The 144,179-nt window shown below is 37.7% G+C and overlaps 2 protein-coding genes and 1 long non-coding RNA gene across 3 annotated transcripts; 2 read left to right on the top strand and 1 right to left on the bottom strand.

The window, feature by feature from the left end:
* Positions 1–15,341: 15,341 nt before the first annotated feature.
* On the bottom strand, positions 15,342–18,114 carry LOC109729238 (uncharacterized). The gene is made up of 2 exons (XR_002221230.2): positions 17,584–18,114; positions 15,342–15,666 (listed from the first exon to the last, which is right to left on the bottom strand). It is a non-coding gene; the product is annotated as an uncharacterized LOC109729238 (long non-coding RNA).
* Positions 18,115–19,717: 1,603 nt separating this feature from the next.
* Positions 19,718–28,503, top strand: LRAT (lecithin retinol acyltransferase). Its single transcript, XM_012783638.3, has 2 exons — positions 19,718–20,551; positions 24,646–28,503. The coding sequence occupies exons 1-2, from the start codon at positions 20,012–20,014 to the stop codon at positions 24,796–24,798; spliced, it is 693 nt and encodes a 230-aa protein (XP_012639092.2). The 5' UTR covers positions 19,718–20,011; the 3' UTR covers positions 24,799–28,503.
* Positions 28,504–42,878: 14,375 nt separating this feature from the next.
* Positions 42,879–90,950, top strand: RBM46 (RNA binding motif protein 46). The gene is made up of 5 exons (XM_012783631.3): positions 42,879–43,070; positions 58,863–59,024; positions 60,115–60,582; positions 61,088–61,870; positions 90,022–90,950. The coding sequence occupies exons 2-5, from the start codon at positions 58,874–58,876 to the stop codon at positions 90,219–90,221; spliced, it is 1,602 nt and encodes a 533-aa protein (XP_012639085.1). The 5' UTR covers positions 42,879–43,070; positions 58,863–58,873; the 3' UTR covers positions 90,222–90,950.
* The last annotated feature ends 53,229 nt before the right edge of the window (positions 90,951–144,179 follow it).

Here is a 144,179-nt window from a genome sequence, read left to right as displayed (position 1 = left end):
TCCCTGCATCCAGGAGACAGTCTCCCTTACATCACTTCTTTTTGTAAAGTTGGACATTGATGTTTCCAAGGTATAAATGGGGAGTGTGGCACATGCAGGTTTGGGGCTTTGCTGTGACCTAGCACGAAGTTTAAAGTGATTCAAGTTTTTTTTGTTTTTTTTTTGAGACAGAGTCTCACTTTTTTGCCCAGGCTAGAATGAATGCCTTGGCGTCAGCCTAGCTCACAGCAACCTCAAACTCCTGGGCTCAAGCGATCCTCCTGCCTCAGTCTCTCGAGTAGGACTACAGGCATGCACCACCATGCCCAGCTAATTTTTTTGTTTATGTATTTTTAGTTGGCCAATTAATTTCTTTCTATTTATAGTAGAGACGGGGTCTAGTTCTTGCTCAGGCTGGTTACGAACTCCTGACCTTGAGCAATCTGCCCGCCTTGGCCTCCCAGAGTGCTAGGATTACAGGCGTGAGCCACCGCGCCTGGTTGTGATTCAAACTTTAATAGTGTGGATACAATGAGCTTAGTTTGAACAGACTACTGGGAACTTAGACATTCAAGTCTCTATTAAAACATTTTTATAGTTTTTAAACATTAAGATTAAACATTAAGATTTCAATTCTTCGTTATCTGAAATTTGATCATCTGTTTTTGTAAATAGATTGTTGACTCTACTCACTGTATCCCTCTCTGTAGCTAGATGGCTGTCTCTTGCTTTCTTTCTTTTTGCAGAGTTGGACACTGATGCTTCCAAGGTACAAATGGGATGTGTGGTACATATACGTTTGGAGCCTTGCCCTGATCTGGCACTGATGTGCTTAACGCAATTCAACTTTAAATAATATGTATTAATCTTCACAAGCATCGTGTCCTTCTTCGAGCTCAGCAAGGACTTTATATAATTCCTGTCACACACTGATCTGGATTGTGATGGGAGCTGGAACACATCCAGCGCAGCAGGATAGAAATGCTTGTCCGGTTAATGAAGGAATGAATGAAAAATTCTGGGAGAACTCTGTATCACCCGAAATTCATAAGCAGACTTTTCTTGTTAAATACAATTGTAGTAATTATAATAGTATGACTAATCACAGTTTTCATACAATTTTCAGTCTCCTCATTAAGCCCACACTCCACTTGGTTACACGTGTAAGGGAAAAAATGGGTCAAATTTATATTAACAGCCATCAACTTACAAAGGAAATAGTTAACAGAGGGTCGGTTCTCTTATTTAAAATTAATCATGGCTTTAAATAATGTATTTACAAATTGCTCTTAAACATGAGTTTTATTCATTTGAATAATAATGAATGCATTTAGTACTATGTAGAATTGGTAATAGAAATTTCACAGTAAAAAAAAAATAGAGTCTAGTTCTCTCAGTTCCTTGAAGATGAAAAGTTTGAGAGGAAAAAAGTCCTTCTTGATACCAATCTTATGACACAATATATGCTATGTGTAGACATGAAAACAAAATGAAAAAATTGTTTTAAAGACACAGATGATGTTGTCTTCTGCCAATCTTTTGTTAATGCTATAATCAATATTGAATGTGTAAATTCTCATGTTGGTGCAACTAATCGGGATATGTATTTTACATCCATAATAATTATTTGTTTTTATACAACTTTGCATATTTTAGTTATACTCATTTTTCCCATATTATTATATAAGAAATTAACAAAAACAATGTTTAAAATACCATGCGTAAAGGAAAATATATTGTTGCTAGACAATACATCTACACTACATCCCGGCATTTCAGCCACCTTTCCCTTTTCATTTAATTTTCCCATTTCTGCCTCTTCTCCTTTCACAGATCCACATCTTGATCACAGTACTCTGTTTCAAGCTGCCTTATTCAGAACTGATATTTTCTGAACTATTTTTCATTCATAAGCACATACAAGCATACTCACGTATATAAAATGATCCACTTGGATATACTGTTATATGTGTGCATATGTGCATGTATTTTTTTCCCATGCTCTAAGTGCAGTGAGCACTGAACAGAAGGCACACTATAGCTTTGTCTATGGTCATTAGTACATCTTCCTGTGGCTACTTTTATGAGCCCTCTACTGAGATATTCTGACTTCAGTATATACTTTGTGGTATCCAGTGTAGTCTATGAGCAAAGGATAATACTTTTTGAAGCAAAAAGTTTTAGAGGAAAAAAATTCATCCTGATACGACTCTCATGTAGACTTCTTATTTTCTATGATCAATTTTATGTCCTGGCAAACAATTTTGAATTCTAAGGCTGACAGAATTCTAAGACTAGTGACGGTGCTACAACCATAGCAAAGAAAAAGGAAAGATGTTTCTGTATGCCAAAATCCAAGTTTTACCATGGCTTAATACTTCTTCAAACCAATTGTCAGTGAAACCGTGGATAAAAATCAATTTAGGCGTGGTGGAATCCCATTGCTAATATGAGGGCATTGTTAGCATTACTGCCATTTGGAAGGACTGACCAGTATCTGTGAGGAAGGTGTCTGGAAGAAACTATGGCTAGATGCTAATCAGGACTTTATTAAGAGGGATTGCCAATAGACAGCCCTGGACACACATGTCCATAAGGCCCACACTATACCTGTCCTGTCAAATGCTCTTCAGTAAAGCTGCCATTGTTGGGGACATGCTTTTTGCTTCCTATCCATGATATATATCTACTTAAAATGCCTTCCAACTCTTGAAGGACCCCTGTGGTGTTAGACTGGAGGCATTAGAATCAACTCATGGTTTTTAATAAATAGAGATAGACACGGAAATAGACATAAATGAACATGTGTATGTGTGCATGTATGTGTGTGTTCATATATACACGTATATATCATAAAGCTATTTCCTACTTCTGTCTGCTGAGAAGGCCTAGAAGCAATGATATTCCAACAGTAATTAATTAACAAACCATTGTACCCCAGTAGCAGTAAACACATCATGACACCCCAACAGCAATGAACACACCAAGTGCCCAGGTTTTTATTTCTAAATACCATTCTACAATAAGAAAAACAAGGGCTACATGGGGAAATGGCTGACTATAGGATTGGGGTTGTGAAAGAAGAAGATGAGCCTGGAACATTTTGTGGTGGCAACAAATAAAGAACAGCTGAAAGAACAGCAGGGACAAATCAAAAGAATGCATAGGTCAGCCTGAAAGAACTCCCCACAGGACAAATTTGGAACAATTTGGTCATCAAAATAAATAAAATATGAATGGATTATAATCCATTGAATAAAATAATACATTGAAATCCACAACAATAATAATAAGCAGGTGAGAATGTAAAGCCTTTCCTTATGATGGAAATCGAATTCATTACTGTGGAAAGAATGCATAAAATAAAATAATTGCCATTTGGCAATCATCATAATGATAACTGATTCAGACAAGAATCATTAGTGAATGCTAAAACCAATGGTAGAAAATTGGAGGGGTATCAGGATATTTACATAGTCTAAGAATTGCCCCTAAGAAATGTATTTAATTACAAAAGGAAAATAGTAACTTTACAATGGGTAAACCTGGCAAGCATACTTTAACCAACAGATGAACATCATGATCACTATTGTCACTTGCACCTATGATCACTTGTACCCTAAAACCACCAGGAACATACTTGCAGTTGAACAAGCTGAGTTTGCTAATTGTCACAGTGAAGGAGAAAACAGATCATTGAAAACCAAGGGGCATTTCACCCAGAAGGTGCTAGACTGGACTTGTGATGGGATTTGGGCTTATGTTAAGTAATTGGGGGAGGGTGGCGAGTGTTTAAGGAAGTGATTCTGGATTGGATGCTGTCAGGAAGCCAGGGTAATTCTATGGTTGGGTATCTTATTAAAATCTTATGTAAAAGGAAGGACGACCAGACTGAAGCTAGAGCTATAATTGGTGAAGAAGCCACTGGCATACATATTAGCCAGGATAGAGGGAGGTTTAGCTGTTGGTATGATGATGACAATGTTCATGGTTTTGTCTATGTTCAGACATGATAATGAATGGTCTTGTCACAAGGTCACAGAGTGGCCTTGACTGATTGCTCTGGTCAAACAAAACAGACCTTGACTGGTGTTCTGGTAAATAGTTTATGTTCAACAGAAGAGCTCCAAGGCCCAGCTGTGAGTGCCAGCATATCTCCTAGCAGCACCAAGGCCTCACTGGTGGTGTCCTCAGATCCCAGATGTCAGAGACAAATCAACATCGCTTGCCTACTGATAAGGCATGTTAAAAGGAAACACCACCACTCCTGTGGCATTCCTGCCAAAAATTCATAACCTGAATCTAATCAGGAGGAAACATCAGACAAACAAATTGATGGGTATTCTATAAAATAGCATGCCTGTATTCCTCCAAATGTCAATGTCATGGAAGAAAGACAGACTGAGGAATTGTTCTAAATTAAAGGAGATTAGCAAGATACAATAACTGACTGCAATGCATGATTTAGAATTTTCTTTTGCTATAAAGGACATTACTGGGATAATAGACACCTTCTGAATAAGCCTGTAGATTAGATCATTGTATACATGTTAATTTTCTGATTTTCATAATTATACTGTGATATGTAAGAGAATGCTTTTACTTTTAGGAAACACATATTGAAGAATTTAGGGGCGAAAGGGCATCATATCTGTAACTTACTATCAAACAGTTCAGAAAAAATGTATATATGTGTGTACACACACAGGAAGAATAAAGCAAGATTTGGAAAATCTGGGTGAAGAATGTATAGGAATTTTTCATACAATTTTTGTAAATGTTCTGGAAGTCTGTAATTATGTCAAAATTTAAAGTGAAAAATAATGTCCTCCTCTTCCCATTTGCCAGGTGCTTTTCTTTTTTGGGTAACGATTTACTGGGTGCATTCAACCTTGCTCTTTGATTCATTGCATTCCTGAGTAAAATATCTATTTATATTCATACTTATATCTAAATATCATATCTTGATTTTATGGTCATGATAAGGCTGACTTGTGGGGTTTCCTTGGAGGTGGATATGTCCTTTAGCAGTTCCTGCATTTGGTAAACATTTGTTATAATTCATCTTTTCTTTTCTGGCCTCTGTAGGTATGAATTTCCAGGAACATGTACATTAAACTTTATTTTGAAAAATCCCCTTGGTGGTAGGGGCACTGCATCACTGAGAAGTGAGTCCCAGGTAAGCATCTAAGCATTGAACATTTTCTATTCTGTGTCTTTTTCCATATGTTGTTTATTCAGTCTGCTATCAGCACAGTCTATAAAACATGACCTTAAGGATATGCAGTATACCATAGAGTTCTTGGCTCATAATGAGAAAGAAAATAGGAGTGATATCTTTTTGGATAACTTCTTAGTGAAACATTGTTTTCATTTTAATGAGTGTTGTTTTAGAGGATTTGAAGATCACAGAGCAAGAGAGAAAACTTAGCACCTTCACATTTAAGTTCACACATTTACATTTTTTATTTAAATATAAATTCATATATGACTTAAGTTTAAAGCTAAAGAGTATTTGGTATTCCGTAGATTAAGGGGAGCCATTATTTGAGACAAAGAAAGTTATTATCTTATTGTATGGTCTAGAACCATCTGAAGCCAGATACTATGGAATTGGGTTTAAATATACCTGGGTAATCCTAAGAAAGAAGTAAAAAAAGTCATTTGAGCTCAGTCCATTGTATGACTTAGCCTCAAAGTTTGCCTTTTTCAAAAAAAAAAACAAAAAACCTGTGCTATATTTAGACATTTGTAATGATAATTGACTATGTAATTTTTAATAAATGCATAGTTTACAGTATCTTATTTAGTGGGAATATCTCTCAGGTGCTCATGTATGTGTGTGGAGTCTTACCATCCGAACTCCACCATCAACCTCACTGCACCCATTACCTTGGGGCAATGACCAGAGGTTTGACAAAATTGTAAAAACCAACCCCCGTAACAGAATCAAGGGGTGCTTATTAGAATGAAGATTCTGGCTGCACTCCAGACCTTCTCGACTGGAAGCTTTGGATGTGCAGCCCAGGAATCTGCTTTTTAAATAAACTCCCTAAAGTGATTCCTATACATCCAATGTATGAAAAACATTCTCAGTAGAACTTATCTGAAACAAAATTTTTAAAAATGAATGTACTTTATACTCCTCCATATCTATCATATTTTTCCACATCATATACTTAATCATTACCTCAAATTAAACACATAAGAAACTGTTGAAATAATTTTATTCAATCAAGAGCTTCCTTAGAGGACAGAACTACATAAATTATCCTCATTTCAGCTCCTTTGCAGTTCTGATCTCAATTCAATATTTGAGTCATCTAAAGATCATGAAGTCATTAGTCTTTTGGAGAAGAAGAGAGGTGTAAGGTTGATGAAAACAGCTCACATTCTGCAGCCATGCTTCTTGTCTAAGCTACAGGCATCATTGATGAAATTAAAATTAGGGTGAATCATAAGCAGAAAATGACATCATCTCAGTTCTTTTATATGTTCAATTTACTTAGATGTTTAACTGTTTATTTTACCCTATTTGTCATCCTTAGTTTCCTCATTTTCTTACAACTGGTACATTCCTGTACACACAGCATTTCTAATTCAGGTACCACCTCTTTTTGGCATACATTAAAATTTTTTTTCAGTTTTTTTCCTTCTAGAATTTACCTACCAAATACTTTATTTTACTTGTAACTCTGTTCCCTTAGTATGTTTTTGAAATTTACTTATTGTCACCATATCAAATAAAATCTCATTTATCCACGTTGTTTTAATGGGAGTCACTTTTTAAAAATGTGTGGCCTGAAAAGTAATAACTCTAATAGAATACTGTAAGCACTCTGTAATGTTCTGTTTATTTTGTGCATCGGGGCAAAGCACTGAGACAAATGGCACTGGACTTCCAGATAAAAGATGTTCCTGATTCAAAGTCATTAGTAGATGAATAGAAGAACTTCAGCTTTAGGAAACTTATTGTTTCTTAAGACAACTGCAAAACTGAATTGCTGGTAAAAGGATACAGAAAATATGCAGTCTAAGTAGATAGCAGCTTGGTAGACCAAATACCAGCATTAACAATGTGATCATTGGGGAGTGGAAGGGAATAGGCAATTTTTAACAAATATAGACCTATAAACACCAAATAAATAACATATGAGACAAGAAGATTGGTATGTACATCCTGTAGACATTTGATGAAGATGTTCTTTTTTCTGTAAAGCATATATTTTAAAAGTTTGATAAACTGTGATTTGTTTAATATATTCACTTTTTAAGTATCTCTGATACTCATATCCAAGCTGGGTTATTATTACCCTCATTTGTTTAAGAGTATGTTACTCTTCCTTTTAAATGTGTAGACATCATATTACCTACTATAAGCAATTTGCACACATAAGCTTATATATTAAGTTCAGGGTTAAAGAAGCAATCTAACAATTACTTATGCAATTTTAACACATTCATAGTATTCTCATACTGACTGAATTTGGAAAAATAGAAAACCCTGAATATTTCAGTTTTCTCAGTAGCAAAGAGGTTAAAAAAATGAATGGTACAGTGACCTAATACTTTGAGCTCAAATTAAGTTCAAAGTTTGCTATAAAATTATTTTTGCATGTTAGTCCATGGGACAACATTTAACCACTTTTAATTAACTACAAATATTTTCTGTTCTACAGAAAGTACTATGGTAATGATATCACTGTAATTTTATGGAATAAAAATGTGATTAAGAATTTTAATGAATGACTCTGATGGGCCTGATTTTACCTTGTGTCTACCATTAATATGATTCTTTCACCAGCTCCCCACTATACCTCTAATTTAATACTAAAGATTGATATCAGTAAAGGAGGGCCTGTGGTTACTTAACAAATGAAAAAAAAAAAAAAAAAGATCAAGCTCCTGGGAACATATATTATGTAAAATTTACTACAAATAAATGCTCTGAATAGGAATAGAACCCAAAATTCCTTTTGCATTGGGATTTGTAACATAAGCAGATGAACTACTATTGCTGCTCTGTCGGTTTATTAGACACTAATAACTTCCATGAATTCCCTGGTCACATCCAACCTTGGGGCATCTGTGTAGATTGGTAGATGATGTTACCAACTGGTTAGGGGTTTGGGACTTATTTCTTCAGAATCTACAAGTACAAACTAAAGTGGGTGGGAACAAACTCTTTTAGACTCTCACTTCTAAACATTTCTAGAGCTACACTTCTTGTCTCCGGACTCTGTTCCTGTCTCAAAGGAACAAGTCCTTTCTCTTCCCCAGCTCTGACTCTCTCATATGTAGTTTGATCCCATGGCTTCCCATGGGATGGGAAGTCCCCTCCTCTGGGACTGACTTCCATCAGTTATGCAATTTTTTTTTTTTTTTGCTATCTATTTTTCTTCACCTCTGATTTTTCTTTCATGTATAAATATCCTCATGTTTTTCCCCATTTAAAACAAACAAACAAAAAGCAAATAAACAAACAAACAAAAAAAACCTCTTCCATTTGATCCTCTCTCATTTTTTTTTTTACTGCAAAACTTTGAAATGATTGAATATTTTTTGCCCAGCTCTTCCCTTTGCCTAACTCTACCCTTGGCAGTTAGACATGCATGGGAATACTTCAACATTGGTACTTCCCTTATTGCCTAATCAGTCTCTTGACCCTCTTGCTAACTCCACTACTTTTGACACAACTGAGCATGCCTCTCCTACTAAGATTTTGTTCAGCCCAGCCGTCTCCTACCTCTCGTTCCTTCTCAAACACCTTGATTGGCTCCCGGTGCGGCCTTCCGTGTATGCAGATCTCTATCCGGTGCCTTCTCATGCCATTCTGTGTGTTGTCCCTGGGTAGGTTTGTTTATTTCAAAGTATTATAGTACAACCCAGACACTCTGACTCTCAAATCTTGATCTCGTGGCTGGACTTCTCTCCAGAGATCTATTTCATCTATTTATCCGTCTACTTAACTTCCCTACTTGAAAAACCATAGACTCTTGAAACTCCACATGTCCAAGATTGAACTAATTTGTTTGTCCCTCCCATAAACCTGTCCCTTCTCTCCTACCTCCCTCATCTGGGGGAAAGGTTTCACTGTTTGTCCAGTTTCTCTGATAAGGAACTTCACAAGTCATCCCTGGTCTCACTTCATTCCTCTTATTGCTCCTGCCACCACCACTATACCCACTTGGTCACCAGATCATGTCAGTTTGCCTCCAAATAAATATCTTTAACTTTTTTATATGCCCCTACATCTCATTTTCCACCACCTTAGTTTTATCCCTTCTTGTCTCTTCCTCGGACTACTATCCATCTCTGCTCCAGAGTTGTCTTGGATCATACCATTCCATTCTTGAATGCCGGTCACATCTGTCTACTGCCTACAGAACAAAGCCTAAGCTGCCATCATGGCATGGGAGGCCCTTGACAACCTGAACCCACGCACTTCCCAGTGGGGCTCTGACCTCTGCTCTTAGAGAAGTATGTACCTTATATTCTGGTTGAGCTGGGCTATTTCAATCTTGTCTTTGTTCATGCTGTCTCCTTGGCCTGGCCTCTTGGTACCCACCTTCCTCCACCTGTGTACCTAGCAAACTCCGACCCCTCAGGGTACTGCCTAGGTACTGATCCTTCTCTCACTTTCCCTGCGAATTCCTTGTGAATTAATTGTTCACCTTGAGCACATGCTGCTTTTTGAGCACATGACACTGAATTGTGAAAGTTTATTTAGGTCTGTTTCTTCCCTACCAGGCTGTATATTCCATTAGGGAGGGGACTGCATCTCATTCATTGTTGTATTTCTGAATGCCTACACGGAATTTGAGACTAAAAGTTCAATAAATACTTGGGAAGTGGATTCGAGATTAGAATTCTCCTATCCCCATTGACAGAATTTCCTACCACCCTGTAAGTCTTTGTCACCTTTTGCAAATTTTCATGAGAGTTTCAGGACAGTGATTAGATTGCTGTCTGTGTTCCAGAAGAAAAATACCATATAGGCATCATTTCTTGAGTTCTTACTAGGTATTGCTCTTAAGTAATAGATGAATATTAATTCATTTAATCCTTTCAACAACCTTATGAGGTAGGCATCACCTTTATCAACATCCTCATTTTAAGGAGAAAATAACAGACTAGAGGAGGTTAAGTAACTTGCCCAAGGTTACAAAGCTAGGAAGCAGGAGAGCCAGGATTTAAATGCAGGCATTTTGGCTACAGAGTAAACATTCTTAACAATCACCCCATCCTGTTTCCATTTGTACTGTGCTCTTGCAGCCTACCCCTTTGTCTTAATTATTTGGAAGCAACAAACATAAACCTTCAGGAATATTATAATATAGAATATTTTAATCTACTTGGCTATATAAGTATGGGGATGTTTTATTGATATAATTTTTGATGTATAATTTGTAATTTTAAAGTAATTAAATAAAATATAAATTATAATATGACTTGTTTTAAAATTGTATAAGTTCAACATTTGGCTAAGGGGAAAGACTAAAATGTATTGCTTTGGTCTTTCTCAAAGAAGTGTAGACTTTTAGAGTCAAAAGGGACTTTGAACATCACTCAGAAAATTGACTCTTTACTCAAGGTAATACAGCCTAAAATTTTAAAAAGAAATAATTTTGGAATGTTAGCCAACAGATTTAAGATTTTTAACTAATCCGGCCGGGCGCTGTGGCTCACGCCTGTAATCCTAGCTCTTGGGAGGCCGAGGCGGGCGGATTGCTCAAGGTCAGGAGTTCAAAACCAGCCTGAGCAAGAGCGAGACCCCGTCTCTACTATAAATAGAAAGAAATTAATTGGCCAACTGATATATATATAAAAAATTAGCTGGGCATGGTGGCGCATGCCTGTAGTCCCAGCTACTCGGGAGGCTGAGGCAGGAGGATCACTCGAGCCCAGGAGTTTGAGGTTGCTGTGAGCTAGGCTGACGCCACGGCACTCACTCTAGCCTGGACAACAAAGTGAGACTCTGTCTCAAAAAAAAAAAAAAAAAAAAAAAAAAAGATTTTTAACTAATCTAAATAAGTGTAACTTATAAATATAATTGTTAAATGAAATTGTAAGTAGGAGTTTTATTGAATGTCCACTGAACTCAGAACACTTATGAATATGTTGTTTTACTCGAGGAAGATGCATTTCTAAACAATATTGCTGATAAGTTCACATTTTTGGTCAAGCACATTATTAAAATAGCTTCTTGGCAATAAATCTTCTTTTATAATATCAATAATTACTTTTTCTTTAGTTACTTATTCTTCCTAAATTTGGTTTTCTGAAAAAAGTAAATCTCTGCTAGACATTCTACATTGGAGGATTCATCAACAAGTAGAGAGAAATCTTCAAGATTTCTATCATTTAATCTATGAAGCAAATATTAAAGCAAAAATATAAAACAGTGAAATCTGTTTTATATTTTCTGTATATATATTTTCTATGTAATCTGTGAAGCAAATATTAAAGCAAAAAAAATATAAAACTGTGAAATCACTGTTTTAATCACAATTATGCCTCACTTTATTTTATTTTTTGACACAGAGTCTCACTCTGTTGCCCAGGCTAGAGTGAGTGCCATGGCGTCAGCCTAGCTCACAGCAACCTCAAACTCCTGGGCTCAAGCAATCCTCCTGCCTCAGCCTCCCGAGTAGCTGGGACTACAGGCATGCGCTACCATGCCCGGCTAATTTTTTCTATATATATTAGTTGGCCAATTAATTTCTTTCTATTTATAGTAGAGATGGGGTCTTGCTCTTGCTCAGGCTGGTTTTAAACTCCTGACCTCGAGCAATCCACCTGCCTCGGCCTCCCAGAGTGCTAGAATTATAGGTGTGAGCCTCCGCGCCCGGCCAAGCCTCACTTTATTTTTAAAGATGAAAAATAGAAATTGTTATTGGAAAACCAAGTGGTGCAGCCCTAAGAGACATATAAGAAAATCCAGTCCCTTTCTAAAGAAGTAGAAACAAAAACAGGAGAAACCATAATTTAAGGAAACAGGGAGTTTGGACTTTGTCATCTTATATTTGGCTTTGCAGTGAGGTGTGCAGAATGGCCATCTATAGCTATCACTAGATTGAATTCTAGAAAGTTCGGTGGAGAGACTAAGAGAGCCACGATCAGGGAAGGAATGGATACTGTCACCTTTGCTGTAGATGAGTGATCCAGGGCATGAAGAATTTAACCAGTTTACTTAGAATCACGATGTAGGTTGTGACAATATTCTGGGTATTATAGGACTGAAAGTAGGAAATCTAATAACAATGTTGAGGATGTCTAAGTCTAGCTAATCCTGTGGGCCTAGTTCTAGGACCACCTCCCTATTGGTAAGCACCTGCTAAGTCTGGCCCGGCACTGTGTGGTTCCTAGCACCGGTTTGGTTACTAATGGATGAGCCTAGTGATCTAAGAGACCTCAGGCCACCCTCATGCTGACCAGGAGCCCCAGTCCCCAGGTTCTAGTTTATTTAGGACTGATTTTCTGGATGCCATAAGGCTCCCAAGGATTACAGCCAGTGGGAATAATATACTTAGAGGTTATCATCAAAAAAATAAGAGTCCTCCCTTCTAGACTCCTATCCCCTGGAATTAAATAATAGAGACAAAAGAATGACAGATGGAAAAAGAAAAAGTATAATATAGGTTACAACATGAAATAATTATGACCAAAGGGCAAATATTCCTTTTATTCCTTTTGAAAGTCAAACTATTTGAACATTAACATTACTGTGATTTCTGATTTAAACTCCTATGTAAATGAAAACAATTGTACATATTTTTAATTTATCTTTAAATAAAAGACTTACTGAATTTATTTTCTTTTTTAATCCTGTGTGATCCAGTTTCAGTTCCATTCACATTCTTTACACATAAAGTCTAGGTGTTAATATAATGAAAATAACCTTATGTAATCTGACTTAGAAGGCAAGCCACTGTAGAGGGAAACCAGAATAAAAATATGTGTATTTAATTCAAGCATGCAGTTTTTGCCTACAGAGGCGAACACAGGCAGCTTGGTTCTTAAGTAGAGCGCTACCCGCTTGGAGGTCTCCCAATTATGAAGTCTGAGACAAAAATCCAATTTTCCGTTTTTATAGATGCTTGAGGTATTTGAGTATGAATTAGCTATAGTTGAACTACTTTGAATTTTGTTTTAGCATGGAGTAAGATAAGAGTAAATATAACTACAAAATACCAGAATAATACACTGACCTCCCTTCAAATTAACTTTAGAAATTAAAAAGACACACTATTTTTTTCAAAACATGTCAATAATATATATTACTATAAGTCACTGATGAGACAGTATGATCATTTCAAATTTCTGTGTGATTGAAGATATTATCAAAAGAGCCATTGATTTTCAACACCAACTGCTGCCAAACGCCTGCTCAGTTTTTTTTCTCTTTTTTATGTAATTACTGCATTACTGGACTATAAGTGACTTCTATCTTACTCTGAAAACAGTTATTGTGGATCCTATTTAGGTTTTCCGAGTACTGGACAGTGATTTATCTTCTATTTTTTTTTTTTCTGAGACAGAGTCTCGCTTTGTTGCCCAGGCTAGAATGAATGCCATGGCGTCAGCCTAGCTCACAGCAAACTCAAACTCTTGGGCTCAAGCGATCCTCCTGCCTCAGCCTCCCAAGTAGCTGGGACTACAGGCATGCGCCACCATGCCTGGCTAATTTTTTCTATATATATATATTAGTTGGCCAATTAATTTCTATTTATAGTAGAGATGGGGTGTCGCTCTTGTTCAGGCTGGTTTCGAACTCCTGACCTCGAGTGATCCACCCGCCTTGGCCTCCCAGAGTGCTAGGATTACAGGCGTGAGCCACCGCGCCCAGCCGATTTATCTTCTTTTTCTTGTAATTACTCCCTGGAAAATTCACCAACAGTTAAGACTCTCCAAAGGGCTCTAGTAGTTTGATTTTCATAGATTTGTTCACCACGAACACTTGGAGGAGTTAAGATACCATCTCATTCTAGCCTAGCACACGGCACAGCAGGACAATGGACAGACGAGGACTGTCAGGCCTCAAGGGTGTCAGCGACCTCACACATTATCAGATATGAGTATCTAAAGTGAAGCCTGATATTAAGAGAGAAAGTGCTGCATTCAGTTACCTGTCATTATATCTTTAGAATGTCTACCCATTTAAAAAGGATTTTGAAATATAATTAATAGCATGGCATTTATCACTGTTCCTATTACTTATTATTACTGGTGTTTGCCACTGCTGCTCTATTTAGGGATAGTGATGCCCAATTTCTCTGTACATTTCCTTTCTGAATGCAGTGGCACTGGAGTTGTCTTTTGAATATGTAGCCAAAGGCTATGGTCACATTTGCCTTTGTTAACAATCCCACATTATCCAATATCTATATTTACTGTTGCCTCCATAATGATAAATTAGAATCAAAAGGAAACAAGATGAATTTATAAAGTAGTTGCTATATCTATTCCAACTTACTACTAAGTAACATGGCTTGCCATTTATTATTTATATTTTAAAGCGAAATGTGCTTTATGTTTTGTGAGTGTCACAAAACCTTTAGTCATTCCTAGGTATTTTATCATTCTAAAATGAACGTTTGGGGTGTTTTGTATCTTGTGGAAGGCTTTTTTTTTTTCAAAAAAAAAAAAAACAATGACAGGTTTTAATCTGTTTTTATGAATTATTAAATATAAACCACTTCATTGCTGGCGAGCAGGCAGAGCAGCAGGGCTCTGGGAGAGCTCCCAGTCCCCTGAGTGTGACCCCTGTGTGCCTGCTGCCTACTGATTGTGTCCTCAGGTCTCCACGTTTCCTTCAACTCCAAAGCCCCGACTTGCCTACTTTCTACTCACCCCTGTGCCTCTGTGCCAGTCTTCAGAAAGGGTCTGTGAGCTAAAGTATGCCCTCTGTCTACACTGCATTCTTGAATGACTGCGCCGTCAAAGCAGAAATGGAAAAGCTCCCCTGCCTTACTTTGTTCCTCTGAAGGATAATACAAATATTATAGAGGCTTCATTGCATGGGGCATTTCCGTACACTGCTGCAATATATTAGATCTGTTTAATCCTCGAAATAGCCATCTGAACTATTATTCCCATTATATTATAAAAAGACAGAATTGAGGCTCAGAGGTGACAAGTGACTCCTCTGAATTTATTTAGCCATAAATTGCACCTCCAGGCCTTCAACCCTGGGTTTCTGTCTTTCCGTCTCCTTTCTCATCGTCACAGCTGCCTCAACCTGTTGTTAATTTTAGATTGAGCTGTATTCCTTTGGGTCATGTTTCTTCATAATCTAAATGTAAATTCTTTGTTTTGTTCAGTGTTCTTATTTTATGGTTAACAAACAACAACAACATGACTAACTGAAGCTGCAGGCTTTAATCTTTCTAAAACAATAGGAGAGAGAGAGGTCCTCACTAATAAGGTGCCAGCCACCAGGAAGGAAGCCGGGAAAGTCTCCTCCCAGGGGGTAACTGATTCCTATTGGCATAACACTCCATGTGGCACTGAGTTAGGAGGCTCCACAAAAAAAGTGTCTGCTCTTTTTCCTCTGCTGCCAGAAGAAAGTTCACAAAAGCCTTTGTTCTTCCCACACCCTTGGAGTGAGCTTGTTCCTGTCCCTGTTTTTGTCCAGGGGAATCAGTGCCGAGCATCTGTAAACGAACTGAAGGTAGATGGATAGCTCTGAAAAAAATTAAACAAATTTTAACATTATCATTATTTATAAGCCCAGTGATTTAGTAGTCTAAAAAAAATCCACAAACAACAAGAATTTTAGAATATGCAATTTACAAAACCAAATTTAGCAGGCTTAGAACTCAGGGAAAAGAAGATCTCAGAGATAAGAAAGCTGGGACGCTGGTTCTGCTCCTGACTCTGTGCCTGGGGTAAGACATTGAAGTTCCCCACCCCAGATTCATGTGTCCAAGGAGGGTGCAGGACTCTGTGGCCACTCCAGTGCAGGAGGCTTCCTGGTGAGGGACACTGTTAACCAGAACCTTAACCAGCCCTTTCTCACTATCCCAGTAAAATTGCTCATGTTAGAAATTGGACCTTATGGCACAAGGGAAGTGGGGAAATTACATCCAAACTACAAAGAAACGGTGTGGGATCTAAGCTTAGGGTTAGGTATTTTGCCAAACCTCCAGGGCTGGGCATAGCACCTGCCATGTAGCAGGTTTTCAATAAATAATGATGGGTACTTAGTCTGATGGAAGGTCAGGCCTTCCCCAGTGATGGTTAAGGACCTGGGGGGTGGGGACAAAAGACACCTGTGATTGAGACCAGATCCACACATTAGCACAGTGACCAAACAAAGTTATAAGCCTCAGTTACTTCTTGTGTAAAATGGAGATACTACTTCATGAGGTTATGAAGATTAAATGAGAAAATGCTTAGTTCATTGAGCACATAGAAAGCATCCAATAAACATTAGCTATTATTATTACTAATGTTATTTATGATCATATCTTCCACTCCAGAGGCTTCTCTGAGAAGCAGGAAGACTCCAGAGTCAAGAAGCCCGTGGGTGGGAAGTCTGTTTGCTTTCTAGGGCCTCAGGCTTCTGCTGGCTCTGCACTGATCCTGTACTAGTTCTTGCGGGCAGAAACTCCCCTGGAACCTGCCATGCGGTTGAAGTAGAGGGTCTGCAGAAGAGGCCTGGAAGTTAGGTGGGCTCATAGAGTCCCAATCTCAGCCTTTTCTGTGCTGAGACCCAGAGGGGTCTTGGCTTGTGCTACTGGGAGAAATGGGCTCCAGCCCCAGTCCAGCAGTTGGGAGGGCGCTGCTGGGGCAGATCCACAGGTGGGGCACTAGCTGTCATTCGTTCTTCTGCAGGCAATTAGGGAGAGGGTGGCCAAGGTGAGGGTTGACTGCTCAGCGCAGTCTATATATGTGGACCAGGAAAATCTAGGCTCTTTGTAAATCTCCCTGCCAGACCTGGCAACCCATTCCCATGTATATATTTAAGGCACGTTTGCACATGGAACCTTATCATTGCAGCCGCCTTTCTTACTATCTAGGGAGGGAGAGGTCTTTCTAGCAACTGTCTCCTTATGACAGTTTCTAGTTTCGGAGAACTTTCCAATGTTGCATTTCTCTGGGGCCTTTCCACCTATCAGTGATAATCTTCCCTTTGTTTAACTAAAATTGATGCAGGCAGGAAAGTATGAGTGGCCTATGAGGGTGTGAACATATTTTTTTATGAAATGTGTCTCTAGGGAGCCATCAAAAACTGACCACTCAGCCACAGAAATATAAGCTATTTTGAGAACGTCAAGAAGTTGCCTTTTGCAAGATAAGTTTGCGATGATCCTTGACCAGGGCAAGCAGTCCAGCAACAAGAGGTCATTCCACAAGACATTTTCTCAGCTGAAAAGCTGCCTCCTTGTCGCTAACCTCTCCTGACGAGGTTTGGGAGACTAGAAATCAGAAAAATTAAGACGTCCCACTGCCTCCTTCTGGGAGCCAGAAGCCGAATTCCCAGTGGGCCGAGCAGGGGACAGGGCTGCTTTCGGGCAGTTCCTCTGAGAAAAATAAAAGTGACTGAATGGCATAACATTCGGGCTTGCAAATAGGGATTTATCAGAGGCAAATAATAACCTTCAAGAAACCGGGGACGCTCCCCATCCGCATTCATTTCCAAGGCGGCCGGACATCTGCATCTCGAGCAACACACGCAGATTCAGGTCTCGTGTCGCCCTCGCTTTCTTTTTGAAGTGACTCCTTTTCTGAAGAAGGCGGCCAGAAAACTGACCTCCCCCCCACCCCAGAGAGAGAGAAAGTAAAAAAAAAAAAATCAAATACAAATCAGCTCGGCGCTGCCCGTTCTCTTCCAAAAACGCGGTGCGTGTGGATGCAGCTGTTGAGTGATTCCGCCTTGATATTTTTGGCTCTAAAAGAGTTCTCCGTGGAGCCGTGCAGCTATTCTCCTCGCTTTTGTCTTCCGCAAGCTCCCCAGGTGGAGACAGTCCCAGGTACAAGCCGCCTTGGCGACACCAGGGGTGGACGGAATCGCTCACCGGCCCGTCCCCTCTGATCCCCCGCCGTTGGGCCAGCGAGGGGCCAGAGGCTCGGAGCGGCGCTCCCCGCGGCACCGGAGCGGTCCGCGCGCGGGTTCGCCCTCGGGGCCGCGGCGCCGCGCACCGGTCTGCATCCGACTCGGAATCATTTCCGCAGACTCCCCGGCTCCAAAGAAGCGCGCTGAGCTGGCGTGCTGCTAGGCGCTAACAAGCACCCTTGTGCGGAGGAGTTTGGTTACTTTCAGCAAGTCGCTTGCTGCCTTGCCGCTTTTCTGTAAATTTCGGGGGTAAGACCGGGAAAACAAAATGCGAAAAAAAAAAAAAATCTCCACGTCCACTACCGTCTCTCCTCTTCCCCACCTTCCTCTTTCCATCCGTTCGTGGGAGCTTGTCCTCTCCGCTGGGACTACCGTGTGATGCGCGGTCGCTTGTGAAATGAACAAAAGTCGTCGCCCAGCGGGACGACGGGGACAGGTCGGGGACTGCAGCCTGGGCGGGGGTGGGCGCGGAGCCCCCTCCCGCCTCGCCTGCTCTCCGCGGCCCCCTCCGTTTCCCAGGTAAGATGAATGTGCCTTCATCCATCGCCCGCAGAGAATGCGCTCTCCCAGGCGAGCAGGGAGTCTGCTCCCGGATGGAGCCTCCTAGCCCCGAGCTGGGCGGCTTTGTGGAGCCGTCCGAGACCCCCCACTCCGGCTTTGTCCGCGGCCTGTAATCATTTGCATAAGGATGGACAAGCGCGGGACTCGGCGCGGCCGCTGGCCTCGAGCGGGGCCCGGAGCGGGGGCGCAGCTGCAGCTCCCCGGCCGCCCTCGGGGATGCAGGGGGCGTGTGTGGGGGCCGCAGGCTCAGGGGCAGGGAACCCAGTGCCCCATCCAAGTGTTCTGCCTCCTTTGGTCATCTCCGGGCTGTTGCGCTTAAAAAAAAAAAAAGAAAAAGAAAAAGAGAAAAGAAAAGAAAAAAAGAAAAGAAGCGGCAATGTTTTGGTGGGTTAGGCGAAGCTGGATGCCTGTGATCCTGCAGCCGGGGAAATAGACTCGACACAAATCCCGCTTTCCCGGGGGACGTTGGAGCCGCGCCGTTTTTGTCATGCTGACCGTTGGGACGCGCAACCGCCACAGGTGCCTCGGCGCGCGGAGGGACCTCGGGCTCGATCGCCCGCACGCGGCCCCGCACGACCCCGCCCGGGCGCCCGCGGGAAGCCTGGGGGAGAAAAGGGACATCCGCAGAGAAAAGAATCCGCAGGCTTACGAGGCGCGCACACTTCGCAGAGTCAATGCAGTCTCTTCAGTAAGCCGAGGTCTCGGGATAGTCGTCCCTTCAGAGGGAGGTCGCCCTACTCAGACATCTCGCGGGCGCGGACATTCCAACAAAAATGACCCCAAAGTGCCAGGAACGCGCCCCAGTCCCAACAGGTGCAGGACGTTTCGCGCGGGCACGCCTTGGGCCTCTACCCTCCCGAATCGGCCGCTTCCAGGCCGGAAGTGCTTAGGTTTCCCGTGCGAGAGGGAGCCGGCCGCGGGAAGGGACCCCGGCGCGGAACCGGAGCCTGGCGTCGGCCCGCCCCTTCCAAGGAGAGCGCGGTCCCGGCCCTCCCCGCTGCGAACCCGGCTCGCCGCCGGCGCCCAATCAGTGCGCTCGCCGGGTCTGTGACGGCGTTCGGCCCCGCCCCCTCGACGGCCATAAAAGGCCGCGGCGAAGGTGGCACTTCTGAGCACCGCGCTCGGCCCCAGGTGTGCTCCTTCGTCTGCTCCCTGCGGCACCGCTCGCGGTGTTGTTCCCGCGGCCAGCCACCGGTTCCTTGTCCTCCTCACTCCCCATTGCGGGTTGGCTGAGCCAGTCTCCAGGCTTCTCCTTCTTTTCCTTCCTCTTTCCTCGGCGGCCGCAGTACCTCGCGCTGTAGCCCACCTGGCCTGCAGGTGAGCAGCGGCACAGCGCCCCTGTCTGGCGAGCTCACCCTGCTCGTGCCAGAGCGGCGGGGGCTCCCCTCCAAGGCTCCCCCTTCCCACAGGATGAAGAACCCGATGCTGGAGGTGGTGTCCCTACTCCTGGAGAAGCTGCTCCTCATCGCCAGCTTCAAGCTCTTCAGTTTGGGCTCTCCCAGCGAAGACAAAGGGAGGAACAGATTCTATGAGATCAGCTCTTTCCTCCGAGGCGACGTGCTGGAGGTGCCCCGGACCCATCTGACCCACTATGGCATCTACCTGGGCGATAACCGTGTCGCCCACCTGATGCCCGACATCCTGTTGGCCCTGACGGACGACAAGGGGCGCACGCAGAAGGTGGTCTCCAACAAGCGCCTCATCCTGGGCGTCCTTGTCAAAGTGGCCAGCATCCGCGTGGACACAGTGGAGGACTTCGCCTACGGAGCCAACATCCTGGTCAATCACCTGGACGAGTCCCTCAAGAAGAAGGCGCTGCTCAACGAGGAGGTGGCGCGTAGGGCTGAGAAGCGGATAGGCTTAACTTCCTACAGCCTACTGTGGGACAACTGCGAGCACTTCGTGACCTACTGCAGATACGGCACTCCGGTCAGCCCCCAGGCCGACAAGGTATGACGCGTGACTCGCAGGGAGGTGGGATGCCCCCTCCCATCCCTGAGCTTTTCTCTTCCCTGGAAGCCGGGATCTTCCTGGATACCTCCCCCACCCTTCCACACCATTCCTAGAGTTCTAGATTAAGTACGGAAAGCTCCGGTGTTCCTAAGGGACGCTAAATAAATAAATAAATGACTATGTGCCTTGCAGAATATCTCGAAATGAGCAGTAAAAGGGTGTGGCAGTACAGGACCGCTTACGGAGATTCCAGAGAGCTGCCCAGTTATTGCTGCAGAAGTCATCAGGGTGTCCACCCACAATAGTTCAAATGACAAAGGGCAAGTGACTGGGGGGCCCAGAGTCATAGGAAATCCGTTGTCCTATATTTGCAACTTTTCCCAAGAATTTCAATTGGAAGGAAGGTGTCTAGAGTTCAAATTTTTTTTTTTTTTTTTTTTTTTTTTTTGAGACAGAGTCTCACTCTGTTGCCCAGGCTAGAGTGAGTGCCATGGCATCAGCCTAGCTCACAGCAACCTCAAACTCCTGGGCTCAAGCAATCCTCCTGCCTCAGCCTCCCAAGTAGCTGGGACTACAGGCATGCGCCACCATGCCCGGCTAATTTTTTCTATATATATTAGTTGGCCAATTAATTTTTCTATTTATAGTAGAGACGGGGTCTCGCTCTTGCTCAGGTTGGTTTCGAACTCCTGAACTCAAAGGATCCGCCCGGCTCGGCCTCCCAGAGAGCTAGGATTACAGGCGTGAGCCACCGCGCCCGGCTAGAGTTCAAAATTTAATCCACAACAATAAAGAAGTATGCAGTTTTCTCCCTTTGTATGCTGCACAGTGAATTTCCTTTGCTTAAATATAAATTATCAAAATTACCAGTAAGAGGGACTCCCTGGTAAATCCCTATTCCTGTGCCTGCACTTCAGAGACGTCTTTTGCTTGGTATTCTGAATTCTTTCTGGGTTTGGGTTTAATCTGCATCTAGACTTCCTTATTGCTAAGTATTCTTTTACACATTAGCCCTAAAGTTAGATTAGATTGTTTATGGGTTGCCCAGAGATCAAAACAATTGATTTTTCAAGAAGAGCTATTAAATGTTGGAGGGTAATTTTTATGAGTACTTTGAAAAAACAGCATTAGAATTTAAGATTAATAAAATAGCCACAAATCCAGAGGGGACAAATGGATTTTTATTTCCTTTTAAAACCTCTTAGCTTTTAAAGACAGTTAACATTTTAAGCCTGCAACTTCATTTGCAATTGGAAGCTTTCTCAGCCTTCACTGCACTTGTTAAAGACAGTAATTGTTAATGTTTACTTTTCCTAATGGAAACCTGGGTAATCACATAGTGAGCTTTTAGTGTTACTAGTCATGTTTAGATATTTTTTGGACCAAGAGAATTTGAGTCCATGTAACCAATTTTTAATTGCTCCATATCTTGACTAGTTTTTTGACCAATTTGGGAAAATCTTTTTCTCTCCTCTGTGGCAGAGCATGGCAGTATTTTGCTTTTATACTTTGGTATATGAAACTCCTGGTAGATTTTATAGAGCCACAACAGACTCAATCTAGGAATTCTTTTCCAAGTAAAATAAAAATACAGTTAGAGCACTGTGCAATGATTCAAGAATCAGAACTCCAGTCCAGGCCTGTTTAGAAATGAACTTCACCACATTTACAAACACTGGCTCCAAAAGTGTACAAAAGGAAACACGTCAGATTTACTTAGGAACCAAGCAAATCATTTCTCTAAGGAAAAACAGTATTTCTATCTGGTAATTAGGAGTAACTGTTTCATGGAACACATATAGCACTGTATTATACATTTCTACAGAAAAACAGTCAAAGCATTTTTTTAAGGTAGTAAAATATTTAATCTGCATAAATAACTAGTTGGAGTAGTTTTTCATCTTTGGAAACTTTGTCGGGTTTTACAGAAGTAGAGGAGTTTTAATTGCTGTTGCTGCATAGCACCTCTTGTGAAACTGAGTTTTTGTCTTCACTTTGAATGGTTTAACAAACAATTTGGCCACAGAGTAGATTTCCCGGGAAAAAAATCCTTATCCCAAATTTTCTAATTCTAAGGACTGTTTTTTGAACATGCCTTGAGAGAAGTAGGTCATTAATAGTGAAGGAGGACTGGTTTCTACTTTTTAGAAACATAAGGAATTATTTGACTCTGGGTCTGATTGTTGAGTTCTCCATATATACAACTATTATCAACTTAACATGAGAGTTGCAAAGTTGTCTCTTGAATTCAAGTTTATAAAAACTCTCAAGAATGCTTTCCCTCAAAAACACTGTAATTAGTTTGAAAATGAACTGGAAAAGAACATTTACTTCTTTGTGGTAATACTCTGCAAGTTTGGAAATCATAAAATTATGGGATTTTTATATTGCTATGGACAATCAGTATTTTATAAACTAAAAATCCCTTTAGCTAGCCATTATTATTCCTCATGCTTTTTTCTATTATAATTTTTTTTTTTTTTTTACTTTACTAATACTGCTTTTTCATGGCCCCAAATAATTGCAAATACTCCTTTATTTTCTGGGGAATTAGTGCTCAGGGGAAAGTGTCCCTACATACTTCTCCATACCTTCTAGAAATTTCCTACCTTTAAACACCACTAAAGATGCCTTCTGGGCTGACAGCAATGGGAACAGGAACAGGACATTATTAACTATAAATTATTGGGGAAAAGGTGAAACAAGTATAACTGTATCTACAACTCACTTACCTTAATATCATATCTTCCATTATTTGCCAAGCTCCTCTTTTTCACTGTCCTGAAAACTTTGTTGGGTTTGATCCTCACCACTTTCAGATAGAGTAATTCTTACTCAATGCCTTGTTAGTTTAGTAAAAAGAGAAAATCATATGTTTGACCTATAAGCACGCCAACATCTGTATAACAGGATGTTTCAAAGCTGTTTAGATATTGTGTGACTGGACAGAGACAATCATACTCTCAAGGTGGTATATTAAAATATATTGAACTTGTTCATTCTACCTATTAAGAATTTGGAAACCCAGCTGTCTGGTACTATGTAAGTCACTATAGAAAACCCTAAAAGCACATACAATGCCATGTCTAGACAAAGAGCCTAAAATAAGTACAAATAGCAAAACTCATATAAAAATGGCAGTTAATTGCTAAATTCTGGCACAGACAGTGCTATGACAGAGATAATTGTTGACAGATGTAGTATTAATAATAATCATTGTAATACCTCACATTTATACAGTGCATAGAAGAATACAGAGTAGTTTAGCATAAAACATCTCATTTGTTCTCCATAACAACCTCGGTATTCCCAAGGAAGAGGAGAAGAGGGTAGTCTGGAAGGTTAAAGTGACTTACCCGACATCACACAGCCAATAAGAGGTGGAGCCAGAATTCAAACATAAGCCATTACTTCTAAATAAAATTATTTTTCTAAGGAAAAAAATTTATGCATATTAGAAGAATGTATTCCTCAGGTATAAAGACCATATTTAATTTATCTGTATTTCTAGCAGCTAATTATATGCCACATAATTAATGATGAATTTAATTTATTTAGGCAAGGAATGGGAGATGACAACAAAATTAGATTTCCTATGCCTTTAAATTTTGAGACTTATACGAAATTTATCATTGGTATCACCAAATTTTAGAATGGTGAATTGGAAGAATTAAATCTCCCTCTGAATAGGCCATATGCCATTCTTTTTACTCAAGATTAAAGACATCCTTGCTCATATAATTTTAGAATATGTTATTGTTATTGATAGGCAGTGTAATGTTGTTTTTAACCTTTAATCCTGAATGATTTTATGTGGTTATATTTTCTATGGTTTTCTATAAAATGCTATATTTACAAATGGCAACTGCCATTATTTACTCAATTGTCTAATAGATCATTTCAGCCACTGTAGGATGTGGGATCAAGAAACTAGACTGTTAGCATCATAAATATTTTCAGAGGTCATAAGGGAATTTCTAATTCTTCTGGTAGACAAAAAATAGCTGGGGATCCTGTTTTGTTATTTGGTTATATGTGGTTCTTCTTGGGTTTAGCTACCTTTCCTAATATTCTTAAATTTTATTTTCCAGTTTTGTGAGAATGTGAAGATCATTATTCGTGATCAGAGAAGTGTTCTTGCTTCAGCAGTCTTGGGATTGGCATCTATAGTCTGTATGGGCCTGGCATCATATACTACTCTTCCTGCAATTTTTATTCCATTCTGCTTATGGATGGCTGGCTAACTTCATATCCCCACATCAGTGTGTATCCTGTTTATAAATATGTTTATATTTATAGAGCACCAATCAGTATAAAAGCATTGTTGAGAAAAATGTGACCTACAACACTGTGTTCTGGATAAAAATGTGATAAGAATCACACTAAGTGCTTACTGTGTAAGCCCAAGAACAAAGGCTTTCTGAATCTTCTCAGGCAGTTCTGTTTTAAAGTACTGTCCAAACCTTGGAAACAGGATAGCTTGTGATAGAATTCAGCAATACAAGAAAACCAGCCCCTAAGATGGTGGCCACAGGAGATTATGTTTTGTCTTGTTTTTTTCCCTCCTGTAGTCACTGATATTCTGTTAGGCTGAACTTGAAGATTGGAAGACTTATTGAATGAGATCACTAACTTTATTGTAAATTTATTCTGTTTCATTGAAAAACATATTAAACTGAAAGTATTTCCTTCCCTCATTCAGATGAGAACATGTTTTATGATTGCTCAAAAAAAAAGCTCACAATCTGTTTTTTTTATGTATTATATGTAATCCTAAGTCAAGAATGTTTTATTTTCATTACTTGAAACCAATATTAGCAAAGTTCAATTTTAATTACGTAGTAACTGACCAGAAAGTGTAGAAATCTGTGTTTTCCTGTAAAAAATAGCTACTATAGCATCATTTGAACAATATGGTTTGGCTTTACTTACTATGAAGCCTGGAATTCATTATGTTTTCTCCTTTTATGTGCCACTGTGGTTACTTCAGATCACTCTGAGAGTTAAATGTACATAGGATTAAAGTAATTGGTGTATTTGGGGTGTGTATGTGTGTCAAAGAAGTATACAGATATCCATATACACAAAGCCTGAGACAAATTGTTGATTGCTTCATTATCATACTAGTGTGGTTATTATAGAGCATCAGTAGAGGTATGAATATAAAAGTAAGTCCACTCTATTTTCTTATGTCTTTGAATTTGTAGTATTAATTTGCATAGATGTCATCAGATGGATTATCTTTAAAAGCATTTACTATTATACTGTGAAGTTTTTAAAAGCTCTCAGATTTGTTTTCTAGTCACTTTTCTCCGTGTCATTTCTAATTAAAGCTTATGTCCTTAAAAGAATGTCACAGCAGTATATAAAACCCAAAAAAGTAGGACCAAAGGAAATTAGTGTTTGAAATAATTTTTAAGTGTCTTAGTACTGCCAGTCATGTAAGTTTATTTCAGTGAGACAGTTACAATATCAGAGTTGAGATGAAGCAGTGTTAAAACAAGCATTCAAGCACTTTTGCAAAATTACCATATTCTAAAAATGAAGCCACAGGCTAGACTTGCATTTCAGGTATTAAAATTGCTTTCTTAACTCTCAAGAATCACAAAATAATGAATCATATTATGAGTGGTAGGGGTAGGGTGGGGTTAACCTGTCAGTGATCCAATGAGAATAAATTTCAAAAGCACATTTTAGGTTAAATGATATGCCCACAACATATTCAGCTGGAATTTAATAATTAAACTTTAGATAATTTTAATGTTAAATACTTAAAACATTAAATGCAACACCACAGAATATTTGTGTTGTATGGGCCTATTCCAACCACTTAAAATTATCTTAAGTATTTATACATAAAAAACAATCACTATGAGAACCATTGTTAGTGGTTTTTTCACTTACTGTTTAAGTAACCCTTATAGCAATAGTTTAAATAAATTCATTTCTTAAAAATATAGTGTCCTCATAAATAATTAACACCCTTTTTGCAAACTTTAATATTGCAGGCAGCAAAATCTACTGTCTGAAATTAAATCTATGTTCAAAGATAATGATCCCTCATTAAATGCCAAGGAAGTTCTTAAGGTTAGAATTAACGTGATTAGCCTTGACTCACTTCATTAAAGCAAGATTCACTTCCTCATTCATTTGAGTGCTCATTATATGCCAGGCACTGATCTGTTGCAATTTCATGGTCTAGAATTAATATTATTATTTTTTAACTAGCTATAATAGGGTGTATATAGTGTTATGGGACATATAGGGGAAGGAGCAATTAAATCTGCAGGAAGAGTGAGAGAAATCTATATTCAGGACATGATGCCAGCATTAAGCTCAGAAATAGTGTGAGCTGAACACTGATGTGTTCAACTGCTTATGGGGAGAGGGAACTGGAAGAAAGGTTTTATTTATTAAATGTTCCACAATACTAGAATTGTTGAACTTCTTAGGAGACAAGGAGTGTTTCCATTTGTTTTGTTGTGCTCTGTTTGGTTAGTTGCTTAACAAGGTAGCATAAGAAGCACATCTTCCCGATTGTGGCTATGGAAGAAACCCTGAGCCATTAATGTGTTTCCTAACTTGAGGCAGTTCATAAATTTCTCTAGGCTTCATCCATTAAGGTTCATCTTTATGATCCTTATATTTCTATTGTAACATGTAAAATAATAAGCAAGTAGTGTCTGATGAAGCTGTTTCTGGCTCATTTTGCTCTTTGCCACAGATGAAGGCCAAATAGAACTAGTAGGGGCTAAGACGAATCAATGCAAGTGTAAAGTACCAGGCAGGTGTGAGGGATGAAACGATGAATGAGGCATGGACCTTGTCCTCAAAGTTTATGGCCTACTAGACATACTGTATGAAGACTTCAGGTGACTGAAATCCAGATAGAGCCGACTGAAGGCACAGAAAGAGGTTAGTTTTAACTGATGAGGCCAAAATTATAGGGACCATGTACCAAGACCTGTCAAAGGTATGTGGATATTTTCCAGGAGACAGATTTGGGGCAGGACATTCCATGCATTGGGAACAGCATGAGCAAGTGTGTGCCAACAGCCTGCAACATGCCCAGCATGTGGCTGTGATGACTGGAAGCATGAAACCGCACAGGGCATTCAGGCAAGTGCAAGTGATTCAGGGGCTAGAGCACAGCAAGAGTGCTGGGAAAAAATGTCAGAAAAGGAAAACAGTGGTCTTGTGTAGATTAAGATTTCTGGGCTTCATGAACAGGCAGTGGAAATTTGGAGTTCAGAAGGGTAACTTCCAAAAGTATGGAAGAAGGATGGGGGCATGGGGCAAGACTGGACAAAGGGACCTATTAAGATACTAGCTAAGGGCCTCAATCTCTCAAATCCCTGTAATTGTGAGGGTGGAGAGCAAACATGTCAAGGAAGAGTCAGCAGACTTTAGCAAAATCCTTTTATTTGACTCATGAATAACTCTTGGTTAGGGAAGAGTCATGCACCTTTCTTGCCTGCCAGAAAGTTGGTTCCTGCAACATAAATTTAACTTGATGACTATGTGTATATTGTATACTCCTGATTTTGCTCAGATAGATGTGTTTCCTTCTAAGGACAAGCATGTAAGCATTGATTTGTTGTTTAAAATTTTTTAATTTTCAGAATATAGATATATTTCTTATTTTTTCCACTTTATTTCATACTATTAATGGCAAATATCAAAAAGATTTTCCAGTAACATCAAGTTATAGCAATGGCAAAAGTCTTGTTGTAGCTGAGAAACATAAGAAATGGTTGCTAATCTTTGTTTTATATGATATAGTTAGAGAGTTTTACCCAACCTAGATCTATCAGCTAAACTAATTTTATATTTGGTACACATGCATGTCAAATAAAATCTGTTTTACATACTGTTCTCTCTTGTCTTTGAATTTTAAATACATAAATGTAGATCACAAATATTTTTGGGGCATAGTAGCCTAAGGAATTTTGCCTCTTCAAGCTTCCTTTACTGAACATAGTTTTATATATTTGAAATTAAAATTTTATGTGGATCTGCCTCCAGACTGATATGATCTATGTTATCTACCTCTTGAAGCCTACCCTGATTATGTAGGAATGGGTTCTGTGTCATATTAAACAACAAATTTCTTGTCTACGCTACAAAATTAAGCAACAACAACAACAAATAATTAGAGCCATGGCATGAACTCTAAACAGTTGACCCTTCAACAATATGGATTTGAAATGCATGAGTACACTTATACACAGATTCACTGACTGAAAATAAGGTATTACTGGGATGTGAAACCCTAGTATACAAAGGGCCAACTCTTCCTATATACATGGTTCTGCAGTGCATACTGCAGGGCTTAAGTATGTGCAGATTTGAGTGTACTCAGGGTCCTAGAACTGATCCCCCATGGACACTAAGGGACAACTGTAACCAAGGTTGTAATGTCACCAAGGCAGCCTGCAGCTTTACTTTGGCCGCAGTGGAGTGGGGATGGGTTGTGAGTGGGAGCAAGCTCCAGAGCCAGTCTTGAAATGCATTCACAGCAGAGCCAAGGACCATAGAGGTCACTGGATGGAACCCTTAAACACCCAACCACATTTAAAGATGTGGAAAATCAGACATAGGGGTTAAGATGCTTCAGAACCAGATTCAGAACTTGGCTCTAATTTCTTTCCACCATATGGCTTCCAGAGGTCTCCCAGCAATTGCACTAGCTTTCCTCCAATAAGTGTATTGATTTCTTGCACACATTCTATGTACCCTAAGCAGGATCACACAAGAATGAGCTAGTTAGTCCTGCAGTTGTTCAGTCTAATGAGAAAGAATGGCAGGATTTAAAAACAATAGCAGGCTTGTGCATGCATCAGAAGAGCAGAGAGACAAGTTGTACCTGTCTGCTGGGGACCAATGAAGGAGAGGGATGTCATGTCAAAGAAGTCTTCACTGACACCATAATTTAGTTGTAAAGAATATAAATATTTCAGGTGAAAAAGACCTCCCTTTTCAAGGCTTTTCAGGCACATGGAGCAGTGCACACATAGGCATAGAGTAGGGAACCCACATCACAATCTGGTTACTACAGGTCATTAAGAGCAATCACCTGTGTTCCCATTGTTACTTTGAGAGAAGGGTGCCAGTCCTGTTACAAAGAACTCCCCATTCTTTTGGGGAAGAACAAATCTGACTCATATGAAGCTGGAGACAAGAGGCAAGATCATGGAGGAATTTTGCACTGTAAAAGTCTGAAATGGAAAAAAAGCACTTCCTGGCCAGGCATGGTGGCTCACGCCGGTAATCCTAGCACTCTGGGAGGCTGAGGCAGGAGGATTGCTCAAGGTCAGGAGTTCAAAACCAGCCTGAGCAAGAGCGAGACCCCCATCTCTACTATAAATAGAAAGAAATTAATTGGCCAACTAAAAATACATAGAAAAAACGAGCAGGGCATGGTGGTGTGTGCCTGTAGTCCCAGCTACTTGGGAGGCTGAGGATTGCTTGAGCCCAGGAGTTTGAGGTTGCTGTGAGCTAGGCTGACGCCACGGCACTGCAGCCCAGGCAACAGAGTGAGACCCTGTCTCAAAAAAAAAAGCACTTCCCAAACTTTCCAAGTGCTTTGGTGAGTATTATGAATGTGCAATTTTGTGAAACACATGAGGAAGTGGGGTGGAATTAGGCCGTGAGAAAAAACATAAGTTTTATGGATGGGGGTTCATTTAAGGATACATGGAGAAGTGGGAAGTATAGGAATCACCCCGACAGGTGAATGGTCACTGCGCTCTGTTCAGCTCACAGCTGCTCTTATGTCCCAAGCACAACTCTAATAGTATCTTCTCTTGTTTCTAGACCAGGGGTGGGAAACCTGCGGACTTAAGGCCACATGTGGCCTTCTAGGTCCTTAAGTATGGTGTTTTGACTGAATCCAAATTTTACAGAATAAATCCTCTCGTTTTTATTAATATATTTTTGTTCATCCTTTATATTTTTTATTTTTAAAATGAGTGTATTTAAAATACCAAAGATTAAAATAAGTTTCAACAAAATAGTCTTCCCTGATTGACCACCACAATTGGAATATTAGTGAGCTATAAAGGCTAAATTGATAGCTGCTATGCTCATGATTTAGATCTAACTTCCTTTGTCTGACTGCTGCCAGTACCCCACAAGGCTGGTTGGCAAGCGTTTATAGGGGGCGAGTACGCCAGTCTGTTATCACCTTTTGACAACAGTGCACTGTGTTTCTGTTTGAAGTGGAATTTGTGAATAGTTGCATAGCTTGACAGTATTTTTCAATTCTGTCTGCTTAACAGCCCATTATGTCAAAGAAGACCAAGAGAATGCTGAAAGAAAAAAACACTTTTTAATGAGGACTAGGAATTGCAATATTAAGATGAAAAACAAAAGTAAAGACAATTCTTTTAAGCAGCAATAAGACCTGGAAATAATGCCACTGAAGCAATTTATAAAGTAACTGAAGCAACTTATATACTTGGGGGGGAAAGGGAAGCCATTTGGTGAGGCAGAAATTGTGAAGGAATGCATTGTCAACATTGTAGGATGCGTAGACCCGGATAACGTTTCAAAGCACAAACGTTGAAAGAACTGCTTCTTTCAAGAAGAGCTGTAACTGGGTGTGGGGTGTTAGTGAGGCTGGGGGGAGAAGGCAGAATGTAGGTCGAGCTGTAAATGACAAATGACTATGGGCTTCTCTTTCTAGTAGTTTGATTGGAGAAGGAAGCAAACAGATGAAGTCCAAAGACTCAGAAAACATAGTGGAATTTCTGACATTTCTTTTTACTTCAGTATGCTTTGGAACAAAATGCACTGTCACCTGCTTTATTACTCATTTAAAAAGCATAAATCACAAGTTAATTTTCATAATTCTTTTCTGAGAGACAAATACTCTTTTTTGTGATATTATCAGAATTGCACTTTTCTTTCAGAACTGATTACTATCAGAGGTTCGGTCAAGTCAATGAACATTCCCGTTTCTACTAGCTTTGAAAAGAACATATACTCAGATTCAAATTGTAATAGGGTCAGAGGAATTAGGAAGGGGTAGAAATCAAAACCATGCTACACGGGACTCCTGACTCTTAGGCTCTCATTCAAATAGCCTGTTGAGGGAAATTCATTACCATTTCTTCCCTTTCACAGAATGGTGGAGCACAGAGATCAAGACAATGCAGGACTCAGAGTCAAACTCTTGGAAACTTTTTGAGCAGCATGATCCTATAAATACTTCAGATTCATTACAATTAAAATATTCATCGAAAAACATAACAAGATTAAACCAATCCAAGTGGCTAACGTGTCCAATGAAAACTGGACAAAATAATGGTTTCTTATCCCTTTGTCATATCCTGACCCAAAATATGTAGCATATGAGACCACTGATCTGGGCCTTAACTGAATCACCTATCCTTTGAAGAAGAATGCATTAGTATTCCTGGGAAAATCTTACTGTTGAGCCAAACAATGAGCCCAAATTCTGAAATTTATCAGATAAGCAACTCCTCTGCTAAGCCTGGCTCAGCCAGCAGCTTTCCCCAAGGATTTGCTCAGGCAGAAGAGTCAGAGCATGTTAAACTCTATGTTAGTCCAGACACCTGATCTGACCAGGTGTCTCACTGATGGGTGGAAATCAAAAAGGTAACAATTGTTACATGGTTGAAGAACATCAAGATTTACCTCCTCTTTGAGCCTCTCCTAACCCCCTTCTCCGTACAGCCTCTCCCTACTGAATTCTTTTTTTTTTTTTTTTTGAGACAGAGTCTCGCTTTGTTGCCCAGGCTAGTGTGAGTGCCGTGGCGTCAGCCTAGCTCACAGCAACCTCAGACTCCTGGGCTCAAGCGATCCTTCTGCCTCAGCCTCCCGGGTAGCTGGGACTACAGGCATGTGCCACCATGCCCGGCTAATTTTTTATATATATATCAGTTGGCCAATTAATTTCTTTCTATTTATAGTAGAGACGGGGTCTCGCTCTTGCTCAGGCTGGTTTCGAACTCCTGACCTTGAGCAATCCGCCCGCCTCGGCCTCCCAAGAGCTAGGATTACAGGCGTGAGCCACAGCGCCCCGCCTCCCTACTGAATTCTTTCTCCACTTTGCCTATGGCAAGTCACAGACACTGCCTACTAGGGAATTTAACAATGGTGAATTCATTTCATTTCACACTATGCACAACTTTTCTGGATGGGGACTTAAGGTGACAATAAACTTTGTGACAATTATGTTTAAAAATGTAAAGGAATTTAAGGCAGAAAGATGGGAGGAAATCTGAAAATGAGATTTAAGGACGTGGATTTGCAGCACCTCAGTATTTAGCTCCTCTGTTAAATAAACTACCAGGCAACCAGCAGGGCTCCAGTCATGGCTGTAGTTGCTGCTGCTGATGTGTCTCCTTCTATAGCTCAGTCGGATTTCTCCACTTTGCTAGTTCCCGTTCTCCTGACCACTCTGGAACCAAGTGCTATGGGGATCTTTTCTCAAAAGAGATTTTTGAGAAAATGCTCATTTTCCATGTATTCACTACACACCAGAGCTGCAGAATTTCCGGGCTTCTGAGGTAGAGAAACAAAGACTTTCTTTTAGAGCAGTGATTCTTAAACTATGATTCTTTACTTGGTTTTGAAACTCAGACTTACCCTCCAAAAGTAAGTTCATTCTTTGGTTTGTACCAGAAAGTGGGAATGGGTGGGATAGATTAGTTGCAGAGCCTTTTTGTTCCTTCTAACGGGGCAGAAATAAAAGTTTACATCATGATGTTAGAGGACTACGTGGTCTGAACAGGCATGACTGAAAGAACTGGCTTTGCAAGAGAGTGTGGAGGTTTACTCTCTTACGGCGTAGTTAATTAAATATAATTTATAACTAGCTGGTTTCCTCTTTGGGTTTTATTACTCAATGTTTTTTTTTTTTGTTATTATTTTCTTACTGAGGTAAGATTAAGCAATTTTAATTCTCAGAACTTGATCTTTATTTTTTCTGATGTAAAACTTTATGTGTTCATCTTCCCATCGTGTCTAGCCTCAGGTGCCTCAGCATTAAGGGCTTCTGCTTTTGCTTACCTTTTCCATGCAAGGTGAACATGTGCGACACAAAGAGTGAACACTCTGCAAGAGATCAGAACATGAGAGTGTTAAATTTTATTTAATGAATATACTGAAACTATGAAATGTTACCACATCCTTGCTGAGTTGATTTATACTCAAACTGCAGTGAAATGGCAATGCTGTCTTGTAGTTACAGTTACTAAGACTGAACATCATACCAGCAGAGGATGAGATCTCAAGTTTCTTTGGGAGCCCAAGGGTAGGAGAGAATCTTCAGGTCATGAATACCTTAATTTTACCCCAGTAAAGTATCCTCAGTCAGAAGTGGGTATTCATGGCAATTTTTGGTATGGTGGTCTACTGAATCAGAGATGCCGATTTGTTGAGAGCTTGCAGGTAACAGGGCTAAAGAAGCTTAAACCAAGGCCCATCCAAGTTAGATGCCAAGAATAACATAGACTCCAAGGAAATGCTGTAATGGAACCAGAGTGAAGATCTGATTCTCCTGGCACTTATTCTCAGCTCTGCTCTGGGGTTTCTACATCAATGAATTGTTCGCAAGCTCACCAGCTGGTAAGAATATTCTTCCACATTGCCACTGCTGGTAGCTCATTTGGAGGAAACATCTTTGATCCCAAATTTATTTTAACATCTAGGTACTAGGGCAGTTGCTTCAAAAAGTAGAAAAGGTCAACTTTTATCCCTTTGCCCCCTTTTAAAATTGCTTGTTTCCTTCTCTACCCAGGCTCAAAGAACTTTTACTGACAGATATGCTCCTAAGCACAAATTTTGCCTGGTAGAAACGAGACCTGGTGGAGTCAAGGGAGGTCTCCTAAGAACTCAGAAGCTGTGGGGCTCGCTTACCAACCATTCCATATTTGTAGTCAAAGTATTCGGATACTTTTTCCTGGCAGGGCAAGCCAGCCAGCTTATTCCCATGGCAGAGTCTTCAGATTCTGCTTCAGTCTTTTCACTCAACTCACATGTATTGAGTGTCCATAATTTGCTAGGCGTTGAACTTGGCGGTTGGGTTACAGAGCCGAAAGACAAAAATTTTACTATCATGGAAAAGGTATGTCGTGACCATAGTGTTATAACTACCTGAGTTGAAAGTGGCCCTAGAAAATATCTAACATTTCAGAATTTATTATTTTATAAAGTGCTTTCACATAAATTTGCTCATTTAACAGCTATAACTCCATAAAGCAAAGAAGAAACTGAGCCTATAAATATTAAGTGACTTGGTTTTTTTCATATAGCCATTTTAACCAATAAGGTAAGTGCTATTCTTGTTTTACAGTCAAGAAAACAGGCTAAATGTCTTATTCAAGACCTTATTCAAGATCTCAGCAATGTAACATGAGGACTCATACCTCAGTATTTTTACTCCAAATTCTGTATTATATCACACCACCCTATTGGTAGGGCAACCAAATAAATAAAGTTACTACTTTCTTTCCAAGATCATACTGCTACATTTAGCCAGTGGTTACTTGGCATGAGAAGGCAACACATTTATTTCTATAGTCTTTACCTGTGCTTTTTGGCTATGGACTTTAAAGTTCAATATGCTATAACAGTTCTTAAGATCTTATATCCTTATCTAGGGAAGTAATATGGAGAGACAAGGCAGTCCCTGTCCCTGGAACCTAAAAGTTAAGCTGACAGAATTGATATCTGGTTTTAGTTTTGTTAAGGCATTTGTTACAGACTATTTGTGTCCCCACCAATACATGTGCCCCTAGTCTGATGGTATTTGGAGGTAGGGCCTTTGGGATGTAATTAGTTTTAAATAATATCAGGAGGGTGGGGTCTCCATAAGGGGATTAATGTCCTTATAAGAAGAGGAAGAAAGAGCAGAGTTCCCTCTCTCTCTTTCCCTGCCATGTGAAGACATAGTGAGAAGGTGGTGGGCTGTGAGCAAGCCAGGAAGAGGGCCCCCACCAGAAATGGCATCTGCCCACGTCTTGGAGTTCCCAGTCTCCAAAACGGTGAAAAATAAATGTCTATTGTTTAAGTCATCCAGTCTACAGCATTTTTTTTTATAGCAGCCTGAGCTAAGACAGTGCCCATCCAAGTTGCACCCAGTTACACAGGTACTACTGTTCATGTTTGGTGGTCCCCTGATGAGGGCAATATGAAGTTTATGAGCTGACACCATTGTGAACATTCTGTATTCCATAGCTGACTATTTGCAAAGCAACTTCCTTTCGTGAAGCTATGCCAAAACAGATATTAAGATAAAACAAAAGCCTGCACCAAGAATAATAGGTGTGTCCTTCTAACATCTGTTCTTTAGTAGACACACAGATGCACACACAGTTTCCTAAACTGGGCATCTCAGTAATTGAGATTTATCCTCTCCATACATGAGGAGGAGTTATTTCTGGGCAGTGAAACCCACATTCCAAATTACAGTGCTGGAACTCAACTGGGCACGCCGAGAAGCTTGGATGCAGCGGTGGCAAATGGACCACTCAGGATCTCCACCAATGGAGAAGGACACAATCCTTCTCAAGGCCTTCTATTGCAATGACAGGCCTGCATTACAAACCAAAGGATGTTATTTACATGTGTGACATATGTAATAATATTGATTCAGAAGAAATCTGTTTTGGTCATTTTCTATGAGTAGACAGGCCTTAATGTCCTCCTTCAGTTCTAAACTTGCCCACAGTCTTTGGCACTTAGGAACCAAGCCCTGGAATCTTTGCTGATGCTATTGAGAAACCAAGAGAGAGGTCACGGTCAGGTCTAAAGGGTGAGGCCCTAATGAGGAAATTAGCCTAGGAGATGGGAAATGTGTCAGAGGTCAAAGTGGGAGGCAGGAGGGGCAAATGGTTCAGGATGGTGCATGTCAGAAGGCTCTGAGCCTACTCTGTTCTCCTAAGGACAGTCTCCTTAGCTTCATGGGGCCCCTCGGGGAACCTATTAAGTGCCAGCTGGAATGTTTGCAGCACTTTGGGAAAACAAAACAAAGACCACACCCTGAGTGCCCTCTGTAGGGTGGGGCCACCTGGTGGATACAGGCCCAGCACCTTTCTTCTACCTGTGATTTTAAATGGGGGAAAGGAGAGGTGGAGCTCAAGAGGCCACTAAGCCCACTCTGAAATGCCTCCGTGCTTCAAGTTTGAAATTGATGGGTTTTCTTCATTTACAGTTGGCTTGGCTTGTTCCCTAACAAAATTAGAAGCTCTTTTAAGGAGTTTCTAAGAGTCTAATCCTCATAGTGTATACAGTGGCACTCATAAATTGTAAAGAATGAGTACAATTTCACTATCCCCCAGCTATTATTTTTTTTTTTTAATTTGTATAGACAAGCAGTCAAAGTGGGGAAGATCTTTCATTTCTAGTTCCTCAGCGGACTTATATTCAAACATCTAACCACCCATTATTTTCCCTTTTTCTTCCTCCCTCCCTCCCTGCCACACGTTTATACTGCACAGCTGAACATAAAGCAGGTGTTTTATTCCCTCTGCATGTGGAAGATGAGGCACGGGATCTTCCTTACAAACAGAGGCAGAGGGTAGCTCTGTGTGGTCTCCCTTAATCTCTGCCCGACAGTATTAATGGTGATATTACTCAGGCAGTGGCTTATGTGCATAAACATGGCACTTATCTCTACAGGTTGTAAATTTCTTACTTAATCATTTGCTTATCTCTGCAGTCTCCTTTCATAGTTTAAAATTCCCATTCTTAGAACTGCTTCTGGGTTTAACTTACAAATGATTTTTTCTGTCTTCCTAAATTTCTTCTGTTGACTGCACGGCTACCATATTTTTAAAAAGCTTTGGCATGCACCAATTTGAAGCAGAGCTGACTGGCTCTGAGAGTACAATAGTTTTCGGGGTGTCTGCCCCACTGCCCTTGTGCTTCCATGGTGGACACACCCTGTCAGATCAGCTTGTGACCTTTCAGGTTGGCTACATCATTACCTGTTTCCATGACTACTGTCATCATTGTCAAAAAAACCCTGTTCTGTCTTGCATTTTTTTCTTGTTTGTCTACTCTCTGATTTAATAGGAGATTGTTAAAATAATTTTCTTATTTCTAGGTTTAGTAGGAATGAACTCTATACAGACCAGATGTTTTGGTATTATTTAATTTTCTAATTTTTCTGTATTGTTTCATAAACATTATTATCACATTTATTTGCAGTTTGCCACCAAAATTTCACTTTTCTCCCATGATTCTATTCGGCCTTCATGGGGACATCTCTGTGATGAAATGGAAAGGCCTGGCTCTTTTTCTTGCTTCTGACGATCTGGGAACTTCAGCAAATTATCTCAGTCTTAATTTTCTCACATATAAATGAAGTTGATACTACTTACTTCTCAAGATTACTGTGAAGGTTAGAGTAAAACTGTGTTGAGCCTCCCAGTAGGCTTGGCTTAATAAATGTTACCCAAGAGGCTATAAGTAGTATCGCCTCCTCCATATGTCTAGGACTATTTCTAGGCTTATAGTTCCTCCTTGGACTGACACATCAATTCTTTCTGTTAAGGTTTATTAAAGAGATTCCTCTGTCCTCCAGCTTCTGCACCACAATTTAGCTCTTAGAAACAAAGCAGTAGCTTGGCTTTCCTACCGCCACGGCTTTGTGGAGCAGGTCCAGGCTGGTGGTGTTCTGGGCGGCAGCATGTGCCATGGGGGCAGGGGCCTGTTCTGTCAGTCTGGCCATTCCATTCAACTGATGGGACCCAGCTGCTGACCTTTTGGAAATCCCAAAAGTGGCCAGACTGGCTTGGCTTACAGCAACTGGATGTGATGGCTCTTTTAAAGCAAGGACTTTAAGAAGAGAAAAGGCTAGTGGCAGTGACATGTTTTTGTGTGTCGAAGCTGGATAACAAGGGAGTTTGTTTGGAAGCTATCTGGGAAAGCAGGAGAAAGGGAAAAGGGAAGTGTGGCTTTAATGCAGAACCAGAGCTTGTGATATAAATGAACATCTTTTTCCAAAATCAGAACTTAGAAAAGCATAATAACTGTTTGGTTATAATTAGCAATCATATTGATAATTCTGGGGTGTTATATCATTCATTTGTGATCAATTTGTGTGTGCCTGTGTGTGCGCGCACACAGTGTTTACTCTAAATATTTGGAAATAATAACCCATTTATAATGATAAGGATATTTAGCCAATTAAAATTTTTAATTAACAATGAAAATGAAATGAAAATTAAATTGAAATGAAAATTAACATTTTCAACATTCTTTATAAATGAGAGTACATCTTCATTGGGCTTGTTGCCTCCATCAAATGGACTTTAAAAAAAAATAACATAATGTCATCCAACTATAATTTCTCCCTTATCTGATTTCCTATAGTACTGTTACTTAACGTGACTCCATGGGCCACCTGCATCAGAATCACTGATGACTGCAGGTTCCTGGGCCACATCCTACAGGCAGTAGAGCAAAGTTTATTAGTTGGCTATCCCAACATCATTGTCCCTTTCCTCTTTAGTAACATTATCCTAATCTATTTGGGATTAGCAATACCCCTATTAAAATACATTTCCTGGCCATGTGAAAAAGTTCTGACCAATCAAATAAAAGGAGATATGTTGTGTAGGAATTTCAGGAAGGCACCTAAAAAAGGAAGGAGTATACATTTCCTTTTCCCCTTTCTCTTGCTGCCTGGAAGTGGACACCATGGCTAGAGACCAGAAGTCATTCTAGATTATGAGGTGTCTTTGTGGATGGAAGCCAGCCACTCAGGGTGGTGAAACAGAAAGAAACATCTGTCCCTGTCATGCCACCATATCAGGCTTGGCCAATCTGCCACTAGAAGAAATAAGCTGCTAGTTTATTCAAGCAGTTCAAGTTATTTTAGATTGTTCTCTTGTATGCACATGACCTAATCCCACTTGCTAAGTCTCCTGATTTAAACTCTCTGAAAGGATCTTGAAAATCTGCATTTTTGACAACTGCCTAGGATAATTCTTGGACATAATCTAATTTATGAACAGCTGCCATGGTGTACAAGATCTATAAATAATTTCATAATTATTTCTTGGAGACAGAGCAGAGACAGGGATTGTGTACATGATACCTCTGCATATATTCTCTAGGGTATAGTACCATAACAAAGAGTAAGAAATATTCCATCAAAGTCTACAGAATGGATGAATTGGTAACAGAGGTCTTCTTTCCCCCTCAATTTTCTTTCTTTAGCTACCAGAAAAAAATGTTTCTAAATTGTGGACAGCCTTGAGAAACACCTCAAGATAATTTTTCTATTGCTTTGAAAGTTCTAAGTATATTCTGAACCATAACACAATGAGCAGCAATTTTCAATGACAGTACAGTTTTTCCAATGTGGTGGCTATTCTGTCTCTGGAGTCCTTTCCAGAGTTTGATACCAGAATAGCAGGTGGCCTACCCAGTCCTTCAATACTGCTAGTCTTGTGGGAAGTAAAACAAAATCTAGTCCTACACACAAAGCAATTAAATGCTTACCATATTGCTATTATGATATCTATCTTTTTTATATATGTACATATATTTCTATAGACAAATAGGCACACACATTACTTTACAAACAAATAACCTTCTAATTTCCTAGGTATCACATGGTTTTCAACATTATGGCCATTAATTACTGTGATAATTACACCAATAAAAATACCAGTTACTTGAATGAGAAGTTGTTTGTGGTGCTCATTAGTCAAAAATGATACACGTTGATTATCTATGGGATTCTTACTATGAATTTTGGAAATAACCTACTTGCATATTGCAGCACATTGGTTATCCAACATTTCCAATATGGAAATATCTTTTGTACCGCACAACATCTCCACCTAGTGAATCTTTAAGGATCCTACAGCAACTCTTAGAAATTGTTAACTGTTTTAACTTTTCAGACGAACATATTAGTTTCTAACTCCATTGCAGCTAGCGCAATCTTAAACATATTTGTATTGTTAAATTAACTTTAGCCTAAAGCTGTCTTCCTCCTATTTTAAGTTCGGCCTAAAGTTTTCTGCTTACATAGTGAACTGTAACCTAACTCTATGTGGAAACAGACTGTAACCTACTCTGTAACAAGTAGCCAAGTCTCAGCCAATCACAGCAGCCGTACTTCAACCACTCACAGGTGGCCAAGTGTTCAAACTCTGTTCAAATAAGGCAAACTCGGAGCTGTAACCAATCCGGCTTTTTCAGTACCTCACTTTCGTTTTCTGTCTGTCACTTTCCTTTTTCTGTACATAAATTCTCTCCTACCACGTGGCAGCGAGGGACTTGCGCTAAACCTTTCTGGTTCTTGGCTCAATTAAACTCTGTTAAGTTTAATTTGTCCAAAAGTTTTTCTTTTAACAGTAGTTAGAATTAATTACTAGAAAATGAGAAGGCACCACCATGAGAAAAGTAGGAAATCTTTTCCCAGAGAAAAGAGCAGCAACAAATAGTAATCAATATAATAATTACTGCTCTTGCAGTTCGTGAGGCAGAGAATTGATGACATGTCAAAAACAAACAGATCTAGGTTTTCTAGTGGCTTTATTTTGAATGCACACAGCATATATAAGACTAAATTAGTATTTATTGCTTGAGGGCAGAGACAGTTTAGGAAAGAGTATTTGTTGAGCTTCCAGTGTGCACCTAGTATTATGTCAACTTTTCTACTGGTTTCTGGACATATTTTGAGACAGTATGGCATAGTGGTTATATCTTCGGGTTTCAGAGACAAACTGCAGCCACTTGCTGTATAACCTTGCTCTGTGTCTCAGTTTCCCCATCTGTAAAGTGGAGCTAGTATCTTTACCAAAGTAGCTCTGAGAATTAAACGAACTAATGTACGAAAATCCCTTAGAATTGTTTCTGGCACATACAAGTGCTCAATATTTGCTAATATTATTTATCATTTAATCCTCACAATCCCCATTTTAAACGTGGGCTCAGAGAAGTTAAGTAATTTGCACAAGTTATCACAACCACAAAAATTACAAAGTAAGGATTTAAACCCAGGTCTGTCTGGCTCCAAAATTCCTGCTAATTCCTCACTGTTGGAATAAGTTTTAAAAAACTATTTAATTTATTTAGTTTAACAAATAAAATTTAAATTAGACATTCATTAGTTCCTTGAACACATAGAGAAAGAAAACAAACCAACTGAAATCACAAGTTAATGTGGAAGAAATCACTTTGAGATCGAAAATAAGGGCACCTGTCTCACCCAGTTGATTATTCTGGGCGTCAAGTTCCTCGTTTGTTAAAGAAGCCACATGATCTAGGTTCTTTCCAGTTCTAATATTCTATTAGTCTATCTATGGATAGATAATATTACACATAGATACAGAGTTGTTTCCTAAAGGCATTGTTTTGTCTACATTTAATCCCTAGTTGTTTTCAAGGGAAGCAAAATTCAGTATGGGTACACAATGCCAAAAAATTGTATTCTTGGCCAGGCGTGACAGCTCACACCTGTGATCCTAGCACTGTGGGAGGCCGAGGTGGGAGGATTGCTTGAGCTCAGGAGTTTGAGACTAGCCTCAGCAAGAGTGAGACTTCATCTCTAAAAAAAAAATAGAAAAAATTAGCTGGTCGTGGTGGTTGGCGTCTGTAGTCCCTGCAACTCAGGAGGCTGAGGCAGGAGGATTGCTTGAGCTCAGGAGTTTGAGGTTGCTGTGAGCCAGACTGACACCACAACACTTTAGCCCAAGCAACAGAGTGAAGACTGTCTCAAAAAAAAAAAAAAATTGTATTCTTTAAAGTTGGTTTTACATAAGCATAGACCCTGGATCAGTAGTTTCACCACCACTAAATTTCTCCCCAAGCTGGTTACTGATAAGAGTCAGGCCCATTACTAGTCTCCTAATTCAACCCATTCCCTTAGGCTTTTAAACCATTTAGCCTTTGTACTTCTATGCAAATTCGTCTTTTAGCTTTATAAGCCACTCCACCTCGAGAACTTATTTTAAAAGGTCCGCAGTTAGGATATATGACTGGTTTGCGTCATTGTAACTTTAAGAGTCCGCAAAACAAGAAAAATAACCTTTACTATGCATTTATTTATTTTTCTCTAACAAATAAAAGAAGTTCAAATATAGCTCTTGTTTTTAAACGCCCTAACAAAGAACCCCAGTACCTTCATTTAGTAGCACTCCAAGCTCAGTCCACACCCTCAGGATCGCTCTTCTTGCCTCAATTGGCTAAAGTGCCTGTCACTCCAAGCACTTTGACACTCCACCCTCTGCCAACTTTGGTTTTAAACCTTGATCCCGCCCCCTCTCCCTTGGCTCCTCCCCGGGACTGATTACTGATTGGCCGAGGGACCACTCCTCGTGGGGCTGTCTAGGCCGCGGCGCGCGGTGCCCGCTGGGAGCCGAGCCCAGGCGCGAGGACCAGCGCGAGCTCCTCCCGGTGGACTCCCCTCCCCCCTGCGGCGACCCCCTGCTCCGACTGACTGGTCCCCGAAACGGTGGCGGCGGCGGCGGTTTGTGGTCGTTGGTCGCAGGGATTTAGGACCAACATTTGAAGACCCAAAGGGGTGAGGATGGGTTGGGGGCAGAGGAGTCGCTGCCAAACCGCCGCTAACGGCTGGAGACCCTGCCTCCTGGCCGCAAATAACCGTGCCCGGCTCGCTGTTAGGCCAGATACGCAGGGGGGACCCGCGCCCCGCTGGAGGCGGTGTGTGCGGGGCTCGCCCCTCTTGGTTCCCCAGCGCCGTCGAGCAGCGGGAGGGCAAGAGTCAGAGACGCGGCTTCGCAGCCCCCGGGAACATCTTCTTTTGGGACAGCGCCCTCGCGGTACCCCCGGGGCCCCGCCGCCCCGCTCCAGCTGCCCGTCCCGTCGGGGGCCGGCTCCTTCCGGCCCGCGGCGCCCTGCCCTGTCTCCGTCTTATTTCCGCTCTCCCCCGCCGCTTTCCGGCCGCTTCCCACCTGTTGCCTTCCGTGTTCTTCCCCTGACACTCTGCTGCCGTCGACTGCCGCGGGTCGAGGTCGCCCGCCGGCCCGTCGGTCCTCTGGCCGTTGTTGCGGCCGCGCATCCCCGCGGGAGGCTTTGGGACAGCGGCCGGGGCGTGCCGACTGCCTGCCGGGTGAGACTGAGCTGGCCGCGGGTGGCTTCGTTGAGCTCTAGCTGTGTGAGGGTTAGCAGTGTCCTCGTCGTTTTTTTTTTCTTTTATCGAGTTCGAACTGGGGACAAGCCTCGAACTTTCCACTGCCTTTGACTCCTCTCTTTCTCCCCCGCGTCCTCTTCTCGTGTCGGGCTTTGACCAGGGGACGGCCGCCGATGTGCAGGGAAGATAAGTGGCCCCCGCTCACCCGCGACACGAGGCGGGCAGCCATGGACGGTAATACACGCAGCAGTTCCCTCTTTGTTTTCTGACGTCTGATCGTTTTCATTGATACTTTTGAAATGTTTCTTGGGGGTACCGGAAAGACCACAGAACCTGGAGTCGGGAGACCCGGGATTTAATCCTGGCGTTGATACTAACTCTGAGATGCTTTGTGAAGCCTCTTGATTTTTTTTTTTTACTTGGCCACCAGTTTCCTCCTAGGTAAATTTTGTTTAGCTTAATATTGAAGTTCCTTTAGGCTTTACCGCTTTTTACAATGCTGATAAATTATCTGTAACCTACATATTATATGGCAATTCCTAATGCGGACTAATGTCAGAGAGGCAATATGAATAGGAACTTTTAATTTCTTCTCTTGAAATTCTGTCCCGTTTTGTGTTCGAGAATGGCGTTATTACCAGGAAACAGGGTATGTTGCATGTATAAGTAGACTGACATATAAAGAGCGTATTCACGGGTCGGTAGAATTTTGCTTCCTTAAATAATGGGAAGATATTTTTCAGAATCACCACGATGTATAGTTGAGTTTGACAAACTTCCTTTTAGAGCCTTTCGGAATTAAATCTCCTTATGGGCTCTAATGATAGACTTGTTCCAGAGTACACATTTAAAACATTCTATTTCAAAATTTGTTTGCAGCTGTGTGCCGTTTCAGACATAAAGATGATTATTACGGCTGTAATTGCAGAATATTAACAATGCCTTATTTTCTGCTTAAGGCACTGCTTTAATTGCTAATTTTCACTTAAGAGGGTAGAATATTGGACTTGAATATTATTGCCAAAAATTATAACACATATTAACACAACATAAAAACATATGAGGAAAGAATTATTAATAACAAGAACATACCCAACGTATGGATTGAAATCAAGCTTCATATGTTTAGTGGTGTTATTTTTGTTATTAGGAAACGTAAACATTTCAGTTTAAGGAGGGTTGGTGAATACAAATCAAATAATTGGTGTAAAAATTGCCTAGATTTACATTTTAATGCTGGATATTGTTTCCCATTTTATTTTACTTGATGGGTGATGAGACAGGAAAACGAAGAAAGAAAATGTGATCTCTATGTTCAAATTGATAATGGATTCCAAAAATAATAGTTATAGAAGACCTTATGTCAGGACTAGTAGGGCACTTAAACAACAAGTGCATATCTTATTCTAAATTGAAGGAGCATGTATGCTTTTATGTTTGAAGCGATATTTAAAAAATTTATTAGTTGCACATTATTTTTCAAATACTTCAATTTTTATGTCATTTTAAATTTAAACTTGCACTCTAGAGCAACACTAGGTGTGTTGAAACACCTATTACTAAAATGCTATATGTTATATATTTAACTTCTAGCAAAATGTGCTCTCATTTGTAGTAAAAATAATTTAAAAAGAAATTGAGCTGATCCCTCTATACACTTTTATTTTGAAATAGTTTTAGATATCCACACACTTTTGATTAATTCTTCTCATTTTGCAACCATGTTATTATAGTGCAGTCTGTCACTAAAATGAATTGCTGCTGAAAAACCTCCATTGACCTGGCAACCATGGTTTCATTGTACCATACTTAATAACAACTGAACTAACAAATCAGGATTTTAATACCACGTAATTTAAGGAATGCCATAAAGATCTAATGTGCCTCTATAAAGGTATTTGATATCTTAAAAGTTATTTTTTATTATTATTATTTTTTATTTCGGCATATTATGGGGGTACAGATTTTAAGGTTTCAATAAATGCCCATTTCCCCCCTTCCCCCAAAAGTCTGAGTCTCCATCATGACCATCCCCCAGATGGTGCACATCTCACTCATTATGTATGTATATACACGCCCCCCTCCTCCCTCTCACCTGCCTAATACCCTATTACTGTAGTACCTATGTGTCCACTTAGGTGCTACTCAATTAATACCAGTTTGCTGGAGAATATATCTGGTGCTTGTTTTTCCATTCTTGGGATACTTCATTTAGTAGTATGGGTTCCAGCTCTAACCAGGAAAATATAAGATGTGCTATATCACCATTGTTTCTTAGAGCTGAATAGTACTCCATGGTATACATATACCACATTTTATTAATCCATTCTTGGATTGATGGGTATTTTTTATTATTTTTAAAACCCATAGTAACATGATATAATGGTCACTTTCACAACTTTATATATTTTTATAATTTGGAAGATGAAGTTTCAATTAAAGTAATTTGAATACAGCTGAAACAAATTCCTTTTTTTTTTTCCTTGAGACAGAGTCTTGCTTTGTTGCCCAGGGTAGAGTGAGTGCCGAGGCGTCAGCCTAGCTCACAGCAACCTCAATCTCCTGGGCTCAAGCAATCCTTCTGCCTCAGCCTCCCAAGTAGCTGGGACTACAGGCATGCACCACCATGCCCGGCTAATTTTTTCTATATATTTTTAGTTGGCCAATTAATTTCTTTCTCTTTATAGTAGAGATGGGGTCTTGCTCTTGCTCAGGCTGGTTTCGAACTCCTGACCTCGAGCAATCCACCCGCCTCAGCCTCCCAGAGTGCTAGGATTACAGGCGTGAGCCACTGCGCCCGGCCAACAAATTCCTTTTGATAAATGATCACATATTTTGCTAAAATTGTGCTTGTCATTTTTTTATTAATATATTTTTGATTTTTGAAAAGCAATACAAATTTGAAAATGTTTATTTTTGTTAATTATTAAGGTATTTAAAATTAAAAGATAGCATTTAAAGGCTTGATTCAAATTGTTACTTGAGTATCTATCCTGTGATTGGCTATGCTGTCTCGGCCTTTTATTTCATAGCTTAGTGAGGTTGTTGTATTTGTTTATTTATTTTTTGAAACACCTAGAGAGGAATCTTTAAAAGTTCAAAGTTTAGGAAAAAAAGTCTGTGAAAGCTAGAGTTAAATATGGTACAACTTTTAATCTACCATTCTTTTGGGGTCAACCATATATGTTATTCTCATGGTCAGGACCCCTCCTTCTCTTATTCTCTAGAATTATTTCAGTCTTCTAGAAGGGTAAGGAAAAAAGTTTATGGATGTGATTTTTGGAATGTGATGCCACACCTGAAAATGGCAGAGGACTAATTGAGCCTGGAAGCCTTGGTGTGACAGCTTTGTCATAATGTATAGGACTGCTGCAGCTTCCTTGGACATTTAGTTAACTCTCAGATTGATTCTGGAATGTTTTAGAATGAGTATATATTGTATGCTTGTTTTAAATTTGATTATAATTCTCTGACTAAGGTTCTTGAATTCTGGCTCTTTTGGCATTATACTTTGGTTAAATTAATATGTTAAAGTTAGGTATTTTTAAACTCTCAACCACTTCGGTACCAGTGTCGACCATAGTTGTCAGCCTCAGATGAACAGGCACAGCCACTTTAGCTGAAGGCACATAGCTGAGCGTTGACTTTAGTCGACAGCCAAAAGCTTTTGCTTTTATCTCTGCAGTTGCAGTGCGTACGTTCAGCTAATAAGTTACTACAAATCTGTGTGACCTTTTAACAAGTGCTTAGTAGGAGTTATTATAGTTACTTTCCTAAAGCTGCCTGTAAAGTAAAACAAGCTTTCAGTGCTTTAAAACTTTCCTCATCACACAAGAGCAAAACGGACTTGTCGTCAATGCACAGCACAGACTATCTTGCGGATTATGAGTGCCGGCTGTGGGCAAGGTTTCGCGGCCAGTGAGCGTGGAACTGAAGTGGTTAATTGCAAATTATACATGTGTATATGTTTTGGAGGTTTTAAGATAAGAACACATTCCTGGCAGAGTGAAGTGGCTTACTCTTGTAATTCTAGCACTCTGGGATGCTGAGGTGAGAGGATCGCTTAGCTAAGGAGTTCGACACCAGCCTGAGCAAGAATGAGACCCTGTCTCTACTGAAAATAGAAAAAATTAGCTGGGCAACAAAAAATTAACCAGGTGTGGTGGCCAGCGCCTGCAGTCTCATCTACTTGGGAGGCTGAGGCAGGAGGACTGCTTGAACCCAGGAGTTTGAGGTTGCTGTGAGCTGTGCTGATGCCCTGACACTCTACCCAGAGTGATTGAGCGAGACTCTGTTTCAAAAAAAAAAAAAAAAAAAGAACACATTCCTTTCTAAAGGGAATAAGGGATTGGAGATTCTCTGGTGTGTCTTCTGTAATTTCAAGTTTTTTTGTTTTGTTTGTTTAAGACAGAATCTTGCTTTGTTGCACAGGCTGGAGTGCAGTAGCATGATCATAGCTCACTGCAGCCTCAAATTCCTGGGCTCAAGTGATCCTCCTGCCTTAGCTTCCCGAGTAGCTGGGACTACAGGTGTGCACCCCCATGTCTGGCTAACTTTTTCTATTTTTTTTTTTTTTTTTTAGAGACACTATCTTGCTCAGGCTGGTCTTAAACTCCTGACCTCAAGCAATCCTCTCAGCCTCCCAGAGTGCTAGAGTTATAGGTGTGAGCCACTGTGCCTGGCCAAGTTTTTATAATATTTTAATTTCTTGAAACGTACAAAGCATAGCATATGTTTCTAGTAATACCCTAGAGAAAAGATTCTTTAATGTGTGGACTGGCCTATTATTTTAACATAAGACCCAAGGTAAGATCTTTAAAAGTAAAGCTTTCGAGACATGGATTAACCCCCAAAATATATCTGTTGGGTAATTCTAGGCTGGGTTGGGTTGCAGAAATCAGCTATTTAGAGCTAGCTAAGAATTATAGTAAAATATAAAGTTGTTTATTCTACATTTTGGATAAAAGGGGACCGTATTTATTGCTTTTATAGGCAGTAAGTAGCATATGTAAGGTACCCTATACAACTAGTCTTGTTTTTTCTTTTTCTTGTAGCATATAAAATAAATGTAAATCTCACCTTCCTTATCTCCATATTACATCAATATGATATTTAGTGTGGTGCACCAGTATGATGTCCTGTGGGATGCTGAGATCATCAAAGTCCCTCTGGACTAAATTATGGAAGAGAGCCAGAATTTCTGAGGCAACATGAGACTGTAGTGTTTGAGCCTCAGGTCTTTTCAGTAACTAGTTTTGAGACTTTGAGCAAGTCTGTATCTTAATTTGCTCTTGGTTTTCTCGTGTACATTATTAAAGGTGGTTTAAGGTCTGCTTGCAATCCTAATGTGGGTTTTTTTTTTTTCACTACAAAATCTTTAGTGATGGTATAATAGCAAAACCTAGAATAAAAACAATTTTGAATGGAGAAAGGTAGTTATATAGTTTAAAATGCTTTTAACTTTAAAGGAATGCTAACAGGAAAACATTGCATTTTTTAAAAGACAAAAGGCTAAAAGTTGATTATTTAGTCTTTAACTTATTAAGGTTCTAGTGATCAAAAATTAATTTATTTCTTTTATCTATTAGTAATACTTTGTTTTAGTTATTGGATTTGATGACACATAAATCAGATTTGTCTTTGAAGTATGGTGCAAGGTACACAACTAGATGGTAATACAGACTTAAGACTTTTCCCTTGATAAGAATTCTTTCCTATTTTCTAATTCTGCCATTTAATAAAAGTGTGAGGCCAGTAAATTAGAAGAATCTAACAATTATATAAAGAGAAATGAGATATAATACCTGTCATATTGAAATGAGCAAGAAAGGAGAAATTGAGGGAAAGCTGAATAGTGTTTTACCTTTTCTGGAGATGGGTCTTTATAATGTAGCTTTATTATTAGGTCATTAAATATGAAATGTTTGATTTCAAATAAAAAATTTAGTTTATTATATCTCAAACAAGAAGAAGTATAATTAATCAAAATATGCACCTGCACTATCGACACAGTTTTGCCATTTTAACAGTAGCTTATGCCAACAGTGAAGAAGCCTGGAGAGCGAGTGGCCATGAAGTCATGGAAAACATTTTCCACAGCTTGTTGAGAATTGAATATTTTTCCTTGCAAGAAGTGGTCAAAAACCTGGAAGAAGTGGTAGTCACTTGGTGCAAGGTCTGGTGAATGTGGTGGATGACAGAGTGTTTTCCAAGTTCAGCTTCTATAGTGTGAGCAGCATTGTTTTTTGTGGCATGTGGTCTTATAATAGGATTGGCCTGTCTCTATGACCAACCTCAGCTGCTTTGTTGCAAGCATCATCATTTCATCCCATTGGTTGCAGTAGACATCACTATAATGGATCGACCAGATTTTATGAAGCTGTAGTAGATAATACTAGTGCTGGACCACCAAACAGACACCATTAGTTTTTCTGATGAATGTTTGGTTTTGGACTGTGTTTCGGCACTTCATCTTTATTCCACCATTGTGCCTAATGCTTGGGATTGTCAAAAAGAATCTATTTTCAGCACTTGTAACAGTACACTATAGAAATGGTTTGCCTTATGTTGTGACAGCAAAGAAGAGCAAGCTTCAAGATGATTACTCTTCTGATACTTGTTTAATTCATGTGGTACCCATCTATCCAGCTTCTTTACCTTGCCCATTTGTTTCAAATAGTCCAATATTGTTGGAATACTGATATCAAACCTTGTTGCTAATTCAATGTAGATTGAGATGGATTCACTTCCACTATAGCTTTCAGCTCACATTATCCACCTTGGTCTCAAGTCTCCCATATGGCTCATTTTCAAGATTAAAATCACCAGAACAAAACTTCTCAAACCATTGACATACTGTGCCACATTCTTTCCAAATACATCTTTGATCTTTTGAGCTGTCTGCGTTGCTTGGTTCCAGGACAGAACTCATATTCAAAAATAACACAAATTTTGAACTTATCCATGGTTTCATAAAAATTGCTCTAAAAATTTTTTTGAAAGCTAATCACAAGCCAAAATATGTGTTTGAAAGAATGAAGATGTACCTTAACAGTAAAAATCAACAACAAAAACAAAACAAGAAGTGTCAAAGTAAAATATGTCAAAGATAAATCAACTGTCAAACTTAGTACTTAAATTGGACATTCCATGCTTAATAACCTAATATTTAAAAAATAGTTTCTTCAGAATATCACATAACACCTGTTCTTTAAATGTAAATACATTTTAAAATGAATTCTCAGGGCCCCAATTGTATTGATGGGTGGATATTCTTGGTCATTACAAAAATGACAGAATGTTGACTATTTTAGGCAATGCAGAATCCTGTTAATACTCAATGATCAGACTAGGGCAGTTTTTAGGTGTTTTCTGGTTTTATTTGGACAGATAGCTCTTAATTAAGTTTGCAGATATGAAAAGAAAAGTTCTGTCTTGGAAATAAATTATGCCATTTCATGGATTGGATGCAAATGGGTTAAAAGATCATAGGGGAGTTAGAAAGGATTGGCAAGTTAAATCTAATAAGATGAAATTCAATTGATTCTAAAATCTAGTTACCCTATATAGACCAGGACATATTTGGAGTTTTTGGTGACATTATATTTAATTTGAACTAACAATATAATGCAGCTGTGTAGAACAATAATATGGTCTTTGTACTGGTAGACTTTTCAGTTTTGGCCACTACACTTTTAAAGGAAAGAGACAGGATAGTAAGAGAGAACATGAAACTATATCATATATGAAACAGTTAAGCTGTGTTTTCCAGATGGTTCTATAGAAAGTTAATAGGTATGCCAAGGAAAATTAGGGTAATGTGCTGAAATAAGTTTGGGGAACACTTGAACTAAAGCTGGAAAGTGTGTGTGTGTGTGTGTGTGTGTGTGTGTGTGTGTGTGTGTTTGAGACAGGGTCTTGCTATGTCTCCCAGGCTAGAGTTGCAGTGGCATCATAGCTACGCTGCCTCATACTACTGGGCTCAAGTGATCCTCCTGCCTCAGCCTCCCTAGTAGCTGGGAATACAGGTGCATACCACCATGCCTGGCTAATTTTTCCATTTTTTATAGAGATGGAGTATGGAGTCTTGCTCTTGCTCAGAGCTGCTCTGGATCTCTTGCCTCAGGTGATCCTTCTGCCTTGGCCTTCCAAAGTGCTAGGATTACAGGCGTGAGTCACTGCATACAGCCAGAAAATTTTTTTAACTGAAACTTTCCCTGCCCTTAAATATGCTGATGTTCATTATAATACTTTTAAAGGAGAGGTATAGTGATTTTTCAGACACATGTAGATACGGAACACATTTTTGAGATTCGTTAATAACTCCTCAGACAATGTTCTAAGAGATCCCAGTTTAGGAAATGTTGAGTTAAAGGAACTGGTAACATTTAACCTGGAGAAGAGGAGAATCATCTTTCAAATGTAATTATATAAAAAGAAGCAGGTTCAGTTTAGCTAGAAGGATAAAATCAGGATTGATATGTGAAAGTTACTGAGAAAGAGACTGTGATGTATTATAAGAAAGAACTTAAAGATTTATCTGAAGACAAGTTACTCTAGAGCAGGCGTCCTCAAACTATGGCCCGCGGGCCACATGCGGGTGTTATTGCCCGTTTGTTTTTTTACTTCAAAATAAGATATGCGCAGTATGCATAGAAATTTGTTCATAGTTTTTTTTAAACTGTAGTCTGGCCCTCCAATGGTCTGAGGGACAGTGAACTGATCTCCTGTTTAAAAAGTTTGAGGACCCCTGCTCTATAGGATAGTGAGTTCTTTATAAGAATTAAGAATAAGATGGATGCTGTTTTTTTCAGCAATGTTATAAATATGAAGTGAGTGGTTGAATTAGACGATTTTGAGGTCTCATAAATCTGAAATTATTTTTATTAGGGGTTTTCTAAAACGTTTTTGTTGATAGACTTTCCCATCTAACTTCTGGTTTGTTTTATAATCATGGTATGGTTTTTCAAAGGAATCATGAATAATCGATTCCATGTTATAATTTAAAACAGTGGTGAAAGAAATCTCTATTCAGGGACTAATGTTGTTATTTGTAAGTTACATGACCTCAGATAAATCATATCATTTTTCAGAGATCTCAGTTTTTTAAATATCTAAAATGAGGATAATATAAAGTAGAGGTTAGAAGCCCAACCTTTGGGCAGATAGATCTCTGGTTTGAGTGTCTATATCTACCTTATCAGTTTATTAGCACTATGATTTTATCTCACTTAGTTTATTTTTAAAATGGAAAAGAATAATACTTATAGGATTATTATTCAAACCAAAAGTTAGAGACTGAATGAGATAATGTATATAAAGTTCCTGTCATTGTGTGTGTTATTTAATATACCAAACAAGTAAATGCAGAAATAAATATAAAATGGAATTTCACAAATTATAAAAGTAATGGTCAGAGTTGTAAAGTAGTTTGTCAAAGGTCTCTTGACCAAGAACTAGAATTCAGGTCTTCTCTCACCCAATTCTGTTACTTTTAGTTAAATTGTGATGTCCCTCTCTCCCTATCTCATTCATTGAACATTCATTGTATGCTGGAGAGTCTACATGATGCTAGGGATTTGCAAATAAATGACTGGACTCTTCTCAGTGTTTGGGGTTGGGGAGAGAGGTGGACATGGAAGGGATTGACCATCATAGCACTCTGAGACAGGTTCTGTGATATTAGTACATACAAAGGAATACATAATTTAGAATTGAGAGGGAGAGTCAAGGAGGGTTTTCCTAGAGATTATTAGGAGTGGAAAAGTCCAAGAAACTGGGGAAGGACTGTGGGGACAATTTATGTGAAGTCTGATATATGAGAAAATGGCATATTTGAGAATTTTCACATAGGTGAGTATTGTTATTGGCCTATAATAAGAAATGAAGTTGAAGGGTCAGATCATGAAATGACCCTTAGGACTTTAAAAAGATTTTAAGGACAGTGGGAAACCCTGAAAGAATTTTTTATTTTTAATGCAGGTAGCATATGCTCTTGATATTCAGAGAAAAGTGAGAAGTGAAGATTCTTTGACTCATCATTCCTACTTATCAATAACTGCTATTAAAGTTCCTTGTAAATTGTTCCAAAATATTTATATGCCTCTACAAACATCTATGAATGTGTACATATATATCAAAAACAATATGTACACAGTTGCTTTGATAGTAAATGTAGCGTTCTCCAGCTTTCTCTTTCTCATGATTGCTTGAATGTTTTTTCCATACTCAGTACACATGAATCTGTGACATTGCTGCATAATATTCCATTGTATAATTGTACCATACCTTTTGATTTAGGCCTCTATTGGTGGACAGTGAGATAGTCTTGAGATTGTTGCTTTTTATATACATTTCAGTGAACATGCAACTATATAGGTTAAATTATTAGTAATTGAATTATGAGGTATATGTGCATTTTAGATTTTGGTAACTTGTCAAATTTCCCTCTAAAACGATAATTCTAGTAATGCATACCTGCCAACAATATATGAGGTCTTAAGTTTTTCCTGAGTTTTCTGTTGGTCTCTTCATCTAACAAATAATTGTTGAGTACCTGCCATGTGTCAAGCACTGTGGCAGGTACCAGGGAAAGTATTCAAGTCAGAAGTTGTCTCTGCCCTCATGCAGCCCAGAGTTTGAACCATAGGAAGTCTTCAGGTGTTTTGTTTGGTCAGTTTCATTTTTTATAATATGATGGAATTAATTTTTAGTTTTTAAATATTGAGAAATTTTACATAAAAATCTCTAGATTCCTAGCTTCCCTTGAAAAATTGGAAAATTTGGCATAATAGGACAAGGTGGATTTCTTCATGGTATTAGTTTGCTAGCCTTTAGTAGCCACTGCCCTTTTCAGATGGTGCATTGGGCTTTCTATTATTGGAAAAGCACAGTTTATACCACTTCTGATGGTCTCATACTTGGCCTCAACTCTTAACATTTCTTGTCAGGATCTTGGAGGCATCTGAGTTGGTGGTTTAGTAGATATTCAAATTTAACATGTCCCAAACTGAACTCTGATTCTACCCCAAAAACCTGTTCCACTCAGCCTTCCTTATCTCCCTTCTCATTGGTCAGGCCAAAGCTTTTGTATCATCCTTTGCTTGTTTATCTCACAATCCATATCCAATTTGTCAGAAAATTCTGTTGGATATACCTTCAAAATATATCTCAATAAGACTACTTATCCCTTCCACCTCAGCTTCTCTGTCCATGCCACCATCATCAACATGGATTCTAGTAGTAGTCTTCTAGTTGGTCCCCCTGCTTCCACCTTTGTCCTACTGACTTCTCAACACAATAGCCAGACAGTCCTTTTAAAGTGAAGGATCATATTACTCCTGTGCTCAGAATCGATAGTAGCTCCTTATTTAACTGAGAATAAAACTAAAGTCCTTAAGTTACCTAATGTACAAGGTGTACCTTTTCCATGCCAGGTACACTTCAGTCGTAAGGCTGTTGTCTTGGTTTTTCCATTTTTGTGTGCAGTTCTTCTCAGATAGCTGCATGGACAGGTTCCTTAATTCTTTGTTCAAAGGTTACCTTCTCATTGAGGCCTACACTGACTATCTTGTTTAAAATTTTACCCTGTCTTCTGCCAAAACTGCTACTGCCCCAAGTGCCCTATGCCTGTCCTTTTTTCCCCCTATAGTACTCTTAACCTTATTGCATATTATATTAATAGTATTTACTTATTACTTTTAACCTTACTCCATATTATATTATTTACTTATTATTTTTATCATCAATTTTTTTTTCTCTACTAGAGTATAAACTGTGCAAAGGAGGAATTTTAGTGTTTTATTTACTGATGCATCCCAGTTATGAGGACTAGTGTCTGGGACACAGTTGGTACTTACTATATATTGAAAAAATGAATGAATTTGAGTTTGCAGTCCCTGCTCTGCAGTTTGTGTTTTTCTTACTGTTTCATTAGATATTAAATATATTTCTAGTGCTTATGTGTAAAGGACTATGTTAAGCCCTTTATTCTCATCCTCTGAATCCTTGTACTTTGTGAGGTAGAAACTGTTATTATCCACTTATAGACAAGTAAATGGAGTCATTGAAGGGTTAAATAATTTGCCCAAGGTCCCAGCTTAGTAAAGAGAAAAACTGGAATTCAGATTTAGCCAATCTGGTACATGAGTCTGCTCTAAACTATGATACTGTGCTACTTTTTATTTTAAGAAAATTAGCCCTTTATCCGATGTGTTACAGATTCTTTTTCTCTGTTTATAATTTTTGACTTAGTTTTTAGCCTTCAAAAGTACTTTTTATATAGTAAAAATATTTTCCTTTGAGACTTTTTAATTTAATTATTGGAAGGGCCTTCCAGATTCCAAGATTAAAAAAAAAATCTTACTCATTGTTTTCCTTAGATTTGATTTAAAATAGAATTTTAAGATAATATGAATTATGTTTATTTTTGTATCACTGACAGCATTATGGAGATTTTGTTTGTGGAGAACAAGACTAAAAGGTGGAAGGACATTTAGAAGCCTCACACTAATTCAAGTAAGAATTGCCTGAGAACAGGCTCTAGGATGGACAGGAAAAGACTGATTTCAAGAAATACTGAAGTATAATCTTCAAGTCTTTGTGACTGATTAGCTGTGAGTCAAAAGGAGGACTCCGGAATAACTCCCAGGTTTTTGGTTGTGATAGTTTGAAGGAGAGAGGGAGTATGTTTGTTGTGGTGCCATTTATTTGTTGAATGGATAAATCGATTGAGAAGTTAAAACAGGAAGGAACAGGTTTGGAAAATAAAATGGCATTCAGTTTTTGATATATTGAGTTTGAGATGCCTCATGAACATCTCATTTTTGACACTTAAGTTCATTAGGCACTTTGATAAATGAGTCTTAGCTTAGGAGAGAAAACTAGGCTAGCCTAGGGAGGAAGTGAGGTAGATGGCAGGTAGAAACTGTATGGGTACATGAGCTATTTTCCTGTCTTTTTTTTTTTTTTTTCAGAACTTACTCCATTGGATACAATATAGTAATAGCTTGGAAGCAGTTTAGAGGTTAGAGATAATGTGTAGAAATGTCCTGGCGTTTATAGTAGACCTACTAAGTAAACTGAACTTCTTATGATTGTTTTTCTTGGCGTGTTTCTGTCTGGTGTCACAGTTTTGTTTTGAAGCCAGTTACTCTAAAGATAAATTGTATACCTGGATTGTGAGCTATAGTTATTTGTAGATATTTAATGATTTGAAAGGTTCTAATATATGCATAAAAGTTAGTATTCGTGGGTGATTTTTTTATTGTTTAAGGCCAAAAAACGAACCCTAGAGGGTTTTTTTTTAAAATACCAGTTAACTGATTTATTATTTGTAAAAACTCCATGAGATAGGCATTGTTTACATTATCTGCATATTGCAGATGAGGACATTGAGATACAGGAGAGCTAAGTAATTTACTCAAAATTATAGCTAATGATTAACTTACTAGAAAGGATTTAAATCCAGGCAGTCTGGCTGTAGAGCCACTGTGCTTATGCCAAACTAAGTGTTTCCCCGAAAATAAGATAGGGTCTTATATTTATTTTTCCTCAAGAAGACACCCTAGAGCTTATTTTCAGGGGATGTGTTATTTTTTCCCCTCAAAGCCTCAGCTTGTAGCATGCACAGGATGGCTGGGACCTACAAGGGAAGCTGGACCTTGTTGGTGGGGCTGCCCACACCCTTCCTGTCACCTCTGGGATAGTAGCTGTCACAATGGGGCAGATGAGAAGGGCTACTGTCTTCTTTACCACTCGGCGATGAAATGCATGGGTTGTGCAGATGCGCTGCGTAGCCACGCCCATCACTAGGTCTTATTTTCGGGGTAGGGCTTATATTGTGCAAATGCTTAACAATCCTGCTAGGGCTTATTTTATTGGTAGTTCTTATTTTCGGGGAAACACGGTATTAATGAGGGTAACTTGCTTTTTTTTGGTGACATCTCTCCACTCCCACCTTCAGGTCAGAATCCATTGTAGAGACACTGGTATTCATCCCTAGGAATGTATGTACTGCATCACATCCATACCTTCACTTTGGAGAAAAATGAAAGATGTTTCTGAAAAAAAGCATGCTGCCTGTGTCATTAAGGGTACATTAAAAATCAGGATGTGCTGCTCTCTAGTATTTATCATATGTTTGATCCTTGTGGAATTTCAACAGGCCTTTTACATAACATTGTTTCATTTAATCTTAACAGCAACCTTGTGATAGCTTGTACTGGTACTTGCATTTTCAAATGAAGAGACTAAGGTGTGAAGAAACGGATAAGTTGCCCAAGGTTGTACAGCTAGGAAGTCTGAAATTGAGGTGCTCAAAATTTCTTACTTTTTAAAATGCTATACCACAATGACTTATTTGTTTTTCATTTATGATTAAGAAGATTCTATTGAAATCCAAAATAGCTTTCCCAGTGCATTCTCCATACTGCAAATTTTAGTTTTTGCATTTTATTCATGTTAACACTGTAAATTAGAGAGATAGAAAATTAAGAAACAGAATAAATCCCAGTATTGATCTTTAGGCAAAAACCCTAAAGTACATGTTAATTTCATTTAAAAAAATTAAAACGTTATTACATATGGTGATCAGCCAAGATCTCATCTCCTCCACCCTCATTCCTACTCAGCCATTGAAGTCATTGTCTTAAGTTGCTGCTAGTTAAAAATCACAGTAGCTTCTGTTTCTGTTCAGATTACAAGTAGTTGTGCTTCTTGCTCTCTCTGGTAACTTCTTCCATTAGATAGGAACAGTGGCTGATTTGAAGCTCTGTTTAATTATTCCAACCATCTGTTCAGTTTCTGATAACTGGTAAAGCTCTTGAGGATTGCTGACAACATGAGGAGTATTGTCCTTAGGCCTATGGTATATCTGACAAGTATAAGTCACAGAAAAATCCAATTGGCTAATATAATAAAATTATTAAACCTTGGGTTATATAGATTGGCAGTGATCATTGATGACAGTAGATTTTGTTACTCCTTTTGCTTTCCTTTTTGTTTGCTTGCTTTCACTTACTTTTGTTTTCTCATTCTTTGTTCCTTTCTATTTCTCTTTTGCCTCCCTTACTTGTTACTTTAGGCCATATAAAGGTACTGCTTAATTGATCAGTGACATTGAAAGAAGTTTCCAGTTGTCCTTGATTTCTTGCAATCCAAAGAAATCCTTCATAGATTCCTGGTACTGTATGTCGTAAACGCTGTTATTAAACTTTGTTTTAGGAATTGCAACCATGAATGAAGAAAATATAGATGGAACTAATGGATGCAGTAAAGTTCGAACTGGTACTCAGAATGAAGCAGCATTACTTGCTTTGATGGAAAAGACTGGTTATAACATGGTTCAAGAAAATGGGCAAAGGAAATTTGGTGGTCCTCCTCCAGGTATGGATTTGTTTATATTCTTTTAAATTAAATTTTGTAATGTAGTCATTTAGATTAGGTATATGAGGGCTGCCTAGAGAGTATCTGGACATTGTTAACATAGTTTTTCATGTTACATGGTTGGATACTTTCTGGACAGCCAGAAAGTATGGTCCCACAAGTGTCCCAAACAATAGCTCTTTCCTTGTAACTGCTTTAAGACCTCATCAGTCATTTTTACTGTTGTGAGAAGAAAGAGGTAGATTATAAATAGTATTCATATCTTACTCTTACATATTTTTTAATCCTGCTCTGGGTCTAAGAAGCAGTTGAGAAAGAAGTCGGGATTAAAGCAGTTTGGAAAAGGATACTCTAGGTATTAAAAAGAAGATCATTTTGGGAGAAATCTGAAAGAACAGTGAGTAGAAGAGTGGTGTTTATACTATTAATAGAGAACCAAATGCAAACAGGTGAACAGATACAAAGTTTGACCTTTCTACCAATAGCCAGTTCCTTTGTTCAACACCCTCCAGTTAACTTTAAGTTCTGGCTTCTAGTTTTCTTAATGGCTGTATTGCTTAACACTTTCCTCTTCCCTCAAGTACACTTCAGCCATACAGGCTTCCGTACTCTATGTTGTTCAACATACAAAGCACTTGCTTTTTCTTCTTCATGAATACCCTTCTCCCAGTTTCCCCTGTAGGGAAGAGCTTTGGGGAAGAACCTGAAGAGGACAGTGAAGGGTAATCACCAAACATGGCAGCCACAACTGCCAGGTAATCCTCGTGGCTCATGCTCTCATTTCATTCAGGTCTCTGCTTAAATTTCATGTACCCAGAAATTTACCTGACCACGCTATTAAAGATAGCACCCATTATGTGGCTTGATTTTTCTTCATAGCACTTATCACTCACTTATTTTCTCCCTTTTGTATTGAATATAAGCTTCATGAGGGAAGGGGCTTTATTTTGTTCACTATTTATTCCCCAACACTTAGACTAGTGGATGGCATGTAGGAGGCTCACGGCAGTTTATTGAATGGATAAGTGATTGAGTAGTGAATATAAATATCTTATTAGAATTTGTGTGTCTGTTTATTTTTGTCTTTCAGGTTGGGAAGGTCCACCTCCACCTAGAGGCTGTGAAGTTTTTGTAGGAAAAATACCTCGTGATATGTATGAAGATGAGTTAGTTCCTGTATTTGAAAGAGCTGGGAAGATATATGAATTTCGACTTATGATGGAATTTAGTGGTGAAAATCGAGGTTATGCTTTTGTGATGTATACTACAAAAGAAGAAGCCCAGCTAGCCATCAGAATTCTTAATAATTATGAGATTCGGCCAGGGAAGTTTATTGGTGTGTGTGTAAGTTTGGATAATTGCAGATTATTTATTGGAGCTATTCCCAAAGAAAAGAAGAAAGAAGAAATCTTGGATGAAATGAAGAAAGTTACAGAAGGAGTTGTAGATGTCATTGTTTATCCAAGTGCAACTGATAAGACCAAAAATCGTGGTTTTGCATTTGTTGAATATGAATCTCACAGAGCTGCTGCTATGGCAAGGAGGAAACTAATTCCAGGTAAACCAATGCTTTTAAAGGTCATTTTTTCCATATTAACTTTATTACAAATATGGAAAAATGATAGTACTTTGTAGAGCAATATTATCAAAATATGTAATGCCAGTTAAAGAAGAATAAAGAACTGAGTAAAGAGGTAAAATACATCAAATGATTGTAAAAGACAAGAAATTGTTCCTATAATGTCATATTTATGATAATTTACTGATTTATTGAATGTATACACTTTAATTGAAGTATTAATTATTTTATAAAAATGAGCAATACTTAATTCTGCTAATAAAGGTCTATCTTGGAAGTGTATTTGTTCTATTGATTCTTAATTTCCACTATAAATTCGAATTAGGTTTGCTGTAGTAAAAACTTTTGTTTGAATAGGAAAGAAATGATTAATCAAATATATTGATGTATATTTGAATTTCTGTTTCTCTGCAGAAACAGTTTTACTTAAAATGCTTTTAATTTTTTTTTTGTTTTAATTGTTTAAATTAATTCTTTTTTATAGGAACATTCCAACTATGGGGCCACACCATTCAGGTAGATTGGGCTGACCCAGAGAAAGAGGTTGATGAGGAAACCATGCAGAGAGTTAAAGTTCTCTATGTAAGAAATTTAATGATCTCAACTACAGAGGAAACAATTAAAGCAGAATTCAATAAATTTAAGCCTGGTGCAGTGGAACGAGTAAAGAAACTTAGAGATTATGCTTTTGTTCACTTTTTTAACCGAGAAGATGCAGTGGCTGCTATGTCTGTTATGAATGGAAAATGCATTGATGGAGCAAGTATTGAGGTAACACTGGCAAAACCAGTAAATAAAGAAAACACTTGGAGACAGCATCTTAATGGTCAGATTAGCCCCAATTCTGAAAACCTGATTGTGTTTGCTAACAAAGAAGAAAGCCACCCAAAAACTCTAGGGAAGCCGCCAACTCTTCCCACTCGTCTCAATGGTCAGCATAGCCCAAGCCCCCCAGAAGTTGAAAGATGCACCTATCCTTTTTTCCCTGGAACAAAGCTTACTCCAATTAGTATGTATTCTTTAAAATCCAATCATTTTAATTCTGCAGTAATGCATTTGGATTATTACTGCAACAAAAATAATTGGGCACCACCAGAATATTATTTGTATTCAACAACAAGTCAAGATGGAAAAGTACTCTTGGTATATAAAATAATTATTCCTGCTGTCGCAAATGGATCCCAGAGTTACTTCATGCCAGACAAACTCTGTACTACGTTAGAAGATGCAAAGGAACTGGCAGCCCAGTTTACATTACTTCATTTGGGTAAGTTTAAAAATACTTTAAATAATATCATAGAATATAAAATTAGGAAATACTGTTATAGATTATGAATTCATTAATTTTGAACTGTTTACATTAGTGGTATTTAACATTAATTTTATCTCAATTTTGCAAATTCGTGGTAAACTTTGTTGAAACTTGACTCCTGTGTAATATTCCTACATTTAGCTGTTTAAGCATTACTTACATAGGGGAAAATTTGGTTTTGTTTTACTGTACAGTTCATGACTCTATTGCATTAATTGTTTTTATAATGACTGATCTCATTTGCAATAAAAATTTTATATAAGGTTTAAGATTTATTAATTAGACCAGTTTATAAGAATGTTCCTGTATCTTTGGTGAAGTCTACACATTAATCTTTTGAGGGGAGCAGTGGTAGGAAAATCAGAGGCATTTCAGGTGAATCATGTGTAGACACAGCCTTATGCTCACCAATCTGGAAATTTGTCATTATTACTCATAAAAGACAAAAAGCATCATTAAGAGATGTTTATGACCATTCTCTTCTTTAATTTCATGCTTTTAACAAAGTTTTCTAAGATGTTTGAGGGATAATTAAGGGTTTGGGAGTGTAAAGATATGCTAATTAAATGTTTGACATTGTAAAGGAAAAGATATAATATTACACTGGTGTTTTCCTATTTCCTGTTCTTATGTTAGTCTTTTCCCCCCTAACAGTTTATCTCATTTTTTTAATGCAGCTATAGATTTTAGTTGGTGATGACTTTGTGCCCAAAATAATATTTATTAGAAGAGTAGTGGCTTCTTGAGAGTCAGCAATAAAAGGGAAAGATCTACTGAGGATTATAATTTTCTTGATTATAATTGTCAGACTCTTAGCTTAAAATTGATTTTTTATATGGTTGCAGAATCATAGTACTGAAGCTTATATATATTTCAAATTGATATTCTCAAGTTTAAGAACAGGCAGTAAAAAAGGAAAAACATTTCAAAAAGGAGAGTCATTTTTGTATGACTTGCTTATCTACCATAGCCACTCTCATGGTATTATGAATATTTTTAGGAGATTCTGATTTGGAGATACCATCAACATTTTAGTGTTGAAGGTAGGATTTCCTTCAAAGACGCTTTTCAGTAGTGTCCTCAATTATTAGTTTGGAGATATTTGGGAATTTAACAATCATCTAAGTTAATAAATTTTTAGGTATGATTTCTATTGATGCACAAAATGGAGTTCTTCCATTTTTCTTTTAAGAAAGACAATCTAAGTTAAAGATAAAATTAGGTGGATAGCAAGTAATTCCAATTAGGGTTCTTTGAGATAAATAGGTTAAATATTCTTTTTGAGTGGGTTATAGGTAATTAGTTGCTGAGCAAGGTTTTCCCAGAATACTTGTGTCTGATCTACTGTGGTAATGTGGAAACATTTTTTATTTCTATCCCCACTCATTCCCTTACAAATTTAACTTAAACTGCTAAGATTCTTTATACCATAGTCATCTTAGTCTATTTTATGGCAGATTTTATGTAGACATGTTTTGCCCATCTGGTTATCCCATACGGAAGATCAGATTCTACATGGAACCAGAGGTTCTTCATCAGCTTTTAATTCCCTTATTGGGATGCATTTTACTTGAGTCCAAGGGCCATAGTTAACTGGTACTGACTTCTAATTCCCTAAGAAAACTCCTGATCAGGTATAGTATTACCAACTTGATTATGGTTAATTAGTGATAAAATTAGCTTTGAAGAATGAAATCCTTAGAGGGCACATGCAGTTTGCTTTAGTCATCTATTTCAGATTTTATTAAGCTTATATCAGAGCTAATTTTAATAAAAAGTTGAACAGTTTTTGTTGTATGTATTTTCTCAGGCTATATTGACCATCAAAGAGAAGAGCTAATAAAATGTAAGCAAGATTCAAATCAAAACAAAAATTAAACCCTAGAGCCTATTTGAGTGCAGTACACAAGGACTGAGGACTTGTCTGTTGACAGTGATACAAAAATCCTATGGGGCTTGACTAGAAATACAAGTGGAGGTTGTTGAGTTATAGGCAGTAAGACAATTAGGCAACTGAGGGAAAAGCATTAACTCAGGGAAGCAGAAGAGCCAGAGATCAGGAGACTAGGAAACTTTGATCAGAAAACAAATGTCAGACCTTCAGAGGCCATTAAAGTAGGGGCAAGGGCAGGAGGTTCCATGTTGCCATATGGCAGGGTAAGATTAGATTGAATATTGCTATAGCAATGTTCTGGCTCACTTTTTCTCCTCTCTGTTAATATTGGAGCCTCTGGGCTTTAAAGGGTTGATGCCTTTTTAGGTACACCTTGCTTTAGGTAAAGGTTGTAGGGTTTTGACAGATTCAGGATTGAGATCAGTTGTTGATAGTGATGTGTTACTGAATCTTGCTAAATATTTTCATGCTTTAATGATTGAATTTTTCTGATGTCTTGAGAGGTTGTTATTGGAGATCTTTGCATATTAAATCATGTTTTGGTTATTTTTCTTAAAGAATTCAATAAATCTAATTTCCTAGATAGTGCTTTTGACTACTTTTTTTTTTCCTTATGTATTTGAAATTTTTTTAAAAATTTCAGAATATTGCCGGGGGTACAAACGTTTTGGTTACATAAATTACTTTTGTACTGTACCATTTGAGTCAAAGTCATAAGTGTGCCCATCTCTCTGATAGTGTGCATTGTACCCATTAGGTGTGAATTTACCCATACCTTCCCCCCTCCTCCCTCCTGCTTGATTTCCAATGAATGTTATTTCCTAACTACTATTTTTAAGATATTTTCTTTAGGGATAGGAATTTAAAAAAAATTTGCCTCAGTATTCTTATTTTAACTCTTCAGTTTGATGTTATTTCAGGCATTATTATCCTATCTTAACCTTGATGATTTTTGACTATTATATGTGATATAAATAGTCATTTACCTTTTTATTTGGAGGTTAGGATAGATAGGTCGTATACTAAATGTTTGGTATATAGAGACATTTTGTGTCATTCTGTATCACTTCTGTTTAAATAAGTTTTCTAGTTCATAATTTTGTTATCTGTTTATTAATGGGTTAGACTATCAATATTAATAATCCTGCTTTTCCTTAAAGTTTGACTCTGAGCCTTCCAATATTGCCACTCCTTTTCTCTAGAGGATTCTTTGCCATGTAGGAGTGGAATAAGCAGAATCAAGGAGATAAAGGAAAGTCTTGGAGAGTTAACAGTTTTGAAGAAGAAAGTCCTGGAGAATACTTAGTGGAAGGAGAAAGTTGGTAGTGTATTGATAATTCACCTTGTTAAATAATTTATCAACAAATAATTATAGGCAAGGCATCTGTTCTCTTGTCTTTATGTGTGTTTAGTACTCACTGATGCAAGTGCTATTTTGTTCTTGTATGACCAACTAAAGCTTTAAAAAAAAGGGATGAGGAACTTCTGTGTCACAAACTAGCTCATGCCATTGATTTAATTTCATCTGATTTGTGTACTGTTGTTCTGGCCATGATTGATGAAGTTTTATCAAAGAATCAGACCTGTTTTGAAAGCTTGTTATACACTAAGTGTACTTTCCTAAGCATTCTGGAGCTAAAGATAAATAAAACATTGTTTTTTTTCTCAAGGAATCAGTCTAGTGAACAAGGCAAATATACAAATTCTATTCATACAAGGAAAGGGAACACCTCCCACTTGATTTGAGTGGTAAACATTTGTGGACAGAGAGTGGCACAACAGGAGCAAACTCCTATTAGAAAAATAGAATGAGGCTGGGGCACGGTGGTTCACCCCTGTAATCCTAGCACTCTGGGAGGCCAAGGCAGTAGTCAGGAGTTCTAGACCAGCCTGAGCAAGAGCAAGACCCTGTGTTTACTAAAAATAGAAGAATTAGCCAGATGTGGTAGTACGTGTCTGTAGTCTGAGCTACTAAAGAGGCTGAGGCAGGAGGATCGCTTGAGCCCAGGGTTTTGAGGTTGCAGTGACCTAGGCTGATGCCATGGTACTAGCCCAGGAGACAAAGTAAGACTCAAAAAAAAAAAAAGAAAAGAAAAAGAAAAATAGCATGGTAGTAGGTTAATGGCAAGCAGTTCTGTATAGTGTTTGCTTTGGTGGTTTCAGTCAGATTTTAAGAGGAATTAAGATATTGAAAAGATGTAGACTTGAGTTACTTGAAAATTTATTAGTCCTGCTTTTTAAAACTTCACAGGTTTTTTTTTTTTTAAATAAAACTACATTGGGTGTCCTTTTCCTCAAGCAAGTAATTTTTTCCTAGATGTATTATCCTGTTTTGTGTGGACCATTTTATGTGTGAATATTTATCTTTCTAATATCTTTGTACTTTATTCAATACTAATTTTATGGCTGACTTGTATATTGCTTCTCATATGTAACTGTAAAATGACATACATCATTAGAATCTTTAGTTTTTTTCAAGTTATTGAGTGGTATTTAGTATATATATAAATGGTAGGCATGATACTCATGTTTACTTTCCCTTTAATAGCATTGAAATTTGGTTTTGATTTCTGTTACTACTTGTAACTTTGTTGGAAGACAGGGGTTTCTATACTATTATGAAAAGCTTTAATCCAAAAAATGATTGGTGCTTTTTTTCTTGTGAGCTCTCATTTCCAGATTGATGGGCAGAAATGCAATAATAAAAAAATAGAATTTTAGATTTAAAAATATGGCAATAAATTGCTTATAAATAAAGAGAAACTTTCTCCAGTTTTTTTAATTTAAGAAATAATTTTAGTAGACACTTAAGCTAAATATAAAATGATTATATCATATTATAATGGAATTTTTATTATAAATAGAATAATAATACTTTCAGAAAGGTATACTTTTCAGTTTTAATGATAGCTCTTTGATGATACTATTTCAAACTGATATTTTAAAGCACAAAGGTAATTTGATGGGTTTGCTTTAAAATTTACCTAGTTAAATGAAAAGAAGGCATCAGCATCAACAATTTACATATTTATTTGTTTTCATATGATCAAATGGTGAGACCAAAATTCCATTAACTCAACTATGTGTCTTTGACCCTCTGAGAGGGCTCAGTCCTCATGAAAATGTATTTGTACTCCTCTTGAAGTTTACTGTTATTTTTTGAAAGACCCTTTGAATGATCATCTAGTGTTATTCATAATTCTTATCTTACTAACACTTGCATTAATGGACCATAAATGTTACTGTAGAGTTAGTACTGTGAGAGAAACAGCTTGATAAAGTAATGAATAGTAAAATAAAAATACATGAATCTTGTAATATCAGCCATCAACAAACTGTGACCTTGGAATGGCAAATGAATCAATCTTTGGACCTCAATGTCCTCACCTTTAAAATGTCAGGATTTGATTTGGTGAGCTCTAAGGACTCTCTTATCTCAAAAATTCATGGTTTTGTTTAAAAAATGGTAAAAAAACTTATCTAGGGCCAAAAATAATATTTTAAAACATTTTAAATCTGCTAGGATACATATTTGAGTTCAAATAGTTTAAAACCAAGAGCTGCTTTTATAAGAATTAGCCCTTCATCAGTTTAATATCCCTTACTTTATAGAATTCAAAGCTTGTGTCTGTCAACTAGAGAAAAAAATGAAAGATTTGGTTAGTCAACTCATCCTTTGCACAATGACAAGTAATTGCTTTTTGGTTATTTTCTTATTTGAATTTGCAAATTGCTATAGTCAAAACCAAGACTTTAGAAAGCAAATTAATTAAAAGTTTGGAAACTAGTTTTCTTTTTGTAACAGAGGATTTAGGAAAATAATGGTATGTATTAAAACATATCATGTGGCCAATATTTGTTGATAGTTATATTGATTAACTGATTAAATTGATCTTTGTGATTTTATGTACTTTATAAAATTATTCATGCTTGATCTTTTACCCTATAATTTCTTAGTGTCTTTGGTTAATACATTCTTAAAGTACTTGTTCAAATACCTTAGTTTTAATAGGAGCTACTGCTATATTAATAATTATAATGTCTAATTTATCATTTAATTCATATTTTTAAAAAATGGTTTTAAAATTTTCCCTTTATGTGAAATGCCATAATACATTTTGCATGCATATATGTTCCATTTCTAGGTGTCAGCAGCAATTCACAATTTTGCCACATGGTGTCACCAAACTATATTTTTTAATGAGGCTTTAAAAGGCATTTTAATGTTATATTGATTTTTAGGATCTCCATGTCTTTTTTTTTGGTATTTTTTGTTTGTTTGTTTTAGAATCAGGAAAATCTCTGTGAGAAGCTGCACTTACTCTTCAGCCTATCATGCCCTTATCTCTGCTTTCTAGTTAACATTTAGTAGACAATAATCATTTATGCCATAGCAGTGTAATTAAGAGAATGGATTAATGAATGAAGAGACAGAAGATGTTTTAGAATAATGGTTTCACTGTGAATTTACTTTGTGATTTTAACCACTTTAAAGTTATTCAGTGTTTGTTGCTTCTAGGCCTTTTGGTTAAAATCAAATGTACTGCCTACCCTTACTAGTTAATATCTGATATATCATCAATCCTACAGCAATTCATCCTTAGAGTAATACAGCCTCTAGCAAGATCTGGTAGTATCTTATCTCTAAGAATGGTACATTTTCCTCTGAGGAATCAAAACAAAAGAAAACAAAATTAAAAACTTTAGTATCCCTAGCTAATTAGAAGCTTTAAGTCACCAGAATATTAATAACTACTTGGATTTTCTTGCTCCTTAAAGTGATAGTATTTAGTTAAATATCTATTAATCACATACGGGCCATTATTCGTTTCATAGCAAAAGTGTGAGACTAGAATTATAAACATAACCTGAAAATGCCTTGTATATGTATTTTTATAAAATAATTTGGATAACTAAGTAAATTTGTTTGCTTCTGCATTGCTTTGATTTAGTAAATGTGATCTTTATACTACACTGATAGTATAATGATTTCCACTATATTTCTGTCTATAATTTTAGGCTAAGAGTATATAGGAGTGCAATCATTAGAAAATGTTGATCTGTTGTAATTATATTACCTGATAATTTGGTGAGTGTATTCTGGAACCACTCTTTTGTTGTGTGTTCAGACAGTATAACTTGACTTTTATATACAAGTTAATTCAAGGGATTGACACTTGAACAAATAAACTTGAATAAATAAAAATGTAAACCATGATAGAAAACACCAACTTGAGTGGATATGTTGACTTATATTTTACTTTTTCTATTGCACATTTTGACTGTCCTTTATTATCTTTTCTAAGGATGTTACTAGGCATACTTTTCGTCTTTTTACTTTTTTTAAACTCCTGTTTTGAATAGATTGTTGTAAGACTGCAAGCCCATTAACTTAATTGTTTTATGTTAGCTTTGTTTCAGCAATACATGTTCCGGTCTGCTTGTTTACTGGCCAGATTATGGGGTAAATGAATATCCATAAAATTTGCAGCCATATATGTGGATGGCTTTTTTTTCTTCTGCTGCCCTGTAATTTTTGGTCCAAGGGTGACCAAATCTGTAGTTACGGATTTATGAAAGTATTGGATTATTTTGGGCACAGAATTTATAAGGTTCTAGGTGAGCCATTATAAATCTTTGGAAAACAGGTTTAAATTTGTATTCTGTACTATACGGCTGTACTTTTTATTAAAAGCAAAGAATAAATAATTAAAGCAGGGTAGTATTTATTAATTTAAAGGAGTCTCACCTATGTACGAGTCTACATGTGTTTCCTCGTGAGATTAAGAATCCCTAAGGGATTCCTGGCTGTGAAATTAGGTATATCAAGTAGAGAAATAGGGATGATACCAGAGCATTAGAAAATATTTTCTTTTCCCATAAGAATTATAGAGAAAGAGGACATACTAAGCAAAACTATGATTACTTTCATTGTGCAAAGCTCTGAGATTCTTTGGGGGATTTAAAATATGATGAGATAGTCATGAGTTTCTTTTTATTCTTAATTTTCCCCTTATGATTTATTTAGTAGACTTAAGATTTTTAAATTTTTGTATTGAAATATAGGTAGGTATCTGTGACTCTTCTACTTCTCATTTATGTACCAGCATTTAAAAAAAAAACTCACTTTTTTTGATTTTTAAAAGTCTTTACATTTCAATTAATTAATTAATTTTTATTGTTCATGCTACAATCAGGAGTTGCTCCATTAGCTAACATGGCTTGGGAGGGGAATGGATAGGCTTTTCATCAGTCCTCTGAGTCCTTGGTAATATCAGGTACTCTTTCTTTTGAATTGGTAAATTGGGGAATTATTTCATTGCTTTAAGATTTCATATGAAATTTTATGTAATAATGATTTTTATTTTCATTTTTTTCAGTCTGAAATTCTATATTATGATTTTTCTGTGACCAGAAAATTTCTCTAGTCAACTCCCAAATATTTATTTTTAGAAATGAGGCATGAGACTGGGGACGGTGGCTCATGCCTATAATCCTAGCACTCTGGGAAGCCAAGGAGGGAGGATCGCTTGAGGTCGGGAGTTTGAGACCAACCTGAGCAAGAGTGAGACCCTGTCTCTACTAAAAATAGAAAGTTATACAGGTGTGGTGGTGTACGCCTGTATTCCCATTGACTGGGGAGGCTGAGGCAGGAGGATTGCTTGAGCCCAGGAGTTTGAGGTTGCTGTGAGCTAGGCTGATGCCATGGTACTTACCCAGGCAACAGAGTGAGACTCTGTCTGAAATAAAAAAAGAGGCATGAATGAATTGAAACTAAATAATCCAAATATTGGCTTATTTATTTAATTATATTTATTTATTTATCCTGGGAGACTCTTTAAATATATGGTATATTGATTCAGGGAATTTACACAAATTAAAAAGCCCTGTTATAATACCTAAACTAGGAACAGAGTGAAAGGGGTTCAATATCCCCTCAGCCCTATTTCTTATTCTTATTGGAGAGAGATGGCATTGTCTCATTGATGCAGTACACTCACATAAGTAGAATGTTCTTTGTCTTTTCTCTATCCTTTTTGGATGGATTATTTATTCACTTTCATCCCTGCTTCATTTCATAAAAGACTTGAGGTACTTATTAAAAATATGTAAAATATAAAAGGATGCAATTTTTAAATGGAAAGAATTGAGACAATGGGAAATTATGATTAGGAAAAAAAATCTAAGCAAAACTAAACAATATATTGTTTAGGTATATATGAATATATGATAAAACCATGAAGAAAACCAAGGGAATGATTAACAGTTAAAAACTAGGATTGTCATTAAGGGTTAGAGGAAGAAACTGGAAAGGACGCAAAAGGGATTTCTAAGGTATTGCTAATATTCTATATGTAAACCTGGGTGGGTGAGTACTTGTCTTTATTTCTTAAATTTTGTAAGCTGTATATCTAAATTGTATATATTGATTTGTATATTTTATTATTAAGTAAATAAGCTGGCAAAGAATGAAAGTTAGCCAGCCAAGAGTAAGAACTTACGTTATTTTGACAAAACCAGAATAAGAATCATTCTACACTAGAGATTCTCACATCAATATAATTCAAGGCAAAATAGGAAAGTTACATGGTGTTAAGACCAAATTATTTTACTCTTCTCAGACTGTATTTGGAATGTTTTATTTGCTTTTGAGCACCACAGTTTAATTCAACCTTGGCGGCTAGGGAGAGCCTGAAAACTCCATAATATGAAGTAGGACAGTGAACAACTAAAATATTAATATTTGGGGTTGTTTAGTCTGTAAATACTGTTATTTACAGGGGGGAATATTATTGCTGTCTTTAAATGTTTGAAGTGCTGGCATATGTAAGAAAAACTTAAAAATTTATCTTCAAAGTTGTAGGAAATGGAATTAAGTCTAATAGAAGAAAATTTTGGTGAGATAGATTATGATTTAATATAACCCAGACCATCAAAGCCTTTAAACTCTATATCTCTCAGTAAAAAACAAACACATATCCTTTAGTTTTTTAACATTTATTTTAAATATGTTTATATTTGCTAAATATATGGGAGAAGGAAAGAGTCTTCACTAGACTATTTATTGTAACTCAGAATTATCTTCCCTAACACTACTTGGAGTATTATGAGTTACCATTTTGAAGCCTTCTGAAAATCTTACCTTTCTAAACTAAGAAAGTTTGATTTGGGCATCCTTGCTCTTATGTGAATATCTCTTTTGCTTATTCATTCCTTTAGGCTTTCCATTCTCATTTTCAGTTTTATTAACTGGCAGCAGGCTGATTGTTAAAATATGATCCTTCAACAAATACTATTGAATTGAACACTGTGCTTTGTATAAAGTCCTGAGGATCACTATAGTGAAGCAGACACAGTTGCTGCCTTAACTATAATAGAGTTTACAGTCTATTAAGGTAGACTGCTATTCAGTTACCCTTCTGATAAACGCTCTGTGAAGAAGTGTAGGGTATTATGAGAACATATGACTGGATGACCTAACCTAATCTGGGATGAGAATCAAGAAATGGTACACTGCACTTTTATTTTCAGCAAAAATAATTTCAGCAAAAGGAAATTTAGTACATTAAATTTAATATTAACATGGCATATCAGCAATATAGAATAAAAGAGCATGGCATTTGGAGCCATATTTTCTGGGTTCGCAATCCAGCTTCCTTCCTTACTTAGAAAAGTTATTAAACTTCTCAGCCCTTCAATTTCCTCATCTGTAAAATAGGAGTGATGATATCAGTATTTATCTCATATGATAATTACATGTATTAAATGAGTTAAAATTGTAAAGGGCTTAGAACAGTGCCTTTTACATATTAAGTTCCATGTAAATATTGAAGAATAATAATTTTCAGAAAACAAACTGCAGACACCAGAGTTTTCTATCATGTAAGAATAAATACTAGTAATAATAATGGTTAAGATTCTTTGAGCATTTACTGTATGTTAGGTATTGTGCTAAATACCTTTACGTAATACATTGATTTCCTAATTCTTTGAGGTAGATATTAATGTTGATACTTTTTCACTTTTTTTTCCTAACAAATGAAGAAACTGAGGCTTCAGTAGGTTAAATAATTTGCCCAAGATCCCAGTTAGCCAAGAGGCTGTACCCTCAATTGCTATTCTTTATAACTACACATGATTCTAGTGAACAACTGGCCTTTGTTCACTGTTAAACATCTGGTAATGGTGGACCTGTGGAATATTATTGACAAGTTATTCTTCTAAAAGTTAAAATAGAATGCAATGGGCTTTTGGTCCATACCTTACCTCCTGTTATAGACAATTTTGACTTTACCAGTCCTCAAAGCCCGTACACCAGACCATTCCAGTATAGTGTGGATCTTGGGACATCTGGCTGAATCCTAAATGAATTATTCTAAGAAAGATCTTGTGAAGATATCTTGTCTAAAAGGTAGATTTGGGATTTTTAGGTTTATTCCAGGATAAGCTTTGCCAACTGATGGCATATGTATCAAGGTGGCAGATGATGTGGGTCTTTTCTCTCATCCAGATCCTAGACAGAATTTCAAATGGGCAAAGTTTGTATATATCTATTTCCTGGTCCCCTGTCACTTGGTACTCTCATTTTACTCTCTGATTGTATTCAAAACATCTCAGCACATAGTCCAGCCATATAATTAATTTATCAGTTCAAATATGTTGAACTATACTTTTTCATTGTTATTTCTTGTGCAGGAACCTATAATGGCTTGCTGTTGCAGTATAATCAAGTACTCTGAACTCTGCATTCTCAGAATGCTCTGTTGTTTGGCCCCACTTTACCTAACCATTGACATATGCCTCCTGCTGAATTTGCCATGCTTATTGGTAGTTCTAGGCCTTTCTTAGTGCTGCTCACTCTACTTGGAATATTCTGCTTATCCTCATCTACTTAACACTTGCTTCTATTGGACATAGCAACCCCAAATGATTTTATAATATTACTTAGAAATTTAGTAACTTTTATATGACTTTTATTTACCATTATGTAATTTTTTTATCCATCAAGATTTAAAAGCCAAGGGACTTTGTACATGTATGGTTTGTTGTTTTGCCCTGCATTATATAGGTGAGTACTATCTCCTTTAGTAATCAGCATATCGTGTTTTCAAATAATTTAAAGTGATCTACATACAGTAAGGTTAAAAGATAAAGAGTCCGGGGAAAGATAAATTTTGACTGCTTTGAGCAGAAAGAAGAAAAGATTGAAAAAGATGTATCTGAGATATGGAGTTGGCAGGTATAGCCACAGGAACAATTAAATTATGAATGGTGGTTAATGGAATGAAATATCTCCATGTGTATTTCACTGAGGTAGAAATTATCAGTATATAATTTTAAAAATGCTTATGAAATGGGGGTTTCAAATAGCAGAAACTCTTGAAATATAGTCTGGGGCATATGGATTATTTTATATTGGATTTATTATATATGTAAAATTTATAGTGGAAGGAGATTAAGGTTATAGTAGTTATATTTAAACTCTATAGCAACAATATAATATAGAACATAATGGATCATATATACACAATTTTATAATTTCTTAACTTCATTATATAATCCACAATTATATCTAGTGTCATCTATAACATTTGATTAAGGCTTCTCAAATAGGAAATAATTGGCAGTAGCTTATTGTATATTATTTATAATCTTGGTTTATACTAGCATTGCATTTCTTTTTTATTCTCCTACACAGGTATAGACTGAAAAGATGGTATTGTTCCTTTCAGTTTAGTTTTCTAAAGACAGAAAAAACCCCTGGTAATTCAGGGTGCTAATATAGCAGGCTTATTTGGAATACCCTGGAATCCTGTGCATTCAGTTATTTTCTGTCTTCAAAAGACAGAAAATATATCTTAGACATATATTCATATAGCATATGTCTATCTTATGACATATATGAGAGTCTGAAAAACAATTTTTCATTTTTTGTATCAGTTACTTTAAAATTTATGGGATTTTTCTTCAAACTAAAGACCAGTAAAATCATCTTCAAAGATACAGAATATGCTTGTACAATTAGTTTTCAGTGACTTTTAAAACTTTTCATCACATCTTTATAGAACAAGTCATATCTACAATGTTTTATCTTATTAAAATTAATGCAAATGAGGATCCTAAATGGTAGTATTTTTACCTTGTTTATCCTTCTTTTGGCTCTTATTCCTATATAATAGAAAGCTAAACATAACACAATGATTCCTATTTTACAAAGAGCAGGTAAAGATCTTTTCTCTGATCTTTGAAGATTAATTTATCCTATTCTTATTCTTGACTTTTCAGCATTCCTTTTCTTTTCCCTAGTCTCTTTCTTATTGTCTTGGTCACTGAATAATCAATTTTGAAATAATTTCTCAGAATATATTTGTTAACAATTGCTGGTTTAAAAAAAGGAATGACACTAATAAAATGGCAAGTTAAATTGTGGTATAGCACCAGTAAGTAGTGACCTTGTATTTAACACTAAATTCTGATAATTTGCTTTTGCTCTTAGAATTACCATCTATTCTATATATTAAGGAAATTTAATTGTCAGAATTGATGATTTAAATCTCAGCATTTTTCCTGTTAAATTTGATTTCATTCAAATTAAAGATTAACAAAAAACTAATTCTGAAACTCCAAGTGGTAGGTAGCAAAGGCATTATGAAGAGAAGACTTGTTTGATATTTAATAGTGTTTCCATGTAGCATCTGTACTGAAAATCACCTTTATAATTTATAAATTAGTCTGTCATTTTTATATGTTCTCTTTTGATAGTAACTGTATTATCAGTGATTTTATATTTTATCATAATTATACCTTATCAACTTCTCCTTTGTGTATATCACTAACAGGTGTTTTATTCCCCCCTCCTTTTTACTTCTTAAGTTCTAACGTTACATACAAACAGAACAGTGTGCAAATCATGAGTGTAAGTTTGGTGAATTGCCATGAAAGACTACATCTGTGTAACCTACCACCCAAGTGATGATGAAATAGCAACACTCCAGAAGGCTCTCTCGCATTTTCTCCAGACATTACCCTCTCTCCTTCATAGAAGAAGCCACTCTTCTGACTTGTTATTTCTATGTGTTTTTGAAATTTGTACAGTATTTTATGTACTCTTATCTGGTTTCTTTCAACATAATGTTTGTGAAATTGATCCATGGTGCTTCGTGTAACAGTATATTCATTTGCTCTCATTGATGCAAGTATTTCATTGAGATGATACAATTTATTGGCTTTCTATTTTTGATGGAAATGAGTAACTTTCAGTTTGGGGATATTTGAATAATGATGCCATGAAGATTTCTTATACATAGCTCTTTGGTGCTGATTTGCATACATTTCTGTTGAATACATAGGAATGAAAGTGGTGGGTCATATTTTTAAAACTTCAAAAGATAGTACCAGTTTTCCAAAGCGATGACATGAATTTACACTTACCAGTACATGGGAGTTCAGTTGTTGTGCATTCTTGTTAATGCTTAGGTATAGATCTTTTTAATTTTGGACACTGGTTAGTATACATTTCTATCTCATTGAGATTATGATTTTTATATTACTGTTAACTAATGATACTGTGAGCATCTTTTAGTAGGCTTTATAGAATGTTAGGCTATTCTCTTGATGAAGTATCTTTCTTGTTTAAAGTCTTGTCCCTTTATTGATTTGTTTTTTACTTTATTACTTAACATAGAAGCCCTTTATTAGATATGTATTTTGCAAATACGTCTTCTAACTGTGTGACTTACCTTTTATTCTCTTCATGGTACATTTTGAAAATGATAGTTGTTAATTTTAGTGACTGAATTTATCAGTCTTTTAAAGTTAGTGCCATTCGTGTCCTGCTAAAGAAATCTCTACTCAAAAAAAAAAAAACACCAAAAAACAAATCTTATCTCAGGGTCATGAAATATTCTTCTGTATTATTATTTTTTTTTTTTGAGACAGAGTCTCACTTTGTTGCCCAGGCTAGAGTGAGTGCCGTGGCGTCAGCCTAGCTCACAGCAACCTCAAACTCCTGGGCTCAAGCGATCCTCCTGCCTCAGCCTCCCAAGTAGCTGGGACTACAGGCATGCGCCACCATGCCCGGCTAATTTTTTCCCTATATATTAGTTGGCCAATTAATTTCTTTCTATTTATAGTAGAGACGGGGTCTCGCCCTTGCTCAGGCTGGTTTCTAACTCCTGACCTCGAGCAATCCGCCCGCCTCGGCCTCCCAGAGTGCTAGGATTACAGGCGTGAGCCACTGCGCCCGGCCTTCTGTATTATTTTTTAAGAAATCTTTTTTAATCTTCTAAACTTAGTGAAGGTGTGAAGTAAATATGAAGTAAGTATCAGTGTCTTCCCCCACCCCCACAATATGGATATTCACTTACCCAACACCATTTTATGCTAATGTGGCTCTGCAGTGCCACATTAGCATAAATCTCACCCTCCTTCTGTATGCACAAGCATAAATATTTTATTCTGGATTTTTTTATTCTATTCCATTGATCCTCTTTCTGCTTGCACCAATACCACATTGTCTTAATTGCATAACTTTATGAGAAGTCTTAATGTCTGGTAGAGAATATCCACTTATTTTCTCTTTTTTTCAATTATCTTGGCTCTTCTTAGCCCTTGTATTTCCATATGAATTTTACCATCAACTTGTAAGTTTATACCAAAAACAAAACTCTTACTGGGATTTTGATTAGATTTGAATCTATATATCAATTTGGGAGTTAGTAATGTTTTTGTAGTATTAGGCCTTCTCACCCAAGAACATGATATATCTCTACATTTAGGCTTTCTTTAACATCTCTCAAATATTCAGTAGTTTCCTGTATAAATATCTCTGACATCTTTCATCAGATTTATTCCTAGGTGTTTAATATTTTTCAGTCCCATTGTAAAAGATGCATTCTTTTGATTTTGATTTCTAATTGTTATTGTTTTATGTAAATACAATTTATTTTTTAATATATTGGAAGAAACCTACTTACTTGATTCTAATGGTTTGACTCAACAGTACTTTTATTTTTCTACATACACAGTAATGTCAGCTGCATATAATGAGGTTTTTCTTCATTTCTATCCTTATACTTTTCTTTTTTCTCTTGCCTTTTTCCACTGGCTAGAACTGATTATCCAGCATCGAATACAAATGATGATAGAAGCCATCCTTGTAAACTTTCAGTGTTTCTCCATTAAGGTATTATGTTTGCTGTAGCTTTTACTATAGACGCCCTTTATCACTTAAGGATATTTCCTTCTGTTCCTCTTTTGCTAAGAGTTTTTATCATGAATGGATTATGAATTTTATCATACTTTTCTGCATCTATTTAGATAATTATTTTTGCCATTTATTTTTTTTAACATGACGAGTGGCATTGATGTTTAAATTTTATGTCAACTTTGTATTTCTGAAGTAAACCCACTTTGAGCATGGTACATTATCTTTTTTATATATTTCTAAATTTTGTTTTTGGTGTTTTCTTTAGCGTGTTTATATATATGCTCATTAGTGAGATTGTCCCATGCTTTTCCTAGGAAAACGAGTTGGAAATTTTTTCTTTTTCTCTAGAAGAATTTGTATAATTATGTCTTTTTTAAATAGGTAGAATATCATTTAAGAAGCCATCTTAGTTTATTGAGTTTTCAGCCCTTCTTTTATATACATTTTATAAATTTCCCTCTTAAGTATGGTTAGAGCTGTATCCTACACATTTTAATGTATTATATTTTTAATCATTTGTTTCAAAATATTTTCTGTTTTCTGCTTTGACTTCTTTTTGACCCATTTGTATTGATTTCTAAACAATATGGAAATTTTTGTAAAATTTCTCATCATTTTACTATGATGAGAAAGTATATCCTGTATTATTTTAGTCCTTTGTTTTTTAATGACCCAATTAAATATTTCAGGGCTGCTTAAAAAAACATGTTTGTAGTTGTTAACTGCAATGTATTAATTTCATAGGGCTGCAGTGGAAGAGTACCATAAACTGGGTGGAGTACAAACAGGGTTGCTTAAACAACAGAAATTTATTGTCTCATATTCTGGAGGATAAAAGTCAGAATCAAGTGTCGGTAGGGCCATGCTCCCTCTGAAGCCTGTAGGGGAGAGTCCTTCCTTGCTATTTAAATGTAGCTTCTTCCTGTATTTGCCAGCAATCCTTGGAGTTCTTTGGTTTGTAGATGGCATCACTCCAATCTCTGCCTGTCATAACATGGATATCTCTTCCCTGTGTATTTGTGTCTTCATATGGCATTCTCTTCGTTTCTCTGTTATAAAGATACCAGTCACATTAGATTAAGGGTCCACCCTACTCCAGTGTGTCCTTATCTTAATTACTTACATCTGCAAGGACCTTCCAATAAGGCCACATTCTGAGATACTAGGAGTTCAGACTTCAAGATATCTTTTGGGAGGGACACAATTCAACCCATAACACTATATATGTCATCAATTAGGCCAAGTTTGTTAATTAAATCATACTGTTAAATTTCTATGTCTTTCATGATTTTTGGTCTGTGTATTCTATCATTTACTGAGAGAGGGTTATGAAAATCACCCATTGTAATTATAAACTTATTCTCTTCTATCAATTTTTAAAGCTTTAAATATTAAAAAGTTTTGTATTCAGTGCATAGAAATTTAGAATTTTTTTTTTTTTTTTGGTCTGGTGAATTGAACCTTTTATTATTTTATTCTATCTTCTCCCTAATGTGTTTCTGCCTTAAAGTCTATTTTCTCTGATATTAACAAACTAAAAAACTTTCTGTTGGCTAGAGTTTGTATGTTATACATTTTCCATCTTTTCTAGTTTTCTTGCTTCTTAGTCTTAAGATGGGCCTAATATATAGTTAGGGTGTTTTGTTGTTATTCTTTTTTGGTTTTGTTCAAAGTCTGTCTTTAGAGTTTTTGCTTAGCTTGCGTTTAATGTACTTACTGATGTAGTTGGGATTAAGTCTTTCATCTTGCCATTTGCTTTATATTTTTTCTGCCTATTCTATTTCACTTTCCTCATTTCTTGCCTTCAGGTAGTTTCTTTTGCCTGTTTTTCTTTTCAGTTGTGTTATATGATGTTGATTATCCTGTGGACTCCTACATGCATTCTTAACTTACTGAATCTAATATTAATTAGTATTTTATCACATCCCAGACACATGACAAATTATTTCAGTTTTTGTTAGTCTGAATATATTTTTAATTCACCTGCCCCTTGAAAAAGGGGTATTTTTTTCCCTTTGCAATAATAATTCCACTATCTTCTGGCTTCCATTGTTTGTAGAGAGGTCAGTTGTCAATCAGCTTGTTATTCTTTTGAACATAAACTGGAAGTCCTCATCCCCTGCCTCCAAATACTGTTACTATTTCTCTTTATCTGTGATTTTCAAAAGTTTTTCTATGTTGGACACAAGTGTGGTCTTCTGAGTTTTTATCTTGCTTGGGACTTTTACCACTTCTAAAATCTGGATTAATGTTTTTCATTTGTTCTAGAAAGTTCTAAGTTATTCTGTTTTCAAATATTGTTTTTGTTCCATTTTCCCTCTTTTTTTTTATGGTAATCAAGTTATGTATGTTTGACCTTTTTACTGTATCTCATATATCAATTATATTCTTTATTTTCTACTCTTTTGTATGTTTAGTCTGTATATTTTCTTCTTACCTGTCTTTTGGTTCATGATTTTTTTATCTGTGTCTAATATGCTGATAAAACCATTCATTTGGGTTTATTTCTCAGTTTTAGAAGTACATTTGTCTTCTTTATGAATTCTATTTCCTTCCCAAAATTTTAGTCTTTCTTTTTCCTTGACCATAGTAGGTGTAGTTATTTTATAGATCTATTACTGTTGACTGCTGTTTCTGTTGGTTTTAGGTGATGCTATTTTATCTCCTTGTATGACTGGTTACTTTTAATTGAATGCCAGATACTGTATATGAAAAACTGTAGCAATAATTTGGAGGCTAGCTTGATGTTATCTCTATTCAGAGAGGATTTATTTTTGCTTCAGAAAGGAAGTCAAAGGATTGGCAAACCCAGATTGTCTTAATCCAGGTGGGGATTGAGAAGATTAGAAATTGAATTTAGTCTCTGTTAAAGTTGGTCTACTTCTAGCTCATTTTTTCTCAGGCTGCCAAACATGTCTCATCAGTAGCTCCTGAGCTTTAGTTTTTGTCCTCCTAGCCTCAGAAATTTGTCTATCTCTTGTCACCTTCCCTATCTTCTTGTCTGTCATTTGGAAATTGGTCAACCCTTCTAGAGGAAATGCACCTCCCAAAGAGGTACATATCTCTTTGGGTTTCTTTCTTGTTTATGATCATGGCTTCATAATTTGTCACTATCTTGATTATTTTTAATGCTTTCAGACATATTTTTTTGTTCTTAATATATTTTTACATTTTCTAGTTCTCACCAGGAGGGTTTCCGAGTTCATCATGTAAAAACAGAAGATACCATGACTATTTTTTTCTACTGAGTTGTAATTTTCAGATAGTTATTTTAAAATCTACAGTTTTCTGTAGATCATCAAACATTTTTCATTTTTTTATACTTTTCTGAATAGTTTCTTAGCATAGAGTTGGATATACATCCTTAACAGAAAGCTTTAAAACATATAAATAGATAACCACTAAAATGGATAGATGCCCACAGTTGTATAATATGTGTTTTTAAGTAGATAAAGTTTAGCTATTAGCAATCAAAAGTTTTTTTTTTTAAGTTTAGTATTATTTTTGCCATCTCTCTTTTTAAGACAGGAAGGAAATGCTGTTTCATATGTAAAATAACTACATCTACTACAACATTTGTATTTTTCAGATTTGCTTAGCTTCTTTGGCACTTTGTTTATTAGAAATTGGGCGATCTCATTTATTTTTAAAATATTTTCTTAGGTAGTACTTTTTAAAAAGAAAAACTAGTAAGAACTTGATTTATTTAGAAAGATAAATGTTTTTTCAGATGATGTATTAACTCATGATTTTCATTCAGATATCAAAATACTATTCTCTTCATCTTTGCAGAACTTAGAAAAGATAACTATTTGCCACTTATTTCTTTTTCTCTAAATTTGCTTTTTAATTTGCTCAACAAAAGGTTTTTAACTAGTTATCAAGGATTCCATGCACTTCCAAAATAGGGATAACCTCAATCTCAAGACTCAATTCTTTTCTGTCTTCACTGCTTACAGACAGGGAACACAATCTCTTCAGCCTGGACCTGTGTAGAAGAATTTGGAGAAAATAAACAGGTAAGAAAATATCTCGTAGGAATATTAAGTGATATATTTAGTTTTCAGAAAGCCAGTTATAAATTATTATACTTAGGGCTCTAAGAAGAAATATGAAATGTTTAAAATTGTCTAATGAAACCTTGTGAAGTATTTTGATTATAATAATACCTTTGTTAAATTATAGATGCAAAGCAAATTTTTTAAAGAGTTAAAGTGGTTTCTGTAATTCAAGTCTTCTCAAAATTTAACATACTTGTGTACCTTGAACCCCAAGATGGTACACAGTATGATAAATTAAATATAGTGAAATGTGTTATTTGTAGATTATCCAATATTTTTCAAACTTACCTGAAAATGGGACTCATTTTTTTAAAAAAATCTTCTTAAACCAAAATCTTATTGGAATAATTTGGAACAAGAGTTACATTTACTAGAACTCACTATTTATTTTGCTTAGGTACTGAGAAAGATAATCTCTAGTAGGAAGTTAAAGATAGTTTATGATTTGAGTAAAGATTATTACGTTCCAAATTCCTTTTTACTTGGTAGAGGCAAAAAGAATGTCGTGGTACCATTGGAAGCAATCCATGTACAGTTCTGTGCCCTTGTAAGTTACTTCACCTTTTTGTGCCTAAGTTTCCTCTTTGACAAAAAGGATAATAATAGTACTTATAAGGCTGTTATAAGGATTCAATTGTATTGCTCTTGTATGGTTATTTTTGGCACTCAGTAATGCTCAATAATATTAGCTCTTTATAGATACAAAGAGAAATATATTTATTATACTTTGAGACTTACATTTTATTATTACAGATTTCAATCTTAGCATAAAAATTCAATTATGTGATGCTAGTCTATCTCTTTCACAACTTTATGTTCAAATTTTGAATTATGCGGACCAATTTTATTGATAGAAATGAAACTGAAAGTTGCTATCTTTTCTAAGACTTTTTTCTTCTCTTCGTTTTTTGCCCAGATAGTTTATCTAGTGAACTATAGTTTTTATTCATACTAAAACCTAGATTGCTGTAGCTGTGATCATAATTTTTTTCTCTCATCAGCTAATGTTCTATTACGTTCTTTCTAAATGGTTTAGAAACTAGCATTAAAGGGAATTTGACATAATTATCTCTTAATACAAAGGTAGCAAACTGGAAACTCTGGATATGGTTTGTTTTGTCTCAGTTTTTTGGAAGGAAAGCCAGGAGGCTTAATTTCAATACAGATAGGCATTGATTGTTTTAAATTTAGTCATCGTTTTGTTCTTGTTTTATTTGTATGTTAAGTCTTGCTTCTGAAGGCATTTGAGTTTGTGTTGCTGTGTTTAGCATATTTAAAGCTTTTTTTCTATTTTGTTTTTAATGTTTTCCCATTATGCATTAACCCCATTAAGAGCTCTTCCCAAACTGATGTTCAGAGTTGTTCCATTAAACTTTTCTTGAGATTATTTGGCTATGGGATTCGTATTTTGAGGGGTGCTTGGACTTTAATTGTATGGGATGTAGTTTGGAAAACACTGAAACTAACCCAAAGAAACACTTGAGTTTATATGTCTGTAACTTCTTTTTGAGGCATAATTAAAATACAGTAAAATGCACATATTTTTTTCTTTTTGCCCCAAGTGTGTTCACAGGAAAAATGCACATATTTAAAGTGTACAATTTGGTCCGTTTTGATTTATGTATACATCTGTGAAATGACACCACAATTCAGAAAACAAATGTGTCCATCACTCCCAGAAATTACCTTATATACCTTGCAATCTGTCTTCTTTCCCTTCCACTCTCTTTCCCAGGCAACTGCTCTAGTTTGCATTTTCTAGAATTTCAAACTCTTGCTTTTGAAGGTTAAAATTATAATCCTTAGATGATTTAGAAAGAACCAGCTATAATTTCTTTAAATAAAGGTACACAGTCTGACAAACTTATATGTTTATGATAATTGTTTTATATCATAAAGGTTTCACAGCAAGAATTTACAACCCAAATCAGATTTGGGAAAATATATTGTAAATTGAAAAATGATTTGAGCTTAGAAACAAAAGCTGATGATTTTGCTTCCAAAACTGAATTTGAAAAATTGTAATTACTCTAGGTAAAAAGAAACAGACACTAACCAATCAGAACTTTGTAAGGAAGCAGTTATAGGCAGTAACTTTCTTTCTAACTTAGCCATCCATTACTAAAATAAACATATTCAGAGCCTCCTTTATAATCATCTTAATCAGAAATGTAAGCTCCTCTGTGGGACTAGTCTTAGAAAAAAACAGTGATCACTCTACATCTACTTCTTTTTACTGTCAAGAGCCTGACAGGGAAAATTAAGTAGAAGATACTGTGGGGGTGAAAGCAACATTTCTGTTTTGCTTTCCAAAGTTTCACTGAAAAATCACAATAAAGCAAATTAATAAGAGAAAAATTTTCAAATATAACATGTATACATGGGAACCCCCAGAAAATGAGGATTCCTCTCCTCCACTGGGTTCAGAAGCTTTTATATGCCTTTCTGGTATAAAGGATTACTGGAGAGAATGAATAGATACTTGGGAGAAAGGTGGATGGGGGAAATAGACTTGTAAATGATTCTCTTTGGAAATTAAATTAACCTGGTATTATTTTTAAAATTATTTTAAAAATGGGTTAGGCCAAGTTTGTATTCTTGATCTTTCCTACAATAGATATTGAGGTAACAGGGTAGGAGATGGAAAGACAGTTGTTCTCCTAGGTGGTTCTGGATCTCAGGCAGATAATGAAACTTCAGGATTTTGGGAGAGCCAATTAGAGGAGGGGTGGTCAGAGAGACCTTGAGGCTTTTTCAGTCAGTCCAGTATGTCAAAATGCCATATTTTAGAATAAAATATTTCTAATTTCCTTTAATAAAAATACCTTTTCCCCCAAAAAAATTCGTAATAGGGAAAATGAAATAAAAATGCCAGTAAATTTGACATATGTGAACTAGTGAAAGTATCATTTAAAAATTTCTAACTAATAATTTTTAAATATTTCATACATTATAAGTTGCTTAATAACTAGCAGTTCTGAGAAACCTTTCTTCTTCTTTACAGTTAGGTCTTGATTTTTTATACTAAGATGGAAAGTACAGAAGAATAAGTGACAAATATTATTTATGTTCCAGTATATATGGTTTTTTATTTCTGTATTTGAGCTCAGCCGTATTTTATATTCTGGGAATGTATAGTACAGTAAAACAACTAAGTTTTTCTGCAGATGAAATTCAGTGTTTCAGTGAAAGTTATTGAGATAGTTATTTCAATTGTGATTATTGAATGTTAGAAATTAAAATAATAAAATGGTGAAATGAGTTTTTCCAAAACTTTCAATAATGATCCCATAGAAATCGAAGGAAATGTTTAACATATGTATTAAAGGCCTGGGAAATGTATTTCATTGATCAAAAGGTCAGGTGTTTCATTCTCATACATTTCTGGTGAGAGTATAAAATGGCATAGCCTTTGCCACCTTGGGAAACAATTGGGCAGTTCTTCAATAAGTTAAACTTAGAGTTACCATATGACCCAGTAATTCCATTTCTAGATATTTACTCAAGAGAATTAAAAACATGTTCAAACAAAACCTTGAACCCAGCATTATCAACAGCAGCATTCATAATAGCCAAAGGGTAGGAACAACCCAAATATCTGATGAATGGATAACAAAATGTAGTCTAGCCACACAATGAATATTATTCAGTCATAAAAAGGAATGAAGTTCTCATAGATGAACCTTGAAAATATTTTGCCAAGAAGTCAGTTCCAGAAGACCATATACATGAATTATATGCTTCCATTTATATAAAAAGCCCAGAATAGACAAGTCTATAGAAACAGAAATCAATGGCTGGGACTGGGAGAAGAAGGAATGGGGAGTGACTGTTAATGGGTACAGAGTTTCTAGTTAGGATGATGAAAATGTTCTGGAATTATATGTTGGTGTTAATTGTACAGCCTTGTGAATACACTGAAACCAACTGCATTAAAGTGCATCAAAAAGGGGGATGGGTGTGGTAGAACTCAGCCAACAAGGAGAAAACCCAGTTTTCAGAAATAGACTTTTTGATGGAAATTTAGTCTAAACAATTGTCAGAAACAAACTAAAAAAGATACTCAAAATTAATGAGAAGACGTTTTCACTGAACTCACTTTAGAGTTTCTATTAAGAATTTTTCCCCATCTTTATTTAAGACAGAAAAGCATCTAGAAATCTAGTGGAATTTGTCAAGATGTATAAGATAGAATTAGAAACAAATTCAGTGAAACAGTATATCCATTGTTTACATTTTCACTGAGACATATTGGTTGTATTCACTACCAGACTGTCTCTGTGTTGGACAGAGAAAGGTAGTAGACCAAATTATAGAAACTACATAAATAGTACTGACAAGTGTATATGTACTGGTATATGTACTGCCAGTCTCTACGTTGCTCCTTTGTCAGATGTGGCACAACAATCATTACTCATTTTCCTGCTCATTCCAGATATACCTATTGGAATCTTTCTGAATCCAGGGTTCCTGTTGGCCATTACTGCTTGATTAGAATTGGCACTTGATGTTAAGCCTATTTGCTTCTCTTTGTGTAGATCAAATTTGTTCTATGAAAATATTTGTAATTATTTAGGATATAAATATGAAATTGTAGAAAATTTGCTTAGGATGTTGTCTTTAATAATCCATTATATTAGAGCAGTTCTTACACTTTTTTTGTGCAAAACAATCTTTTCAAATTAAATATTCCATAAAAGTTTAGCATGTAAAATAAGGTGCAGGGGGTGAAAGGGGAAGTGTGGAAATGGGAAGTAGTGTGGTAATGGGTAGGTGCAAGCAAAAGCCAGGTAGCTTAGATATCTACTTTAGTTCCATCCCCTTACCCATAAAAGTCTCTTTGGACACTTTCTTTCAACCCTGTTGGAGATTTCCAGAGTGAAAAAGCTTGGTCAAGTGGATATAATACTTTCATAGTAATCAGGAGACCTGATTTTGAACTTGTGTGTCTATTTAGCTGCTGGAGAATGAATCAGTCACTTAATCAACCATCTTTTGTCTCTGTCATTCATCAGTGAGAGAGGTCATTTGAATTAGAGACTTCTAAGATCTCAACCTATTCCTGGTTTGTGATTTTGAATTGGAGGATATTATTAGTCAAAACCTTTATTAGTATCAACAAAGAAATTGTGGTATATTCATACAATATATATATTGTATGAATACAATATATAATAAAATAATAAAAAGGAATTTTATAATAATAAAAAGGAATACAATACTGAAATACATGCCATGAATGAATTATAGAGATTATATTGAGAGAAAGAAGCTAGATATAAAAAAATACTTAAAAATGGATATTATATGGAGTCCAAGAACAGGCAAAACTAATCTATGGTGATAGAAAGCAGAAAATGGTTGCCTCCAACAGAAGGGCTACTGACTGGAAAGGGGCACAGGAAACTTCTGGATTGGTGATTAGGTTTTATATCTGGTTTGGGGTGTGAAGTACAATAGATTTATACAATTATCAAAACTCAGTGAAACGAACACATAAGATGTATTTGTTTATTGTATGTAAATTGTACCTCAGTTTTAAAAGTGTAAAGACAGGTTTGAATAATACCGAGTGTAAAACTTAAAATTCTGAAATTGGCTCTGTATCATTCCTTAAGAAGGGGAAAGGGAAGTACAGATCTCAGTGTGAGGCAGAAAGTGAGATTGAAGAGCTAAGGATATTATTCATTGGGAAGAAAAATGAGGGGTGGGCAAGTAAGTATATGCTAGGAGTTTAACTCATTCATCATTATTTCCTAAAAATTAATGAGAATTTCTGATTTTTATTTTCTATGATATGTAAATTATGTGTTAGATCTAAGGAAAACAATTAATTATACTTCTAGGTTTATCTCACCAATTAAGTATTTTCAGCTTACATTTTATTCATTCAGTTTGATCTTTATTGTGTTTTCTAACTGCCCAGATGTTTTTCTGAATATATGTAGATTCTTAGCGATTTTATTAATAAAATTTATTTTTGAAATGCTTATAAATATCTGAAGCTTTTTGTTTCCTGATCTTTGTAGTATTTGTGGGAAATATTTTTCTCTTGATTTTTCCTATTGAATAAAGTCATCATAACCAACTCTTAATTTTGTATTTAATTTATTCTCCTTAAAAATATGAGAATAAACAGTCAATTACTATATATTTAAAGGTTTATAGTAGGGACTATCGGAAATGTTGATATGCTGAGCATTATGCTACTAGTCGACTGTTCAGCTAGCTTCTTTTGAAAATGTCCCCTAAACAAATCTCCTATATCCACATTTCATGAATAGGTTCTGTTACCTCTTGAGTAGATATAAACTCAAAGCAAAAGTAATTTCTCTTTGAAAACTATATTTCCCCTACCTGCAGAAGTCTGTTCTTCTAAATTATGATGTTGACGACCACATTGTTAAAATTTAAAGAGCTAGGTGTGTTGTAGGTAAGTGGCTAACAAGAAATTGACTATATTTGCATAATAATCTCTCCTGGAAAGAGACATTTTTTTTTAAAGCAGTTATTTGGGTCTCTGCAGGAGCACTGATGTTTCAGTTTATACTTGACAGATACTGTAACCCTTTGGGTGAAGTGGATCCTTTAAAAGAAAAAAATTCTGTCATACCTGGAGTCATCCTATTTGGATTTTTGAAAAGCAAATAGTATCAAAGTAATTTCTCATCTAATTTCAAAATACTGAAAATACTTGGAACTAGTTACTTTAAATATATTTATATCTTCCTGGAACAAACTGCTATATTGATCTTATGGTACCATTTATAAAAATAAAGAGGTTGTAAAATTATTCTAATTAGACTTTTACACTGCTAGATATTGAAGCTATGTTTAACTGATTTTTATTTTTTCCATTTTTTTGTCTTAACTAGGTCCTTTCTGATGTTGCTTGAGCTTATTCTCCTGCAGTTGATCTCATTCCTGTTGGCTAAACATTAAGTCCCATGGCAACATTAAGTTAATGCTCATATGTTTTAGGCCTCATTTGTAGTACCAGAACAATATTATAGAAAAAAACTACCTGTACAGGAGATGACCCAGTCCTTTTCTTGCATTCCTAGAAACAGCATGCCTTTTATAAATAATAATTTTATAGTCATTGTTACACCCTTGGCTTATTCTACATTGAAGAACATAGTTGAGTTTTTGGAAAGTACAGGATTTACAAATTTGGTCTTTAATATACATATATATTACAATTAATGAAGCAGGAAATTATTGATGCATAAGATGAATGTTTATTGTGGAACAGTACCATTTCAAATATAATTGTTTTTTAATAATTTGGTTTAATTTTTGGATATTTTTCTATACTATAAGTTGATAATGGTTTCTTGAAGTTTATTTTATAAAGGTAACTCATTTTACTGTTTTATGGTATCAGTAAGACTCTAATGTTAAATTGGTATGTTGAGTTATATAAATGTTTATATTAGTATTTAAATAATGAAATATTGGACAGTTCATTTACACCAAATGTTTATGTAGTCCAGGGGTGAATGTTTCTGCTGGTTTGATGCCTAATACAATTTCAAAAAAAAAAGCAAATATGAATTTACTGTTTTTATCTTTCCTTCATGTACCACCCCTTAGTGTCAGAACCAAATTTAAACGAAGCTTCTTCGTGGAGCTAGAGAAATCAGAGATTCTCTTTTTCTATAATCAAAAAAATAAAAAAATATCCAAGAATGTATTCTAATAAGACCTTTGAAGCATTGTGTCAGTGAAGGGAGAATAATACTGACTGATAAAATTCTTAGGATTTACAGTGCAGTGAATGCTGCAATAGTCTTTACCAGCAATATAGATAGTATCATCAGGATTTTGAGTGTTAGAACATTATGTTAAAATGTGATTATAGTTTTAGTGCTTTGTCTCTTTGAATTAAATTTGTATCCATAAAGATGTGCAGTATAATTGTTCATGTATTTATTTACAGACTACAATTTCCGTCGCAGCTCAATAAATAGTCTTTCCCCTGTTAGTGCTACCCTCTCTTCTGGGACTCCCAGCGTGCTTCCTTATACTTCAAGGCCTTATTCTTATCCAAGCTATCCCTTGTCACCAACAATATCACTTGCTAATGGCAGCCATGTTGGACAGCGACTATATATCTCCAATCAGGCCTCATTCTTCTGAAGAAAATATTGTAAACATTAGTATGAAAATTTCTTTGTGTAAAACATGCAAATTAAAATACTGTTTTATTTTAGAATCGGGTTTGCACATTTGGTTTTAAAAAGATATTTATTCCAACATACTAGACATCATCTATAATGCAGAATAATAGAGTTATAGAATGTAAAAATGCAAAGTTTAAAAAGTTATTAGTGGTTCCTCTTGATAAAGGTATAGCAAACTACTATTCTTTTTAAACTTTTGGGATTTTCTTCTAATTCCTCAGTGGGCAGTATAACCCAGTAGTTTATGTTAATATTTTGCATAATAACTTTGCTAAATAGCATTTCACAAATATGAAAGCACTTGAAGACAATGGTTATACTAGATTTGATTATCACTATCTGTATTGGAGATTAGAACAGTTATATAACCAGAAGCATCTAACTATTATGTGGAAAGAAATGATGAGACAAAAAGATTAAGATGCAGATTTTATGCAGTACTAAAGAAAAAAACAGTCCACCATTGTCCTTGAAAATAACACAGATATTACAGTTAACAATTACTTGTTATAATTAATTATAATTTTGCTGTTACTGTATTTAAGGTTTTTATAGTTATGCTTCATTTGTGTTTTTGATATTCATTGTATTGTTGTTTGAATAAGAAGTGTTACGGTTTTTAAGTGTTGAAATCATGTGTTGTTTAATTTTTGTACTTGAATTCAGATTCTTTGACATTAAATATATGATGCTTCTAATATGTGTGTTTTATTTTTATTAGAATGCCAAAAAAAATTTACCTTTAACGTCACTTTAACCTTTTCTTGAGGACAATTTTCCTTACTAGGTCTGAGCCTAGAATTATAGTCATAGGCTTAGTGTCTTCATAAGACCAAAGCAAAAAATGTTGTAGCCAAAGCGTTGTTAGTTTTGTAAAGTAGTAAGAAAAATCATTTTCAGGGACCAATAGAAATATTTTGTTGTTAGACCCACTGAAGTTTCCCCCTTTGACTTATAAATAATAATGAATCCAGGTCATTTTGACTATTTTTTTTTTTTTTTTGAGACAGAGTCTCGCTTTGTTGTCCAGGCTAGAGTGAGTGCCGTGGCGTCAGGCTAGCTCAACAACCTCAAACTCCTGGGCTCGAGCGATCCTTCTGCCTCAGCCTCCCGAGTAGCTGGGACTACAGGCATGCGCCACCATGCCTGGCTAATTTTTTTTTATATACATATCAGTTGGCCAATTAATTTCTTTCTATTTTATAGTAGAGACGGGGTCTCGCTCTTGCTCAGGCTGGTTTTGAACTCCTGACCTTGAGCAATCCGCCCGCCTCGGCCTCCCAGAGAGCTAGGATTACAGGCGTGAGCCACCATGCCCGGCTCATTTTGACTATTTAACAGTTTAGTAGTGTACATTTATAACAATTTCTGATGATGGTTTTTATAATTGATATCACAGACAAAAATCTTTCAGATATCAAATGCGTTACCTTTGTTGATCAGCTCATTATGCAGCTTTGTGGGACATAGAAATTAGAAACAATTTGAAATGGTTGCAGATATTTTTTTCTACCAACTTGAGTTTCAAGCAGAAATTAAGTGAAAATTAATTTAATCTTAGTTTTTTTTTTTCATCCTGTAAAGTTTCATTCCATATAAGTCATACGCAATACTTACTTACCTTTCTAGTTTACTGCCTTAGATTTTCCAATTTAAATGAGCATGGACACTATACTTAACCAACATTTTTTCCTGACATAACTGTTTGAATTGTATAGATTTTACAACTTAATTGCCATGTATATGTGGCTCACAGGTGCATCTCACTCATCGAGCAAACATGATTTTGTTAGCTACTATAATAATACCCCAGGATACAGAAGTAACTCAGGCTGCAAGTCAGAAGAAAAACAGACACATTTAGTTTTTCATAGAAATGTTTGAAATGGCCTCACAATAATTACAAGTTTCCAAATAGCTTTTTCATTTTGGAAAAAAGAAATCTCAAATAATTGAGAGAGCTTACCAGCCATGCAGTGTATTTGGAGACTTATGGTGATAAGATCAGAAACACATAAGCTTTGGTATCAGATTTTTTTATTTTTATTTTTTTTTGAGACAGTCGTCTCACTCTGTTGCCCTAGCTAGAGTGCCGTGGCATCAGCCTAGCTCCCAGCAACCTCAAACTTCTGGACTCAAGCGATCCTTCTGCCTAAGCCTCCAGAGTAGCTGGGACTACAGGCATGTTGCCACCAAGCCCAGCTAATTTTTTCTATTTTTGGTAGAAACGGGGTCTCTCTCTTGCTCAGGCTGGTCTTGAACTCCTGAGCTCAAATGATCTGGCCTCCCAGAGTGCTAGGATTACAGGTGTGAGCCACCGCACCCAGCCTGATATCAGATTTGATTACCACTTCTGCCAAGTAACAGCTCTTTGAACTTGGACAAGTTCTTAGCCTTTTGAAGCCATTCTTTTCATTTCTGTAAAATGGTGATAAATTTAAATACCTGGCAAATGGAAGGCATGTAAGTGGTAGATGATATTGTTTGGGTATAATTATATGAAGAGTGTAGTACTCATTTCTTTGTAGTTTTTCATCCATTCTCTCTTTAACCAGAAAATTAGAAATCAGTACATCCTCATTAAACATTGTCCCTTTCTGTGATGTTATGGATGACCAGTTAATCTGGTTCATACTGAATAAAATTTTATTTGACTTGTGAACAGAGCTACTATGTATTTGCTGCTTCAATTCTTATAGAATAGGCTGTATAAGGCACTTGCTCCAAATGAGAGTTTCCTTAAGTTACTCCCAAACTGTTGATAACGTCTTAGTCATATGATACAACTCATTGGGCAGGGAAACAGTTCTAAAGACAGACCTTACCAAATTTTGTGGGCAACTTTGTTCAAAGAACCATTCCTGAGACGTGGCAGCATATTGAAGAGATATTTCCACATTTATGTTCATCACAGCATTATTCACAATTACCAAGAAGTAGAAGCAAACTAAATGTCCAGAAACAAACAAATGGATCAAGAAAGTGTGGTATACATATACCATGAAGTATTATGCAGCCTTAAAAATAAAGGAAATTTCATCACATGCTACAACATGTATGAACCATGATCCTCAAGGACATTATGCTAAGAAAAATAAGCCAAGTAGTCAAAATCATAGAAACAGAAAGTAGAAAGGTAGTTGCCAAGGACTGGTGGGAGAGAGTTGGGGGAATTAGTATTTAGTGGGTGTAGAGTTTCAGTGTTGCAAGAGGAGAAAGTTGTAGAGATCCATTGCACAAAGTTAATATACTTAACACTACTGAACTGTACATTAAAAAATGGTTACCACTGTAAATTTAATGTTATGTATGTATTTTTACCACAATAAAAAACTTTTTCCGCCCTACCAAGAAAAAAAAATCCATTACAAAATCTGTACTTTACCTTTTAAAATCACTTTGACCTTTTCTTTTTTTTTTTTTTTTTTTTTTTGGTAGGTATTTCCACCAGTGTCTTTTTTTTTTTTTTTTTTTACTGTTCCTTTTTTTTTTTCCGGCATATTATGGGGGTACAGATTTTAAGGTTTCAATAAATGCCCTTTCCCCCCTCCCCCTACAAGTCTGAGTTTCCAGCATGACCATCCCCCAGATGGTGCACATCTCACTCATTATGTATGTATATACCCGCCCCCCCTCCCCCCTCCCACCTGCCTAATACCCTATTACTGTAGTACCTATGTGTCCACTTAGGTGCTACTCAGTTAATACCAGTTTACTGGTGAATATATGTGGTGCTTGTTTTTCCATTCTTGGGATACTTCATTTAGTAGTATGGGTTCCAGCTCTAACCAGGAAAATATAAGATGTGCTATATCACCATTGTTTCTTAGAGCTGAATAGTACTCCACGGTATACATATACCATGTTTTATTAATCCATTCTTGGATTGTTGGGCACTTGGGCTGTTTCCACAGCCTTGCAATTTGACCTTTTCTTGAGGACAATTTTCCTTACTAAGTCTGAGCCTAGAATTATAGTCATAGGCTTAATTGTCTTCATAAGACCAAAGCAAAAGATGTTGTAGCCAAAACCTAGCTTTGTAAAGTAGTAAGAAAAATCATTTTCAGGGATCAATAGAAATATTTTGTTGTTAGACCCACTAACATAATAAAAATAAGAATCTGTATATTCACACTGACATAAATAAAACATAATAGGGGAGAATGAAAAGCTCTCCCTTACAATAAAATGCCAACTAATGTGGAAAAAATTGTGCAGTTGGAAAATCACCACTTTGTAAGCTACATAGCAAAACTTGATCCAGGCAAGAACCATCAGTGCATGCTAAAACTAGAGGGTGAGTGATGAGTAACAAGATGTTTTCATATTCTCAAAGTATCTCCCCATAAATTAATTATTAAATACAAAGAGGAGATTGTATTGCCAGATTTCTTTTTTCTCCCCTTATTTATCAGGCTTCACTGTATCCTTTCCTGAGATCTGATCTCTGTTGGGACAACTTTAGTTCATCTTACTTTTGCATATCACTGAACCCTGGTGATGGGCAGCGTTCACGTGTCTTTTTTTCCTGTGAGATTTTGCAGCCCCATTGTGCACCAGTGATTTGTATCTACTCCTGAATTCACTCTCCACAAGCAACTAGCCCCAGCTCTTGCTTAGCCAAGACATGGCATTATATAAGGTTAGAGAGAATTAAACTGAGGGCCACGCTTACAAAGTAATCTTGCCATGCCAAGATCTTAGACCAAAAAAGACTTCCAATAGGTAAAACAAATGAAAGTCATAATTGCTTCATTATTTCAATAATTCAGAGGCTTTATGACTATTGGAAAGAGTATCATCTGGGCTAATGACTCAAGGTAAGAATTATTTATATTCAGTTCAGTAAGCATTTATTGAACACATCCTATGTGCTGTGTTCTGTAAAGATGCATATGAATATGGCCCCTAACCTCAAGGACATCACAGTACTTTAAAGGAGACAAACATATAAACAAGGAAAATAATAACATGGTGTTGCCAGAAAATTATAAGAAGAATCTGCATAGAAGTTCCTGGAATTAGAATTCCAGGATTTTCTAGTAAACACAGATTACTCTTTGTCCAGAAGAGAATCATAGGAAAATTTATGGTTCTTCTGTTACCCAGTATGTCATAAGTATAGATGACAATGTATTTTAGACCAACATAAGGTTTTAAAAAATATATATAAGCTAAGCCTCTCTCCACATTTAAACATTCTTCATGATCCCCTTTCATACCACGACACTGACATTCCAGAATAAGTAATAGGAACAATTCTCAAGAAAGATAGGAACAGCAAGGTACAAGTTACCTCTCACCCCTAATTTGAAAGGTTTAATTCCTCATGATCTCAGGTATTCATGCATTCAGCATATATTTAATTTATGCCTGCAACATGCCTGTTGTAATTAGTGTTGAATATATAGTGGTGAGCATACACTGTCCCTCTTCCCTTGGAGAGTGGTACTGATCAATCAATATATTAATATAAAAGCTCCCTCTAGATCAAAGCTTCTATGTTTCTTGATAACAGATATTAATAAGAACCATAAGTGTCCACACCAATGTCCAGTCCTCAATAAATAAGGTGAACATCAGGATTGCAAGAAATCCTATAAAGCACAAATGTTAAGATTACTTTGGCTCAGGTTATATTGATAGAACTATGTACCCATTCCAAACAGGTTCTTTAGAATGTTTTTCTACAGTGAGTAATGTTTAAAGGGCCATATTCAGAGAACATTGGACAGAGGAATGAAAACCAAAATGTCATCTGCTGAAGGATCTTTGACTCTTGAATTGGATGTCTAGTTTATCATACCGGAATTCCACTTGAGTACCAGCTCCTTGGCCTTTTAAATTGCCCGATACAATCGCTGATGTAGTACACAATGATTAACTATCTTGGGTGTCAGTAAATAATTCTAGACCATATGCTGTGTAAACTGGGAAAAACAGTTCTCTAAGCAGAGAAGTAGCCATGGTATTTCAGGTGGAAGATTATTATATGCAAGATGGCACTGTGAGACAGCATAACAGGAGAAGAGAATTAGAAGAAGTTTAGAAGGGATGGAGTATAAACTGCAGGATTGGAAGAGTGGAGAGAACATAGAATCAGACACAAGCCTGGTGAGGAAGGCAGAGATCAGGGCATGAAGAGCCTGGTATGCCACACTAAGGAGCTTGTGTTTTGTCCTGTAGTTCTGGGGAAAACAGATAACAGACTTAAACAGAGCAAATTGAATTATTGGAAGTCACTTTAGTTTCCAAGACAAGTTTTAGGAGACTTTTAGAAGACAAGTTGGTGATGGGTGAGGCCTTGAGGAAGAGAAGAAGACAGTCGGGAAGCTGTTTCAGTAATCCAGGTGATAGCTGAACAGCCCGAACCATGACATGGCAATTGAGCCAGAGTGAGGAGGAAGAATTCAAATGACCTATGGGAAGGAACTGGAGGTAGAAGTTGGGCAAGAGAGACTAATCCAGCAGAAGCTTTAGTTTTCTCACTTGTAAAATGAGGTGGTGTGCTGGGGGTGATATATTGGCAATTAGCTTCCTTTCTGCTCTTCTTTATTCCCTCCTATATGGTAAGGGCAGGAAGCCTGAAAACTACATTTTCCAGGTTCCTTTGCAGCTATGATTCTGGGTTTGATTTAGGTAGTGCTAATGAAATGCACTCACTTGAGCTTTGGAATTTGGAGGTGAGGTAGAAGCCATCTTCCTACTGCTTTGCTGGCTGGTGAGGAAAGTTGGAGAGATGTGTTTTCAGTGGCAACTGGCGATTTCCAGTGTCCAGTCATCAGCTCTGTGGGTGTGAGGCAGTTGCAGTGGGAGCAGCACCAGCAGATACCCAAACTCTGAGCTGGCACCGGTGGCAGTGTGTGTGTGTGTGTGTGTGTGTGTGTGTGTGTGTGTATGTGTGTGTGTGTGTGAGTGAGTGAGACCTTGAAATCTAAATTGTCCAGTGGTGGGCTCCTGACTTATGTTTTTGTTCAGCAGTTTTTTAAGCACCCAGTTTTCTGTGCTATGTCCCCTTCTGTGTGAAATATCTAGCTTGGCTTCTGTCTGCAGCTCTGAAGCCTGACTGACAGGGCTGGGAAGTCTGTCCTCTCTCTACTAAGTTACTTAAGTTACTGTTACACTCATCACTGAGTATCTGAAATTTTAATCTGTAGGAGAAGTAAGTTGAAAGATTGAAACCTGTGTATGTCAATGTAGGTGAAATGTCAAATATATTAGGAAAAATGCTTCAACATTTAGAAAATAAATATAATTAGATCTTTACCTTGCATGATCCATTAAAACAAAAAGCCCAAGTGTATGAACAAATAAAATGTTGCAAATTAAATACACAAACATGTGCACTCCAAGATGGGAGAATAATCTTGGTGAAACCATCCTTTACAAATTTATAAAGGTGCACAAAGTGAGAATTGTGATAAGGGCCTAAACTTTGCAAAGGCACAGGCATAACTAAAAATAATAATAACTAGCCACTGTCCCCTAGTTTGCTTTCCTATCATTGCTACTTAGGAGTCACATACCTGATGGTCATGAAGATTCTTAACTTTCTCCATAGATAATATCACCTTTTCAAATCCTAAAGATAGTTTCTGAGGTATCTCCCAGGCCCACATTCCAGTGGATTGGCTGACCCACCCAGACCAGCGGCCCATTCCAAGAAACTGAATCAACTGGAGTTGTGAACCCAACCCAGGAACTGACTCAACACAAGAGGATGATTTCTATACCCCTGTGATTTTGTCCGGAGCCCAGCCAATTAGCAACTCAATTGCCTAATCCTTTGCCCACCAAACTATCTTTCTCCCAAATTCTTGGGGAGGCGGATTTGAGAAATTCCTCCTATCTCCCCACTTAGCAATCTGTGGAATTAAACCCTTTCTCCATTGCAAGCCTGACTGCCTCAGTGTATTGGTTCTTCTCTGTGCAGCAGGCAATGCATCCTGGTTGGGCGGCAACACTGGGATGTAAGATGAACCTCAAACTGTACAGCATTATAGGAAACAGTCATAAGCCAGACCACCTTCACAGCCATCTCCTTGCATATTCCCATCCTATAATTCTAAGTGTGTATAATAAGAGAAACCATGGCTGTTCTAAAGGCAGACCAGAGAAGGAAATTTCATGCTTTATGATTCTTTTTTGAGGTTTACAGGAAGGAGAAAACAATGAGTATGTCTTCTCCTCCTAGATTTGTCAAAATTTATGCAAAAGAATGCACTTCAGCAGCCATTTTCTCCAAGCTGCCTCTTCTCAGAAGCCCCGTAAAAGAGGAAGGGTCAATACCCCCTCCCCCCCCAGCAAGAATAATGACTATTCTAGAAGTATCTTTTTATCACAGCTTGTGAAATGACCCAAGTTTTCCTGCAGAGGGAAACATCCTCCAGTTTATGAGGGAAAAAAGATACCCTGCAATATCAGCAACTTGGCTTAGTAAAGATTTGCAAGTGCTTTTTAAAAATAAAAATTGCAACATGTATGTATGTGCTTGATTCCTGTTCTGTTTTTCTTGGGTGAAGAATAATTCTATCATTATTTTTTAATAAAGAAAAATGACTTTAAGAGAATATGTGTTACCTTACTGTTTACTGTTGTATAATATTTATTGCCTGTACAGTTCTTGAATGGCCTACATCATCTAAGAATGTGGCTGGCTACCTATTATAATTTGTTTGTACATTTGTAGAGCTAGAAAAAGCTCCTAGAATAAGAAGTAAAGGCTAAAGGAATATGTGAGATATTCAGAACAGAATACTCTGCTATCATTTACCCTCAAAGCTGTCATGCCCCACCCAGGTCTAAATCTCATTATCATTACACCTATTTTTTCAGTTGTTATTGACAGGGATCACTCAGTTATTAAGACACTTAAATTCACAAAAACCAATTTAATTTGAAAGGGGTATTTCTTTTGGAAGGTTACAGGTGCACACATCTCCGTAGAATGCAAGGGCATGAAAAATAAAAATAAAATCCTAAGCCCCCTAACCGACTAAACAAACCTCCTCTTGGCCTAGGACACCCCAGAGAAACCTTAAAAACTGAAATCCTGCCATGATGGGTTGGGAGATCAGACAGCCTAGTTATATCCCTGCCCTCACTAATTGCCATTAGGATTTCTTCCCCAAGGTTAAACAGAACTTGCTCTTTGCTCCACTGATGATTTTAACCAGCACCTAATACTGCTCCTCCCTTTTGCAGTTTTGAAACAACTTCTTGATGAGACCATTGACCTTGGAGTTTTTTTTTTTTTTTTTTTTTGTGACCTTGGAGTTTTGAACTAAAATGAAGTCTTAAGGCTCCCCCTACTGGCTGACCTAATGGATCCTCTCTTGGCCAAGGGGATGTCCTAAAACTAAATTGCCTACCAGGAGGAGGAAGGTCAGACATGCCGAGCCCCCCCTACCCCCAGCCCTGCTCCCTTGGAGATATCCTTTGTAACTCATTAACAGGCCTAAGGGTATGCAAGACAAACCTGCAGGTCCTCAATTTACACAACAAATCTATGTCAGGTGGCTTGTCTCTGATTATCAGAGCTCCTTACCTTAAAACCTTCAAAGCCTTTAGACAAAGCTTCATGTCTTTAACCAATTAAAAGTCAAAGAACCTTTAAACTCACCTAAAACCCGGAAGCCCCATGTCGAGATGGCCCACCTTTTTGGGTGAAACCAATGTATGCCTTCCACATATTCATTTATGAATTTACCAGTAACCCCTGTCTCCCTGAAATGTATAAAACCAAACTGTAACCCAACCACAGTGAGCCCACATGCTCAAGGCTTCTTGGGCGTGACTCTAGGTCATGGTCTTCAAATTTGGGTCAGAATAAATCTCTTTAAAATTATTTTACAGAGTTTGGCTTTTTTTTCTTTGACAGAGTGGTTCTGGCCAGTTTACAGAGGATGCATAGTGAGGGTTTTCCTATCCTCTGCTTCACCTTTTGGTGTCAGAGGGTGGAAAACTCCACCCTGGGATCATGCCACCATTTTTTGTACATGTCGGAATTGTCCCGGGCCCACAGTGCACATGTGTGGAATGTGCACCACACTCTCCAACAGGTCTCCAACGGTCTGAGGGACAGTGAACTGGTCCCCTCTTTAAAAAGTTTGAGGACCCCTAGCCTAGACCTAGGATTAAGTCTCAGTGATGCAGGGGGCACCCAATGAAGGGAGAAAAGGCCTCTGAACTCACCAAGTGGATTCTTGGCTTTGCACTGGAAAGAATTCAAGAGTGAGTCAACTAGCAACAGAAAATATCTTGAGAGACAGACAACAGATTTTACTCCACAGAGTAGAGGTCATTTCTGGAACAGGAGTGGGGGCTCTTATTGGGCAAAGCAATGTTTTTAAATGTTCAAAAAACCATTAGAAAACAGCCATAGGTGACCAACATTGTCTTGTGGTCAGGCCATAAAAGTTCATCATGAACTGTTGTCACAGAAAGGTAAGGGTTAGGGTTAGGGTTAGGGTTAACCTAACCCTGTGGCTTAGGTTAGGGTTAACCTAACCTAACCTAACACTGTGCCAGGCTGGGCACAGTGGCTCACACCTGTAATACTAGCACTCTGGGAGGCCGAGGTGGGAGGATCACTCAAGGTCAGGAGTTCAAAACCAGCGTGGGCAAGAGGGAGACTCCTGTCTCTACTAAAAATAGAAAGAAATTAATTGGCCAACTAAAAGTATATAGAAAATAATAGCGGGGCATGGTGTCACATGCCTGTAGTCCCAGTTACTCGGGAGGCTGAGGCAGGAGGATTGATTGAGCCCAGGAGTTTGAGGTTGCTGTGACCTAGGCTGACGCCACTCTAGCCCGGGCGACAGAGCGAGACTCTGTCCCCTCCCTCCAAAAAGGTAAGCACAGTTTGTAAGGCATCCAGTTTAGTAATTCATCTGTCCTCAGGTGGTTGCAGGCTGGCAACTTCCTTGGTCAGGGAGGTTAGGGTCTGGTATTGGCCAAAATGACTGCACTTAGGCTTTCTTGACCTTCCTCTTTTTGCCTTATTCTTACATTATCAGCATAACCCTGCTGGGAAATGCTGGGCTTGTTAAGTAAGGGAAGAAAGGGACTATATTTCAAAGGTACTGCAAGACTTAGTATGTATTGGCAGGCAGGGAGAGTATGAATGGGATGGGATTCTATGGGTGTATGGCCAAAGGAGGCTAACATATAAAATTGATTAATGCAGAATTTATGGATTTGTAATCATTCTTCAGTGATACAAGATTTAATACCCTGGCAAGGATGTTGTCAGAAGATGGTGTGAACTCACTACCAAGAGGGCCCCTAGATGCCAGGGCAGCGATGCGCAAGCTCAAATGTGAAGAAGGGGCGGTAGGTAGTCAAGCCATGGGAGGTTGTGGGTGGGTGGTCTCAGGGCAGGCCGGTGTTAGCAGGCTGCCTCACTGCTGCTCCTGCTCAACCATGACCTTCCTTTGCCCCTCAAAAACTTTACTCCTTAGATTCCTGCTCACCGAAGCACAACCTTTAAGCTTCTAAGAGTTTTCTAACTTTGGGAAATCTCATTCTTGCTTTATTTGAATGTGATAGAAGTCAATATAAATTTGCTTTGGGCTTGCTTCTAAGAAACCCCAGGAGACCCCAGTGGATCTTTCTAAGCCGTGGATGTCCTGGGAGAAATTCAGATCTTAGCATAGAAAGTTGTAAAAATCAAGTTCTATTGTCTCCTCTTCAAATACCAGCTCACCCTCAAATGATTATCCTAAAACTTAACCTTTTATCATCTCTCTTTATATATATTTTCAGTAAGAAAATGGAAGAAGGTTTTATGTCATTTGGTCATTTGGTCGGAGCTTTCAGACAATGTGAACAATCTCTGAAAGTATAAGAAAGGGCCTAGAAATAAAAGATGTGATGTGAGGAACTCTATGGCTGGAGCATAGAGTGCCCTGATAGGAACAGCAAGCTATAAAGCATGAGAACTAAGCAGGGGCAGATTATGTCAGGCTTTTATACAACAGGCGGAAACGTTGCCCTCAGGTATGCCCTCAGGTCATAACCTGAGGGCAGTGGGGAGCAAGGAGGGTTTTGTTCAGGGCTGCCAACACCATCAAATTATACTTTGGAGAATGATTTGAAAGGGGGGACTTTATTTTTATTTAGTAACTTTCATATCTATTGAGGTAAACATATGTATAATATTTATAAAATCAAATAAAATATTTATGAATTATAAACATGTTTAATACATGCTAAACTATATTTTTGTAAATAAGAATATTAAGTACCTTTGTAATATAAAGCACGTGCTAAGGTATTGAAGATGGGGATGTCCGAATAGCAGACCAGGTCCCCGTCTCTCACGTTGGGGACGCTTTGCGGCCGGGTGAGGCCAGTGTTAACGCTGAGGATTTGACCTATAGTTTTAGCTAAGAAAACAAAACTGGAAACAGGTATGCCGACCCAGAGATTCCCTAGCTCAAAAGATGAACTAGAGGCGTTGAAGGATTTGTGGGGAGGTGGGAATGGTGAAACCGACGGCCCACTGGATTCAGCCCGCCAAAGTTCACCTGCCTCGCTTTTGCCTCTAGCTGACCTTAAAGCTCCCGCTAGGAAGTCACACAGCCCAACAACACATAACTCAACTCCCACTAGCTTCCTTGTAGGTAACTTCTCTGACCATTGGTCACTATAGTAAGGGGAGCTTGAAGTTTTCAGGAACTAGGGGGGCAACTCTTGTCCAGTTCAAGCCACCACCGACTTTCCAGCGGCCCCGCGCAGTCCAGAGCCCGAGAGCTTTTGGACTCGGAGGACGCAAAGCTCCGCCGTCCGTCCCGGCCGCCATGTTCTGAGCGTGGGTGCTCGAAGGGCCGGCGGCTCCATTACGCTTGCGCAGAAGCCCCAATCACCTTTCCCCACTCTTTAGACCACCTGCTTTATGGGGGTCTTTTACCCCCATGCCCTATGACCCGGGACCGGGCAGGTTTGAGGTTTGTTCTACTCTCTCCTTGCTCGGCAAACCTGCGAGTAAAATCTTTTCTTTTTTGCAAAAAAAAGCCCTTCGCCACAGTGATCTGCTTGCTGTGCGCTGGCATAAGGGACCTGGTTGGTAACTGTGGCGCAGGGTGAGGGCCTTGGAGCTGGGATGAAGCTTCGGAGCAGTGGGGATCGTCAGCACAGTCAGCGGTGGACCAGCTGGGTCCTAAACAGCCAGGAGTGTCAGACGATCTCCTCGTCTTAGAATGCCATTTTCTTTCCTCACTTGCCTGTCAAAGTCTGTCTTTTAAAGCTCAGCTCACATGTCACATTCTCCAAAAGTCCTGCCTAACAGTAGGAATTGATTTCTCAACTCATTGTTTGCATGTCTGTTTTACTGCCTCACTCATTCTACTTGGATATGGAGCCCGCTGTGAACGTGCCTGTCTACTAGATCACAAGCAGGAGTCTTCTTACAGAACCTTGAATCTTTCATTGCTGAACACAGCCCCTAATGGCTAGAAAGTGTTCAAGGTGATTTATTAATTTAATTGGAAAGCGACTCAAATCAGAAGCTGAAGGATTCGGTTTAATTCGTGGAATTAGTGGTAGACGTCCGAGCAGGCTTAAGTTCCCTGGGCCCTATTCCTAGTGCTTCACAGAGTCCTTGCCTAGGGTGTGAGTCCATACATTTTGCAAGGCTAGTTAGTTACTAGCATCTGCATGGTTGCCTTCCACCCCACGACCCTCTCTCGGTTTTCTGTTATTTTATCTGATTGAAATCAGTTGATTTTTGGGTATGTTTTCATTACTTTTGTGGAATGAGGCAGAATAAAAATAAATTTTGAAAGAATTAGCTACTTACAATAAATGATGAATAGGTACAAGTTTTCTAGTAAAAGTATATAGCACTGTGAAAAGGGAACATTATAAAAAAAAAAGTGATTGGGACTAATAATCATTGGAAATGGTTCTCCCAGTTGTAGGGCTAGGCTTTTAGTGTTCAGAATGTATCTTTGAGAAATTTTACAGAAGAAAGGCTTAGGTCGTCTGCGGTGTCTCACGCCTGCCCTAGCACTCTGGCAGGCGGAGACGAGTCGTTTGAGCTCAGGAGTTAGAGACCAGGCTAAGCAAGAGTGAGACCCTGTGTCTACTAAAAAAAATAGAAAGAAATTAGCTGGACAACTAAAAATATATATATGGAAAAAAAAATTAGCCGGGCCCGGTGGCGCATGCCTGTAGTCCCAGCTACTCGGGAGGCTGAGGCAGCAGGATTGCTTGAGCCCAGGAGTTTGAGGTTGCTGTGAGCTAGGCTGATGCCAGGGTACTCCAGCCTGACCAACGGAGTGAGCCTCTTTCTCAAAAAAAAAAAAAAAAAAAAAAAAGACCCTTAATATATACATTATATTTTAAAGTTTGGTAGCCTCTAAGAATTATGCTAACCGTGTTTTGCAAAAACCCTTCCTTCGTGTTGGAAGGAAATTGGTTAAATTTCCTAACATGCCATCTTTAGAATTGTTTTTCTTAGAGATAGGGATGGGACAGAAGCCCATGAATCCAATACTGGATGAGCAATGAAGGAATTAAACTATACTGATTTCCATAATAAGTAAAACTAAAGTCAATCTAGGCAAAAGGAATAGATATTTAAAGACATTCAAGTTTGCGTTTAAATTTAGTGATATTGGGCTCCAGTAGGTGGTAAACAAAAAAATTCACTGATTTGGCATTTGATTAACATGTGTTACTCTTTACATCTTCATAAGTAGAAATTTTTCTTCAAGAAAGGAAGAGAAATCCTGAGAGTTGTACTGAAATTGCAAACCAACAGCCATTTTTCATAGGCATGAGTGAACATTTAATTATCTAGTGGTAATTAATAATTATGTCACTACAAGCAGATGCTCTACCTCAGTGAAAATAGTGCTCTTGCCTGTCGCGCCCGCCTCGCCAGCAAGGAAGACGCGGCAACAGGAGTTCTTCTGACCGTGCTTTAATGGGGTTCCCTTTAGACTTACATGATGCGGAAGACCCAGCCCGGCAGCGTGCAAGCTGCTATATACCCCAGAAGTACAACCCCTAAGCTGCGATAGGCCGCTCAACTGTCGAGCCACCAAAGCATTAGCCCATATCAGGACCCTTTGTTTGCATTCTCGCGCCACAGGGCAACCGACAATTATGCGTGCGCTGAACTTGTTAGCTGCTCTAGGCAAAGCCGGAAACAGGCGCCAACTTGTAATGGCGTTGACACCGCGCCCCACATCTCCCCCTGTTTTATTAATTTAATGAGAGCTGAGCAACCGTTCAGCACCGTCCTTCGACCGTGCGATCAAGATTGCAGAGCCTCACTTTCACCAGCAACCACCTATCCTCGTGCAATGAGCACAACTCGGAGGTGTGCAAAGGCTGGCTGTGGGATAGGAGACATGCCTTATTTGGTGCAATGGGAGAGACCCCTCAGAGTGCAAAGGCCATGTCTGCTAAAATACCTGGGGGTAGGAACGGGTGCAACCCAAAACTAGGCTAACCTTTTAGCATGGTCAACCACACCTGTGCAGACTGTCTCAGTTTAAGCGCAGCAAATGTCTGTGCCAATACCACATGGTCCGTGGCTGCAAGACTGAAACAAAGTCATAGAGCTAGGAGCTTCAACAGGAACAGGAATGTATCTAGGCAAGTAGGTAACAATGGCAGAGGGGTGAGACATGGCATTCCAACACAATGTATAATTGCACGTATTAGAGGAACAGTTCACATGTGTACCAGAGGGTTTTTCCGTGGATACCACCCAGATAAACGGGGGCCAAACCCAGACAGGTGTAGGGGCAAAGGTCGAGTTTCGCCCTCCCGCAATCACCCTCACAGAACCTTCAAAAGAGTCGCTAAGATTCCATGCGAAACTAGCATTCCCTGCCATACCCCCAGCCACCAATGGACAGGGGGGCCAAGTCTGTGCAGCTTCTGTTAACCCCACACAAAACACAAAGTCCCCTTCAAGGAGAAGGATCTATTTTCCTCCAGATTACTACTCTGCGTGTCCAACGGCATATACGCAGTGTCCAGGGAAACATTAGTAGAACAGACGGGGGAAAATTGGTGAGTTATGTGTCACAGGCATCGGCAGGGGAGGCACTGACAGGATCCTCCAGCGTGGCTCCGCTGCCGTCCTCGCGATCATCCATGCTGTCGTCAGGAGGAGTAGCCAGCACGTCTTCATGCTGCTCCAGAGGCTGCTGCACCGTTCTAGTCAGCCGCGTGGGCACCCAGATGGGATTGTCCTGGTCCTGTGGAAAAATACAAATAGCTCCCCTGGATCTCATTAACACTGGATCCGGGCCTTTCCATAGATTAGACAACACATCTTTCCACTTCACTAATTCTTTCTGTGGCGGAGCAGGCGTGGCATGCCTGTCTGCTGCCGAACGTCCTTTGACATCTAAATTTAAAAAATTTAAAGTAAAGAGGCCGGGCGCTGTGGCTCACGCCTGTAATCCTAGCTCTTGGGAGGCCGAGGCGGGCGGATTGCTCAAGGTCAGGAGTTCAAAACCAGCCTGAGCAAGAGCGAGACCCCGTCTCTAAAAAAAAAAAAAAAAAAAAAAAAAAAAAAAAAAAAAAAAAAAAAAAAAATTTAAAGTAAAGAGAGCAAAGGAGAGGCGTCCTTTGGGTGATAGCCCTAGCTGTAGGGCATCTCCCCCTTTTTGTTTTTGTAAGTACATTTTGAGCGTGCCGTGAGCACGTTCCACGATGCCTTGCGCTTGAGGGTTGTAGGGAAGACCTGTACGGTGCTCCACACCCAAGCGAGTGCAAAACTGCTGAAAAGATTTTGAGGTATAAGCCGGGCCATTATCTGTCTTAATAACCCGGGGCTTGCCCCAGGCTGCCCAAGCTTCTAGGCAGTGAATGATAATGTAACTTGCCTTTTCTCCAGCCAGAGGCGTGGCATGAAGGACGCCTGAGCACGTGTCAACAGACACGTGAACATACTGAAGCTTCCCAAAGGATGGGACATGAGTTACATCCATTTGCCACATATGTAGAGGACGCAAACCCCTAGGATTCACGCCCGTATGAACAACAGTGCGATAAGGAGCACAACTTGGACATTGCAGTACAATCTCACGAGCATCTGCACGCGTGATGCTGAACTTAAGTCGTAAGGTTTCAGCTGGCACATGATAAAGTTTATGAAAGTCTATGGCGGCGGCGTGGCCATCAGACACCCAGAGGGCGCGAGTGGCGCGATCTGCCATAGCATTTCCCGCAGCCATAGGTCCAGGTAACAAGGAATGAGCTCTGATATGCTGAATGGAAAATGGGTTTTTCCTATTTTGAATAGTATTAAACACAGAAAAGACAGTACTCTTGGCAAGAATGTGAAAGGAGTTCTCTAACTGTTTAGGAGTATTCCAAGGAAAATGAGAGGGTTCAAGATGCCCAAGAGTAAGCTGCTCTTGCACTAGCTTATGGGCCGCGAGTAACTTTTCAGAGGGTAAGGGCCACTGAGGTACCCACACTGGCTCCTCTGTATTCCAGGGTATGGGCAGAGGATCCCCAGCGGCGAGCGGCCCCTAAGAGAAACCCAGCCCTTCCCAAGGCGGGGCATGCGGAGGTGGGCGGTACCGCTCACAACCTGCCGCTTCCTGAAAAACCGGTTCCTCTTTCTCTTCTAGTTCCTCCCCCGCCTCCTCCCCTGAACTTGAGGAAGTAAGAGAAGAGGAAGAAGAGGAATCATCCTCAGAAATATTTAATTTTTTAAATTCTGACAGAAAAAGGCTATCTCCTCTGTCTTCTGTCCTGTCCTTTCCTTTGTTATTTTTATTCCTGGTACCTTTACATTTCTTTCTCTCCCTTTTTTTTCTTTCTCTCCCTTTTCTTCTTTCTCTCCCTTTTCTTCTTTCTCTCCCTTTTCTTCTTTCTCTCCCTTTGCAGGTCGGGCTGCGCTTTCCCTCCCTGCATTTTCTTTTCAAGCGCTTTACACTTCCTTTTTTTAGCTCTATATTCCTTTTTTCCACCTTTTACCGCGGTACTTCCCTTACTGCTTCTCTCTGAGCTTGCTTCTTGCAAGTCACTCAGTGCACTTTGGCTAGCTGCTACGCGCGGGCCTGAAGTCTCATCATACAGGCATTTTATGATAATAGGCCACAAAAGCGCCGCAGCAGAATATTACCCATTTTTTGGAAGCAGGGGAGTTTTGGCCGTCCCACACGTCAGTTCTGAACTCACCTCTGTCGAGGTCGTCTCCGCTGGTGCTTCAAAGTTGCACGAGGTTCCCGGGTTTCGGCACCACTTGTCGCGCCCGCCTCGCCAGCAAGGAAGACGCGGCAACAGGAGTTCTTCTGACCGTGCTTTAATGGGGTTCCCTTTAGACTTACATGATGCGGAAGACCCAGCCCGGCAGCGTGCAAGCTGCTATATACCCCAGAAGTACAACCCCTAAGCTACGATAGGCCGCTCAACTGTCGAGCCACCAAAGCATTAGCCCATATCAGGACCCTTTGTTTGCATTCTCGCGCCACAGGGCAACCGACAATTATGCGTGCGCTGAACTTGTTAGCTGCTCTAGGCAAAGCCGGAAACAGGCGCCAACTTGTAATGGCGTTGACACCGCGCCCCACACTTGCCTGTCTATGTTTGTGCGCATACAATTTCAAAAATTAATTTTATGATTTGTTTTTTAAGTAACATGTGGTTTGGTAAATTTTTCATTCTTTGAAAAATTTAACTTATAAAACTATAGCTGCATTGGCTTTCCCTTTACTGAAAGCTCTTGTGTATAAGCAGTTCTTCAAATCATAGTGTATCCAAAATGTGAGAATAAAGGCATGAATGATTATTGTAAATAAGTATTTCAAAAGTTGTATTCAGATCTACTTTATGGGCTGTACAAAAATTAATCTCATTATTTTAGTCACTTCTTATAGCCTCAAACATACTCAAGTTTGTTCAACTCATTCATCCTCTTACTTCCAAATGACTTTTGGGTTTTTCAAAAATCAATCATTCTCAATGGTTTAATGCTATTGCTGAAATTACTTTAAAGGCAGGATCTGTTTTTGAATCATTTTATTGCATAGCATATTGTCTGGCTCGTGGTAGATGCTCAACAAGTGAATACCTGTGCAACTGAAGAAATTCCTCAGGAATTCCTAAACCTCTTCAGTGCAGAGAACTTATCTCCTATTTTAATTTATGAGATGTCACGTAACTTAGTAGATACACCCCACGACTTTGAGCTGGAAGTAAAAACCCATTTATGGAAGTTTCTCTATCATGTGTGGAAGTTTTAGGTAGAAAGGAGCCATAGTTAGAGTGATATAATACCAATGCTTTGCAGAACTATAGTACTTTTTACTTTCTCAAGTTCTTTAAAATGCATTATTTCATATTATACTGCTAACAATCAAGTGATATGAGCAAAAAGTACAGGCAGAAAAATGTCAGGTTTTATGGTGGAGTCCAAAGCTTACATAATATTTGGGGCACTCTATAAGAAAAAAGAATATAAAATTAAGTAAGAAATAATACTTATTTAGAATGAGGAAAGAAATCACAAGAAATTACAAATATAGAATGATGATAAATGCCATAATCATCACAAAATCCAGAAAGAAACATTATATTTTTTATTAATGAAGTACTTGATATATATTATAGGATATTTTCCCTAAACTTTTGGCAACATAATCTTTGATTGCTTATCCATATGACAACAATTTGATTTTTATGGCAATATCAGAAAGATAATTCAGTCTTTCTCTTTGCCTGGGTGTTATTGTTTTTATTATTGATAGTTGGGATGCATAAAATGTGACTTCACATATATTTGGATTTGTGGTTTGTAGTATGCTCCAAGTTTGTGCCCTAAAAGAATTTTGACGAAGTCTCTGTTGCATGATTCTTAACATAGAGAAAAATATTTATGGCTTATTGACAATCATACACATTGCATTAGAGAATAAATTCCTAACAGAAGAAAACTTCCATTTTAGAAGCAAGAAAGAGCCTGAATAGCCAAAGCAATACAAAGCAAAAAGAACAAAACTGGAAACATTATATTACTGGACTTCAAGGCTATAACCAAAGCCATAACCAAAACCACATGGTACTTGTATAAAAATATGCACATAGATCAATGGAAACAGAATTGACTACTCATAAATAAAACCATATACCTAAAACCAACTGATCTTTAACAAAACATACAAAATCATACACTGAGGAAAGGACACACTATTCAATAAATGGTGCTGGGAATACTGAATAGCCATGTGCAGAAGAATGAAATTAGATCCCTATCTCTCTTATCATATACAAAAACTAACTAACGATGGATTAAAGACTTAAATGTAAGATCTGAAACCATAAAAATTCTAGATGGAAACCTAGGGAAAAACTCTCCTGAACATTGGCCTAGGGAAAGAATTTATGACTAAGACCCAGAAAGCAAATGCAACAAAAAAATGAGAATTAAAATAAAAAGCTTCTGCACAGTAGAAGAAATGATCAGAAGATTAAATAGACAACTTACAGAATGGGAGGAAATATTCACAAAGTATGTATCCTAGAAAGGACTAATATCCAGAATCTACAAGGAACTCAAATAACTCAGCAGGAAAGAACCAAATAACCCCATTAAAAAGTGAGCAAATGATATAACAGGCATTTTTCAAAAGAAGATATACAAATGAGCAACAAACATATTAAAAAATGGTCAACTTCACTAATCTTCAGAGGAATGCAAATTAAAACCATGGTGAAATACCGTCTTACTCCAATCAGAATGGCCATTATTAAAAAGTCAAAAAAATGATAGATATTGGCATGGATGTGCTTAAAAGGGAATGCTTATACACTGTTGATGGAAATGTAAAGTAGTACAACCTCTTTGAAAATCAGTATGGAGATTTCTCAAAGAACTGAAAGCCTATCTGTGATTTGATCCTGCAATCCAAGTATTGGAAATCTACCCAAAGGAAAAGAAATCATATCAAAAAGATACCTACACTCATGTTTATTGCGGCACAATTCATAATTGCAAAGATATAGAATCAACCCAAGTGCTCATCAAGCTATGAGTGGTTAAAGAATATGTGGGATATATACCATGGAGTACTACTCAGCCATCAAAAAGAACAAAATTATGTCTTTTGCAGCAACTTGGATTGAACTGGAGGCCATTATCCTAAGTGAAGTAACTCAGGAACAGAAAAACAAATACCACATGTTCTCACTTATAAGTGGGAACTAAGCTATGGCTACGCATGGTCACATAGAGTGGAATAATGAACATTGGATGTTCAGAAGGAGGGAAGGTTGGAGGGGGTGAGGGATGAAAAATTACCTATTGGGTACCATGTACACTATTCGGGTGATGGCTATACCAAAAGCCTGGACTCCACCATTGTACAATATACACATGTAACAAAACTCAACTTAAATCCCTTAAATCTATTGAAATAATAAAAAAAGACTGAAGCAGCTAAAGCAATCTATAAGCCCATTATCACTTCATAAAGTTATATATATATATATATATATTTTTTTTTTTTTGAGACAGAGTCTCACTTTTGTTGCCCAGGCTAGAGTGAGTGCCGTGGCGTCAGCCTGGCTCACAGCAACCTCAATCTCCTGGGCTCAAGTGATCCTCCTGTCTCAGCCTCCCAAGTAGCTGGGACTACAGGCATGCACCACCATGCCCGGCTAATTTTTTGTATATATACTTTTAGTTGGTCAATTAATTTCTTTCTATTTTTAGTAGAGACGGGGTCTCGCTCAGGCTGGTTTCGAACTCCCAACCTCGAGCAATCCGCCCGCCTCGGCCTCCCAGAGTGCTAGGATTACAGGCGTGAGCCACCGCGCCCGGCCCATAAAGTTATATTTTAAAAGCAAAATAAATAAATAAATAAAATAAGCAAATCCAAAGCCTTATGCTTGGAGTTTTTCCATGGTCCTGGGTTTTATTTGAATTTCTCTAATCCTGTATTCCCTAAATACCCATAAAAAGATTAACTCAGAAAATGTGGATTTTTTTCACAGCATATCTTTACAAATAATGCCAAGGATATTACAGAGGCGTAATAAACAACCTTTGATTAACTAAAATGATGCAAATAGACCAAAATACTGTGGTGTTTCTAAAGAATACAAAAGTTTAGAAAATTTATTGAAAGAAAAAGAAATCTCTTTTTCAATTTTGGATAAAGGTGTCAATTTTGTTCTAAAGTTTGAAGTTCCTGATTGAAGCCATTCTTTCAGCCTTTGTGGCGTATTTTTCATTAACACATCTTGGATTCTATTCTTTTTAGTCATAAAGCAGTCTTTGGCCATTAATACACCCTTTTCTACACAGTAGATAATCTTGAAGTTTGTAGATTAGAATTTTGTCTATTATTATGTTTCCATCATTTATTTTTCCTGTGATGTCTAACCTTAATTTTAATCTGAACATTTTATCCCACTTCTCTTGAGTTCATAAGAGAAGATTTTTTTATACTCCAGGCTTTTTTTTTGCTTTTTTTTTTTTTTTTTGAGACAGAGTCTCACTCTGTTGCCCTAGCTAGAGTGCCATGGCATCAGCCTGGTTCCCAGCAACCTCAAACTTGTGGGCTTAAGCGATCCTCCTGCCTCAGCCTCCTGAGTACCTGGGGCTACATGTGCTTACCACCACACCAGCTAATTTTTTCTATTTTTAGTTGCCTGGCTAATTTTTTTTTCTATTTTTTTAGTATAGATAGGGTCTCGCTTTGCTCAGGCTGGTCTCGAACTTCAGACCTCAAGTGATCCTCCCGCCTCGGCCTCCAGAGTGTTAGGATTACAGGCGTGAGCCACTGCTCCTGGCCTCTAGGCTTTGTTGAACCAGTACAATTCCAGGTAGCTAAGTGGCTCTGATAGGACCAGCATCATCTCTAAATGATAAGGGCTCCATTTGCGGGATTGTGGCATCATCACCACACACATATGGACTAATTTAATCCTGCAAATATAAATTCTGCATATAATCAGGTATGTTGGGGGAAAAAAAGGAGGGGGTCCAATAAGTAGCCAGTATTAGTGCCTAGATGGCAAGAAGACATGCCCAGTGGAGATTAACACTTGGGTGCAACTTAATGCTGTCTTATTTTACATCCTTGCATACACACCCTCATTTATACCCTTACCTCCTTATATTAGTAGCTAATATTTATTCACCACATACTTGTGCCAGATACTGTTATAAGAATTATATGATACTGAGGGGGTTATGATACTGAGCAATAGAGACAACTTGCCCAAGTTCACAAAGCTAGTAACTGAAAGAGTTAGAATCCACACCCATTAGTCCTCTTCTGGAGCGCATTGTTTTACATCCGGGTACTGCCCCGCGAAGAGAGTACTACTGCATTTTCCTATGCAGCGGCTCCCTGACGAATCTCCCTCCCTGGCAGTTAGCACATTCTGTAATCTGGCAGCATCTTGCCCTTCAGCACATCTGCCAACATTCGCTCTGCTTTAAACTTTGGTTTACTAGAGAATTTATTGCTGTTTCCTGCCTGTTTTGCCAGTGGTAGTTTACTTTTTAAAATCTTTCATCAGAAATGATGTGGTATGTAGGAGTGTGTTAATCAGTTTTAATCCACATGGGCAGTCGTTAGTTGCCTGAAGAGGGAGTACACTTTTTAGGGGCGGCGATGTGGCATTTATTAAAAGATCACTCAGAGGAGAAAGCTCCTATGGGCTCTTCAGCTATCATTAGCTGTAATCAACACTAGATGCTTTGTTAATTAGTAAAATGAATGTTAGAAATTAGTTTTCATTAGTGATATGAATTGTGTTCAAGATCTGTGGATTAGTCTGAAATCTGGACAATGTATAAGAATCTAGCAGACCCAACAGTCTGCACTCTTTGGAATGGTGCCCATGGTTTGATTTCAAAATGTTGTCTATGGGCAAACTAATATTCAGAAATATCTTTTTGCCTAATGCTGAACACAGATCAGTTGACTCTGCCTTTGGAATATTATTGCTTTTATCTCTAGCGAACCTCTCATGTCAGTTATGGTCATAGCACCTAAAAAGACAGAGCTGGGACTTGGCCTCATAAAACAGATTTCTATTTATTTATTTGCCTGCTTGCTAATATATGTTTATAGGAGTAGACAAATTTAGTCTGAGGGTTATTTTTATTGGAAATGAGTAGTGAGATTGCAGGGAGGTGCCCTAGAACTGTTGCTTACACCGGAGAGCCATTACCCATTGGTGTCCATTAATATCTACCACAAACTTCTGATAATTAAGAATGAGCATACTGGCTTAATCAGTTTGCTACCACACCCTTCAAGTTCATTTCTCCTCATTAACCTCACTCATAAGTACTGTTTCCCACTGAGATACTGTTCATTTCATTGTTCACCTCAAAATGCCGCATCCTCATGAAGGCTTTGCTGACTCTTCCAACTCTTTCTGATCACTGTTAAGGACTCATACGGCACTTACATGTAGGGCTCACATAAAACAGCTTTTGATTATACATGCATTTCCCTGACAGCTTTCATTATGTGATTTAGATACAACTCAATTAAGAAAAAAGATTTGCATTAAGTGGATCCCAGTTGGTTATAATCCCAATCACAGTTGGTAACTATTCTTTTGCAATTGGAAAACCAGTGTTGCTGCTCTTTGCCCCCTGGCATTTCTGTACTTTGGTGCTTTGTTTATCATTATGTTCTTTTGTTCTTTTGTTTCCCTCTTGAACTTCAACAGAAACAAGAAAGGTCAAGGGTGACAGAAGAAAACAGTTACTGAATATGTGGATTAAAGATCAGGGAGAAAGATTTTACCTTTGCTTCCATCCATTTTAGTCCACCAACTTGATTATTTTTAACTTGTAATAACAATATTCACTTACACACAGTTTTCTATGTTTGTTGTTGAAATTCCTGCAGGGTAAACGATTTTGTATAATGAGTTTGAAGTTGTCTAGCTCCAGGCCTCTTCTCTTTAATAGTTTTTGTACATTTTTTGATATCTTAAGGTTTCTTAGGACCTTATTTTATGTGTGTTTGTGTAATTATAATAGAACATATCACACACAATTGTGATGAAGTATTTAATTGTTTAATGGTTGAAATATTATTTATTCAGTAGGATTAAAACATCCTCAAAGAGTGGTAACCTATTGAACACAATCCTAGGTACATGATATGAGAAGGCAGGAGGGAAGAGTAGGGGAAGAGATCAAGGATCAAGTGATGGTTGATTAAAGATCATCTAGCATTTTAAGCAAATTCACTGGCAGGGAAAATCAACTTTATGTCTGTAATTGTTCTGAATATTTTATAGACCCAAGAATTCATAGCAACATACCTCACAACAGCTCTTGTGAACAATATAGCGCTTGAGAAATCACAGAAAGGAAACTTCCTATATAAGATACAGCCAGATCAAATAATAGATTCAGGTACTAGAATTTCTAAAACATACAAATGGAGAGCAGATTTTCCAAGATGTCATAGTTTCTGCAGGCCCGACTGCTTTATCAGAAAGAGCTCATTTAATTTGTTTTATCTAATTTTATAAATAATTGTGTTGTTTCTACTTGTAGCTTGATGTAATAGAGGGGAAAAAAAAACATAGCCTTAATACTTTCCAGCTGGGTAGTGTAGGCTAAATTACTTAACATCTCTAGGTTAAACCTTCCACATTGGTAAAATGGGAAAACTGGTGTCTCCTAATACATGTGAAAGCACCCAACCCTGTGCCTGGCATATAACTGATAATCAACATCACTAGTTTGCTGGGAAACAAGCTGAAATATTTTATTCAGAGGGCTTTCCTTAAGTTGTATCAGTAATCAATTACTGAATCCTAATTAGAGGCAGCAATGTATGATGAACAGTGCAAAGTTGATCACCTGTGCTTAGTTATACCTGTGACCTTGAGCAAGGTACTTAAACTTTCTGTACCTCCGTTTCATGGCCTGAAAACTTAAGATAAGACCTTCCTTGTGGTGAGGATTAAATCATTTGTTGTTTGGAAAGCATTTAGAAAAGTGCTTGGCAATGGCAAACACTCAATAAATTTCAGTGAATATTAAATTACATGTAAAGGACTGCGCTAGGGGTTGTAGAGGATAATAACTCTCAAAGATGAATGTGATTTGGTTCTTTTTTACAAGGAGTATATAATATATTGCATATAGTGGGAAGTAGGGGACAGGAGTGAATTCTTAGCACTGCATGCAAGATCACTCTTACTTGATTCTAAAATACCTCCCCATCCTCTTCTACATTTTCTAATGCCTCCTACGTTCCTTGAAAATAAGAATGGAACCACATTCATTTTTGAGAACTATTATCCTCCACAACTCCAAGTACAATAATTTGCAATGAGAAGCTTTTAGAAGTTCATTTTGAGCAGGAGAATAATATGGCCCATCCTGTGTTTAAGGAGCAAAGCTGGCTGTGGATGTAATGTGTGCACAAAGGATGTGAAATGAGGAAAGAGCAGTTAGAACCTATCCTAATGATCTCAGTGCAGCAGGCATTGTTGGTTGCCTACCCAACAATGGGTTTTTATTTTTGCTAATAGAAATCTGATTTTGTTCAGGTAGTTGGTCACCAGAAGTACATCAAATGCTGGGCTCCACCTGACTAGGAGTGAATCGTGATTGGTTTAGGCAAAAGTTGTACAACCCAGATATGGCCAAGGAGACATAGGAGAGGTTTGCTGGGTTGGACCCCTGTAAATTGTTTCCTAGCCCTGAGGAAAAGATTTTTCTGAGGAAGTGTCTCTTTTGAGCTTTGATGTTGTTATCCATATGTGCTTCCTGGAACATCAGCAACTATCCTGTGATTATAAGAAGAGTCATCCTAAGATACAAGCTAAGACATTGATTTATGTGTCTGTATATGAATATTGCTCCCTGCCAGAAAGAGACAGAGTTCATCAATAATTTTATTCATATTATTCACTCATAGATTTAAGTGCTGAGAAACTTGTTTATTTGAATAAGTAGAGGGGAGTGGAAGAAGTTGTTTTAACAGTGTTTCATTTCTTTGAACTTTTGAATTATTGCTCCTATATCAAAAATGTATTTTTAATGATCTATCCACCAACAATAGGTCCTCCTTAAATGTTTTTTGAAAGCAAAGAATAGAAAGTTATCTAAATATACACAAATAAAAATTTGAAATGCAGTCATTAGAGTCATTCATTTTTTCTACCAGGAACTGACATTTCTAACTGTCTCCTAGTTTGGTGTGCAAAGATTTTTTAACACCCCAAGGCTATGTACCATTACAAATTCTGATGGGTAAGAGGAATGTTTTTCCTTTTAGGGGTGAAAGAGATTATGAAGAAAAACAAAAGATTATGTTGGTGGAAGAGGAAAACCAAAATTATGCCTGAAATTCAGGTGTGTCATAAGGCAGGTATGTTTTAGGAAAAAAGTACCAGATTATATGTCACTGGGCCATGAGATGACACTTTCATACTTGATGGAGGGGAACATACATCACCCAGAGATCCTGGACTTCGAGCTGGATGCAGTAAGTGGGTGGGCCTTTGGCTTCTGTCCCTCAAAATGGGGATAAGTATGTTCCTTGTGTGGAAAGAAGAGTGGAACAAATATTTGGTGAACAGAAGGTTGGGCTGTGGTAGAGCCTGAGTAACCACTTTCCAAGCCTGTTTCCTCTTCTTCCTGGGAATACAGCCAGATATTTCCTGGCCTCCTGCTATGGACTGAATTATATCTCCTCCAAATTCATGTGTTGAAGCCCTAACCCCCAATATGACTGTATCTGGAAATATGGTTTTATGTCATAATTCTATCACCAATACTGCCAATACTGTATTGCTCCATCCCATTCTACTGGACAAGTTCACCATCAAGGAGTCAGGGAAGGCTTTCCCACCATCACGTGAGGTCTGTGATTGGCTGGTACCCAGTTTGCAGCAGCAATTCATTAGGTTATCTGATTCCATTCCAGGTTCTTTATAATGCATAAAAATGGAGATATATGTACTTTGTCCAGCATTATCAGAATTTCAAAGCATATACCATGTAAGACTGCTTTTTGATGCCTCTGATAGATAGCCAATCTTACCGAATTCTTGGGGGCATGAGTATTAAAATAGACTTTTTAAGAGAGTATAGTCTGGTCTTTTAGATGTTCCTCAATCAGTTTTGTTTTGTTTCGCTTTTTTTTTTTGAGACGGAGTCTGGCTTTGTTGCCCTACCTAGAGTGCCATGGTGTCAGCCTAGCTCACGGCAACCTCAAACTCCTGGGCTCAAGCAATCTTTCTGCCTCATTCTCCTGAGTAGCTGGGACTATAGGCATGTGCCACCATGCCCAGCTAATTTTTTCTAAATTTTTAGTTGGCCAATTTCTTTCTTTCTTTCTTTCTTTCTTTCTTTCTTTCTTTCTTTCTTTCTTTCTTTCTTTCTTTCTTTCTTTCTTTCTTTCTTTCTTTCTTTCTTTCTTTCTTTCTTTCTTTTTTTAGTAGAGACAGGGTCTCACTCTTGCTTAGGCTGGTTTAGAACTCCTGACCTTGAGCAATCCTCCTGCCTCGCCTCCCAGAGTGCTAGGATCACAGGGGAGAGCCACCACACTCGGTCTCAATCAGTTTTAATATGCTATGGTGTCACTAGGCCTGTGAAAATATTAGTAAACTTAAAAACACCAGCACTAGAAACTATCCAAAAGGAAACACAAAGAGAAGAAAGAATTAAAAAAAAAATTAAGTATTGGAAAAATTCAATTGGTCTAACATATATATATTAAAATGACAGTAAAATGATATCTTTTTAATATACTCAAAGAAAACATTTGTCAATCTAGAATTCTGTTCCCAGGAAAAATATCTTTCAAAAATAAAACCAAACGAAGTTAAAAACCCCTCCTTTAGCCTCTTTATTTTCTCTTGCCCAGGACTCCATGTTTTTCAGACCTTCTGAAATTAGCATATATTAATACAAATAGGTACCTAGGTGTATTACCTTCTACATTGACCTGCCAACAGCTTCCAATCTGGAAGTTGTCATATCAATTATCCACCAGAATAATGGGTGGTAACTTAATCTTTATTTGAAAAACCAAAGGAGCCCATTGCTGTAGTTCTTCAAATGGAGGGAGAGTGTGTTCCATAGGCAAATGCAGTTTTTGTTTAAAAAGCTAGCAAGTGAAGTGTTCTTAGAATCAAAAGCTTAAATCATTGTCCAGAATAGGCAAATATATAGAAATGGAAACTAGACAAGTGATTGCCTAGGGCTGGGAGGGGGGTAAATAGGATGGAGGGGGAACGGAATGGGAAATGACTACTAATGGTTAGGAAGTTTCTTTATTCGATGACAAAAATGTTCAAATATTGATTGGAGTGATGGTTGCACGGCACTGTGAACATACCAAAACCCATTGGATTGTACATTTCAAATGGGTAAATTGTGTGATATGTGAATTATATCTCAACAAAGTTGAAAAAAAAATGTATATGGTTTGGGGAAAATATAATAAAAATGGTGAACAACAAAAGCACTAAATTCCTTTACTCACAGGGCCTTTGGTTTGCTTGCCCACTCTGTTCTACTGTGTCTGGCTTTCCTCTGTGAAATCATTGTGCTATATCGCTTTCTCTCCATTTTCCTGCCCAATTTCTATGACTGCACATTTTGTTCTAGCATTTGGCTTCCTATAACCATGCTTTTGTCTCCCTTAAGGCCATTGATTCACATGTACTCATTGGCTTTGTGTAGGTCATAAGTTTCAATACTTGTTTAAAATATGGGGGGAGAAAGTGGCTTGAAAAGATGAGAGGCAAGAGCACCCTGGGCATTTCTTCCTTCCCCTGGAGTCAATCAAACCACATTCCAACAGTCACGCAACTGGTTTCCTCGATCCTTCTGTTACTTGTAATGAGTGCATTTATTTTGCAATACCAAGGATTAACAATCATTTTGCAAAATACTCAAGGTAAACATTAAAATTACTTTTAGTATAAATGGATAAATTTATCTTCATTCTCTTTCTTTCCCAATTTTATTTACCTCTAGTGTTTACTTTTTCAATAATGTCGTGTTTTTGAGGCAGAGAATTTCCAACCTCATTGAGATTTGATTTTACGATTATTTTTTTCTGCTTTGATGAGGACCATTAGCTTCTGGAAATGGGACTCTGTGCTTTCATTTCACAGGCTTACTTCCAATGCCTAGTTTCATTTTTTTCTTCTTCCCTTGCTCCTCAGGCCTCAGATTGGCAGCATAATGGAGTGTGTAATGTTATTTTTATGTTGTGAGTATCTAGAGGCAAATTGTAGCCCATCATTCAAATTAACCAATATCCTGTGAAGGCAGGAATCCTCAAGTTCCCAATTTTCACTCTGAATTTTATATTAGACAACCTTGGATTAAGCATTAGCTGTCTATTGGGAAATAAAATCTATGTTTATGGACATTGGTTATAATTAACCAGTATTTACTTGAACACAATTTTATAGTTTATTTATTTACTTGAACGCAATTTTATAGTTTATTTAGGTGATGGGGAAAAAGAACAATACATGCATTTATTTTATATTTATGTATTTGTCTGCCTTACCTGTGAGCTTTCTGATGTGCTCAGAACCTTGCGCAGTGTGTGACAAATAGTAAGTGCTAAATAAATATTTCTTGAATAACAATGACTAGGTAAGACCATAGAACTTGAGGCAAGGAGGTTTTCAGTGAACTTGTGGGTAGTAATTTCTACCTATTTTTGCTAGTTTTTTGAAGACCCACTTCAAAGTGAAATGCTGTGCATGGCTTTTTCCAGCTTTTATGTTGAGTCATACATGAATTTTTATTCTTTTTTCCTCTACTGACAGCATTCTTTCTCTTGACTTTAATGTAATATACTGCCAATTTTTCAGCAATTTGCAGGGTAGAAGGTTGTTCATTTCCAGTAACAATATGCATCTGCTTGGCAGTACCACTTACTGGTCTTTTCTTTGCTGCAGTTCACTGAATGAATAGTCAGAATAGTGAATAGTCAGAAAACTGCTGTATACTGGTTCATATGAAGCCTTTTCTATGGGATTTAGTAACCGTATCTGCACAGATAAAGACATTTCTATTTTAAGCAACCTTCAGTTATTCAACATATGCCACATTATAAGTGGCAAAAATAAACAAAAAATCCTGCTTTCTCTTATTTCTGCATTTTCTTAGAGTGATTCTTATATCTTAACACATATGTAGCTAGACAGTCAAAGCAAACAGTTCATTAAAAAATTGTCTATTCAAAACTGGGAATATAAAAGATGAATAAGACACTGTCTTTGATCTTAAAACATTTTATAATTAGTCCTTGTATTTAAAAATAGATTTAAATTTTAACTATTTTGTTTAAAAAAGGAATCTTTTAGAGAGAAATTAAAAGACTCAAGCCTACTGGTTAGCCATTGGGCAAATAACACTCACTGCATATGTAGGATATTTGATTTGGTAAATCCTGAGTGGAATTACCCAGTGAGGTACACATTTGAATCCCATTACAAAACAGAAAGAATCTGTAGAATATTTCCTTGACTTCCACTTTCATCAGACAGGATACACTGATTATATGTCCTATTGAAAACAAAAATACTGGGTGAAATATTTTAAAATCATCTTCAAGTATATAAATGAGTTGGTTAGCAAGACATGAATTTGTAGAGATAAAGACCAAGTGAAGCAGGAGTGCAGTGAAATAAGCATTCAAGCCACATGACCTTAAACTTTTTGTTTTAATTATCCTGAAGGGCTGAACTTTGCTCAAGGTGGGAATATGGTCCAATGTAAAGGGAATTTTTTTCCACTTGTACAACTTCTGCCTAGTTGAAATCTAACTGAATGCTGATTTTGTTTTTAGCACAATAGTTTTGAGCAGTTAGTGTTGGTAACACTTCGAGCAACCCACTAGCCAGAGCTAATAAATGATTAAGAATATTAGTAGCACCAATAAGCCAAATTGAAAACTTATTCCTGCATGAACAAAGGAAATCAACTAGCTATAATTTATGGGCTCATACTGCCTAATCCAAGGCACAAACATTACCCACAATTGGCATAACTACAATGAATTTTCTAGAATATTAAAACTTCAGATATTTATCTTTTATAGAGCCATTCACTGAGGCTTTTCACTAGTTATTTGTTTCCTTGTCTGGTAAAATAAACTCAGCACTCATTTTCGTGGATAGCTGTATTGATCTTTTCTTTCCTTTAGTATAGGAGACCTTACACAAAAAGCTGGATGTTAAAAACCAGCCCACTAAGTGCAAAGGTGAACTAGAAATAAACTTGCATGTACAACTCTCTCCAAATTAAATTAGGAAAATATTGCCTGTCTCAAATATAGTTGCTGGATGGAGATAAAACAATATTTCCTGAGAGTTTATAAATATACATTGGCCTTTTCATAGGTTTTACAATCCAAATTCACACTACCTGGGTAGTAGAAAATCCTCAAGATGGAAATTAAAATGGTTCTAGGTTGGTATAGCCCTAGGTATCTAGCAGAAGCAAACCTCAGTCCTCTCTAGTGGAGTACTGGCCTCAAAAAATCCCCACAGATAAAGTTACCAGAGCATGAGATCATATCGTCCCCTTAAAGAACAAATCAAAAGAAAACAAAACAGGATGCACAAGGAAATATGGCACCATCAGTGAGCTCCAGGAAAAAAATGAGCAAAAGAGACTCATAAAAAAACTTCAGAAGAATATGTTTAATTCTAGAATACAAGTATGATTAATATATTTAAATAAATAAGAGAGGATTGAAAATACAGTTGATCCTTCAACAACACAGGGGTAATGGGCACAGACTCCTGCACAGTCGAAAATCTGAGTATAACTTTTGACTCCCCAAAGACTTAACTATCAGTATTAATATCCTACTCTTGACCAGAAGCCTTGCCAATAACATAAAGTTGATTAACACATATTTTGTATACTGTGTGTATTCTTACTATACTGTATTCTTAAAATAAAGTAACCTAGAGAAAAGAAAATGTTAAGAAAATAATAAGGTAGAGAAAATATATTTAATATTTATTAAGTGTAAGTGGATCTTTATGAAAGTTTTTTTACCTTTGTCATCTTCACATTGAAAAGTATGATGAGGAGGACAATGAGGAGGGATTGGTCTTGCTATTTCAGAGGTGGCAGAGATGAAAGGAAATCTGTGTATAAGTGGCCCCATGCAGTTGAAACCTGTGTTATTCAAAGGTCAACTGTAAAACAAGAAGCAAGAGACTGCAAAAATGGCAAAATTTGAAAAAGAACCAAATAGAAATTGTAGAAATAATGTAATTAAAATTAAGAACTCAATGGATAAGTTTAACAGAAAATTAGGACTAGTCAAAAAATTATTCAGAAAGCAGTAGAGGAGGACAACTAGATTGAAAATATGAAATAGAGATTAAAAGACATAGAGGAGAGAGATCTAAATTTAGGTGGCTTCAGGGAATTGTCCTTATCTTTGGCAGTCCTTATCTCTCTCTGGACCTAATTCACTCTTTTCTTTATTAGTTGCTCTCTAGATATAATTGGCCAGTTCAGATTCTCACCCTTTCCTATCATCGCCAGGGGCACCAAATCTCTCCACGGGCAATCTCTGTTTTCTTTTCTTATATCAACCTCATAAATATTTTTATTTATCTCTCACTCCCACTCCCACTCATTTCAGCAATGATCAGGGAGGCAGGGAAGCATATTTTCATTTGCTCTGTTAATTTGAACAACGGAACTATTAATTAATCCTATTAAACAGTCCTACTCTTTTTCTGTGTACTGTTGAGTGAATGCCATTCATGTTTGTCTAGAACAGCAAGCAAGGACATCCCAAAGTAAATGCCCATTCCCTGCATTCTGCTCTGCCAGTTCTATTTCCATCAGGGACTCTGGTGCTATAGGGCTCCCGGTACTCCTTTGTAATTAGGCAAGCCTCACATTGAAGCATGCTTTCATTTCTTTTATTTGAACAAATGCTTCTCCTTTCACAAATATAATGCATGCTCACTGTGGAGACTTAGAAAATATTAATATGCACAAAGAAGGCAATTAAAATGGACTGCAGTTCTGTCTCCCAGAAATGACCACTGCTAATGTTTTGTTTAAATTCTCTACTTCTAGCTGCCTATTGACAACCATGTTTGTGGAGAAAACAGTGTTTGTTCACTTAAGCTGTAGATCATGTATATGTCATTTCACCAAATGATCTTAGGTTAATTAACTCACCATCTCTGTTCTTATTGACCAAATTACACATCCTCAGTTTTGTAGCTTGTGTAGCTTGACTTCTCATCTTATTTGGAAAGCTTCAGGATCCTTGCTATATTATTGAATTTGATGATAATAAAAATTAAAAAATTTAAAAATTCATGTAAACATAGATATTATCATTGGTTCATTTATTTGACTTCAATATAGCTTAAGACAAGTTCTATCATAAGTGTTGTTGATAGAAAACTAGCTTTATTTTGATCCTTAGTGTGTAAGTTATATTAAGACTCTCTATTGCACTTTTCTGGGAAAAGGAAGAAGTGCTATACAAAGCAAGAAGGAGTAGATAAAGGTAATTAATAGAGTTAATTAATTTAATTAATTAATCCTCACCCCTCATACTCCACCTCCTTTGAATCTCCCTCTCACTTACTGTGCACCAGCTACCCTGGACCCCTTCCTGGTCCTTGGGTCTCCTTGTCTGCCCTATCTATAATAGCTATTTGCCTATCACTCTCCCTCCCATCACCTTTCTTAATTTTCTCCACAGTGTTTGTCCTTCTTTGAAATTATTCTTTTCTTTCATTTGCGTGCTTATGTTCTGTCTCTCTCAACTAGCATATGGGCTTCATAAGAGTTGTGATACACTCTGAGCTGTTCTCTGCCATATCCTAGCATCTAGAACAGAATAGGGGATATAAGGGTTTCTCGATATATATTTATTGAATGAATCTCAGCATATTAATAAGAGGGAAAATGTATTGGTTTGGGGTAATACATATAATTATGTAAAGAGTTTGCAATATTGTTTTGTATTCATAAACCAAATTTTGTAGTTTAATTTTATTTTTATATACCATTTGCATAGATGAGAAATACTTTAAAAAGCATGGTAAGAAAAAATATGGGAAAAAAAGAATATTTTGAATGCTTATTTTCATTTTTTACATTTTTAATAATTAAATATTTAAGCAATCATTCTCTGGAGCATTCATCTATAAAATAGGTGATTAATATAGAAAATACAGATTTTTTTTTCTGGCAAAGCAGTAATTTACTGATCCACTGTTATTTACTTTTCTTTTTTCTTCAGAGGGCTATAAATCATCAAATCAAAACTCCTACACAAATCTAATAATATTGGAAGCATTGGATGAAAATGTACTTTTAAGAATATTTTGGTTTATTTAAGGGAACCTTTGATATTCATTTGTGTTGTATGCATACAGAATAATGTTTTGTTTACCAAATAGGTCACCTCAACATCAATCAAAGAAAATATATAATTCAGTGGTTAGATATCTATCAACAATTTTAAAAATTGTCATGTCCTTCCCAATTTTAGCAAATGATGTTTTGGTCTCCATTTCATGATTTTATAAATGTACAATACTATTAAATAACACCATAGTTAGAATTCAAGCGATGTGTTAAAGAATCTTAAGGCTACAATTTCTCGTATCTTTGTGATATTGAATTCCTTTATGGCAGTGATTTTCCCATAAGGAAGGTAAGGGGACAGAGGGGGAGAAAAACAACAAAACAAAAATTAGCCTTCGTCTCCCCTTGAGGACAAAAATATGTACAGCAATAAATGTAATCCAAGGCAAATAAATGGCACACAACATATAGTGAGTATGGAAAATGTTCCATGAGATTTCAGAGATGGGAGATTTGGTTTGTAGCTGTGGGAAGAAGAAAGAATCTAACAGGATGGGTAGTTTGTTCCTATAGAAATGGAGGGGAGGGAAATTCCAAGTGTGAAAACCTGCAGGCTGTTTGGAGGAAGTAGACTCAGGCCAGACAGTGAAGGAAATGGATGTGTGGTGAGGAGTTTGAATTTTGGTGATTGGTCAGGGACTGTTGAAGGTGAGTGGCATGATGGAAAGTATGCTTTGGGGAGGAGACGATTATAGCAGGAGGATAAAAGAGCAAAAGAACTTTGGGGGTGAAGCTAGGTAGAAAATGACTGCAATAAGGCAGGTGCTGAATGGTGCAGGTAGAAAGAGCAGAGCACTGAAGGGCTAGAGAAGGGAGGAAAGACCTGAGATAGGTTGAGATGTTGAAGTCAAGAATGGGAAAACTAATTTGATGTGGTGAAAGAGAATAAGTTCAGTTTTGATATGTCAAATTTGAGGCCTCAGAAGGATCTCTAAGTGGATCCATCCAATGGTCAGTTGGAACTATAGAATTGGAACCTGGTTGAAAATTCAAATGAAAGGAGAAACTTGGGGGGTAATTCAAGCGTAACTGGGCTGTCAGATCTGGATTGTTGGGGCTTCAGATTCCTAACAATTCAAGTAGATCCGTTGAAATTGTACCCTTCTCTGTAGACGGAAGCCTATCATGTATCCATCCACCCTCCCTCTTTGTGAAGGCCAACTATGAGGCCCTCATTTTGAAGCACATGCAGGGCTCTAAGCTGCTAAGTAACTGATGAAAGATAAAGCCTTCAAATGAAGAGCATGCAAAACTTTCACATTTTGTTCTGCTACCTCTTGTGACTGCATCCTTGCTACACTCTCTGGAAGCACACAGCAAGGCAAAAGCACTAGAACTAGCCCAAAAGCACATCCCTCCTTCAGGGCACAGGCCACATGGGCTGAACCAGTGTGTGCTTCCAGGGACAAAATACAGAATTAAAATCATATGCAGTGAATGTCAAAAGGACCCAGAGAGCATCTAGTTAATGTCCATTATTTTATGGTGAAAGAGACTAAGACTAGAGAGGGGAAGTAACTTGCTTAAGAGCTCGTTAATAGCATACATGGGACTACAACACTCAGTAGGTTTCTCTCAGGACAGTGGTCTCAGTTACACTGGGCTTTTTGTTATTTTATAATTAAAAATACATATATCCATAAAGCAGGAAAGCACATGCAGTATGCTTGCACTTATGTTCAAGGCATTAATTACATTTATATGCAAATATGGTAGAGATGGGCAGTTGGATAAGCCATTTACAGAATCTTGTCTATCAGAGAGAGAAATAAAGGCCCTATGTTTTTAGCAAAAACTTACAGATTTTGTCATTTCGGAGTAAAATGGGATTTTCAAAGCACTAGCAGTGAAAAGAGGCTTAGAAAGATATATATTTCTTTTGCCTCTAAAGATGGACTGGCACTTGATGTACTTGATCAGATATGGGGTGCTGTTTCTGCAGTCTCCTTTATCGCTCCGGCAGAACTGAGGATAATGGGCAATTCTCCAAAGATGAGATATTTCCGATCAAATTGAGAGCTGTTCAGCAGGTCAATAGTTCTGCCTGAAAATTGGACTGAAATTTTGGAAAGGATAAACTTTCTATTAAAGTGCCCACTGCTGTTTGCTTCTTCTGGGTAGCATGAGCCACTCATCCAGCCCTTGGAGTGGCAGATGAGTTTTCCACTTCATCCCTGCCTTCTGGTGGTAGCAGCTCAGGCGCCGGGGGGCTCGCCAGCACTGTAGGCAACACTGCTATTTTTTCTTCAGTGACTCAAGACTGAGTTTTGTGTTTTTTCAAACATTGGATTCATGTCAATATGACCCTGAAATCTTTGATTATTTTTCCTCGTTGAGTCTCCTTTAAAAAGAGAACAGAAATCTTAACATCTGCATATCACTCCCTAGTTGTATTTATTAATAAACTTAGAAATATGTTGGAGTTGAGGTAGGAGATTCATGTTCTGAATCTTTGATATCCTCCCCAAATCTTTTCTATATTTAAATATTTTTAAATGCATACTATCCTTAAAAGGGCAAGTACAGGCTGGGCACGGTGGCTCACACCTGTGATCCTAGCACTCTGGGAGGATGAGGCGGAAGGATCGCTTGAACTCGGGAGTTTAATCTAGAATGGGATGTTATTGGTCTCCTGCCATCTTTCCCTACTCTGTGGGTCTTTGATGTTAACTATGAGGAGGTTGGTGTGGGGTAAAGTATTATGTTGGCTGAAAAATGCTGGGGAGAACAGTTTAGGAGAGGGAGATGTCTCTAGCTTCATGGTGTCTACCTGTATAGAAAGTTGGTTACCAGAATCTTATCTTTGCATTTCATTTGTTAATTTTGTAGGCAAAGAAATTTAACTTGTATATTTTATTCAGTTGCTATAAGATGATTTCATTATTATTTACTATACTTTTTTAGTACCAAAAGTTTAAGTTGTGGATGAAAATAAAAACCATCACCCTCTTCTGTCAGTCTTTAGGGTTTATTTCTTCTTAACACTTATTACTTTCTTTTTACTGGGACTCAAGTATTCCTGGGAGAGTTCTAAGCAGAGAGCACCCAGCCCAGTTCTGGCCAGCCCTTCTTATTTTCTTCCTCATTCCTAAAAGTGACTCCGTGGCTCTGAATGGGCCTTGGGCTTCACTCTCTCTGTTCTGTTCAGTTAAATTCATACTTGTTAGTCAGTGTTAGTTATCTACTATTCATCAGGCACAGTGATAGACCCTGGTGACAGAAACATGATCCTTATCCTTTAGATGCTCATGTCCTAGTGGGGGGTTGTTGTAAGCAGGAGCATGGCAGTCAGTGTTGGCCAGTGCTCTGATAGGTGTTGGCAGGACAGGCCCAGCCCTAACATTTGCAGGGGCTGAGGCAAGAAGGAAACTGTATGTCTAGAGATTTGGCATTTATAAATTAGGTTTACAGACCATTGCTAAATAATGCTAAATGATAACCATTGCTAAATAAGATATGTCCTAACCTCCTACCTCGATAAATATGCTGCTTTGGCCACATTTGAATTTGGAATTATGGAATTCCTTGGAGTTCTACAGAGAACCATAGCAGTAAAGGGAAAATTAATTGTGGGCCTGTAATCCAAAGCCTTCTCTTTCCATGCCTGGCGGCTGTTCCCATTCTGTGAGGGGCCTCACAAGCATGTGGCTGAGCACCCAGCCTGAATGTCCATAATGTATCCACATGGACACAAATTGATGGCTTTGGCCACCTCTCAGCGTAGAGGTGCGTACCTTCAGGTCCTGGAAGTGGGTTCTGGGCCCAGGGTACCTGGAGTATACCCTGGAGGGGATGTGTAGGGCTCTGGGTAGGCATTCTACCTGGCCCTGCCCTGAGAATTTTTCCATAGAGTAGAGGGTCAGGATCCTGGAAGGCTCAGAACCCAGGGCTTCCTGGCCTGGCCACAGGGTAGCAGGCAGCACTGGTGCAGAACACAAGGAGCAGTAGGAGTGTAGAGGAGAGGCATTTAGCCAGAGTAAAAAAATGGGGAGATCAGGATGATCAGAGTGGGAATAGGTAGGACTTGATGCCCAAATGGTTATTGGGGTCCTACTATTGAGGACATTGTTTATCTTGCTAAAGAGCACAGACTTAATCTTTTTTTTTTATTTCAGCATATTATGGGGGTACAGATTTTAAGGTTTCAATAAATGCCCATTTCCCCCCTCCCCCCACAAGTCTGAGTCTCCATCATGACCATCCCCCAGATAGTGCACATCTCTCTCATTATGTATGTATATACCCCCCCTCCCCCCTCCCACCTGCCCAATACCCTATTACTGTAGTACCTATGTGTCCACTTAGGTGCTGTTCAGTTAATACCAATTTGCTGGTGAGTATATGTGGTGCTTGTTTTTCCATTCTTGGGATACTTCACTTAGTAGTATGGGTTCCAGCTCTAACCAGGAAAATATAAGATGTGCTATGTCACCATTGTTTCTTAGAGCTGAATAGTACTCCATGGTATACATATACCACATTTTATTAATCCATTCTTGGATTGATGGGCACTTGGGCTGTTTCCACAGCCTTGCAATTATGAATTGTGCTGCTATAAACATTCGAGTGCAGGTGTCTTTTCTGTAGAGTGTCATTGGATCTTTGGGTAGATGCCCAGCAATGGGATTGCTGGATCAAATGGTAGAATCACTTGTATCCACTGATGCATGGAAACCTCCTCCCTGGACTCTGCAGCTCCCACAAAGGCCCTTTTTTCTGTGATGGTTGTCACGGCAGTGTTTCTGTGGGGGATGTGGACTGGGGGTGTTCTGTCCTGCCATCTTGCTGATACTGCTCCTCTGGGATTCTTCTTTTTAGCAGGCGTGGAAAATACTGTGGAGACTAGTCTGTGGCCCAATTTAAGCTGTTGACCAAGTTGTTAATTGTTGTTTGTGAGAAGGCAGCATGTTGTGGCTCTTGGTTTCTCAAATTTCAGGTGTTCCCCAGCTACCATTTTAATTTTTGCCATGAATCCATGTAGTAACATATTTGCAAGCCAATTGTATTGTTATTTGTAATATTTAATATAGTTTTAAAATTGAGCAACTTTTAAAAACTTGACTTTAATTTTAAAGATATCTTGTATCATGTCTTTAAATGTAAAATTGTTTTACCCCCACCAAGTTCACATTAAACTAACACAGAAAATGTCCATCATCACAGGTACTGCCAGTGAAATCCATAGCACACTTTTAGACAAACTGACAACATAGAAAAACCATGGGTTTTGAAGTTATCAGTGCTTGGTTTGGTATCTCAGATCTTCCATGAAGGCAAGTTACCTCTCTGATACTTAGGTTCTTTATCTGTAAAATGAAGATTCTTGACTTACAGGAGAGGATAATGAGATAATGTACAGAATACAATGACCATAGGGCTGAGCAGACTGGAGGTGCTCTTTTTCCTTTAAATATTGGCCTTTATAACTGGCCCAATCATCTCTCTATGGCTATTACTAAGGCATATTTTTATTGAGGCATAATTTATACATGGTGAAATGCACAGATCTTATGTGTATAGAGTAACATTTTTTTATTGTTCCAGATTTACTGTTTGAAACAGAAGTCTCAATATCTGGACTCTGGTCTCGGATTGTATTATTTACAAATTTTAGGAGTGTCACAAATTCTGTGACTATTCATACAAAGAATGCTGTGTGAATCTGAGTTAAAAGGACTGAACATCTACAATTGTGAACTACTACTGCCTAAGCAGTCTTATTGGTAATCTTCTTTCCATTATTCTTACTATCAATGTGAAAATTAGAATTTTCTAATTTGGACAAATCTGTAATTTGTTATCCATACCTTACCCAGGTATGCACAGCAGCTTTGATCAGTATAAACCACTTAGCAGTTAGCAGCTTGCAATTTATTTATTTATTTATTTCAGGGAAATATGAGAGTTGAACACTATGGTGCTCAAATGGTGGTGGTGTTCACCAGGGATTCCAGGGTTGCGGGGGGCAACTTGCGATTTAAAATCAGCAGGTCACTGAGTTCAGACTCAGAAGTGTGAAAGAGTCACAAGGCTTGCTAATTCCATGTTTCTGCCTCAAACTGCAAGAAGCTAGCGATCAGCTACCTTTGGGACATTTCCAAATCTGGGTCTTGATCAATCAGAGAAGCAGAAATCAGAAAGTCTGATAAATGGAACCATGTTTAGATATCAAGTAGCCTAAAACCAGTTTAATCCATCCATTAACAAAATTTATCTTTTGCCTACTTGGTCATTTTGGTCACCTCTGCCACAACCCTGGCCATAAGCAGTCCTGACCATAAGCTATCCTCACTGACCTCTCTTGCCTGACCCCTGTATTTGTGAGCTTGCTGAGTCTTTACTCCCACCACAAAAAGCTTTCCCCCCCGACCCACATCCTCCATGAGGGCAGTGTGCCACCCTGAGAAACACTACGCCTATCTTACTGTTTTGCATGGGGCATATCTTATTTCCATACGTTCTACCCCTTAATGGTTGTATAGAATTATGCTTAATTCAGTGGATGTTTTAAGAAAAAAAAAATTCCTACTTAAAATAAGGAAGAACTTTCCATCAGTCAGAAAGGTCTACTAACACAATGGCTGCCCCAAGAGAGCGAGGATCCCCCAAATGGGTACCATTCAAGCAAAAGCTACGCAGTCATCTCATGGTGATGATGCAGATGGGGAACTGAAAAGTTCATAAGGGCGTAAGGGACAAACATTAGAGTTGAGGAATCAAGATTCACAAGCCTAGCCGGGTGTGGTGGTGCACGCCTGTAGTCCCAGCTACTTGGGAGGCTGAGGTAGCAGAATCGCTTGAGCCCAGGAGTTCGTAGGAGGCTGTAGTGTGCTATGATCGCACCTGTGAATAGCCACTGCACTCCAGCCTGGGCAACACAGTGAGTCCACATCTGTAAATAAATAATAAAAAAATAAAAAAAAATATCTACAAGCCTAAATAATTAGTGGATAAGCTCTTATAAAAACCAGCATCCTCTACTGATATATTAATAAGGCACAGAGTTAAATAGTGTGTTTGTTATTTACTTTAAATACTTCAATACAGAGAGTGTGACATTATGGCTGTCAGTGTTAGTCAGGGTAAACTACAGCCCAAGTAGTCCTAGTATTCCAATTGAGTTAGCGAGCATTCTAATCAAGAAGCCGGGATTTCAGAGGCAACTTCTACAAATGCTTCTGTGATCAGGGGACTTGTGCAGACCATGAACCCTGGAACCAGAATGCCTCAGTTTGCATCCTGGCTCTGCTCTTTACTAGTTACAGCATCTCAGAAACTTATCTGCATGTCAGTTTCTGAATCTGTAAAATGGGTATACTATTAGTGCCTACCTTATAGACTGCTGTGAGGTTTAAATGAGTTAATATGTACACAGTATTTATAGCAGTATCTGTCACATAGTGCCATAGAAGTGTTTGTTAGACAAATAATATCCATTTGACATAAGATGCTTTGCTTAATAACACAGTAAATATCAGAAATGGCTTCTCATGGATGAAATTGAAGGTGTTGAAATTATGTGCATTGGTTAACACTTAGAGAAAGTCTGCACCCTCTTACCCTTGTATAAATAGCATATAAGAGTCTAGCAAGGCCGGGAGGGATGGCATCCAAGATTTGTTCCTTAACTTTCATGGGCCCAGCAACTGAGTCCAATGATTCTGGTTTCCTGATGCCAACTGTGAGGAAATATCATTCAGCCTCTGGAATATTGTCATTTTTTCTTCATTTACTTTTATGTATGGCAGTAATTAGATCACTAAAACCACGAAGAACTGGGATTCATGGAGTTTGTAAGCAGATTGTATGAACATCTGTCTGCCTGCTTGCTAATAAGTACTTGTTTAGCAAGTATGTTTATGTGATGAAATTTGGTTTGAGACTTGCTTTTATTTTAGCCCAGTAGAGAGATCGTGGGGGAGACACTAACTCTCACCCACATCAAATTTTTAGAGATTAGGATTACCTATAGAAATTACCTATTTTAAGAATTGTGTATGATGAAATCGAATTAGGTTCAGTTTGCAACAAGAGGGAAATAGACGAGGGTATAATTAAGGAGAAGTAGTTCAGTATGACCCACTGATCCGGCAATTCAGAGGCTGCAAAGAGACACTAGTAGGGAGAGTAAGGCTAGAGCTAAGCCTCTGAGAATGGATGAAATGTAGTTAACAATAGTGGGGAAGGTAAGAAGGAAAGTATGAGATTGAGATTCTGTGTTGATGAGGAGTGGGAATAAAAAAAATTTGTATAAAAACAGTAATGCCAAAATGGGGAAAGATTAAAAGTTCAGCAAGTTTCTTTTCGGCTGCACAGACAATACACAGCTTCTAATATAGCTTATCTCAACACATTACAAAAATGCTCTCCTGCACCAGAGACCTCCTAAATCCCAAAGCCAGTGGCCTTAACTCAGTTCTTCTCTTTATCTCCCTTTCTGAGGCATTTGCTCTCTGATCTACTTTGCCTTTTGGAAGGTGTTATGGCCCTTAAGAGAGCTGGGGCTGGAGATCAAGATTTGCAAAGGAGAATATTGACTCTGTCAGAGGAGGAAGGTCCCTGGGCAGGTGCTGGGGTGCCCAGATGCAGAGAACTGTGATGGAACCTTGGAGGAGAATGGCATTTAGAGGGCAGGGAAGCAGTGAACAGAGACAGGAAGGGACTCAGGGGAGCTCAGAGACAGAAGCCAAAGGACGCTGTTGGTGCTCAAGTTATATTGCATGAAGCAAATAGTAGTGTACTTCATGGGTGGCATTTGGAGTTGCCAGGGTTGAGGGAGGTGTCTCGGTGTGTTTGCAGAGATAATAGGTAGGCAGTAGGAGAAAAGGAGATATATATCAGAACTGCCTACCGATTTATTAACTCTATGGATGCATCCACCTAGAAAATATTGATGATTCACAGAGTTATGATTTCTCTCCTCTTCCTCCATTTTTTAAAAATCTCTTCCTGTAGTTCCTCTTCCTTGCTTCATGGGTAAATCAAATCACAAAATGATGGAAGCTGTGTGTCTCTTCTTGACAAAGAACAGGCCCTGTTGCCATGGGACGCCCCGTAGTTTTCCCTTATGAAAATTATTATAGAGATATGTGCACACGAAGAACAGATGAAAGGTCTCATTAAAATGAATGTGTAATTACATAATTTTTTACAATGCTGTCTTCCAGTCTGTGAAAAATGTTTGCACTTGAAGCATTTGAAATAAAGATAATTAGTTTAATCTATGCTGCGTTTCTTTCTGCAGGCTCTAGACATTCCAAATTGATAACCTTTGTTCAAATTATGAATAGAATTTAAAAGAGAACTCTCTAGTGGCTGGAATTATTCATCTAGCCAACAGATGTTTACTGAACACCTTTCCTGTGCTGGCAGGTGTTCTAGGTACCAGAGATATAGGGGTGAACATAACAAAAATGTCCCCGCCCTCATTGAATTTGCATTCTGGATATTCTGCAAAGGTGACACAGACAACAAATTCTAATGCATCATATCAGTTGTTTCACTTAGGTAAGTTTCTAAATCTGTCTGCCTCCGTTTCTTCATCTGTAAAATAGGATTCTTGTGATGATAAAATAGTTGGAACACAGTTAAACACTCAACAAATGTGTGAAAGTCAGGGGAAAATATATATAAAAGTGATATGAGGCCGGGCCTGGTGGCTCATGCCTGTAATCCTAGCACTCTGGGAGGCCAAGGCAGGCGGATTGCTTGAGGTCAAGAGTTCAAAACGAGCTTGAGTGAGACCCTGTCTCTACTAAAAATAGAAAGAAATGAATTGACCAATCAAAAATATATATACAAAAAATTAGCTGGGCATGGTGGCACATGCCTGTAGTCCCAGCTACTCAGGAGGCTGAGGCAGGAGGATTGCTTGAGCCCAGGAGTTTGAGGTTGCTGTGAGCTAGGTTGACACCACTGCACTCACTCTAGCCTGGGCAACAAAGTGAGACTCTGTCAAAAAAAAATAAAAAACCAAAAAACAAAAAAAACTGATATGGAAACCATAAAGCAGCAGCATATGTAAATATGTAATTTTATTTGTTAATTACCATGGGTAGGATCACCTTGGAGATTATTTGGCCTATGGCTTTTATACTGTTTGTACTTGGCCACAGGTAGAGGAAGTTGAGTTGCATTGACTGATAAATTCCTCTCTATTTCTAGTGTCACTGCTGGGAAGTCATTGGTTCTTACAAATCTCTTGAAACTCAAGAGCTTTGCCCATTGGGGATTTGTTCAGCCTTCTAGATATAAAGGGTCTAAGTGAACTTTAAAACTGTTGACTTTGCCCTATATAATGTTTATAAAAAGCTAAAATTCCTTTTTAACATTTACAAAAAGCTTTTGTTACTAGTATGTTTAACTCTTTCTGTTGAAATAAAATAAATGGAACTTTTCTGCCATCTTGCTCTGCCAAGCTAATGAGACCATGGTGGAATAGGCTTGCATAGCTGAGGTCCTCAGGACCTAGACAGCAAGAAAAGGGACATCATCATTATACTGGTTTTCTCCCTTCCATGTTGTCCTATTATGTTCTGGGTAGGGGATGGCGGAGACAGAACCCTGCCTGTTCTTGGAAGAATTATCACTTAGGGACTGCAAGAGCTGGGAAAACAATTGCACTACATATGATGCCTTCTGGTGTTTGTCAATAAGATTCTCATGTTCATAAAATCTAATGAATATGTTGGCTTCCATAGTGAAATTAAGTGCAAAGGATATGGTAAAGCTTGAATCGGGTGTGTAGAAGGGAGTGTAATATTGCAGCCAAATGTCCAATATCAAAATTAGCATCAGCATTAAGTATCATCAGTCCACATCTTCCCATAGGAGGGAAATATGGAAAGTACCCCAGTATTCAGGCATTTTTTCATGTGACTTTAGTGTCAGTAAGGCAAGTATCACTTGTGGCCTGATGACTTCCTATAAAAACTTTCAAAATACTGTCATATTAAAAATTTTGTAATATTAAAACATTAGACATATTGTAAAAAATTTAAAATTAAAAACATTTCAGAATATTAGGAAGAAAATGAAAGCCACCTAAAGTTCCACCACCTGAGATAACCGCCATAAACATTTTATGTCTGCATACCACATACTGTAAATTTTGCTTAAATGATATATGGTATATACTGGGTTTTTTGACATGACATCTTAAATCTCTGTTTTTATGTCCTCCATCTCCCTTGTCATTATTAACCACCAGGAGTGTACCCATCCATGCCTTTCTCATTGTATATGCCTTTCTCATCTTATACATATAAGAAACACACATTTTAGGGCATTTCTTTAAATCATTGTTTTACAGAGGTTAGAATTCATTATACATGCATCTCTGCATATTGCTTTTGTAAGTCAACAAGACATTGTAGAAATTCATTCAAGTTAACTGGTATGGATTGAACTCATTTTTTAAAAAGGCTGTGCACCATTTCATGTCATGCATGAGCCATAATCTATTCAGTCGTTCTCCCATTGATGACTATTTCTTTTGTTTTTAGCTTTTGCCTTGTTTTAGCTGCAATCCATTTTTCTTATTCATATGTCTTTACATGTAGGACTTTTATTTCTAGGGAAAGCTTCACAGAAGTGTGATTTACTGTGCTACTAAGACTTTCGATGGAAGAAGTAATTCACCAAAATGGAATTTGGTTGCTTTTTGTAAAGGGGGTATGAGTAACAAAACTAGTTATAAAAAAGATCAAGTGAACATTAGACAGTCTCTGTCATGCTTTGAATATTGTACATGCTCTAAAAATGCAAATTTATTAAATGGGTGATTGAATGAAGGAATGACTGCAGAACCCCTCTCTGCCTGTTATTGTTTTAGTTCATTTCAGTGATGTGTTTAAAACAGATTGTTCTGCTTCTGTTATAAACCCTGTTCCAGTTGCCTGTCCAGTTCAGTGATCCTGGGATGAAGAGCCTATTAATTTGTTGCCATTACTTGTTGCATTTTATACATTTTAATGCTATTCGTGTTGTGGACAACCCGTTTGCATTCTTCATGAGGCTGGGATTTCCAGGCCCTTCAGATGTTGTGTCTTCGGCCATTAGTATTCTCCATGAATTCTTCTCGGGACGCCTATCACTCTAGTTTAGTGATGTCGTTAGTAATAAATGTTCCCAATAGTCTTTTTTCTTTGACTTCTATTCTGTTCTTTTCTAATTCTGATTGTAAATTTGCCAGACGGCTGCTTGAAGTCAGCAGAGTTGAGTGCTCTATAATCTCATGGTCACTTTCCATATCTGTGCTTCAAGTATTTGTATCTTTAAGTCAATAAATCTTGCTTTGTGGGGGAGTTTATGTACCACATCCAGATTTGGATCAATTACTAGGGATGCATTACTCATAAAATGAAAGTGCATAGTAGTTTGATAGAATGGAACCTTAACATTTAGATGCTTACAGTTGAAAAAGTCAAGCCTCATTATGTTACTTACTTGCTAATTTCTAATGGCCACTTGCTGTGCTAACTGGGAAACTTGAACAGCTTAATCATCCATGACTTATTTGACGAAAAGCAGCAGAATTTTATGTTGAAAAATGCATCAAGGTTGGTATATTTTTCCACATTTTAAGGTTTTTTAAGGATGACATGGTAATTTTGGCTTGCCATCATATTTGGTAAATTTGTCAACTAATTATTTGAATTGGTGAACAATAGTGTACCTAGATCAGAGTAAAACACATTTAAAATTTTTATTTTAAAATTTAACTAATCTGTTCTCAGTTAACCCTCAAGCACCCATCAGAAAGTGTTTTTTTTTTTTTGTTGTTGTTGTTTTTTTCTTGCCTTCTCAACCCAGCTTTTCCTGACTCTGGGAAGAACTGAGAAGAGAAGGCCAGAAACCCTTTAAGTCACAAATTCCCAATCCAAACTGGAATTGAGTTGCTCTTAGGGGCATGGATAAAATAGATTTTAATTGACAAAACAGGTGAGGCTTCTTTTTAACTTCTAGAGAGTGGAAGAAAAGGATAAAACATAAAACATTAGGGAGAAGAGAACAAATACAATAATAAGAACAACTAACATCCATTGAGTGCTTGCTACCTGATAGCAATTTACATGCCCCTTTTATTTATCTGTATAATAATTTTGCAAAGTTGGTGCAGTATTACTATTTTCTTGAGGAAACTGAGGCTCTGACATATAAAGTAAGCCTCCCAGGTTACTCAACTGATAAATGATAATGGTGGCCTTAAATCCAGCTCTCTCTGACCCAAAAGTTCCTTATGACAGTCTCGCTCCATGCAACACCTCATCAGGACCACTCTCAGGATGTTTTCTGACTGATGACCTCTGGGAACTGTGGCAAGTGGCAGGTAAAAGCCCTATATTTCCATGACCCATCATCTGCCCTCACCTCTTACTCTCCTTATTTTAAGTGTCCAGGTACCTGGCCTGGACTGCCTGCTGGTGTGAGATCATTTGGCTCTGGATAATCCTTATATTTTTTTCTACCCTGGCCATACCTTGCTTAGCTTTAGCTTTCTTTGTCCAATTTCCACCCTTCCCTGCTCTGTCCAGGAGTCATGCCGCTTGTCATGCTTTCATCTCAAAGACTCATTTAACAATGAGGTCTATAAAACTTGTATTAACCTACCTGTGAGATGGAGGAAGACATAGGGGAAGGGCCAATGCAGGAGACCCAACCCAAGCAGCACCCAGCCCGGCCCAGTACCTCGGACAGCCTTGCTTCTTGCACAAAAAGGAGGACTTACCATCCTGTGGGCCTAAGTCAAGATTGTATGTGTGGCTACCTAGCTCCAGAACTGAAAAATATCTTCTTGAAAGGAAGAGATAATTTAAATATGTAACATAAATACAAGGCTTGATAATTCCTGACTCTTATATTGTCTGCAGCTTATTTTAAAGTATAATACTGTGGTATAATATCTGGGTATCTGTTAATTCTACCTCCTATGAAGAGTAAATAGTGGAAATAACCTAATCAGGCTTCCATATACTAGAGGTTTTAGTTAGTATTTAAAGACCCAAATCAGCTTCAAATATTGTTACTAGAACCATACTGAAGGGCTCCTTAAATAGCACAAGGATTGTTAGGAATACTTTTTCACTGGAGAAATATAAAATACATAGTTGGGTACAAAGACTGTATAGACACCCCTGGCCTTGCGGGATCAAAGTATAGGAATGTAGCAAAACCTGTAGCCTACCCCCATGGAAGAATGCTCCAGGTTCAGAGTTCCCCTAATTGAGGACTTTGTCACTTAATCCTACTAGAGAGTTACATGAGCCCATCATCAGAATATTATTGTATCAATCCTGGAAATGCTTTTGCAAATAACTTGGCATATTGCTTCAGGATGGAAAGTGGGACCTTGCTGAGCTTGTAGGTACACTTGTATATTTGATTTTGCAACTGTGTGTTTATAAATGTTTGTTCCACTCATTAGTAGTCTGAGTTTAAGAAAATTACTCAACCTTTGTGAATCTCAGTTTCTTCATGTAAAAAATGGGGACGATAATGTTGACGTAATATGGTTTGATAAAGATTAAATAAGTTCATACATGTCAGGTTTTTACCTTGAATATACATTCAATAAAGTTTCCTTTCCTTCTCCCCTTTAGAATTTTATGCAGAAATTGCAAAGGATTAAAAAAAATGCTAGGGCCCTTTTCCCTGCAGGCTCTGCTCAGGCCGGTGTACCCTGAAGAGTTCTGGGCACATGTGGACTTCAACAGATGCAACTCAAGGATGACTTGACAGTAGGGCACCCTTCACCCATCTAAAGAGAGGAAACAGTGGCAGGTGATAGTCTGCATGTGGAGTTTTCAGATGCCTTCATCTGAATGAGAAAACTGCCTCCATCAGGACCTCAGATGTCTGACACCCCTGTGTGACAACAAGCTAAGTAATGGGAATAGAAGTTTGAGAAAACTTCAACTTCATTGTATTCTTTGAAGTTTATTCAGGACATCAGCAAGGTGGCAGAATAGGATGGTCCAGTGCTCAGTGCCTCACCAAAACACGAATTTGACAACTATTAGTGCACAAAAATATCTTCACAAAAGCTAAAGAAACCAAGTAAGAGATCATACCACTTGGGTATAGCACATAAATAAGAAAAGATACATTGAATAGGGTAGAAAGGACAGTTTCACCTTACCCATATCACCCATATTACTAACCACAGGGAGCACAGCCCAGATACCTTTTGCATGGGGAAAGGAGAATAAAATGAGAACTGTATTTGCCTTGGATCCCAACACTGGCCCCACCTCACCCAGTGACAAGCAGACCCCGTACCCTCATACTCCAGGCTGGTACCTGAGGACTTAGACTCTAGGTCAGGTTCAATTATCTGTGCACCTAGGCTTCAGGCTGGCCCCCACGGGCAGGTTCTAGGCTTACTGCTGCAGACCCCAGTGGTAGTCTAGACTGGCTGCAGACCTTCCCACACAGCGTGCACAGAATCTCTGGATGAGCTGACTGGCGAAGTGTTTTCTCTGCTGAAGCCAGTCTGTGAAGCCTGGAATAAATGCCCACTTCTTCAAAAGTGCAGACACCAGTGCATGGCCACAAGGATCATGAACAATCCGGGAAACATATCACCACCAAAGGAATAAAATAAAGCATTGGTAAATGACCCTAAAGAAATGGTAATTAATGGACTGTTCAACAAAGAATTCAAAATAATCTTGTTAAAGAAACTCTGTGAGCTGCAAAAGAGTACAGATAAAGAACTAAAGGAAACCAGGAAAACAATACATGAACAAAATGAAAAGTTCAGCAACAAAACAGAAATTATTAAAGAGAACCAAACAAATTTTGGAGCTAGAAATCACAGTGACTAAACCGGCAAATTTTATAGCAAGCTTCAATAGCAGACTCTCAAGAAGAAGGAAGAATCAATGAACTTGAAGACAGGTCACTTGAAATTACCTAGTCATAGGAACAAAAAGAATGAAAACTACTGAAGAAAGCCTACAAGAATTATGGAATGCCACCAGGCAACCAATAGACACATTTGGGGTATTCCAGAAAGAGCAGAGAAAGGGACAGAAAGTTTATTTACAGAAAACTCCCCAAATCTGGAGACAGAAATGAACACCTAGATCCATTAATCCTAGAGAATATTAATATATTAAATAGACCTTCATGAAGACACATTATAATCAAACTCTCAGAAGACAGAATTTTGAAGCTTATTCATATATGTACTACCTGTTTAAAAACTCCTTATAAAAGCCTGCTTCTCCTCCCCCTGCCACTACTGGAAGAGGAGCCACTGTTGAACAGTTTTCTGTTCTTAAAAAATGGCCTGAAAAATGTTCTGCTTCCTATGAGTCTGGAGCCACAGCTCTGATGTAGGCAGCATGACATAATATTCAAAAGCTCTAGCCTTGTCTCTACCTGCAAGACCATGGGCAAGCTTCTTAATATCTTATGTAAAACAGGATTAATGGTATTGTACTCTCAATGGTAATTAAAATGAATTTTCAGCTGCCTGGTTTAGCACAAAAATAGTGGTCATTTCTACTAGACTCTTGAGCTCCATGACAGCAAAGACCCTTTGTTGTGTTACGTTTGTATACTGGCAAGTGCCTGACATGTAGTAGTAGTCTCTCAAATATTAGTTGACTGCTGAATGTCAAATGATTAACCTCAAAGGTGTGAATCCCATTTCTAACCTTTTAGGTCTTTTATCTTTGTCAAATTTAATTCTGCCATCAAAAGAATCTTTAAGAAAAAAAACTGTTTTGATGACATGACTTCCCATATTCACCTAATGAACTTGTTTTAGTGGATTTTATGGTGTCAAAAATGTATATCCTTAATCTCAATCTCTTAATGTTTTTTCCTCTTCTCAAAACTGGAAGAGGTCCTCATTATCAGCTCAAATCCAGACTCTACTCTTCTATTCTGGCATTGAAAGTTCCAACATCAAGCTGCTGTCTTGATGTTTAGACCTTTTGAAAGGTCTAACTTGTCACTTAGACCTTTCAAAATCTAAGCAGCGATTCTTGCTTTGAAGGCCTCATTCTTTACCATTTTTCGTGCACACCCACACCTACTCCCAAGTAAATCAAATGTGAGTAGAGCACCTGACCAATTCCTGCTCACAACCAGGCTCACTTGAGGCCAGAGTCCTTGTCAATCTCCTTTATCAGATCAAGATGACTAAGGGCTGGCAATTTGTCTTTTCTGTCATTGTATCCCCAAACTTGTACAGTGTCCTTCACAAAATAGGCATTTGGGGAATGCAATCTTGTATTATTTATTTTGGTTTCCTTTGCGTCTTTTTGCTGATTGAGACTTTAAGCACCTGTAATATTTCTTTTGAATCTCCCACAACATCCTTAAGATCCTCAATAAATAATTACTCAGTTGAAGAAAAATGTAGGATGTCTTTTTATCAATTCTTACAGACACCAGCTCCATTTAACTTCCTTCTTGTGAAGCTCAATGGTGTCATGATATGAAGGAACATGTTACATCTTGCATAGAGATTATATTCTAATATTAGAACATAAAGCAAAAATAATGTATGGTCAATATAGTCTTCAAAATCTACTAAATCACCCATAAAAGATGATATTTGTACTTTTGTGTATACAGTTCTCTACCATAAAATGTATCTAGAAATATATAAAGCATAACATAATATATAGCATACAATTCAATTCCATAGAAGGATCATACTAAGAAATTAAATCAGTCAAGAGTTTTACTTTATGTAGTTTCTAACTTGTTGGTTCTTTGTGTTCCTCTTCATTGCCTATGATTTTATCAGTTCCCAGAGTTTTGTCTTAATTCTTCAATTTTTTCCTTGATGAAATCAATCCACCCATTCACCTGAAAAACTAAATACTCTTCCATTTCTTTGTCATTAATCAGAAGACTCCTAAAATCATTCATGCATTTTTATCTGCAGTTTTCTAGAACATGTAGTTACTTTTTCAGGCTTGACTGCATCAAATACTTATAAGTAAGGTTTGTTTCGTGCAATGACAGGAAGAAATGCCAGACTATTGAAATTGTTCTCTCTCACTTTTTCTGCTCAATGTGCATAATTTAATGGGCATAGATTAAAAGTACAGTGATTCTATTGTTTCTGGAAGTATGCTGAAAGTTATAACGTCCTGTATACAGGTCAGTATTGTAATTGTTGATGCTATTATTAAAAGTCTTACCCTGGAAAAAGAAAAATACATAGAGATCCCAGAGAGATATCCTTGGGGTCCAGAATTTATGAGAAAGTGCTGCTAAATGGATAGCTGATGTGTAGATAGAAAATGCTCTAGCATGGTTGCTTTCCCCCATCCTGAACCAGTAAGCAGCAGCCCCTGTCCAGAGACAGGCAGTAACTAGGGCTACCATAAGCTAGAGGAAACAAGCTGCAAGTGGGTGGGTATGTCAGTTGGGTCTTCAAGAGAACAGGCACTGAGATGCAGTCATCCAAGGCCAGACTGTGGCTGAAGAACTGCCAGCAATAACTGAACACATTGGAGCTACTGTGTCTGATCACTTGTACTCAGCCTAAGTCTCCTCTACTGAGCAATCTTTGCT

Source organism: Microcebus murinus, chromosome 15 (genome assembly GCF_040939455.1).
Source record: "Microcebus murinus isolate Inina chromosome 15, M.murinus_Inina_mat1.0, whole genome shotgun sequence".
In the NCBI taxonomy this organism is placed as follows: domain Eukaryota; kingdom Metazoa; phylum Chordata; class Mammalia; order Primates; family Cheirogaleidae; genus Microcebus; species Microcebus murinus.
This window is presented reverse-complemented; position numbering and strand designations above follow the sequence as displayed.

What these genes read in the sequence shown, in the direction of transcription:
- LRAT (XM_012783638.3), top strand. Translation starts at nt 20,012, where the DNA reads ATGAAGAACCCGATGCTGGAGGTGGTGTCCCTACTCCTGGAGAAGCTG. An exon ending in TCAGCCCCCAGGCCGACAAG is followed by an intron (nt 20,552 to 24,645) that starts GTATGACGCGTG and finishes TTTATTTTCCAG; the next exon opens with TTTTGTGAGAATGTGAAGAT.
- RBM46 (XM_012783631.3), top strand. Translation starts at nt 58,874, where the DNA reads ATGAATGAAGAAAATATAGATGGAACTAATGGATGCAGTAAAGTTCGA. An exon ending in AAGGAGGAAACTAATTCCAG is followed by an intron (nt 60,583 to 61,087) that starts GTAAACCAATGC and finishes TCTTTTTTATAG; the next exon opens with GAACATTCCAACTATGGGGC. An exon ending in GTTTACATTACTTCATTTGG is followed by an intron (nt 61,871 to 90,021) that starts GTAAGTTTAAAA and finishes ATTTATTTACAG; the next exon opens with ACTACAATTTCCGTCGCAGC.